Source organism: Saccostrea echinata, unplaced genomic scaffold, assembly GCF_033153115.1.
Source record: "Saccostrea echinata isolate AGI-Se365-2 ecotype Australia unplaced genomic scaffold, CSIRO_AGI_Sech_v1 ptg000002l, whole genome shotgun sequence".
NCBI classification, from domain to species: domain Eukaryota; kingdom Metazoa; phylum Mollusca; class Bivalvia; order Ostreida; family Ostreidae; genus Saccostrea; species Saccostrea echinata.
Window position 1 is genome coordinate 1,191,286 of NW_026889751.1, and position 124,586 is coordinate 1,315,871.

The 124,586-nt window shown below is 33.7% G+C and overlaps 3 protein-coding genes across 4 annotated transcripts; 1 reads left to right on the top strand and 2 right to left on the bottom strand.

Moving 5' to 3' along the window:
- Positions 1 to 20,333: 20,333 nt before the first annotated feature.
- On the top strand, positions 20,334 to 33,526 carry LOC133204683 (E3 ubiquitin-protein ligase RNF180-like). 2 transcript variants are annotated; one of them, XM_061340429.1, is made up of 8 exons: positions 20,334 to 20,354; positions 20,639 to 20,734; positions 21,953 to 22,047; positions 22,646 to 22,808; positions 23,390 to 23,512; positions 27,353 to 27,555; positions 27,677 to 27,875; positions 33,060 to 33,526. In XM_061340429.1, the coding sequence occupies exons 2-8, from the start codon at positions 20,659 to 20,661 to the stop codon at positions 33,386 to 33,388; spliced, it is 1,188 nt and encodes a 395-aa protein (XP_061196413.1). In that variant the 5' UTR covers positions 20,334 to 20,354; positions 20,639 to 20,658; the 3' UTR covers positions 33,389 to 33,526. The 2 variants fall into 2 exon arrangements, with proteins under 2 accessions (XP_061196413.1, XP_061196418.1); XM_061340434.1 differs by having other exon boundaries at positions 23,390 to 23,482.
- Positions 33,527 to 33,748: 222 nt separating this feature from the next.
- LOC133204709 (multiple epidermal growth factor-like domains protein 6) lies at positions 33,749 to 48,196 on the bottom strand. The gene is given in 6 exon segments (XM_061340453.1): positions 33,749 to 33,987; positions 34,798 to 34,909; positions 35,423 to 38,587; positions 39,142 to 39,163; positions 44,918 to 46,845; positions 47,904 to 48,196. Coding segments are annotated over 6 exon segments (5,433 nt in total). The 5' UTR covers positions 48,013 to 48,196; the 3' UTR covers positions 33,749 to 33,890.
- A 604-nt stretch (positions 48,197 to 48,800) lies between these two features.
- LOC133203423 (receptor-type guanylate cyclase Gyc76C-like) lies at positions 48,801 to 93,542 on the bottom strand. Its single transcript, XM_061339206.1, has 21 exons — positions 92,740 to 93,542; positions 83,131 to 83,440; positions 82,730 to 82,870; positions 81,267 to 81,442; positions 81,031 to 81,181; positions 79,116 to 79,264; positions 78,877 to 78,976; positions 77,915 to 77,984; positions 77,533 to 77,641; positions 70,069 to 70,152; positions 68,179 to 68,541; positions 64,731 to 64,802; positions 64,472 to 64,637; positions 64,207 to 64,356; positions 63,641 to 63,818; positions 61,307 to 61,447; positions 60,816 to 60,939; positions 58,604 to 58,847; positions 57,054 to 57,152; positions 49,815 to 49,906; positions 48,801 to 49,648 (listed from the first exon to the last, which is right to left on the bottom strand). Exons 1-21 carry the CDS (start codon positions 93,106 to 93,108, stop codon positions 49,208 to 49,210), a joined length of 3,729 nt encoding a protein of 1,242 aa, XP_061195190.1. The 5' UTR covers positions 93,109 to 93,542; the 3' UTR covers positions 48,801 to 49,207.
- Between the last annotated feature and the right edge of the window lie 31,044 nt (positions 93,543 to 124,586).

Here is a 124,586-nt window from a genome sequence, read left to right on the forward strand (position 1 = left end):
GAAAATATAGTTAATAATGAGGACCTTAGATCATTAATTTTAAAAGGTCCTAAATATTGGGAACCCCGATCCTTCAACTGGCGTCGGAATTTCATAAATATTATGGATTCTGTAGAGGATTATGCCAGGCGATGGGCCAGAAATGAAAAAGAAGACCTTGACACTTTGTCAGAATGGATTAAATGTATCAGATGTATGTTAAAATCGCGCATTAAAAGATTGAGGGGCAATATGAGAACCATCTATCCTTCTGTATTCAATAATCCAGAAGTGAAAAAAGAATTAGATAGATTACATGATCAGTACGTACTGGTCCCTGCTGACAAAGCAGGTAACAACATTGTCTTTGTTTGTAAGGCTCATTATTATATTAAATGTATTTTAGAGGAACTTGGATTTAATTCTACAAGTGGTAATCCAACTTATACTCATAGTTCCCTTTCTAAGGAAGAAATTCTTCAAAATCATGTCAGATTTGAATATTTTTAATATTCCAAACAACCAAAATAAATTTGTATTACCATATCTATATTGGATTCCGAAACTTCATAAAAATCCTTACAAACAAAGATACATAGCGGGTTCCAGTTAATGTTCAACCAAACCTCTTTCTTTACTCCTCACTAAGATATTAACAGTAGTGAAGGAGAAACTTCAAGAGTACTGTGCAACGATATATTCGAGAAGTGGTGTAAATCAGATGTGGATACTTTAAAATTCCAAGGAACTTTTGGAAAATTTGAAATCACAAGATTTTACCAAAATCAACAGCTTAAAAACTTACGACTTTTCAACTTTATACACAATCATTCCCCACGATAAATTAAAGTCCAGGCTTTTTGATATCATTCACAGCTACTTTCTCAATAAAAATGGAACTCGTAAATTTACTTACCTTGTCATTGGACATTTGCAAAATTATTTTGATAAAAAACATTCTGATTGTACACAATATCTATGTGATTTTTGGAGACCAGGTCTTCCACCAATCTATAGGAATTCCCATGGGTACCAATTGCGCCCCGTTATTAGCAGACCTTTTTGTATTCATATGAAGCAGAATTTGTCCAAAATCTTGTACGTGAAAAGAAGAAAACACTTGCTGTGGCTTTCAACTCGACATTTAGATATATCGACGACGTATTGTCAATTAACAATGGTTATTTCCATTCTTATGTCGATACGATATATATCGGTGAGCTTGAGATAAAAGATACCACAGAGTCTCACACATCTGCTTCATATTTAGATATTTTACTTGAAAAAGACGTTAATGGTAATCTAACAACCAAGCTTTATGATAAACGTGATGACTTTAACTTTTCAATCGTCAACTTCCCTTACTTATGCAGCAATATACCTTCATCACCAGCATACGGGGTTTATATCTCTCATTTGATTCGATACGCAAGGGCATGCTCTACGTATGTACAATTTCTAAAACGAGATAAATTATTGACAAACAAGTTGATGAATCAAGATTATCAGCAGTCTCGTTTAAAGTCATCATTTCAAACTGAATTGTCGACGTATTTTACCGTTATTTCCCGATCGTGACAAGGAGCACACGGCGGGTGTGACCGGTCGGCAGGGGATGCTCACTCCTCCATGGCACCTGATCCCACCTCTGATGTTTGCTCTGCTCCTATTTTGTATTGTTTAATGGACTTTTGAGCTTGAATACTGTTCGTTATCTCCATATATTTCATTATACGTCAAATTTTGTCCTATAGCTTAAGTAATTTTTTGCAACATAACTTAAAGTAGTCATGTTGCAGATTTAAGAAATAAAATGTCTCAGCCAGAGCAAAACAACTTTTGTGTTTCATGATACCTACTTAATATGCAATTTATGCTTCGAAGACTGTGTAGATAGTGTAGACGAGGACGGTATCTTGTATTTATCTGACATTTGAGATTTAAACTGCGTAAATTTCAGATTCTACGCAGCTTTAATTTACCTACAAAGGAAAAATAAGTGTGTGTCAGGTATTTTTCTCTGTCGAAATACACACAAAGTTACGGGCAATATTTCTTGTTAATGGATTGAGAAGAAAAAGTATGAGATCGAAAACCCAAACACAATTTCATTGCACATATTGACAAAAGCAAGGTAGCAGACCTCGACAATAGAATCAATTGCCAGTCGTGTATCTAACTTTGGGATTGATAATACATTTCGTAATTTGATCAGATTCATATCTATACGTTGAGTATTTGAAAATAAATCCTACGTACGAGGATTCCTTTCACGGACCAATTTTCCGAGTCCTAAACCGTAAATATGACTCTGGGTGCATTTAATCGAACCTAAACACTCGAATATGGTAATGACTACTTTGATTTTTTCTTTTGTGGGCTTTCCTTAAGTAATGAGAGAAAAAAAATTTCCATTACAAGGAGAAAGAATTATCCTAAATACAATTGCCTGGATCTGCATTAAAGCGAATCTTCATAAATGCACTCGTTTTTATCCCGACAAAAACACTCAAAACTTCTTTAAGTAAATTACACTTGGTCAATAGAAAAAGATTTGTATTTTTGTAAATACAATAATACGGAGAAGAGAATATGCTAAAACTGGGGGAGGGGATAATTGATGATGAAGTATACTCTGCGAAATTCTAACCAGGAAGTTGTAAGTAATCAGAATACGCATTGAGTGTCCTTCTTGTATTTTAAAATTATTTTCCATTTCTTGAAGACAGATATATGTTGAATGTGAAAAAAGAAAATCACAACACCATATCAACAGATAACTAAGTTTACAAAATTTGGATAAGAAAAATATATTAAAAAAATCGTTCTGGGCCTACTGCTGACCTACCTTATTTTTCTCTCCAAATAATTCAGTCTTATTTTTTTGTTAAATTCGTTGTTCAGTTTACCCTATATGGTTCAGCAACCCCTTTCAGTTATTTGACCCGAAGTCACATATACACAACCTTCTACCTTCTATATTGAGTGTAAAGCAAACAGAAAAAAAGGATTAAAAGGCCTTATTGTACTTCATCAGGTGCCCTACTCTTTTAAAGGAATCCATGATCGAATCGAAAATTTTTAATTTTGGGTGTTAATCGGGAGAGAGGATGAGGTTTCTCTCTTAAAATACGCTCCTGTCAGCAGAGTTTTTCTCGATTCTCGTTAGAGAGATAGAGAGATAGGGATGGCAATCGATTACAGATTGCCAATCGGTTAACCGCAAGACGTTCCGACCGATTAACCTCTTAATATTATCAAAATACACATTTTTTAAATAGCTCTATTCTTATAAACACATTGTCAAGAAGACTAAAATAGAAAAGATGTTAGAAGTTAGAAAAATTCTGTCTACCTTGATCAGGAAACTACGTGTACATTTAACCAAAGAAAAACTTTTTATTAACAGATATAAACCTGTTTTAAATGCTACATAATTATATTTTGTATCAGATATATACCTTTTCCCGCAATGTATATCTGTATTATTTGTATGAAAAATTATAATTTCCCGTATTAAATTACTTACGTTGTGTCATGACATCATAATTATCTTTGCTAATGCGTAAATTAATATTAGCGCTTTTTGACTTCACAGTAAGAATGTTGATTTTGTATTTATGTGTAACTAAGAAATATGTTGTCAAACTCCTGAAGATAAAAAATGAAACCGGAAGAGTTTATTTCGGTGTTGCGATTTTATATATATATATTTATATATATATATATATATATATATATATATATATATATATATATATATATATATATATATATATATATATATATATATATATATATATATAATTTTATTTAGATGTAAAGACACTGGAGGGATAAGCCGAGCCATGTGCCTCAGAAACGACAGAAGTAAAAAAAATCAATAAATTTCTTTTCACAAAGTACACTTTTTTAGCTCACCTGAGCTAAAAAGTCTATTGAGCTTTTCTGATCACATTTTGTCCATCATCCGTCCGTCCGATTGTAAACTTTTCACATTTTCTACTTCTTCTCAAGAACCACTGAGCCAGTTTCAACCAAACGTGCCACAAAGCATCCTTGGTTTGTTCAAATGAAGTGTCACGCCCTCTTTCAAGGGGAGATAATTAAGAAATAGTGAAAATTTTGTGATATCTTTTAAAAATCTTCTTCTCATGAACCACTAGGCCAAAAAAGTGGAAACTTATATGAAACCTTCTTTACATACTGTAGATTCTTTGTTCAAATCATGACCCCGGGGTAGGGTGGAGCCACAATTGGGGATCAAAGTCTTACAAAGGAATATATAGAAAAAAAACCTTTAAAAATCTTCTTCTGAAGAAGAGCAAAGCCATGTTTGTCATATTGATATGGAAGCATTCTCAGGTAGTGTAGATTCTTTTTTGTTCAAATCCTGACCCCGGGTGTGGGGTAGGGTGGGGTCGCAAGGGGGATCAAAGTTTTATATAGGAATATATAGGGAAAAAATCTTCTTCTCAAGAACAGCAAAGCTATGTTTAGTCATATTGAAATGGGAGCATCCCCAGGTAGTGTAAATTCAGTTCTGTCCAAATCATGACCCCCGGGGTTAGGGTGGGGCCACAATGGGGATCAAAGTTTTACGTAGGAATATATAGGAAAAATATCTTGAAAAATCCTCTTCTTAAGAACACCAAACTATTATCAGTCATATTAATAAGGAAGCATCCTCAGATAGTGTAAATTCAATTTTATTGAAATCATGACCCCAAGGGTTAGGGTGGAATCACAATGGGGGATCAAATGTTTACATATGAAGATACAGGGAAGAAATCTTGAAAAATCTTCTTCTTGAGAATAGCAAAGCCATTTTCAGTCATATTAATATGAAAGCATCCTCAGGAAGTGTAGATTCAAGTTTGTTTAAATCATGACTCCTGGGGGTAGGATGGGGCCACAATAGGCGATCAATTTTTTTTTTACATAGGAATACATTGGAAAAATCTTTAAAAATCTTAAGAACAGCAAAGCCTTGATTGGTCATATTTATATGGAAGCATCTTAAGATAGTGTAGAATCAGGTTTGTTCAAAGCATGATCCCCAGGGGATAGGGTGGGGCCACAATGGGGGATCAAAGTTTTACATGGGAATACAATTCATGTGAAAATCTTCTCAAGAACAGCAAATCCATGGTTGGTCATATTTATATGGAAGCATCCTCAGATAGTTAAGAAGTATGTTTGTTCAAATTATGACCCTCGTGGTTGGGAGGGGCTACAATTTACAATCAAAGTATCACATAAGAATACAAAGGAAAATTATTTAAAATCTTCTCCTCAAGAACAGCAAAGCCATAATCAAATTTTTATGGAAGCATCGTAAGGTAGCGTAGATTATTTTTTTTTCAAATCATGACCCCTGTGGGTAGGCGTGGGTCGTAACAGGGGATCACGTTAAACAAAGGAATAGATAACAATTTTCTTCTCAAGCCAAGATTAGTCATAATTATTCAGAAGCATCCTCAGGTGGTGTAGATTAAAATTCAAATCATGTCCCTGGCTCAGTAAAAGATTAAATGTCGGTACCACTTTTATAATTAAACTTTTCAATAATGGACTGATTTCTGCTTTTTCCTAACCAAAGTGCTCAAGTGAGCGATGTGGCCCATGGGCCTTTTGTTATTAAATTTAAGTAATATGTATTACCATTTCAGTCCATTTGCATACAAAATTGACAAAACTTGAAAACAGTAACAGCGAAATCGATACTGATTAACACAATAAAACGGTAACACGCTCAATTTTCACAAAAACTGACATAAATTGGATGCTTTAACGACATTTATTTAATAGAGTGGGTCATCTTACCATTTTATTTATTTATTTATTTATTTATTTACTTTTTTGAGAATGAATACTGAAAGACAATGAAAAGACTTTCTTTTTACACTTGCAAAAATTTGGTAGGAAGACTCACTCTAAATAAAAAATTAAGTTTACCTTCTTATTTTTTTCACCTTGGTTTTTAAAAATTCTAAGTCGAAATGCGCTTGATAAATACGGAGAACTGTTTGCTATTTAAATGGCCATGTATAATGAAGGTCAAGTTTAGCTTGTTTAGAATCTAGATTCATGTATCATCATTTTGACAAGTACTGTAAAAATTTAAATGCCTCGGTAAATTGAACCAATGAGATATTTCTACTAGAGCCTTTCTACTGCCGCAAGGGTTCGAAGTAAAGAACGATAACTCATTACCGGAACTTGTTTACAGCAGGTCCGAGGTAGCTATTTTAATGAGTCAAAACCATGTGTTTCATTTAAGAAAATATATCACAAAACAAGAGATTTCTGTGAAATATGAATATAGCGAAGTTTTGACCACTCAAACTCAACTGCACTATAAAGCAAGAAAAAACAGCAACAATGTCAAGGTCATGCGTCCTTTATTTTTAGCGTGAAACTTGTAAACAACATTGAATTTGGGCAAGCAGAAGTGAGGAATAAGTTATGATAATCTTTTTTGAAGATTGTATCAAAATTCTCAGTCATCCGACATTTATATCTATGGAATTGAAACCATGGTAAATTCTTCAACTTTTTAGCGCATGTGTACAATACAGAGAAAGAAGTGAAGCAATATTTTTGTTCTGGGTTATACAAAGATTATTTTTACTTTTATTTTTCTCCATTAAATTAGATTTTTTTAGGTTCTGAAACCTGTAATTTTCTGAAACCTAATATCTTCAAGAATGAACAAAATTTGCATGTGCCATGCAAAAATTCTACTGTTGTCCATTTTCCCGTTTGTCGTCCGTCACAGTGACACTTTAAGTATATCAATTTCGTTTCCCAAGTGTTTCTTTACTGTCAGCGGAATGTTTTGGTTTTAAAATTCAGAACAAATGGTAAACTTATTTATTACGTAGTTACTGACACTGTACAATACTTTACAAGTGACTTTTTTTTCATAAAAATATAATGTGAAATCTACCCCCTTCCTTCTTAACTTTAACCTGATTACATTTCTATACTTTGTCGTTCTTCCTCGTGCTTTTGTATAAAGAAGAAGATAATGAATTATTACATTTAATTGTAGAAATATATATCTTAAAAGAAGAAGTACAACAATGCACACACGAAAACATGTCATTATATTTTCTTCTTCATAACAACTGTCAGAGAGAATTATAAATCTTTAATATAGTCCGTTTCCCATCCATTTTGATCTCGTTATTCCAGGTAGAGTGAAGGCATTCTCCTTGTTTTGGTCCACCCTTTTGTATACACAACAATACAAGAAACCCTTTGAGTAAATAACAATACCAGATGAAGCAGTCTATACGCTATTTCTATAAACGATAACTTATAAATCGGCAATCTGTTGATCGTGTTTCTTTCTTGAGTTACCTTTCGTTAAAACACAACAATACACAAATCAATTAATGAAAATTTATTTTTTTATGATTTACTTAATTGTATGTATAGATTATACTCTTTTTTGAAAATTTCAACCTCTAAATGTATCTATCAAAGTTTTTTACCATATGCGCAACTTGAAAAATTAGTTGAAAGACCTAATATTTCATACATGCAATAGCATAGCCGCAAAACGGGCATGGGCATTTGACTCGCCTTATCCACCCAGATTCTTTGGAAAATTTTGTAACTCTTGCCAGCTATCAAAATGTTGCAAAACATTATTTTAAAATTCAAATTATTTTACCTCGTATTAATTCCATTTAATCAAGTTCAAATGCATTGTACCACCTTTGCTAGCCATGCAAGTGTCCGATTCGAATCCCCTTATGAGGTGAGATGAGGGTATACGAATCGGACACTTGGCTACCGGAGATGATTTGTACAAAGTTAACTTAAAAACACATTTACAAGTACATTATCACCATTATTTCCAAAGCATTTTTAAAATTATTATCCCATTAAAATTCACAAAAAAGTTTTTTTTTGGAATCTTATATACCATCAGTTGAAGAATGTCGTCTGGTTTTCGACGATGAGCGCGTATTGTCGTCTGCCCGCTTCCCACACAGCTTTTTTAATTTTCTACGGAATCTCTGATCCGTAAAACCGTAAACAAATGGGTTGACGGCCGGGGATATCAGCCGAAACCACAAGAATGTTCGTAAAATAATGGTAGATATGAGAGAAAAGTCACAGTCATAATGTTTTTCCCTGTTTATGTAGATTCCAATGATGTTGCTTGGGATGGTTGCCGCCAAAGACACAACTGTCACTGAAAATAGAGTTATCGTCGACTTCCGGATTGTCAGGGATTTGTTCGATACTGGCGACAATCTGAACGTCTCAAAATGACGAAAATGAGTTTTCTTTTCAACTATTACTCGGATAATTAACGTATACCAAACAATAAGCGCTAATGTATTGCAAACTGAAAGAACTGTCCAGCTAACGTTCATGTAAAAAACAGACCTTTCTCTAAAGGCAGGAATAAAGCAACGTTTTGTTGTTACGTTATTTATCATGTTATCGATGTTGACGTTTTCAAAGAAGAATGACATCGGCACAGAAAACAATAAGGATAACATGATTCCACCAATAAAGAAAACTCTTCTGAATTTCCCAGTGAACTGCCAACTCTGGGGGCAGCAAATGGTTCGATATCGGTCCGAAGCTATCATGAAGAGGACAAAACCCGATAAAATGGCGAAGAATGGAAAACATGCCACACCGAATTTACAAAAGAATTCTGGAAATTCAAGCAGAGGGTACATCAGGAATAAAATACATCCAGGAATGAGTAAAGACGCTGTCATTAGATTTGTAGATGCTAAGAGGATCACATACATCCTGTAGGCCGAACGTTTGAATTGTCTGATGAATATGAATAACACCGGAATATTACCCAGAGTTCCTATAATGGAGACTGCGATTAGAAGAACAGTGGCACCAATATTTTCCTGTCTGACGACTTCATTTATTGCGTAAATGTCTGATTTATTTGTCCATGTGTGTTCTCTTATCCATGCATGGCACATAAATGATCCAGTAACATTTGCTATTGCAGATATGTCGGTCAGAACGTGGTTGTATTCGGCTGTGTTTCCTTCTTCATAGTGATTTATGGGTGAAAACATCAACATGTCTTAAGTTATCAAACCTAAGCTCTGCAATATCGTAGTCTTCAAAATTCTGCACAGTATATATTGCATTTCTTGAAGGTGATGACATACACGGGAAAGCATGGATCACATAGGAAAGGCTTTGTCAAACGGAAGACAATCGACAACACCGGAAGTCTTACTACTCCGCGTGTAATGAGATGAGGTAGTTCACTAATTCAACGGAAGTAAACCCTATCTGTCCCTGTACTCTACGCCTGACTGTGCTATGCTAATTTTGCACTATTTTGTCATTGATACATTATTTAATAACAGATTTTAAAATATATACAGAAAATATGATTAATAGTGTTCGTGAAGTGAATAAGCCAACATCCAACCGAACCCCCCACCAAGTATAGGGTTTTTTCCATTTTGAGAAAGGACTTTTTTTTTGCTTGTCAAGAAATTTCTGGGTTGGATACGTTTGGGTAACTTTTTTGGCTTATCAAGAAATTTCAGGATTGTAATTTTTTTTACTGGAGTGACCCCCCCCCCCCTTGGATTTGCGCCTGGTATCATAAGCATCGGAAGCAAATTACTTCTAGCTAGAAGGCAAGTGGGGTGGGGTGGGGTCCTTACTTCGTTGGTCAGTATTGAAGTTAGAAAAAGTCTATTTCCTAAAGCTTTTCAGCTTTAGCTCGTTTTAAAATATATCTCTAAGTAAGTGGTAACCATGGGTACATTTGGAATACATTTTAAATGTAGAAAAATGCTGAAAAATGCTCAGTTTACACTAATGATAGGTGTAACATGATCAAGCTTGATCATAAACTCAAGAAAAACAATAATAATATTTGACCTTAAGCAATAAGTTATTGGCAATATTTTTCTTAAAATAACTTTTATGGTTGCCATGGTAACACAGTGTAACCATACAAAATGGGGCCACAATGGGGGATCAAAGTTTTACACAGGAATATAGGAAAATATCTTCTTCTCAAGAATTGCGAAGCCATGATTAGTCATTTTGATATGGAAGCATCCTCAGGTAGTGTAGATTCAAGTTTGTTAAATTATGACCCCCGGGATAGGGCCGGGCCACAATGGGGGATAGAAAATTTTACATAAGAACATATAGGAAAATTTCTACTCAAGAACAGAATATCCCAGTGATTTTTTTTTGGGTCAAAATGCCACCGATATTTGGCTGTTTCCCCTCACAAAAATTAGCTATTTTTTCCCAATTATTAGTTTATTTTTCCCAATTTCAAACATATGGAAATTATGTTTGAATTTTGAACAAAAGTCTCTAAACTTGCCGACAGAGTAAATACGTTTTTATTCTTCAATTTTATTCTCCAAATCCATGCACATGCAGCCGATTTCTTAATGAATGTGTAAAACAATGCAGATACATGTATCCATATAAACAGATAAGTAGCTTATAATATCCTAAATGAAATGGTAAGTTCTTCCCAGATAAAAGTCATGTTGCATGTTGACATCATAGGCGCTTGGGTCAAGGATAATGTATATTTTCTATATAATGTATTGTCGAGAAAATTCGAACTATATTCGTAACATTTTTTTAAGCGCACAGTGGTAATTTTTAGTTTTTTGTAAATCTTTCTGCTTGATATACACTAGACTGTCACAGAAATTTGATATTATGCACGTTTTAAGAATGACATATCCCAACTGTATACTAAAAAGAAACAACCTTGTTTCTTTTTAGTATACAGTTGGGATATGTCATTCTTAAAACGTGCATAATATCAAATTTCTGTGACAGTCTAGTGTATATCAAGCAGAAAGATTTACAAAAAACTAAAAATTACCACTGTGCGCTTAAAAAAAATGTTACGAATACAGTTCGGATTTCCTCGACAATACATTATTGCTAGCGCTCTCGAGCGCTAGCAACTACGTTAGTCTATATTTCTGAAATACGCATGCTCGATTTCACGGTCAGGGATTCTGGGAAAACTGCTGTAGATAGACTGTACGACAACAATTTCGTTTTGTCATACAAAATTTGAAATGATCCGAATTTCAGGCCTTTCCTGTCTGATATGCGCGATATACATTTCGTAGGTTAGAGACAGTCAATACCACTCTAGATCCGGATTCTGGATTTTTTTTAATTTATTGTCTAACCTACACATAAAAGTACAAGAAAAAAATTGGCCATATAATGCCAAGATTCTAGACATCTAGCTTTCCTTACAGTCTTACCACCTTAGTGGATAATTTCGGCGAGCTCGGAAAAAACAAGAACAACAAAAATCTTTTTCAGAGTACGTCGGAAAGACATGTCAATTTAGTGTTTATCATCTGAAAATACATATGATCTGAAGTTTCGTGTTTTGTTGTCTAACCTGCACGTAAATGAACAAAAAGTAACAGTAACTCGGGTCTTATAAAACCAAGACTGTAATTTCTAAAGTTGTAACGAATATAGCTTTTCTAATCTACCTTCATGGATCTTTACGGCAAGCTCGGAAAACAGCGGCAACCTCGGATATGTTTTCCGAGCTTGCCGGAAAGGCCCGAAGGTGCTCATTGGTTCTACTGACCTTTTATTTTTCACCTCGAAATTGAAAATACAGAATGCTTAAAGCACAGTTAGGAGTTTTGCCATTGTCGACGTGAAGCACACTCTTAGATTCACCATTCTGAATTGTGACCCCCCTCCCCAAACTCAACCCCCAGTGCACCAATCTGCCTTCCTATTAATAATTAATCGATTCAGCAAATTTAACAAATGGTTCAGATATCTTCTTCTGTATTTTATTATGATACAGCGCTAGCTCACCAATCTTTTTAAAAGATAAGCTTGTATAGAAAATATACATTATCCTTGACCCAAGCGCCTATGGTTGACATAATGATTTTGGTTTGACCGCCATTATTACATAGAGGGTCAGGCTAATATCAGGAAATGGACAACACATACGGTTTTACTAAAATTGGGAAAAATCAAAAGGTACAGACTGTAAACTTGATTATCGATATACGACAGTTTACTAGGTAGATTATGAGTCTAAATGCTGGTCATTTTTATTTTTATGAAATTAGACAAAGCAATTCCAAGAAAATACTGTAGAAGCTACAAAGTGTGACTAAAATAAGCCATGTTCACATTCAATAAAATATTGATGTAATTTTTATTTTAAAATGATTATTTTCTGAATTTAAATCAAATTCAAAGTTAAAATCAAACAAAAACTGTTGTTGTTACTTAGTTTGATTATTTTATGTATTTTTTAGCATTCTAATTTACTATAAATGATTTTTCCCAATTTGAGGAAAATGTCGCTAATTTTTCCCAATTCAAAAGGAGGGGGTGGTGGATTAAAAAACAAAAAAATCACTGTATCCTGTTTAGTCATTTTGATATGGAAGCATCCTCAGGTAGTGTAGATTCAAGTTTGTTCAAATGATGACCCCCGGGGTAGGGTGGGGCCACAGTGGGGGATCGAAAATTTTACGTAGGAGCATATAGGGAAAAATTTCTTATCAAGAACAGAAAAGCTATGTTTAGTCATATTGATATGGAAGCATCCTCAGGTAGTGTAGATTCAAGTTTGTTCAAATGATGACCCTTGGGATAGGGAGGAACCACAATGGGGGATCAAATTTTTACGAAGGAATATATAGGCAGAATTTTTAAAAATCTTCTCAAGTACAACAAAGCCATTTGTTATATTGACATGTTGACATGAAAGCATCATCAGGTAGTTTAAAATTCAAGCCCCCCCCCCCGTAATTTTTTCAATACTAAACTGATTTGTGCTTTTGCCTAGCCAATGTGCTCAGGTGAGCGATGTGGCCCATGGGCCTCTTGTTTTATTTTGTTTTTCTGCGTGTATACCGGACCGATATTCACGACGTCAAGCTTAACGTCGCGATAAGTTATAGCGTCTTTCTCAAAAATGTTACATTTTGCGATGTATAAGCATTTATCTGCATTTAAATTACTAGAAAACTAACCTGAAGACATTTTTTTTCTTACACATATTCATTTGAAATCATCTCTGTGCTAAATGACCAAAAGGGGAACAATTTTGTCTGCACCATTTAAAAGTTATTGACATTTTTTAAACGAAATCTTGCCTTGAAAACGAGTCAAAAACGACGTTTTCACAATAGAATTCAATAGAATAAAGTCAAAAGTGTTACGACAACAATGGCATGTATGGGATTTAATTACACAAACACTGAAAAACGATGCAGACGAATTTTATTAAAAAAATTTCCTGGGCCCTAGTCTCCCAGATCCAAACATCTGAGGGTTCTAAAACTCCGGTCAAATGTACATGTACATGTGGAAGCATCACAAGAATTCCTTGCCGGCTTAGCTTTGGGCTGAACTCAGTAAAAGTGCTATTAACGCTAATCACCGATATTACCATATGAGTGAGTCGAGACAATTTATGGCAGAAGCTTGGAAAGTTGGATCTATAAGAAAATAAACTTTTCACAAATATTTTCTTCGGATATGATTTATAATATTCATTTCATAGGCACTTGTTTCGTATACAGGGCGCCCCCTTCTTAGTTTTACCACAAGGTACCTAACTCAATTTCAGACACCCCCACTTCAAACACATATTTTATTAATTTATCAATTATTAAAGATATATATGGCGTATCTGAGCTAAAAAATAAAAATACGAGATTGAATGTAGATGAACATGATATTTCTTTTGTACGTTCAAATTAAAATTTTCACCGATTTTGGTTTGAATAACCCCACGTTTCTATAGTTAAATTGACTTTAAACTGTGTCTGATATTTGAATAATCTTTTTAATTTTAGTTAGTCTTAACTTATCAAAAATACGCCATATATGACTTTAACCTATTAATTTAACGAGAAATAGTTCGCTTCAAGATATTTTTTTCTTTTCTAATGAATCGTTCCAGACGTCCTTCATCGAGCCTCTTTATTGTAAACGACTCATTCTTTCCTCGAAAATCGTCTTTTTTGAAAAAGATTTTACATGGCATACATGTACATCAACTTCCAGTTATGTTTATAGTGTAGGATAAAAGCAGAGACTTCCGAGCGTTGTAGGCATTCCTTATTTGACCCATCTAGGCTTTCGTATATTACTTAGCGGTCATAAAAAATCGATGTCTGACTGCAGAGTGAGATATTGGACCACTAGATGAGATATTGGACCGCTTACGTCACACTGTGGGTGGGATCAGCTAGTTAATCTTATGTGCATTCGTTGCTGTTCAACAGTGACAGAATTGACCGAGTTCTGGGACATGTAAAGGAAATTTACGTCATGGAAGCCAGCACAAGATCCATGCATGTAAATTGTGAATAAAAAAAAATTTAAAGGTATAACAAAACATTTATTGACTGATGTATCCTATGTAAAGTCTTCCATTGAGCATAGACAATGTTTTTTTAACATTTCTATCATGTTGCTTTTTCTGCATTTTAACCTAACGACGTTAGGATAATATACGTTAGTAACGTATAATAGCTAATGAGATGAGCTTTAAGGACAAATGATACAAACAAATAATGGATGCCTGGATTGTTATATCTTCGACCTATTTTGGTTGTAAACCAGGGATGGGGTAAATTGCCTAGGAAAGTCATTAATTAAATTATAATTACTTGCTCTCGTATTTAATTAAATTACAATTACTTGCTCTCGTATTTCATTCAATTTCAATTACTTGCTTTCGTATTTAATCAAATTACAATTACTTGCTCTCGTATTCAATTAAATTACAATTATGGCTCTCGTATATTTAATTAAAGTTCAATTACTTTGCAAATATAATTAATTAAATCACAAATAACATTTTAAGAAAAACGCTTAAATAGCCATGAATGTTTCTTTATATTTATATGATATTTAAATACTTTTTTTACATTTATATTTTTGAACTGTTCATGAAATTTTAAAATATCGTGCCCCTAACCTACGTCTATCAGGTTTGAAGGTTTTTTCCTTCCACAATGGAAAAACTTTCCACTGGGATAGGAATAGATAGGTACATGTAAGACTTTTATCAAGTTTACCGATGCTTTTACCTTAATTCATATGTGTTACAGAATTTGATGTCAATTTTAAGCTCTCTGATATATTGTTGTAAAATACGTGGATGAATTTTGCCTTAATGTTTCCTTTTTTCAGCATTCTAAGCTATTTCAGAATGTTGGCATTTGACATATTATGTGTCAAACTACCATAAATGCAAAGTCAAAGTGTTTGTGTAAAAAATCTATTAAAGTTCAGTGTCAACTTTAGTGTTCACTTTAGGGTACTTATTAGCACCTGTAAATCACTTTTAACAAAAGTTGATACATCCCTACTTGACTATGGTTTCCGCATTGAAAGGCCGCTATAAGCTCTTATTAAAATTACTTTACATCTTATACATTTTTTTTTATTTTTCAGAGAAAATGAAAAAAAAAAAAGTTTTATTTGCAAATAAGAGTTAAAAATTTGCTGTTAATAAATGCATAATATGAATATGTAATAAAATATGTAAGGATAAGCTAATTCAGAGAATTTGTGTCCCCCGCTTAGGGAAAAAAAAGAAGAGCATGTGCAGTTCGGGAGGGGGGTCACACAGCCCCCCCCCCCCCCTGTATTTGTAGAATTTTTGAATGTATACATGTATATTGAAGCAAATTAAAAAACAAAACAAAAAAATATACAGAATATTTATCACACTGTAATTATGATTTTATGAGTTTGTACACGCCAGACATCATAACTTTTTCATTTCACATGTTGAATAGTATCATTTAGTAAATCCAAAAAAAAAAATTTTTTAAAAAAACAGAATCGTACGGGGATTGAACCGGGTCTCTCGCTTGCTAAGCGAGCAACATTCCACAAGACCACGGAGGCACTTGATTATACAGTAAATTAAATGCAAACATTAAGTCACATATAATGTTTATATTTAAATTAAATGCAAACATTAAGTCACATATAATGTTTATATTTAAATTAAATGCAAACATTAAGTCACATATAATGTTTATATTTAAATTAAATGCAAACATTAAGTCACATATAATGTTTATATTTACGTTTGATATTGTCAAAATTTTACACAACAAATGTTGTCTAATTTAGCCTTTACTAAACAGTTCTAAATAATAGATGTAATTAGAATATAAAGTCCGCCGACAACCTATATTACACGTAATAACTCTCGACATGCCCCTGTGCTAAAAATAGTGCCAAGCGACTTTTAATACAATAAATAATTTTTTTTGAAAAATGGGGTGAGACACTTTGAGAGGGATAAGAGAGGCCATAGGGAGTTATGGTATAAAATTTCATTGCAAAAGCTTTTTGAGTTATCGCCCGGAAACGAAAGTGTTACACACAGACGGAATGTATGAATTTACTACCTCGAACTTTGAACTTTTGACCTCAAAATCAATAGGGTTCTTTTTTAGGCCATATGGAGTTGCTACGCAAAATTTCATTGCGAAAGCTCAAAGGGTTCTCGAGATATCGCGCGGAAACGAAAGTGTTACAAACAGACAGAAATATACAGACGGACGGACGGACAGACAGACCCAAATTAATATCCCCCACTTTCAGTGAAAGCAGGGGACAAAAAGCCCGAAAGGCATTTCAATTTTTTTACTTAAAAATTATTTATGCAAATAAAACACATTATTTGTGAATATTTTCAAAACCTATGGATAAAATATTCCTAAAGCAAGAATTTAAGTAGGTCCGAGATTTTAAACCGTAAATTATTAGTTTTATTTGTGAATTAAACACAGAGAGAGAGTTTATTTTGATTCAATTTTTTTTAAAGAAAATGCATAAGAGGAAACATCACATCACTAACAAGAGGCCCAGGGGCCACATCGCTCACCTGAGCACTTTGGCTAGGAAAAAGCAGAAATCAGTTCAGCCTTGAAAAGTTTAAATATAAAAGTGGTTCGGAAGGGGGGGGGGTATGATTTGAACTAACTTGAATCGGCACTTCCTAAGGATGCTTTTGAATTACTATGACACAATATGGATTTGCTGTTCTTAAGAAGAAGAAAAATATTCATTGATATATCCTTTATATTCCTTTGTATAACTATGATCCCCTGTTATGGCCTCTCTATTCTCCTGAGGGGTCATAATTTGAACAAATTTGAATCTACTTTACCTGAAGATGCTTTAATATTATTATGACCAATCATGGCTTTGCTGTTCTTGAGAAGATTTTTTGAAGATTTTTCCTATGTATTCCTATGTAAAACTTTGATCCCCCCGTTGTGGCCCCACCCTATCCCCAGGGGTCATGATTTGAACAATCTTGAATCTACACTACCTGAGGATACTTCCATTTAAATAAAGCTAATCATGGCTTTAAATGCTGTTCTTGAGAAGAAGATTTTTCCTATGTATTCCTTCTGTATATAAAACTTTGAACACCAATTGTGGCCCCACCCTACCCCTGGGGTCATGATTTGAACAAACCCGAATCTACACTACCTGAGGATGCTTGCATATAAATATGACCAATCATGACCTTGCTGTTCTTGAGAAGATTTTTAAAGATTTTCCCTATGTTAAACTTTGATCACCCATTGTGGCCCCACCCTATCACCCTACCTGATGATGCTTTCATATCAATATAACAAATGGCTTTGTTGTTCTTGAGCAGCAGATTTTTTTTCCCATATATTCATTTGTAAAAATTTGATCCCCCATTGTGGCCCCACCCTACCCCCGGGGGCCCTCATTTGAACAAATTTCATTTTACACTACCCAAAGATGCCTCCATATCAATTTGACTAATCATGGTTTTTCTGTTCTTGAGAAAAAGACTTTTTCCTATATATTCCTCTGTAAACTTTGATCACCCATTGTGGCCCCAACCTCTCCCCGGGGTAATGATTTGAACAAACTTGAATCTTCACTATCTGAGGATGCTTCCATATAAATATGACCAATCATGGCTTTACTGTTTTTAAGAAGAAGATTTTTAATGATATTTTCCTATATATTTCTATGTAAAACTTTGATCCCCAATTGTGGCCCCACCCTAACCCTTGGGGTTATTATTTGAACAAACTTGAATCTTCACTACCTGAGGATGCTTCCATATAAATATGACCAATCATGGCTTTACTGTTTTTAAGAAGATTTTAGAGATATTTTCCTATATATTTCTATGTAAAACTTTGATCCCTCATTGTGGCCCCATCCTACCCCTTGGGGTCATGATTTGAACAAAGTTAAATCTACACTACCTGAGGATAATTGCATATAGATATGACCAATCATGGCTTTGCTGTTCTTGAGAAGAAGATTTTTTTCCTATGTATTCCTATGTAAAACTTTGATCGCCCTTTGTGTCACCACCCTACCCCCGGGGGTCATGATTTGAACAAAATTGAATATACACTACCTGAGGATGCTTGCATATAAATATGACCAATCATGGCTTTGTTGTTCTTGGGAAGAAAATTTTTAAAGATTTTTCCTATGTAAAACTTTGGTCACATATTGTGGCCCCACCCTACCCCCCGGGGGTCATGATTTGAACTAACTTGAATCTACACTACCTGAGGATGTTTGCATAAAGATATGACCAATCATGGCCTTGCTGTTCTTCAGAAGATTTTTTTCCTATGTATTCCTATGTAAAACATTTTATCGCCCATTGTGGCACCACCCTACCCCAGGAATCATGTTTTGAACAAACTTGAATCTACACTACCTCATAATGATTCCACATAAGTTTCATATTTTCAAGCACAGTGGTTCTTGAGAAGATTTTTAAATAATGCCATTAATTCACGAATTCTTAATTTTCTCCCCTTGAAAGAAGGCGTGACCCTTCATTTGAACAAATTTGAATCCCCTTTACCCAACAGGCCTGTAGGAAGCAATTTCAGTTGGGGGGGGGGAGGGGACACAGCCAGACATTTTCAGTTGGGGGCACTATCAACTACCAAAAATTCCTTGACAAGCATAAGAAAAGGTCATTAGACGTTTTTATTGAGGGGGCACAAGAATATATTAGAGCTATGTTTTCTGTAGTAATCTATATGTCGGCAAAATTATTGGGGGCACGGCCGTCCCCCCCCCCCCGTTTCCTACGGCCATGCCCAAGGATACTTTGTTGCAAGTTCGGTTGAAATTGGCCCAGTGGTTCTTGCAATTGAGAATTTAAGAAGATGAAAATGTGAAGTTTACAACGACAACGCCGACGACGACGATAAACAACAGACAAATTTGATCAGAAAAGCTCACTTGAGCCTTCGGCTCAAGTGAGCGTAAAATATGTAAATTCCTTTAAAAAATTAACCGTCAAAATATTTTGTCCAAAAGCCAAAAGGTCAAAATTAGTTAAGCTATCTTGAATAGTGTGCATGTGGGGAGAGCTATTTTTTATATATTAAACATCAATGTAATTGAAAAGTAATTGTAAATTACGTGCTTGTTCTCAAAATTATTTAATTAAATTACAATCACATGTAATTGAAAATTTTACCAATTACATATTATTACTTTCAATTACATCGAAATTTGTAATTAATTACTGTCAGTTACCATTACACATTACCATAACTCCTATCACTGTTGTAAACCATGCGAAAAGTAAATTTCTAAAATATTAAGAAACTAAACTTTCTGTGATGTTCAAAATTCTACCTCTCTGTATGAAACCATCCTTCTTCATATATACAACTTTTTATCACTTTAAATTCCATTATTGTGAAACTTTTAATAGAAAAAATAAAATCTATGCGGTTAAAAACTTTAAACATTACTTAAATTTCTGATTTCAAGATTTTTGACAAAAGTTTGTTTGTATCATCTCTCCTTAAATGTTTTATATTCTGGATAGTGTGAGAAATTTTGAAACGTAGTTTTTATTCAAATGCTATCAGTCCACATTTTATATGCACAGCGATATTATATACTGATTTTCGTAGGAGTGGGCACTTCAGCATCATGATTATTAGTCCGAAGTACCTGACGTTTTCCAGGCTTTTTTCACGATTTTGATATTTTACGTCCCAGGAAAACCTGGCACATAAAATATCTAAATCGTGAAAAAAGCCTGGAAAACGTCAGATATTTCGGACTACATGTATGTATAATTTTATAAAGAGCAAGTGAGAATGCACAATAGTTTTTGGATTATAAATGATTTTTTAAGCCAATTCTGACAATTTACATTATAAATGATGCAAATTATTACTTTACAGATTTATTACCAATACGGAATTAATGAGGCTTCTGAATTTGTTTTTATATTAGTTTGCATTGAAAACATCCGATAAAAACACTTCCAAAAATTCAAGATTAATATCACCAAGGTAAACACTTAATTCACTTAATAACGAAGGAAACCTGAGAAAATACTTTAACCGAGTGAATGGCTTGGATATCTTACATCGCTTAGTTCCAAAACAATTCCAGAAATGGATTATTCATTTGTCTTCATTGCATCAGTCTTGTGTATCCTTCACCTGTTCACTTTTCTATTTATAACGGATTATTTTTGTAATGTAAATGTTCTTAATGCTTTACATTTTGTGTACTCCTTACACAGAGTAGGAAGTTGCTGTACAACTGAATCTACTTTTATTGTTTCGTGTAGGTTGACTTACCCATAAGGTGATGCTTTACCGATGTAGAAAGTGCAGATATCGTTTGTTTACTGATGAATGTGTTATTACAGAACATGGAAAGAAAGGTACAAAAAAATTCTCATATTTAAATGTTGGGTAATTACTTATGTCCCATCTTTTAGTTTTAACCAGGGATCTATATAGTCAGCAATGACAGCTTTATTCTCCACGCATTTAAATGTATTCCTCTGGGAGTTTTACACAAAAGTTTCGGCCTGCCTAATTGAAGATCTACAGGTAATTGAAGACCTATAGGGAAGACCTACAAAAATATGGGCTACATACAGCAAAACTGATATGATATTCTGATTAATCATGTCTTAAATATATAAATTACACAAAAAAGTTTTATAAAAAGAAGTTTTAAAGTGTAATTTTCAAGCTCGGTATGGGGAACTATTTCTTCTCTCAGACGACCTACCGCAAGAACGATAACTCGTGTAAATAACAAATCAAAAGTTTAGATTTAAGATTTGCACTATATTTATTACACAAGAAAGCACTATATTTATTATGTACACAAGAAAGAAGGGGTGTTACAAGACAGCTGTAGCGTATAGCAATTTATTTTCCGCTGGATGGAAATGTCACACTTTCATTGGTTTAAATGATTGCCAGATGTATTTCAGAATCTACATGTATGTCTGTCAGGTAATATCTGGCAATCTGACCAAAATGTTGTGTTTACATTTCCATTTTAGAAATCATTTGTTATGGAAACAACATTCTATAATGTTTTCTTTTTGAATGATAGTAGCAGTCCTTTTAAGAAATGATGTCAGATTTGTTTTGTCTTCATAAAAGTTGATTGTAGTGTGGAGATGCACTCAAACAAGAGAGACAATAAACATTAAAAATTAAAGAGAAACAAATATTTTAAAGTAAACAAAGATGCCTCAAAAGATTTTTACAAGGTAACTTGATGGCAAAAAGTGAGATTGATAATTTTAAACTGTTTGAAATTGAATGAGACTCTATTCGATGAAATGAAAAATGTTGAATTCAATCATCTTGATCCTCATTTCTTGCCGGCTAGTAATACAAGAGGGGCTGGGGGCCCACATTTTCAAGAATTGTCTTTTACTGTAAATTTTATATCATTGAACCATCATTGTGCTCTACCCCCCCCCCTCCCCTTTCCCTTCAAATTAAAAATGTTCTAGGTTGTGTCAGTGTTTCTCCTATTTGTACAACATTTATTACAGACTCTAGAAAAAAAAAAATCTAGAATATTCCATTCTTTGATGAATCAAAGACTAAACTTAATGTACCCATTCACACAGATGAGGTTTGTCCTGCGGCTTGTGTAACAACCCAGTGGTATGTGTCGTCAGAGTCAGAAAACACACCACAGTGGATATATCAAGCAATTAATGAGGTAAGAAATTTGTTTTGCCATGGACTAGAATGATGCTCTGTCATTGGATAATGGGCATCGTGTGCCTGCCATCAATATTTCTTTGTATGGGGAGTTCAAATTTTGGATGGCAACATGGCGGATAAAACATATTATATAATCCAACTTTGCTGAAAAAAATTTGTTAGTGTTAATTTTTGCTTTTAAATGAAACTGATAAACTTCTTTCCATGCCTCCTGTTTCATGGAATTGAATAACCTGACATATTTCCGTGGACAGTCAGTAACAATTAACCGAATATGTAATTATGTTCAGCTGAACACACATGTCCTATCTTCAACATTTAAGTGACTGAGAAATGTTACAGGTATCGGCATCAGGAAATTCCAATTTTATCTTTCCTTGTATTATAGATCACTGTATTTTAGAGAAAGAATAAGGTGATTTCTATGCCCTGAGATTGAAGATTTGGGGCAGGTTGCATTGTAATATTATTGTTATACCATTTTAAAAAGTACATGTATTTTTTCATTTGAGTTCATGTATTTCTTATTATAAAAGTGTTTTATGAAGATCAAAATATGATCCAGTTATTTATACAATAATTTTCTTGTACAGGGGTTTTGGAACAAAGGCAAATTGTACTGTCCAAAATGTAAGGGAAGGATTGGATTGTTTGACTTCACTTCAGGAAACAAATGTCCCTGTGAGGAGTTCACACTGCCTCATGTTCATGTTCTGTGTTGCAGAGTGGACCAAATTTCACAGGTTCGACAACAAGGTGAAGATTTTTTTTTTTTTTTTTTTGCATATATTTGCAATGGAGTTCATACAGTATAGACTATTTAATGTATTTTCTTTTTACAAAATAAATAGGGAAATAAAGAAAAAATCATTTCAAGAAAAGCAGTGCCACAGTAAATTAAATATGCAAAGATTCCTAACTTATGTGCAATAAATCTTTTTTTAAATGCTATGGAGCTTAAGGTTAGAATAAGATTAAGATTAGGATCAAAGTTTACATAATGGATGTATTCAGGAATTTTATGGGGGGACTATGGTGGACCCACAACATAGGTACTTTCTTTTTGCATAAGAATGATGAGAGAGAAAAAAAAATCTTTTAAAAAATCTTCTGAAGAACAAGGCTGAGGTATTCAGGTAAGTATTGTGACACAGGGCCTCATAATGTGACTTGATGGCACCATAGAAGATCAGTAATTAATACTTCTCAATATGAAATCATGCTGAATGCCCAGGTCAGACCGAGGAAGTAAGATTCAAAATAAGAAAAAAAAATAATTGATATAATGAACCAATGGTTTTCTTGTAATGTAATCTTAAATATTGTTCTGTTTTTAGACGTAGCTGTACCATGTCAAAGAATGCCTTCTGAAGATAAGGACAGCACTGAATTGGATCAGTTGCCTTCTACATCTAGAACTGGAGCTTCAGGTCCAGATCTCACAAACTTATATATCACTGGTATCATATCAAATTCTACAGCTAATACAGACTCTGTCTATGTAAACATTAATTTGTAATCTCAGGGTTAGGTAATTCCAATTTATTTCTTTTTTCTGCATCTGCCTTTAATTCAACATACATACCTACATATTCATGAAAATACACAAGCTGATAATGTAAAACACACTCTGTAGTCATATAAATGACATCTAAAATTGTAACACCCCACCTCCCCTTTTCAAGAGTCAATATTATACACATCAGAAAATTCTGCACCAAGAAAAGTTCAAGATTGTAACACTGAATCTTTGAGCTTTGATAAAACATTATTTAACAAAAAACATATAAAGCATGTTAATATAGTTTTGAAAAAAAAAATGTGTAATATAGGACAAAGAGAAAAATTCATGCATAACCTAATTTTTAGCTTACCTGAGCAAAGAGCCCAAGTGAGATTTTCTGACTCACATTTTGTATGGTGCCCTGTCTATTTTGTATGATGTCCTGTCCGTCTGTAAACTTTTAACATTTTCGACTTATTCTCCAGAACCATTGTGCCTTTTTACACCAAACTTGCCACAAAGTCTCCTTGGGTGAAGTGGATTCAAATTTGTTCAAATGAAGGGTCACAACCTCTTTCAAGGAGTAATAATTCAGAATTGGTAAAAATTTCATAGCATCCCCCAAAATCTTCTTCTCAAGAGCCACTGGGCCAGAAAAGATAAAACTTGGCAAAAGCTTCAGTAAATAGTGTAGATTAAGTTTATTCAAATCATGCCCCCCCCCCCCCCCCACCAGGGAAAAGGTGGGGTCATAGTAGGCAATCAATGTTTTATATGGGATGTACAGGAAAGATCTTTAAAACTCTATTTCTCAAGAACAACAAAGCCATGATGTACTCTGAGGTTGATATTAGAAGAATACTGGAGTTCCTCATAGACAACATCTAGTAGTCTTTGGAGACCTGGGGCCCGTTTTACAAAAGAACTTACAACTAGTACTAAGACCAAAATTTAATTCTGCTTATTGCTTTCTAATTTACATTGATTTGAAAATGATTTTAATCTTTATAAAAAGAATTTAACAAGATATTTTATGCTAGCAATTTCAAAAATAATAATTCATTTTGCAAAATTTTACGATCAACTAAAGTTTTTGGTCTTAGTCATAAGTTCTTTTGTAAAACGGGCCCCAGGTCTTCCAACAATCTGTTGTAATTTTGATGGGCACTGATTGTGCTCCTTTATTAGCCGACCTGTTTTTGTATTCCTATGGAGCTAAATTTATTCAAAAACTTCCACAAAAAGAGGAAGAAAACACTTGCTATATGATCAACTCAACATTCACTTACAAAACAGCGACCTTTTATCAATTAACACTAGTTACTTCCATTCATATGTCGACTTGATATATCTCAGTGAACTCAAAATAAAAGACACCACAGGGTCTGCCAGGTCTGTTTCATATTTTGATGTTTTACTGACTAGAGATGGTAAGGACCAACTAACTACTAAATGGCATGACAAAGAGATGACTTCAGCTTTTCCAGCATTTTTAGGTAGTTATTTTCCACTGTTACCTGCATATGGTGTTTATGACTCCCAACCTATTCGATACTCAAGAGCATGCTCTGAGTGCAATCAATTTTTAAACTGAGGCAGGCTACTGACAAATAAGTGGACAATACAGGGATTTCAACAACCCTATTGAAAGTCAGCATTTTATACAAAGTCATTCTGTGGTTGTTATAATGAGTATGATCTTGTTAGCAATTACATCCTATCATTGGGTCCTATTTTGACTGACATACCTCATAGTGAGTCATACCAAATGTTAAGCCTTTCGTTTTGTACTTAATTTTACTACGGAATATTTTGTCTACCTGATCAATACGTAGGACTCATGGCATGTTTGACCGGTCAACAGGGGATGCACCATCCTCCTTGGCACCCGATCCAACCTCTGGGATTTCAAGGGGTCCGTGTCTTATGCTCTGTTCAAGGATTTGTATTGTTTGCAGGTCTTTTTTTGAGATCGATCACTTTTCATTATCCTCACCTATTTCATTGATAGGGTAAATCTTCTCAAAAACAGCACAGCTATGATAAGTCATATTTATATGGAAACATCCTCAGGGAGTGTACAGCGCTATGACAAAAGTAAAACAGTGTTGCACCTCATGTGAAGAAACATAGAATATTATAAAAATATTTTAACCTTACCTTTATATTTGATGATATGTTCATACACTTACTGACAACTAATAAAGGGATTGACCAGTTTGGAATCAAAGAGTTTTTGGGTAGTTATGACCAAACGAAGTCGAAATGTCCGAATTAGGTCTGGTTCATCTCATTTTCTCTCAAACCCATGCAGTCACAACCACTCATTTTATAATAGCCTAATGTACTTCATCGTCAACATAGAAATGATCCTATTGGAATCTGATGATAATCTGATGGTATACCCTGATTGATCGGCAAAAGCCCAGAAACTCTGACAACCTTAACGACTGTTTTCATGCAGCTCAAATGTGATGACATTAACAAGATTAATAGAACTCGTAGTTCTTCCGTAGTTTATTTGGTGATGAACTATGATCTGTTGTAACAACATCGTTGTGGTAAACGTAGCTGCATCTTAATGGACGTAGTGTTACATTCTTGCTCCATAAACAAATGTCTTTTTTCAGTGTCCTTACAATTTCTTATACCTTTTAAATAGAGAAATGGCAGGACTTCAACTAATCGCCATGTCATTTTTTGTTCTTTGCTACTGAGTTGTTTTTAAGTCGCGTCAATGCAGCTGAAGAGGTAGTAGATAGTAAATAAAGTCTTTATCTTCAGGCAGAAAAAATGAAGAAGAAAAAAGACCCGAATAATACAATGTATTTATTACGTCTTCATTCTGGTAAATTCAGTTTGCTTGACTCTGCTTGGGCCCGCCCAGGATAATGGTCTTCGGTGAGACACTTTCTGTGGTATGTCTTTTAATGCCTTCAACCTTCTTCAAGCACATTGTAAACTCGGCGGGAGAGAGAAGGGACCGGTGAACCGATTTCTTTGTCGATTCGTGATCAAACGTAGGAAAGTTGTGAAAAAACATAGAAGGATCGTAATAGTCTCAAAGTGTAATCTCCTTGAATCTTCAACGAACCTTGAGTGATTGTACTGTATCCCTGTTAGAACGTCATGATACCGTATTTATCCGTATGGAAGTCGATGTAAAACGTGGTAGAGCTTGATGTTTATTAAAATGATTCCGTTAAACCCTGACCATGTCGAATATAATTCGATTTATTAAACGCCATTTAGTCGTGGATGATCTTGACTTGAATCGAATATGTGTAACTGAGACTTTACCGTTATATCTGGTGCCATTTCTTGCATTGGAAGTGACAGGCAGAGGACCTTCGGGGATTGACTTGGGTTGGTGTCTTTAGGGGCAAAGACACTAAGGGAGGGAGCAATGCGACTTTCAGACTGTTCTCCAGTGGCCAGATTGGTCAATTGGTAGAGCACTTAGAGTTCATAGGCCTAAGTTTGAATCTTATATGGTCTGTGGCATTTTTTTTCTTACGTTGCATCCTAAGTATATACAGAGGAAATGAAACTTCACTTAGCTGTTCGATAGGAGTGAGATAGATTTAAAAATCAACACTACGTACCATGCTACGAAAAGCAACCACTAAAAGTATCAATACTGTAAAATTGATGAAAAAATATGAATATTAGCTCAGAAGATACAAAGTGTGTCTTTTAAGATTTAATACAAGTGTATCACTGGACAGGTATTCATGTCATTTAGACATGTTTCCATTTCTAGTTTCAGTTAACATTAATTAATATTTCTCTCCAGAGAGAAAAAACAAAAGGCTACGGAAGAGAAGAATGGTGATACATGAAGAACATGACGACAACAAGGAGCAGCCATATGTTGTCTGTAGCAATCAGTTTGAAGTATTGGAACAGGAAGTAATAGAAGAAGATAATGGCCAAAATGTTGAAAGAGAAAATAAACAGACAGTAGAAGCGGAGAACACTGTTGACAAGTCATTTTGGGTATGCATTATTTATCATAGCGTTTTTGAAAATTTTGAAACAAATGCATGTAGGTTTAAATCACTTCATAACAAACATGCAGTACTGATTCTTTGATTTAAACCACTCTTGTTTTTTGTAGGAGCTTCCTGATGAATTTACGGTATCCATGGACCACTGTTGTCCGATTTGTCTGGAACTTTATTGTCTCCCTACGGAATGTCAGCCATGCCATCACGTATACTGCAATTCCTGTCTTCGCAGATTGGCTCGGGGAAGGCCTCGGTGCACGCTCTGTCCATTGTGTAGAAAGGTCATAGTCACATGTATCAGAGACAAAGGTAGGAATTATTGTACACGTGCTTATGTATGTAGTAGTAGAATGTGTAGTATTTATACAATGAAGTACTTTCTTTGCTTTTTGATATTAGGGTTTTATGGTTGCAACATTATAGGAAAACTTACATAGCCTGAGTCAACAAAGATCTGAAATACATTACATATATAGTTTCTATTTATATATCATTAAATTATTCATATGAAGTGAATGAAAGTACATAAAATATTGCCTTATTGATTTGCACGTTAATAGATGGAAGACCTCACTCTTATTTCATACAGATGGCTTTAAAAATCGAATCTGAACAGTTCAGAGTAATTAAATTGATTAAGGGAAATAAATAAATGTAAAAATATTCAGTAGATGTAAAAACATAGAAATATCTCAGTGTGGAATTGTATCCAAAAGTGTTTTGATATACAAATGAAACATCGATGGCAACTATGTTTGTGACAAAAGAAACAAACAAGTATAGCTTTTTCAAAAAGCTTTGCCGTCTTAAGCAACAACCTTAAACTGTAAATTGACATACACCTATCAGGGCGTATTATTTTTTAGTACTGAAGATCTTGGCTTTGTACGTCTTCAACAGCTTTTTTTAAAGACATTAGCCCTCGCTACCTTATGAATGAAGGAAAAAGAAGACCCCCCCCCCACACACACACACACATTTCTATACCAAAGAAGGTAATTACTGTAATATCATTGTTTGCTGTAAGCACTGAAACTGGTTCGTTGTCATGAACATACAGGTGAGGTTATGATAAAATCCGTCCGGTGTTATGGCTTTAGAAGACAGGCTGTGAGAAGTTTTCCATTTTTCAAGTAAAATTATCTATAAAAATGTCTGAAATTGCAATGGGAAACAGGGCTGACACTCTATTTGGTGTTGTATGAATTTCAGCCGTTATTAAAAAGAAATATTTACATTTGCAAATGTTTTCTTTTACATAACACTATTAAAAGCAACGCGTATCTATATCCGTATAAACACGGGTTCCTCGCGTCATAAACGTTCGACGTAATTTCTCAGTGACGTCATAAAGGGTCGACGCGCAATCAGTGGATAAACCACGTGCCGTTGGGTTTGAAAAATGAAACGTTTCACGCGTTAAAAGATTATAATGAGGCAAATATAAAATATGAATAAGTCACAAATGTAAATATAAGTAATAAGGTATCATTTTAAAACATCTATCGGGCTATAAACACGCGTTGGTACGAGATCAAATTTACCATAAAGCCCTTCGGACTTTATGGAATTTGATCTCGTGACCAACCCGTATTTATATCCCGATAGATGTTTTAAGGTCAAGATCTAGTAAATGTCTTTAGACCGTCTTTTCGGTGCTAGATCCATTATGACGTCATAATCAATTCAAACTTTCCTTTTCCCGTACTTTACAGCTCCAATAGAATTATGTAGAAAATAAAGTTTTTTCATGGCATTCAATTTGAAATCATGTGAAAAGTAATTGCGATACCTATATTCAATTTTACATTATTTTAAAGAAGAGGCTAAGAACATACAAATTACCGTTTTCTGAGAGACTGTAGGCAATCTGAATACATTTCCTTCGTCTGATATGGAAAAAACTCCCATATTCGTGACTGGCTTTCTTAATTTTTCATTGAAAATGACAGTTTACAAGATGGTTTTTCGTCTTGTTTTCTTGCAAATTATGCCCCGATACACATTATTTGACCGAGCTATAGTTATAAAGCATCATAAAAGGAATTTATTTCTCAAGTTTGAGAAATCTATAGGCTCTTTTCATTTACTAGATCTTGACCTTAAAATGATACCTTATTTCTTAAGTAATAAAAGAAGAGTTGGCGATGGCGACATTAACCCTGTTGAAATCACTTGTGGATTTGATTCTTTTTCCTACAGAGATGTTATATTTTTCGTAAATAGAATATATAATATACACACGAAATGGTACAGACAGTATCGAGACATGTTGTAAGCCTTTAAAGAAAAATGAGAACAAATTAAGACTGAAAATTTTCATTTATTTCATTTTTTGTCCGTTGTCATGACAAGATACGAAAATTCAGTCCGTTTCATCGGTCCGTTGTCGCTACTGTACTTTATACACTACGAAGGACGATCTTATGTTGTTTTAGGTATTGTTAAACATATCGTTTTGTACATATTGTCGTCGGCAACAAAATGTACCCACCCTGACTGCACATATCGTCGTCCATCGGTACATATTGTCGCAGACGACAATTTATACCGAGACGAGCCTTTTTTCCTCCTGCGTAATGGAAGACAGAACGTACAGTCAAGCATGGGCACGTTTTGTCGTCGGCGACAATGTGTACTGTGAACATTTGCACATTTTGTCGCCGATAAATTGTGTTGAATATTTAGTAAGGTCGTGAAGAGAGAGAGAGAGATATTGACACACATACACAGAGAAAGAGAGAGAGACAGACAGACAGAAGGATAGACAAAGTGTTTGGCTAATAAATAAGTAAACAAGTTGTATTTATTTAGCATTACTCGCAATACTGTAGGGAGAAATGGTGTTGCTCAGAAAATTGTGTCCAGTATTGGTTTTCTTGACTATGATATGTCAAAATACTGTAGTTCTTGAGATATCTGAAAAATCAGTCTATTCTTTTTTCTCATTATATATACATGGATATGAGATTGAAAGTTATTTGTTCAGTAGTAATGTTATCTGGAATTCATTTCTTTTAGCTTAATTCTCATACGTGTGCTGATATAATTGGTGTAGGGGTTGACATTTTTAGCTCACCTGAGCTGATAGCTCTAGTGAACGTTTCTGATCACATTTTTGAGTCGTCCGTCTGTCTGTCGGTAAACTTTTCACATTTTCAGCTTCTTCTCAGGAATTACAGGCCATTTTCAATTTCAACCAAACTTGCCAGAAAGCAAACGTGGATAAAGGGAGTCAAGTTTGTTCAAATTAATGGTCATGCCCTCTTTCAAGGAAGTATAGTTAAGAATTAGTGATTACATAGGAACATATAGGAAAATATCTTCTTCTCAGGAACTGAAAATCATGTTTAGTCATTTTGATATGGACATCTTTCAATAATCTTCTCAAGTATCATTGTGTCAGAAAAGTTTAAACTTATGTAAAAGCTTTATTATAAAGTGTAGATTCATTTTTATTCAGATCATGTCTGGGGAAGGGTGGGGCTACAATAGGTGATCAAAGTTTAAAAAGAATATTTAAGAATAACTCTTTCAAAATTTTCCTCTCAAGAACTTCTGGATCAGAAGAAATGATACTTTTGTGAAAGTACATAGTGTACTTTTAATTTTGTAGATTCTGGCATAAAAAGATCCCACACTTTTTTGGCCCTCCACCGCGACAAGTGGTGGTGTCTCCTTATGAGTGAAAAATTTTCTAGAGGGATATTTAAACAACAAACAAAAACAAATTCAATTTTGTTCAAATCATGACCCCATGGGTAGGGTGGTGCCACAATTGGTGATAAAAGTTTTACGTTGGAATATACGGTATACAGAAACTCTTTAAAAATCTGCTCAATAACCAAAGGCGGATCTAGCACCGGCGCATACTAGCTAGAATGCAGGTTCCTAAGAGAAAATGAATTGAAAATAAAAACATCGCAGAATAGTTATCACGTTCGTGTGAGCTGCTTTAAGATGACCCCTAGGTTCAAAATTATCTGTAATATATTTTGTATTCATTTAAATTAAGCATATATTTGATCATTTCTGCTGCATTTAATGATTTACATACATGTTAAGAAAAATGACACCGGACCAGATAAACTTAACATGTACTGACAACGGACTTTTTGCCTTATAAATTGCGATTTCTTAAAACATGTTAGCTACAAAAGGCTGTCACTTGCCTAATACATTTAAAATGAAGTTTCTCTTTAAATTTTAAAATAAAAGAACCATTTCGATGAATTAAAAGAAATATATAATTTTCCAGCTCACGATCATGCCTTCACACATGGGCATGTGAGCGCCAACCAAAACTCCTCAAAATGTGTTAAGGATATCAAATACATAAATCTTTGTATGGAATACTGAATGTTGTATCTGTTTCCCAAAATTCAAATTTATTCTTATAATTCGTCAAAAACGTTAAATTTTATGCATTAAGTATAAATTCTTGTATCTTTTGCATGACACCGGACGGATTTTTTCATAACCTCACCTGTATGTTCATGACAACGAACCAGTTTCAGTGCTTAACTTTAAAGGTTTCTGACAACGGTACTGTCTAGGAACTTAACGTGTTCCTGGCCGTGGAGATCACCCGTGGGTATCCGACGATGACAAATTCAATGGAACAAATAACCACGATTTATAAATCAGCCTTATCAATCATTATTGAGAAAGAGCTTTGCATTTTGATTTATTAAAAAAATTAAAATATGTAGGTCCTTGAATCATTTTTAAATTAAAGTTTTTCACCAGAATTTCTTTGAGGCGATCATTGAAATATGTTTTGTGTACTCGGACCCACCTTTTTGGAGAAGGCTGGCTGAAGGGTTGTTTTTGGAGATAGGCTGATCGAAGGGTTGTTTTTTTAAGTTTCATAACATTCTGTGCTGACTTGCATGTACAATACCTATCATAGACATTTCATGCAAGTTATTCAACGAAAGTTTTGCACATTGATTTAAATGTAATTAACTTTATAGCTTAACAATAATTTATTTGTAAAAATATATTTTAAGTCTTTTTCAACCCTTTTAAGGTTCTTTATTTGATGAAAAAGACATCTATAGCTAGCCATCCTAATTCTAGGCGGATCAGTCAGAACTGGGGGACGTGAATCAAATCAGTTTCAAATGTTGACCTACGTATAATTTTTTTTATTGCTACATGTTCATATATGTATCATCATTTAAATGGTTAACTCAAATAGCTAGTGCATACACTGTACATGTACTAGTATGTTAATAGTTTTCTAATTACAAAATGCCCTTTATAGATATCTACTCGGTAGGTGTTTAGCTTAACGTGTCCGCATGGAAACATTATATGACTATGCAATGTATAATATCCTAATGCATGTTGTTATTGCAAACATAGATGTAAAATAAAAAAAATCAAAATGAAATCAGGGTTTACTTTTATTTTTATAATCAACTAATGTGCTACTCAGAAGACACACTATAAAAGATTTTTCCTAAAATTAAATACATGTATTTTCAGAACTAGAGGTGAAACTCGCAGACCTCTATCCTGAAGAGTACAGGAAAAGATTTCAGAAGGAGCGAAAGCTGTGTTCAGACCGCTTTCATCCCCTCCCTTTCTATAATCAACACACGACACGGAGACTTCGGAACAACGTACTCGAGTTCAACAAGACTTGTGTGGTTTTGTTTGCCGTCTTGCTTGCAATCATCTTCTGTATTACTCCTTTGATATCCCTGGCGCTTATCTCCTTTAAATTATTGTCATTTTTTCTAGATTCCTTGATTTATTTTCTAGACTCCGCCCTCACTGTTATGGCTGTGCATGATATTATACAGCTGTTTTGAAAATAAATTTAATCATTGAACTATTTTTTTATGAGTTGAATATACTTGTTTAGATGCATTTTTATCAGAGTAATAATTGTAACATAATTGTAAGTCGTTAACTTTTATCTTTAGTAAGGTCTCTGTTATTTGTTATAACATTTGTTGATTTTATTTTTATTACCTAATTTTTAATTAAAGGATTTGATTATTTTTTGTTTTGAATTTTTTTTCTATTTAAATCTTATGCTTTATGCTAAATATGGAGGAGCAGGAGACTATAATTGTTTCATTCTCTCTCTCTTCTCTCTCTCTCTCTCTCTCTCTCAGAATGCTTCAAATAATAAACACACTTGTAGTCAAGTATACATGTAGATGTCAAAGTTATTCAAGTTAGCCACCATACTGCACACATGTTAGCATTTAATTTATTCACACTAAATTCCAGACAATTTACTAAAAATGTAAATAAAAACAATAAATACAAATAGTAAAATTATTATTACAAAGACATTAAGCCAATTTACATCACAGAATCTAAAATAAAGCCATTATTTGTATACGGAGGGTAGGAACTACTAGTGTAAGTATCGTCCTCCTTTTCAACTCTCTTCTTTTTCCTAGAAATGTGAAGAAAAAAGTTACTAAATTATTCACCATAGAACAGTAATCAAGCTTTATCCTTAATGAAGAATTGTCTAACAAAAGAACACCGATCCTATTGTATGCTATTGTAAGCTTGTATTTTATTTTATCAATTGTCATACACCTCACTATAATCAATACCGTCACTACAAAAACATAGATTCACGTTCAAATTCCTTTATTTCCTCAAGATGTACTGCAAAGTTAGTTATTTGATTTATGTTTAATATTAGATTGTGGAGGAAATTATTTCAAGAAGAAATCACGTTCACTGTAAACTTTTTAAAAAATATGATTAAGCAATATGAATGAGATTTGATTGTTTTGGTCTTTATTTCCTTGTAAATGACACTGCAGTTCTGTTGACACGTTCTGGCAGCCCCTGTTTGTGTTTTACATTTTCCTCGACAAGGAGCAATTTGTACACTAAAATTATTTAATATACATGAACTTTTGGTTTATCCTAAATCTAAAATACCTATCTAATTGATATTTTAATTTTAAAGAATTCATTCCAAATTCCAAACTTTTTACTGGAATAAATGTTTAAAAATCTTAAATGTTGAAAACAGACTAATTCGAGTTGTGCTTTGAATGGGAATAATACTGATTTTAGTTTTTGGGTGGGGAGAGGGCATGATATTAAAAGTCCAATAAAGGGAAGCCTTCACATTTCAATCTTAAAAAGTAATGAGGCAACTACTGTTAGCTAAATGAACATTTGAATTTTCCTTTGTACTGACCCATTTTGCTTTCCCTTCTCTGACCAGTATGTTACCCCTTACCTGCAGCAGAAAAAATACGTAATTAAAACGATGATAGCCACTCCAACTATGGCTGCTATTACTGCCCCCGCAATCATTCCCATGCTGGGTATAGCGGTCGTCTTACTGGAATCTGCAATAACAATGGATATTTATATTATTTTGAAGTTTCATACAAAGAGTATAGAATGTAAAAAAATATCTTGATTGTCCATGTTGTTAAATTCTTCAATGAAAATCGCCGATTTTTCAAAATCTCATATATATATATATTATATATATACTATGAAACTTTACTCTAGAACGTTTTGAAATTTCAAAGCTTAAAATCTCATATTCGGTAACAGTGGTGCAAAATTTGAAAATAATATGTGAATTTACAAGTAATAGTTCTATTTAATATAAAAAGTGTGACGTATGAATTTTAGAAGTACTAGTACTATAGTACTTTGATTTACTATTAATAGTAAAAACTTTAATACTTTAGAAAATTATAGTTAACCTTGGTATTTTTAATTTTGTTAGGGAAATAATAGTGCATGGAACAAAACGTGCATCTGTGGAGAGTAAAACATTTAAAATTCTGAACCATATAGAAATAACTCGTTATTTTATTTGAAAAAGTAAATATAACGGATGAATATACCGCTACATGTGATTCCTTTCCAGCCCGGTACACAGCCTGTTACACAATGTCCCTGGGTTCGTTCACACACACCATCTATACAATTCGGGGGGCACCTGTTTTGGCACTGATCACCGTACCACCCATCCTCACAACCCTGAAGACACGCCCCGGTGACATTGTTACATGAAATTGAATTAACATTCCTACTACAATATTTACTGCATACAACCATGCAATGTCCTGTTTGCTGGTCACAAGTGTCACATTTAGAGGGGCATCTTTTCTCACAGTTTATGCCCCACATTCCTGCAATGCAGGAAGTGCATTGTTTTGTTGCTGGATTGCATGTCAAACATGATCCTAAGCAATCTGTGGTTGGTATTTTTGTGCCATCCTTTGGAGTATTGCACAGTAAGCCTGTCCAGCCCTCCACACAACCGTCTAAACACTGTGCAGTAGTTCCTTCACAGGCGTTATTCTTGCATGTACTGCTGCACTTCTGACACACACCATATCTAATGTAATAACCATCCTTACATTTCGTACAAAAATGAACGTTAGAGTTTGATCCTGGTTTACATGAAATGCAATTTTCACCACAAGAGGTACAGTTTTCACAATTCTTACTGCATTGTCCATCCTTAAGGTCATATCCAGTATCGCATTTCAAGCAAACTTCTGAGTTGCAAGAAGCACAATTTTGTGCACATTTCTGGTTACATCGATTTCCAAACCAACCATTTACACAGCCAGATAAACACACTTCATCTGTGTTGCACGATCGGTCTGCACAATTTGCACATGATGCTTTGCAGTAGTTATTGACCATTTGAAATCCTGGAGAGCATTTAGTGCATTTTTCAACAGAGTCGCAAACTTGGCAACCTTTCATGCATGATCCAGTACATTGTGGACCAAAATGACCGTCTTTGCAACCTAAATGACAGTTTCTTTGTACGTCACAATCTTCTTCAAGACAGAAATCACATCCAGCAATGCACTTGTTCCCAGATAATTGATAACCACTTAAGCATTTTTCACAGTTGTGACCATCTGCGCACGATATACAACTTTTTACACATTCCTCAATACATTTTTTACCAAACCAGCCTTCATTACAGCCATTATCACAGACCCCATCGCTTGAACAGAGCTGGTTTTTGCAATTTTCACAGGTAGATTTACATCTTTTTCCTTCCCATTTAAACCCACGTAAGCAAGAGATACAGGAATCACTGGAGTTACACTTTGAACACTCAATAGGACATGGAAGATCACATTTCTTTCCATACCATCCGTCAACACAGCCTAACTCACATTCACCATTTTCGCTACATCTACTATGAATACATCTGCTACAGGAGCTATAACATTTTCCATTTAACAAGGCGGCTTCATTATAACACTCCTCACATATTTCAAAAGAGCTACACTTTGAACATCCTTCCATACACATTTCGTTACACTTCATTCCAAACCATCCCTCCTTGCAGCCGTGTAGACATTTCCCGGATACATCGCACTCATCCTTTACACAGTTATCACAGGTCTTTGTACAATCCTCTGAAAATCGTCCTGTAGCACACTCTAGACAAGATCCTGTATCTCTGGAACATTTTGTACAGTTTGTCGCACAAGTTTTCGAACAATATTTACCATAATAACCATCTTTGCATGACTGACACGTGTTTGCAGTATTATCACACTCTGCACAGTGTTCATCATGACAGGTGGAATCGCATCGATCTCCAAACCATCCCTCTTCACAACCATCCGTACAGGAACCTGTTGTCGTGTGACATTTTTCTGATCCTCCTTTGCAGTGCTCACTACAAGAATAACAATAACCATCCTTATCCAGAAAGTATCCACTCTCGCACCCTACACACACTTTTCCATACCCAAAGAAGGGCTCACACCAGATACAGTGTTCCAAATCGCAAAAAGTATCGCATCCCTGATCTTTTGGATAGTAGTTAGGTTCACAGCCATTAATGCAGGTTCCATCACTAGAACAAAACTGGTTACCACCGGCACAATGTTTGCATGGACAACAGGCACCTTGTGATAAATACCACCCGGAGTTAGCTTCACACTCATCACAATAGCTTCCCGCCCATGTCAGCATTGGTTTAGTGCATTTGGACATTGTACAAGAACAGTTTTTCTGAGGTTGGCTATATCCTGCAGCACATTCACTACAAACAATTTCGTTAGATATCATATCTTGGGAACAAGAGGAACAAATTTCAGGACATTTGATATCACATCTACTCCCGGCTAACCCGGGAATACATACCATGCATTCGTCTTTAGATGTACATTTTGAACAGTTTTGAATGCATTTTTGATCACATTTTCCCCCAAACCATCCATCTTCACAGCCATAGTCACAAAATCCTGTATCCTTTTCACAAGCTAGACCTATACAATGTCCACACTGTTCCTGGCATTTATCTCCATGGTATCCCTCTACACACTCCAAACACTCGCCTGTAGATACATGACAAAAGTCGCAGTTGGTAGGACAGGTGTAATCACACTGTCGTCCCCAGAGATTCGGTTGGCACATCAAACACTCGCCATCGGTTTGGTTACACACCATGCAGTTCTGAGGGCATGTTTTTTCACAGGAGTCTCCATGAAAACCATCGTTACACCCAAACTGACAGGTTCCAGTGGCTCGGTCACACAAACCCCGGCGGCAATGGCCACACTGATTAGTACACCCTTCTCCAAAATATCCCTGAGCACAATGAATACACTGACCATTTTCTATGCTACATACGTGACAATTGTATTCGCATTCATTCTGACACTGGGGTCCCCAGTAGTTTGGCTGACATGATGTACATGCTCCAGAGTCTTTGTGACATGAAAAACAGTGAATACATTCAAAATTGCAATTTTCACCAAACCATCCATCAATGCATGTCAAACATCGCCCGTTGGATTTTTCACATGTGGAGCACGTATTCGGGCATGTGTTCTCACACTTTTCACCATAGAAGCCTATCAGGCATCTCTCACAAACGCCTGTCGTGTTGTCGCATGTTTTGGGTTCGCAGTACAGGCATGTGGCATGAACTGTATGATAAAAAAAAGTTTTAAAAATTACATGATCTACTGTCACTTGTTAAAGTGAGTTGATCAAAGTACATGCGAGTTACAGAAACATGTACTCTTCTTGAATGTACCATTTCGTCTATAATAAATATTCAACTCTCTGTAAAGTTAAAAATTGAAATTTACTATATAGACGATGTGTGATAAGAAGAGAAGTGCGAAAAACTCTAATGAAAGTTTTGTTGTCATAGGAATTACATGTAATTAAGTCACTGTGTATGGCTCACATACTGTTCTCATTAACCTTAAATCAGTGTTGACAGGATGCATGATTCACAATTGGTCAGGATTTTACCTGGCATTAAATTATTTATTTTCAGATGACTGTCTTAGATCTTCCTTTGTGAATGGGTGTTACAGGTACACGATTATCATTTTATTTATGAAACATAATGAATAGTTTTCAATTAATCACAATTAAACTAATGTCAAAAACCACATACAAGGGTTGTGTAAATGAAAAAAATCAACGTAGATCATGTCATTGAGACATATTAATTTAATTCGATGACACGCCTACTTCAGCCATTGTAGAATGTGAATTTTCGTTAAAAAATGCTATAATTACATACAGTGGCTTTAATACCCCTAAGGGAACTAGATCATAACACGTATACATGTACATGTAGTCATGTACCCAAAGTTCTACTTTCTACTTTCAAACAGTGATAAGATTTTTTTTAAAAAATGATTGTTAACATTGGTAGAAAAGGTAAAATAAAATTTTAAAATATAGCAACTATTCCAAAATACAGTTGTAATAAAAACACCTTCTGACGCTGTAGTATAAAGAGCAAGGGCCACTTAGGGCCTTTTTTGGCCCTGTAAGTTTCTGAAAAATTAAAACTGCATAGTTTTAGTCGACAAGGCAAAATATCACTTGAACACTTGGTGACTGAATTTCTACTAAAAATGACGTCATTTTCTTGATAGTCAATGCATTATGACGTCATGAATTGTGTCATTATTCACATATCCCGAATATTTCTTCAAAAATGGCCAAAATATGATGCTATTTTTCAATATTTCGTATACAGCACAACCTCCGATCCAAAATGTGCAAATATATTACGAAAGAACTGCTTATTAAGATTATAAAATACATTTTAATTTTTGGATCGAGGGGTGTGCTCATATTTTAATTCTTTGTTGAAGGTTCTGAAATTCACCTTTTTTCTGCAAAATTCAAGAACATCGCAATTTCACACAACCTGTTTTCGAGTACCTGGACTCTTTAGAGGAAACTTTTATATACAAACTGAAAGCGCCAAGTCTCTACTTTATATTGATGTTGAGAAAGGGACATAGTGTGTTAGTGGATAAATTGGTTTATCTACAGGGCCATTTTATGCATAAAGTGAACCTAGCTCTTTTACAAAACACGTGCCGAGTTATCCTTCGTGATTTATAAATATTTCAGTCGATTGTCATACTACTAAGTTTTATTGTTTGCTATGAATTAGTCGCCTTTTTATTTATCAAAATTACTCATAACTTTCATCAAGAACGCCTCTATTTATTTGTTCCGCTTTTGTGTGTAAAAGTTTTGAATGGAAGGGTATATATAATTAATGTATCATAATATTATATAAGAATATATGCTGGTTCTTGTACAATGTATTTCAAAAGTTTACTTACTGAAGTTCCCACTTCTGTCTTTTATAGAAAATCCTTCACTTACAGGAAAACACAAATTGATACCAAAAGCCACCAGTGCCAAAAAGTGGACACGCACCATCATTGTCGTCTTAATTTTTTTTTTCACTTCTAAATCGAAAAAATAATTACTGATGCGTATTAATTGTCTCTCAATTGAATCAAGAAGAAACACCGCTTGCATAAATAATTAATTCCGATGTCAGATCTTAAGTTTCGGTCATTCTGGATAATCCAATTCAAAACCTCACATTTTTTCTAATGTCTTTCTTTTGTTTATATCCCTCACATTTTCGATGAAAATAAGGTTTTTTGTAACAAATAAACATATGTTTAATTAGCTCTGAAGTTCTTCTTTAGGTTGAAATCTCGCCTTCGCAATGAGAAGATAAATCATCGTTAAGTTTTGCCGTCAAAGGTAAAGACTTGAAATTTGCATACCTGTGGCATGATTTGGTAATGTCTGTGCACACGTTAATAAACTTACGTATCGCTGCAGCCTTACTTTGATGAACCTTATGTAGATGGTGTTATAATTTATTTGAACAAGATTTTTAATTACAAAGACATAATTAGAAGTAACTGATAAAATGGATTTTTTGCAGGCTTTTTTTTCGATTAGCATTGTAAAAGATAAATGTTGACATATTCATTACTTTGTAAAATGCTCCATTTACATGGGAACGAAGAAGGAAATGTTAACTAATGACTATTTCCTGAATTCCATTTTCTGATAACTTATTCAAGTACATACACTTTGTTGAAATAAAGAAAATGTAATTATTTTACATATTTAAAAACATTAAGTTTTTTTTATTCCATCTGTCTGTGTTATACGATCATCACCATGTAAAGCAAGCTTTCAGATCGAGGACTAAACAGTTGATATCGCAAGAATATCTTACTAGGCATTTTTGTTAATATTTATATATAACATTATTTATGCACATTTGACCTTTAATCCTTCAATTTCAAATAGTTCAGAAGAGCTCGACCGCAATATTAATCTCTTATTCCACTTCCTATAGATAGTCTCTCATATTTCCTTTCCTCAATTTACCTCCACCATCCCTCCTTTTAAGCGTTTTTTTTTTATTTGTGAGTGAATGATAGAGAGAGGAAGGATAAGACGTTTTCTGGAATAGATTTTTACCTCTAATACGTTTTAAATATAAATTAAACGTAGTTTAAAACAGCTTGATCAGTCTCAATCTCTGCCTATATTCCACTTGCTATAAATAGAGTCTCACATAATCTCTGCCTATATTCCACTTGCTATAAATAGAGTCTCACATAATCTCTGCCTATATTCCACTTGCTATAAATAGAGTCTCACATAATCTCTGCCTATATTCCACTTGCTATAAATAGAGTCTCACATAATCTCTGCCTATATTCCACTTGCTATAAATAGAGTCTCACATATTTCCTTTCTTCCACATACCTTCGCTATTCCTAAATGCTAGAAAATATTCTACTTATTTCAATATATGATAAGTAACTTGCAAGGTTAAATTTGATATCAGATTCCTGCGATCTTTGCTATATATACGATTTACGGATCATCTTTTGCAGGTACGTAGTATCGTTTTTGAAAGGGGGAGGGGGCAGAAAAAAAATATTTCTATTCCACAAACTTTTACGGAGACTTTACTATGGGCCGACTATACTTGAATATACTGCAAAAAATTAAAAGTGGGGGGATCGGCCTTTCAGTATTAAAATTTACATAAGTAAAGAGTTATGTTGGAAAGGAAAGAAGGTAGGTTTACGGGAAAATCCATTTAAAAAACAAATACAACTTCTCAACAAGTATTCTCTTTATTTTTATGGAAATATCCATTCAGTTTAAGGCTACAGTAGTTTTTTGGAAGGTGTTTGTTTTTTATTTGGACTGGAGGGTACCTTTTCAAAGAATTAAGGGATATAAAACAAAGATATTATCTACCACGGCGTAAGATGATTTTTCTCTCCCTGTGTGTTGTGTGAATCTATGTTTGAATGTGTGGAGGGGCACCACCCTGCTTCTTTCAAAAGTTGCTGGATCAGCCCCTTAGTTGTATAACAAACAAGATGATTTCAGCTTTTCCATCCTCAACTTTCCTTATTTATGTAGAATATTCCGTTATCATCTGCATGTGATGTTCATGTCTCCCATCTTATTTAAAATTCAAGAGATCTGAGTAAGATCATTTATTTTTTAACCAAGGCAGGCTACTGACAGATATGTTGATGTTACAGGAATTTCAACAACTTCGTTTTAAGTTATCATTTTGTAAATTTTATGGTCGCTGTGATGACATTGTTAGCAAATATTACCTTGCATTTGGTCGTATTTTTACTGACATGTTAGGCCTTTGTTTCTATCCTTAATTACCTGATCAATAAACAGAGCTCAAGGTGTGTGTTACCGGTCGACAGAGGATGCTTACTCCTCCTAGGCACTTGATCCTACCTCGAGCTCTGGTGTTTTCAGGGGTCCGTGTGACTTTACCCAGTTTACGATTCGTTTTGTTTACTTGATTATGAGATAGATCACTATTCGTTTTCTTCACCTTCTTCGTTGTAAGATCCGAAGCGTCTTTATATAGGTACTTTGTGTAAACATGAGAGGCATATTTATGCAATCACTTGTCAGACATCTGTACACATATATTTATTTGTAGAATTTTTTACCTTTTAGACACCCCTTTTAGTATTTTAACAAAATAGAAAAATATTAAAGTAAAGAGTCAAATGATACCTCTATAGTTGAAACAAAATAAAGTTTTGTTTTTTTTTTTAATAAAAAACTCTACAGTAAGGCTAAATCCGCTTTAGATACGTAAATTAAACAGACACAGAACACTTTCGGGCTAAGAAATTTCAATTTTGTTTTAATTAAGGGCCATGTTTCTTTAAGGTTATAAACATAGAAATAGTAACAAGACAGGGAACTTCATTAAAAGGTTCATTTTTAAATGATCTCCATTGTCCGAAACAATATTAATAGCTAATTACAACAAAATCTTCTCAACTCAAAAACCTTGCCTAAAGGCTCACATTTTCACAAGAATAAATCCATGAAAAGATTTCTTGTTAAAGAAAAAATACAGGGAAAAAAACACATATCAGCAATGTACATTCACGAGTAAAACCTCTTCCATCCTTGTAAAAACTGGAATTCCATGTTGATAGAATTTATATGAAGGCATCAACATAAAGAAAATTCGAACTGTCCTCTTGGGGAAAAATAGTATAGTGATCGATGTTGTTTTCATTTTTATTAATTTACAAAAATGAACTTAGCTATTATACTCATATGAGAGCAGGGGTATAATTTTGTGAGCTCAGTGCTCACGTGTTTTCATTTGTTTAAGAACCATCTATACACTGCATACTAAAGAATTCTAATTCCATGGTATTTTTATGCAGTTAGAGTGATCTGCCCTTAGATATAAATTGAAAAAAATTAAAATCTAAATTTATTATTCAATTTGCAATCAATTCAAACATTATAAACATTCCATTTGGCTTAGATGAATTAATTGAATGCTTAATTTGCATGCATTTTTGCCATTTAAGTAAGCAACAGTGATTTCAGTTCACCAACACTTCATTGTCTTTGAATATTTTTTTCTGGGGATAAATGCCAGGTACCCTATGTTGAAAAATAAATAAATAAACTCCATATTTATATCTTTATTATATGATATAATTTTCTCAGAGCATATAAACCATTTTTCTTTGGTGTATAGAGGGTTCTTAAGTAAATACATGTATTTGTTTTTCTTTGATTTCAACTTTTAGACAATTTGCTTTTGGGCTAGAAATTTGACAAGATAAATGCACAGGTGTGAATATACGTGTACATGTTAAAGTCAAATAACTTACAGAGTGTGTTTTGTCTGTTAGATAGGTCACGTTTCGATCACTATTGACTTTCATTGTCTTTAAGATAATTGAAGTCTCTGTGTAAGCCATCCCTGCTATGTAACCTCACAAAAAATACTGTTGATATAAAATCTTTATTAATGTAGTGAATTAAACTTAGCTCACTGTTTAGATCATTACAGGAAAAAAGTATCAAAAATATTTATATACATATACAAAAGTATAACCGGTCACTGAAATATACTGGAGTAACTTGCTCTTTACACACACGTACATTTTTTGCACTCCATTGAGCCACTTTTAAGATAAAACAGTAGTCACCATAAAGTTGATTTTTAGCCACCCTTACGTTAAACACAAATCTCTTTTTTACATAAAAGAGAAACTCTGCAACTAAATCTTGCCTTTTCAACCATACCTCAATGAAAGGAGAGTATTGTAGGCAAGGATCATTAATTCCATTTCAGTTTAATCAGATTGCCATTTTGTGTGCAAAACATCTAGAAACTAAGAACATGATAATTCAAAATTGTTATTTTCATTTTGGAGACCAATACCCCAGGGTCCAGGGCTGTGGGGATAATGAATTTCAAATTTTTGCACAAATCTACCCAGAAATGCTATTAACCAAAATGAATACAGGTTTAAAAAAATTCGATTAATGAGATTATTTTCATTTTTATAGAGATGATGCATGAAACCAATTGCACAACACCTGATGGTGATGGATAACAATCGGTCGGCTCAGCGCTGCGAAGTACGTTCAACACATTGATAAAATTAAGACAAAATAAGTAAGTCATATAAATGATTGTACTTATATGGGAAGATAGCATTTTGTCATTATTTAAAATAAATTGTTTCCAGCAAGGGCTTCCTTGTAATTATGCACTTTCCATTTCCAGCACACCTGTAGCGACATCTTTTTCCTACCCAGCCATCCACACAGCCGTTCAAGCACTCGCCGGTAAAGCTATCACAAGGAGACAACTCATTGCCTGTTTGCTTGCAATATCTGCTACATAAGACAACACACTTGCCAGTCTTTATGTCACAAGTTCTGCAATTTTCAGGGCATATTTTGTTGCATCGTGATCCCCAAGACCCTGCTGCACAAGTTGCACATTCACCAGTCATAGCATCGCAGGTAAAGCAATTTCCTCTACAAATCTTGACTCTTGGGTTTATTTTCTTCTTACTCTTTACATTACATAATCCCTTTTTCCAACCGGGCTTGCATCCTTTAGTACATGTACCAGTAACTTCGTCACAAACGTCTCCTAAACAGTTAGGACTGCACGCCTTGCAATTGTCCTTCCAAACATGATATCCAGTTTTGCATTTTAAGCATCGCGCGGCGGAGTCTGTGGACTTTTCACAAACATCACAATTTTGAATGTCACAAACAGGTAGAGGACAGTGCTTATCGGGGCACAAAGAGTCACATCTGTCGCCATACCCTCCTGTTTCACAACCATCAAGACAAACCCCTGTTTTCTGATCACACCGCAATGAACCACCCTTACAATAAGAACTACAGGGCTCGCATCCATCATTCTTTAGAAAGTGCCCAGGGTCACAACCCTTACATATTTTGCCATGTCCATAGAACGATTCACACCAAGTACAGTGAGGAATGTCGCAATACTGGTCACAACCTTCAGTTGCTGGGAAATATTTCGGTTCGCACCCATTCTTACAATTGCCACCTGCATCGCAAAATTGGTTTCCTCCTGCACAACGATGACATGGACAGCATGTTCCTCCTCTCAAATACCAACCTTTAGCACACTCTCCACATGTGAATCCCCCGACACTGTTTTCTTTTAATTTTATGCATTTTTTACTCGTACAAGAACAGTTCTTTTCTGGTATTTTGAACTCTCCGTTACATTCCATACACATAATATCGCCTGTGAGAATATCGGTTGCACACGTTGGACATCGTGCTGGACACTTAATATCACATTGTTCACCAGCTAATCCTTTATTACAAAGCATACATTTCTCTGCAGCAGCACAGCGTCGACAATTCTTCAGACATTTCTTGTCACACTTGGCACCAAACCATCCATCAAGACATGAACCTTGGCAGTATCCCGTATCTTTCTCGCAAAATCCATCCAAACAGTTGTTACAGTCATTCGTGCAGTTTTTACCATAAAAACCTGGGTTACACTCTAGACAATCTCCCGTAGTAATATCACAATAATCACAATTAGTGGGGCATTTGGTGTCACAGTAATTTCCCCAAAGTGGAGGATCACACATTAAACATGATCCATCATCTTGGTTACATACTCGACAGTTTTTAGAGCATTCCTTTTCACATTTTTCCCCGTGACGTCCGTCATTGCAGCCATATAAGCATTTTCCACTTTGTCGATCGCACAAGCCTTGTCTGCATATATTGCACTTAAGATTGCATCGTTCGCCATAAAACCCACTTGCGCAAACCTGGCATTTCCCCGTCAGGACCTCACATCTCTGGCAGCCATCTTCACACAGATTTTGACATTTTTCTCCCCATTTATTTGACAAACAGGAGGTACAAGCTCCAGTGGCTTTATTACATGTATCACACTGTTGACATTCCTGCTCACATTTCTCACCAAACCAGCCATTGACACAAAATTCGCACTTGCCGTCTGTTTTGTCACAAGACAAACATGTGTTGGGACAAGTCTGTTTACAATTTTCCCCGAAGAAGCCATCTAAGCACTTTCCACACGTGCCCGTCACGTTATCACAAGTTCCTGGCGTACAGTATATACACCGGACATCCCCTAAACAGGAAATATTTGAATCAAATTAATTTTTGAATTTTTAACAAGCTTCAATGGCGGTATCATGATAATTTTGAAAGAAGTTATAAAATGTAAACATGACATAATGAATTATTTGACCACTTAATTCTGTGTGTTCTTGATTTTAAAACAGTCCGGATAGGAATGTAGTAAAGTATAACCTTACTTAGGTTGTTTGATCTAATTAAATAGAACAAGTACAAGATATGGCACTCAGATAAGGAAGCATTATATGATTAATTAATAATTTAATTAATAGTTACATAAATATTTCTTTTCAGTCCAAATGTTAATTTGTAATCGTGAAAAAGTTATGATAATGAGATTAAAAATAAATTTATGGATCATTACACAGGTGTTTCGTAATAATTTGACAGTTTAATCAAACAAGGTAGAAACAAAATAGACTGCATTCTAATGAATAATGCAAACACAATGATCAAAGTAGAATGTATATGTACATGTAGATGTATGATATACTTTATTGAATGTACAAAAGAGAGATTTAAATATAATTCAGTTCTGTAACACTTTTATCTGCATTTAGTGCACCCGTCACTAGATAACAATATAACAGTATTTCTGCTTTGCTTCCGGTTGAACATCAACAAAAATATTTTGCATAGATGTATTACTGAGTAAACCAGAAATTGTCACCTTCCAGAGAAAATGCTATAAACCATACCTGCTCTGTTACATGTTATAAACACGGATACGAAGGTACCTCTTTGAAGCAAAATTTTGACTTTGAGTAAATTGTCGAAGAAAAAGTATATGATTACTAGTATCTGCCGTGATTAAAAAATACATTAAAATCAAAATACAAAAGAAAAATTATATCTTTTTATTAAATTATTATTATTGTTTTATTTTATTTTATTGTTATTCTTTTTTTTTTTTTTTTTGGTTTTGTTTTAAAAATGCATTTTGTATTTTACCATAAATATACATACATGTATCATATATTATGACATAAACAAAGAAAACATATAGAAAGAGAGATATTTATATTTATGTTATTTTTTTCTCTATCTTACCGTCCATTCCGTGGTGTGATGAATGTCTTGTACCAAACTGCCCATTCGTCATGCTAATCAGGCCGGCCAGGATGACAGTTACTGCGTTAAATAGTTTTTGTCCTGTCATGATTGTCTGCTTTACTGTGTATCTGTCTTATCTATACTATTTTGATTAGAAAACATTGAAACATTTTCGCGCATACATAATTAAGCAGTGACGGAAAATGTGGTAATCAATTGTATTATAGGAGAACGCATGACTGACACCTTTAGAAATAAATCTGTAATTTTCAGACAACCACTCTTCAGACTACAATAAGTCATGAGCATAACGAATTACAGAATTCAATTTGATTTTCTGACAGTGGTCTCCATATTTCAATGAACCTGAATGTATTCTCCTTTTGATGAATATACTTTTTCCTATCAAATTACTATTTAAATTCCTTTTTAAGAAAGCAAATTAAAAATCAGGGAACTCTTACCTACCATCCAATAGAGGGAACTCCCTCAAAATGCTTAGTCTACGTCACAAAAGGACACAACAGGAAAGGTCAACGGTAACCAAAGGTTACCTCGATTTATCAACATTTATCATCACAGTTGTTAAACACTACCGATGTTAAGGCATGCTTTACTTTGTATTTTCTATAGAAATTGCAATGAAAAAATTCATCAGTATTTCGTGGTGTTTAAAACGATATGCTTTCTGAGCTTTTTTGACGTTATGTTCCAATCTTCTCTGCAGAGTTGCCATTCGTTACTCTCTCAGCCACAACAAGTGAATGTATGAGCCGATGACAGTGATAATGTTCAGCTTTTGCAAGCAATGTATGAGACAATTCGATTACAAAACTTAAGAAGGTTGACAGATATAACATTTATTACAAGAAGACATAAACAATGCATCCACTTTCAACAACTTTGACATAGAAAAGAATACATGTATAACATTCTCCAAGGGATATCAGATTCCAACGCCTTTCAAATCACCATTAATAACTTTTAATTTAAACATAGTAAACCCAGCCATTACAAGTGTTATTTCAAAGAAATATCTAATTGCACTGTAGAAAATGAAATGATTAAAATACACAATCGAACACATTTCTTAAATCTTCATCAAAAACAAATTTTCATTGCAAGCAACATCATCCTAGCACTATTCGTTATTATGAATTTTGATTGGTTTTTAGAATAAATATAGTAATTGAAATGCAGTTCTATAACATTTGGACACCTTAAATATCACAGATTGTACGTATCTTTCGTGAATATATATTACGATTTTTTTTATTTAAGAAACCAGAAATTCATAAGCATCACAATACACTTTCATCTGATAAAACTTCGGTTCCATAAAACCCCAAGCCACCGTTACTGTCCATCAATGGCATTTGCACTTCACTTTCCCGCCAAAATTCGCAGGTGTCGGAATGAGATCGAGTATTATTGTTTTCCAGATTCTGCCTAAAGTCGTCCTCATAAGAACCAGTATTGCACTCGACGTTCTGTTCAGACACAAACTTTGGCATGCTGTTCCTGAGACAGTCACTACAGTAATCGGAATACCCACTACATTTCTCGTAGGTATTGTTAAGCGAGTAGGAATCACACACATGTCCACTGCATTTACGACAACCAACAATATTCAATGTGGGTTTCGTAGAGAAGCTTGAGGCTCTTTCCATTGATTCTAATCGTTTGGTCCGATAAGATTCGTCCTCAGATTCTAAAAAGTAAGTGAACTGATCTCCTTTCCCCTGCAAAATAATAAAAGTATGTAATAATTTATAATTTAATGTCTCTTTAGTCTAAATATGATTACTGAATTTACGACATACTAGAGTGTTTCCCCTTTTCTGCATTTTCATTGCAAGAAAACGTAATGATACATGTATATAGGGTTAATTTGTGTTTCTTTGTTACCTTCATGCTAACGAATCCTCTTTCCGTTAGAGTGTATCCTCCTAACTTATCCAGAATGGCCTTAAACTGACTGCTACAATGAATCTTCAAAGCTGCAACAAGAAGAGAATATATATACATGTATCTATTATAAATTCAGGTGGTCTAAATTTAGAGCACTGCCTGAGCGAATAACATTCCCCTAAAACAGCCAAATGCTTTCTTAGAGATAACAGTATGACAACAAGTATAGCTTTTTTCAAAAACAAACTTGGTACCGTCTTTAGCAACAATCTTAAACAGTAAACTGAAATTCATATATTAGTTCGTATCATTTTTGAGTAGTTTTGTGACTTTGTATTTCTTCAACAGATTTTTAGACATTAGCCCTTCCATATATATGTGAAAGACTGTGCAAAAAAGAAAAAAAATTAACAAAAATTTTAATGTTTGCATTCTGTGAACCATGAAAATAAAGAAACACTTTATAATAGTTGCTATAAATAATAGTGTCAGTTTCATTTAGTGCAATTTTCTATCGTTCGCTTAGTCGATTTATTAAAGATTGGACATCTAGAAAAAAAAATTGTATTTAGATCACTAGAAAATTATCTCCCTTGCCTTGAACATAATTTCAACCAATGAAATAAATAAGAAATTTTATTTCATGCATTTTCTACCAATCAAGAATGTACGGAAGCGTATTAGTGCCTACGGAAGCGTATTAGTGCCACTTCGACACTTTTTATTTTTTAATTTCTACACTTTAATCTGTAAAATTTACACTTAAAACTGTAAAATATGACTAATTATCATGGCTTTGCTGTTCTTCAGAAGAAGATTTTAAAAGGCTTGCTTTTTCCTATGTATTCCTATGTAAAACTTTGATCGCCCATTGTGGTCCCACCCTACCCCTGGAGGGTCATGATTTAAACAAACTTGAATCTACACTACCTGAGGATGCACCCATAAAAAAAAAAACAATCATGGCTTTGCTGTTCTTGAGAAGAAGATTTTAACAAATTTTTCCTACCTGGTATGTATTTTACGTAAAACTCTGATCGCCCATTGTGGCCTCACCTTACCCCCGGGGGTCATGATTGGAACAAACTTCAACCTACATTACTTGAGGATGCTTCCATATAAATATGACCAATTATGGCTTTGTTGTTCTTGAGAAGATTTTTACAGATTTTCACTATGTATTCTTATTTAAAACTTTGATCGCCCATTGTGGCCCCACCCTACCCCCCGGGGTTATGATTGGAACAAACTTGAATCTTCACTACCGGAGGATGCTTCCATATAAATATAACCAATCATGGCTTTGCTGTTCTTGAGAAGAAGATTTTTAAAGAATTTTCCTATATATTCCTATGTAAAACTTTGATCGCCCATTGTGGCCCCACCTTACCCCGGGGGTCATGATTGGAACAAATTTCAACCTACATTACTTGAGGATGCTTCCATGTAAATATTACCAATCATGGCTTTGTTGTTCTTGAGAAGATTTTTACAGATTTTCCCTATGTATTCTTATTTAAAACTTTGATCGCCCATTGTGGCCCCCCTACCCCCCCCCCCCCGGGGTCATGACTGGAACAAACTTGAATCTTCACTACCTGATGATGCTTCCATATAAATATAACCAATCATGGCTTTGCTGTTCTTGAGAAAAAGATTTTTACAAATTTTTCCTATGTACACCTTACCCCCGGGGGTCATGATTGGAACAAACTTGAACCTGCACTACTTGAGGATGCTTCCATGTAAATATGACCAATCATGACTTTGTTGTTCTTGTGAACAAGATTTTTACAGATTTTTCCTATGTATTCTTATTTAAAACTTGGATCGCCCATTGTGGCTCCACCCTACCCCCGGGGGTCATGATTGGAACAAACTTGAATCTACACTACCTGAGGATGCTTCCATATAAATATAACCATTCATGGCTTTGCTGTTCTTGAGAAGAAGATTTTTAAAGAATTTTCCTATATATCCCTATGTAAAACTTTGACCGCCCATTGTGGCCCCACCCTACCCCCGGGGGTCATGATTTGAACAAACTTGAATCTACACTACCTGAGGATGCTTCCATATAAATATGACCAATCATGGCTTTGCTGTTTTTGAGAAGAAGATTTTTAAAGAATTTTCCAATATATTCCTATGTAAAACTTTGATCGCTCATTGTGGGCTCACCCTACCCCCGGGGGTCATGATTTGAACAAACTTGAATCTACACTACCTGAGGATGCTTCCATATAAGTTTCATATTTTCAAGCACAGTGGTTCTTGAGAAGAAGATTTTTAAATGATGCCATTAATTTTTCATGAATTCATGATTATCTCCCCTTGGAAGAAGGCGTGGCCCTTATTTGAACAAAGTTGAATCCCCTTCACCCAAGGATACTCTGTGCCAAGTTTGGTTGAAATTGGCCCAGTAGTTCTGGAGAAGAAGATGAAATTGTGAAAAGTTTACAACGACAACAACGCCGACGACGACAGACAACGGACAAATTTTGATCAGAAAAGCTCACTTGAGCCTTCGGCTCAGGTGAGCTAAAAATAATGAGGATATTCACTTTTCTGATTTTTATTACATATCTGAATATTATTATGAGTAATTACAGCATTTTCAACATCAAGGACAGGTAAAATAATTTGCCCTTACAATAGTGAAATATTTTCAGAAATAGTTACAACCATTGTAGAGACTTGATATTCAAATTCAGCGTTCATTGAACAAGATTAGAGAAAGTTAAAAGAGGTTATGGTCACATAAATATAACCGCTACAGAAACGTTAACATGATTGTACTATTGTCTGATTTATAAGTTCTCCTCCATTAACAATTTTAAGGTTTTCTGAGCGATGCATGATTTAACGACTTGCCTATAAGTGGACAACATACAATAAGGAACAATTGCATTAGCAATACTAGTCCCCTACCGGCAAGTGTAATCTGGTTTCCGCTAAAAATTGAAAATGTCATAATTCCGTCAAAAATCAATCAAACCGGATGAAATGCGAACTTGGTCTATAATTCATCAAGGTAAAGTCACATGCCAAAAATCAGCTCAATATCTGCAAGCGTTTAGAGAAAAATTGCGGAGAACACTGAAAAATTGAAAAGGTCGTAATTCCGTCAAAAATCATTGAAGCGGAACGAAATGCTAACTTGATCTGTAACTCATCAAGATACACTTACATACCAAAAATCAGCTCAATATCTGCAAGCATTTAGAAAAAAAGTGCGGAAAACTAAGTGGGACAGACTGACAAACAGGCAGAGGGACAGACAGACAGACAGACGGACGGACAGACTCTGAGGAAACCTATAGTCCCCTCCGGTTTCACCGGTAGGGGACTAATAAACATAAAGGGAATAGAAAAGATAAAGCATTGAAAGGAATTTAAGAGGTTTCATAAAGAAATTCTACATTTTTATTATAGTTAACATACACAACATAGTTTCTTTAATATTTGCGTGTGAAATATTGCATATTATTTAAGGATATGTGTGTACTTTTGCGATTTTTTATACTTCGTTGTAATATCGAATAAGATAATCAGAATTTATAATAAATCATGTGTCAATTGCATTTCCATTTCTTTCCAGTCTAAAATATTCTAAAATTCCAGTAATGAAATTAAACCAATCATTAATTGATAGGGAATAAGGAATGCATTCGTTGACATTTCTTACGTCAGAATCCTTAAATAAATGACCCTAAATAAACGTCCATCAATTTAAGTTCACCGTCAGTGCATTGTTAATGTTAGTGAACACAAAATCAACCGCAATTATAGCTCATTCGACAATCATCATCAGAAAGAAAAACTACGCAATTGTACTATCATTTTTTATACACCGACCCGATACCCCTTTCTTGCTTTAAAACTGAACTGAAGTTATTTATCTCTTCACAATTTTACAATTGTATACAGAGATATACAAAAACAATGGTGACAAATTTAAAAAAAAAAAAAAACAACGGAAAAACAAGACGCGTTTGTAAAACACTGATGTCCCCGTATGGAAGCTCATTGCTAAGGTTAAACTTTCTCAAATGTAAGTTAAACTCCCCCATGGACTTAGGTCAAGGTAAACAAAACAACACTGTTGGTACCCAAGGGAAGGTCTTGTCACAAGGAAGACACGAGTGAAATATGAAAGCCCTAGAACCAACTGTTCAAAAGTTATTGCCAAGATTAAAGTTTTTCAAAAGTAAGTCAAACGTTAAGGTCAAGGTCAAAAGGACATAATTGTTGGTACCCAAGGGAAGGTATTGTCACAAGGAATAAACATTAAAATATGAAAGCATCAACCGTTCAAAAGATATGACCAAGGTTAAAGATTTTCAAAGAAGGTCAAGGTCAAATTGTTGGCACCCTACGGAAGGTCTTATCACAGTGAATACACATGTGAAATATGAAAGCCCTAGTATCAACCGTTCATAAGTTATGGCCAAGTTTAAAGTTTTGGTAAAGTGGGTCAAACTCCAAGGTCAAGAGGTCAAAAATATTTGTACACAAGGAAAGATCTTGTCACAAGGAAAGCACATGTGAAGTATGAAAGCCCTAGCATCAACAATTTAAATGTTATGGCCAAGGTTAAAGTGTGGTAAAACTTCGCAAAAGTGGGTCAAACTCCAATGTCAAGAGGTCAAATATGTTGGTACCTAAAGAAAGGTCTTGTCACAAGGATAACACATGTGAAATATGAAAGCCATAGCTCCAAATAATCAAACGTTATGGCCAAGGTTAAAGTTTTTGCGGACAAACAGCTAAACAGACAGACAGGGCAAAAACTATATGCCCCCGAATTTTCGATAACAGGGGCATAAAAACATGTTTTATATGATATGCATGAGTACCAGGACTAGACAAATAGTACAATTATAGATATATTTATTCACTAGGTCGGGGAGCACGTTTTAGTAATATTTTTAATAAATGTACACAGTTTTCCTAAAAAGGATTGTTTTTCTGAATTCATTATTTCTCTGAATGAAATTATATTTTTAAACCGCATTACTTTGGCTTTTTTCTTTCGTCTATCACAGATGTGCATTTTGATTAATATTAATGGAATTCATCGCCTATTTCATTTAAATAATCTAGTTTCTCTTGGTTCATTTAGTCAACTTCCACTTTCAAACCATTGCTTCATCAGGAGATTTTTGTAATATACACACACATATAGGTGATATTTTCCGCGAACACCAACTAAAATTTATTCTAAGAACAGCCATTATATTATTGAAAGCAGTATAAACCAAAAAATATACATACACTGCTTTTACAAGTGACAATTTAGACATACAATGTGTTTCTAATTTTCTATACATAAGCATTTTGTAGATGAATCAAATATAAGCATTAGAGCTAAATGTCATGTTAGAGCTGTGTAAATTCGGTTTTAACAAGATTCAGTAAGATATTTGGAAACTCATAATGATATCTGATGAGGCTGTCATAACAGAGTAATACCCACATTAAGTGTTTGCCTCTAAATGTACTCTACTTCGTAACTAGCAAAGAAGCCAAAAAGTCATTCAAAAATTCATCCCCGCACTTTCTTAAGAGGTTCAGGCAAATGTTACCCTCGTCAATCCTTCTGTCACTAGGTCTTCTTACTTGAACCCCTTATGAATTTTAAGCAACATGCAAATCTGATGAAATATGATTGCTGGTGTCGTGAAGATATGTAATAAAGTTTCGGAATTTTCATTTTTATCCTGCATTGGCCAATTACTAGTCAATAAAAACCATATTCCAGGAGCTCCTCTTTCATTTTTGTAAAATCACATCATCTTTTGTAATAGTTTTCCTGTAGATGTACAAGAAGATTTCAGAATTTTCCTTTTCATCCCGGGGGCCAATTAAGGGCCGAAACTTTAAACTTTTAAAAATAGAATATATAAATACTGATAGCTCCTACGAGAAAAACAGAAGGTCTATTTGCTACACACCTAACCCCAGTCAAGTTATTTCTAAAGAAAAATAATTCAAAAATGAATTCCAAAATTCGGTTGGAGTAACAACAAAGATTTCAACTTTAAATCTATACAACAAAAAGGCGTTTGTATTACCTGGCAGTCTGATGAATTACAGTCCTTAATTTTGTATAGTTTTCAAAAACTTTGTTTCTTGTGAGACACACTCTTTACATAAGGAGTGTTCTTTGGGCAGTGTATGAGTTTCTACAGGTCATGAATGACACAGCCATAACCGGCAGAATCTTATTCATTAACATTTCAGTCATGTTGACAAATGTCCTTAATACATTTCATTAGAAAAAAATCTTTGCTCAAACGTTTGGTTACGGATGTTCCTTCAAATTCAAATGACAGAATATGTCTTGGACAAGAATAATCAATAATCAATATCAAGGTCTTGGACAAGAATAATCAATATCAATTCCTGTCTAACTAAAAATACTATAGTTGACTTTTGTTCACTGTAAGAAATCAATTAACTATGGCAAATCAAGTATATTTACTACGGAATTCAAATTATCAAATTTTGTTCATCTCAATTTTCTAAAAAGATTTCTTGATATTAAAAAGAGTGATAATTTGCATATTCAAATATTATTTCCAAAATTACCATCGCTGATGTGGAATTTGAGAAATCAATACTCTAATTCTCACAAAAATTTCTAAAATTTCCTTACAACTCAAAGTTTCAAAGTACATGTATGTACTATAGCAAACTATAATACATGTAGCTTTATAAATATAGTAATTTTTTTGCTAGAGCTACCTAGCCTGTCTTTAATGTTCTTTTAGGTTAAAAGAATAAGACAAACCCTAGTTATAAGCCGCATTTGTAACAAAGGTGCATTTCTTAAGTTCCCCCACCATAACTTCTGATTAGTTCTCTGTGTGTATAAGCAAATACGAGGTCGATCAGGAAGGAAAAAAAGAATAATATGATTCACTGAATGACACATTAAGTGAATTCGCCAAGTGACTGATTGGGGAGTTTAGTTAAAAATCCACAGACGTACTCCATATATATATATATATATATATATATATATATATATATATATATATATATATATATATATATATATATATATATATATATATATATATATATATCAAGCTGGTGTTTTTTCCCATCTCCTTTACAAGTGAGTTTAAAGAACAAACCACAGATGTAAACAACCTGAAACACAAAAGCAAGTTTTAATTTCGAAGCTAACATGGTCTTTCGGCTACAGTGAGTTTATATATTACTTACGTAGTCCATTGGTTTCCATACGAGATGCAGTGTTAACTGTGTCTCCAAATAATGTATAACGGGGCATGCGCAGTCCAACAACACCTGCTACTACTGGACCTAGAATCATATAATCATATTTTTCTTTTAACAAAATTAAATTTTCAAATTCTTCTACACTTCAATCAAATTTGCAAGAAGACCTCTAATGGAAAACTCCAAAAACTTGAAAACAAAGAGATTTTAAAAAATGCCCCTATTTGAGAAATGTTACTAATACAAAATGAGCCAACAAACATATTTTTAATGTAAAATCAAAACCAGAAGTCTCTGACGAGACTGTAGCTCTACTGGTTTGTACTTATTACAATGGAAAAGAAAAGTAGCACTTGGACTTGAAACTTTGCAACAGCAATAAATAGAGTAATGATCCTTGGTTTAGTCTCTTTTTGTGGCAAGATTTATTGCAATCAGACTAAAACTGTTGGAAGAGTAACCTTTTAAAAGATTTTAACAGAAATTTTGATTTTAGTAACCATGGCAACATCATTCATCAAAATCAAAAAAAACTTATAAAGACAATTGTGTATCTCAGTGTAGTCTATTTGCATGCCAAGTTACATTGAAATTAAAGCAAAACTATAGAAGGAGTAGCATTTTGTATGTATTTCACAGAAATTTGTATTTTTAGTAACCATGGCAACACTTCACCAAAATAAAAAAAAACCAAAAAACAGAACTATGTATCTCAGTGTAGTCTACTTGTATGCCAAGTACTCAGACCAAAACTATAGGAGGAGTAGCGTTTAAAGGAATTTCACAGAAATTTCTATTTTTAGTAACCATGGCAACACCGTTCGTCAAAATCAAAAACCGATGCACTAAATTATGTATCTTAGTGTAGTCTACTTGTGTGCCAAGTTATATTGAAATCAAATTAAAACTGTAGGAGGAGTCGCTTTTTAAAAGAATTTCACAGAAATTTCTGTTTTTAGTAATCATGGCAACACCGTTAATCAAAATCAAAAACCGATGCACTAGATTATGTATCTTAAGAGTAGTCTAATTGTATGCCAAGTTATACTGAAATCAGATTAAAACTGTAAGAGGAGTAGCGTTTTAAAGGAATTTCACAGAAATTTCTATTTTTAGTAATCATGGCAACACCGTTCATCAAAATCAAAAACCGATGCACTAAATTATGTATCTTAGTGTAATCTATTTGTGTGCCAAGTTATATTGAAATCAAATGAAAACTGTAGGAGGAGTAGCAATTTAAAGGAATTTCACAGAAATTTCTATTTTTAGTAACCATGGCAACACCATTCATCAAAATCAAAAACCGATGCACTTAATTATGTATCTTAGTGTAGTCTACTTGTGTGCCAAGTTATACTGAAATCAGACTAAAACTGTAGGAGTAGCGTTCTGAAAAATTGTTTACAGACAGACGGACAGCTAGACAGACATACAGACGGAACGCTGGACACCTTACTATCGCATAAGCTCTTCTGGTCTCTGACCAGTAGAGCTAAAAATGAAGTAATAAATTAAATTATTTTTTTATATACCTGAATGTATACCAATACGTAATTTTAATGTATCATCAGGCCTGTGTTTTATTTTAAAGGAGAGTATAGCAGACAAGAGTTTGAGTGACATTGATGCAATCTCTCCCGCGTGGTTATCGCCATTGCGTATCGGAAGCCCACTGACAACTAGGTAGGCATCACCGATTGTCTCCACTTTGTATACGTCATAATGGGCAATGATTGAATCAAAACAAGTGTACAATTCATTCAGCATGTCAATAACCTGTAAGTATGAAAAAGTAAACCATTTACAGTATTAGATGATATTTGCAAAGCAAAAGCTAATTACTGACGTCATTTGAAAGGCCTATTTAAAACACCTACAATCAGCTGGGTTTTTTTAATTAAAGTTTGAACAGTGCATGACGTTAATCGTAAATCGAAAGACAATTACATTGAAAAGTGTACTCAAAATCTATTGTTAAATATCACGATAAAGGTGCCCGCAGTTTTGCACTTGTATGCTGTTCTTTTTCAACTTGATTGTATCACCTAATTTCTTTTATCGTTAAAATACAATTGTTAGTAATCTAAGTGTTCAGATTAACAATTCTTATTCGCCCACTACATTTCCTACACTTTACATGCAAAACCGTAACGAGTTCTACTCATTCTGTTTAAATCAACGTGGATTTTCATGGATTTTTAGAAATTCTTTTGGCTGCATTACATAACCGAAAATGTTCAAAAACTGGTCGGTCATAATTACCAAAAATTATTTTCTTCTATTCCCAAAAGAATGGTAGATATCATTGCCGAATATTTAAATCCTATTGAAGAAGGGCACCGCAAAGCGGAGCATCCCCTCGCAAAAGAGCACACCGATTCCGATATAAATTACTTGTGTAACTTCCCTTTCGCATGCACGTACTCAACACCCACAAATACACATAAGCGTGTTACTATATTCCCTCCAACTTCGTTGCGAGGGGATAATAAGGACTTTCGCTCGAAGTTCAATCCTCAGGTCTTAACAATCCACCCATTGGGCAAATATCTTCCTGTTTATATGGACAATCAAGATATGAACAATAGACTAAGAAGTTGAGGTAGAAAATTTCGCCACTGCATCCAGAAGTACAGTGACTATATGTTTATGGAGATATGCCACTCCAGCACTTTATTTCCACTTTTAAAAAAATTGGTAATGGAACATAAGCATTTTCGGTACAGATAAGAAAAATTTCGGTAATCTATTGTCGATTTTCGGTAATGCAACACTGCGATTCATCGTTATCTTGTACTCGACCTGATATGATCAACTTGAATTTTTGAAAATATAAAGGGCCAGTGGATGTGCGTACTGTACCCATTGACACCATTACTGTGTCGCCTGCAGAGCAGAGCGGCACTTAGGGATCACTTTACCCGGCGTTTGTCTGTCTGTCCGTCTGTCTGTCTAGCTGTCCGTCTGTCACACCTTGTATCTCAAGAAGTGTAAGAGATGTGGACTGAAATTTGCACATATATTGCATGGCACTATGGCTTTTGTGAATTACCGTGTTACCGACCTCATGACCCTTGACCTTTGACCCACTTTACAAAAAAGTTAATAGTGCCAATATACAGCATATTTTTGACATTTAAGAGGTAAGTCAGTGCTATTTAGCATGTGCACTGATTGTCATAAAACATTATGGAAAATACCCGCGTTGCAATTCACTTGACCTTGACCTTTGACCTACTTTGCAAAAAATACCTTGGACAGTTTAACTTAAGTCTTTTGAATTTTGAGAGGCGGGCTGTTGATAATTAGCATTTATACATGTTTATGAGCTCATTATACTGTACTTTGAAACTGTATGATATTCACACAAACTGATATTTAAATACTATGAAAATACATCGGGATCAGTATCCCACAATAGATTGTCTAGACTGACAATTGGAGTAAAGACTTTGAAACACGTATTATACATGTAAAATGATAGATAATTATTTATAATAATTTCAATTTAATTATTCATGTGAGGGTTGGGAATCATATTTTCTTTGATTGTCAGATTCTATTGCAGTCTTATACTATGCGTGCATGCTTTTTTTCTGCATGAACTATCATATTAATATTAGAAGTAAATAAATAGCTAATTAGGTTTATTTACATCTTTAATGAAGCTACAAAGCAGGTGACACATGTGTTCCTTGGAACACTTTAGCTGTACAAATACCGAAACAGGAACTAGATACTAGCCTGCATGGGTGTGCTCTCTGCGGACAGGGCGGTGAACCCCACAATATCACTGAAATACATGGTTACACAGTCGTAGCTCTCAGGATTTACGTAATGACCCCTCTTCAGCTTATTAGCTATTGGCCTAAAATCCAAGGTAAGAAATGAATTTCATTAGTGTTAGAATACACTAATCTTTATTTAATAGATATCAATGTGAATAATTAACAATATTAGATATTCTTTCTTTGTGCGGTTCAATTTTGTAGAAGTATATGTAATCAATCAGGAAATAAAAGACTTCGTTATGTTAACACACTTTATGTCACAGTAACATATATTTTAACCTTCATCAATCATTGTGGCGAAAATGACATTTCTAATGAATATTTTTTTCTTTAAAAGTAGACGATCACGGATGACAGACATGGATGTAGCGATCAATTATAAAAATCTCGACCATGACTTGGATAATACATGGTAGCCTCTTTTTTCTGTCACGTGATTCTCACCTTGGTAACATTCGGAAAAGAAGATTCTCCGTCATCTGTTTTTCTTCCGACAGCTGCTCAGTTCTCTCTGCAACCAGAGCTTCGAGGTTGTTTGCATACTTCTCCATGATAGCCAACATGTTATCAAATATATTTGGTTTCCTGGGATGGAATGGTTTTAATTTTATTACATGAAAAGTTAATAATTAGAACTGTTTAGTTTGGATTATATTGAGAGTAATTGACATCATAAAAATGCCAAAATATTTATTTAGTAGTGTTAAAATACAGAAAAGAATAAACTTGATAATCTCTTGACTTTGCTGATAGGATACATTGGTTTATTAGCCACCATTGTCTTACAATCTACGCATTAATGTAGAGAAAATTTTTATCCTAGAAAATCGAGGAGTGACTGGAATATTTAAAATTTAACAAGGGACACAGACAAAGAATCTTTTCTGTCAGTTGATTTTTTTTTGCTTGCTATACTAAGGGATAATATTTTTAAAACAAATTTCCCTATCTTGGGATCGCTACATACTGGCCCTTTGCCGTTCCCCAGATTTTGAAAATCAAAAGTTAAGTCTAATGAAAATGCTTACAAAAATTTAAATCATTTCACCAAGTAATGTGTTTTTACTCATTTCCCCCCCCCCCCCCAAAGTTCATCAATACAGTTCATCTTTATAATTATATAGGTAAAATGATCAAATCTCAAATATATTATCAGGAAACGTGAAGAAAAACACCAGTTATCCATTTACTAACCAAACGTTGATAAAAGGATGTATTTTAGGATAAAGACCCAGAAATATCTAGGCAATCGGAAAAATTGCATGTTTTTCATACTTATGCAGTATTTTAGTCCTATTGACTTCAATTGTTATATAATACATAGTGGAAAAAGTATGTGATATCATTGCAAGATACCACAGATCACTTCCAATTTCATTTCATGCAATAATAAGTATTGGTATCTAAAGATTAAATAAAATTTGATTTCTCAAAAAATGTAGGGGAGGGGGTTGTGCTTGTTTGGGGTGCAAATACCTACTTTTTACAAGAGACCGATTCTAAGAACCTAGAATCATATTGATCACACACTTCATATTCATGTTATTTTTTTCTGGCTGAGGAGCGGACATCTTTAAAGAAAATGATTCGGAAAAAAAATAATTTAAAGTTTTAATTCAATACCAGTATAAGAGGATGCTTATAAATTACTTAGACAAAAATTTAGTCCAGTTCTTAAAAAATATGTTCTTCAAAAATGATTCGATAAGTTCCTGTAAATCTTTTGTGCATTGTTCAGCTACAAGTGCCATATCCTAGACTCATTGGTGTGGTTTAACTTTTGACTAAATACATTTTTTTTTTAAATCTAATCATTCCTTTTCAGGTGTTCCTAAATGGAAGATTAATGTTTTTTAATAACTTTACAATGTTTGCTACTTTCCCTCAATTATCCTCCTTTGAAAGAAGACATTTTTTACAGTAGGAATTTGCCCGTCAAATTCTAATTCTGGGCCAACCGGTGAGTTTTCTTCTTATTGTTGAACCCAGATTCATAAAACCTCCAATAAGCCAACACGCGTTATAGTTTTAGTACTTTTATATAGAATCAGCATGGAATATACTTTTACATGAGTTTGGGATGTATCAGCACCGAAGGTCTGATTCCAACTGACTATAATTTTTAACAACAAAACATACATACTGAACAAAGAAAGAGTAAAATAAGAGGATTAACAAAAAGTATAAAGAAATCAAGTATCAAACAATAACTGAGAGAATGGTGACATTTTAGCGGCATGTATATAATAGAATAAAAGTAGATGAAAGATTAAGTGTCAATAAATATAAATAGAAGTCAGTTAGGAGATTAACTGTCCATCTCTTACTGTGCCTCAGGTAGGATTAAGGCTGTGCGGAATTTATAGAATTTGTCACATTTGCCGAAATATACGAAAACTTTTTATAACAATTTACACAAAGTCCGAAAAGTTAATTTAAACAGTAATTTATAATTAGTCCGAAAAGTTGTATTTTACACCGTAACACCTATTTAAAATTTACCAACACACACTAAGGATTGAAAAGTAAGCATGGGGTAGAACGTATGAAATTTAAAGAACAAAATATCATCTTTAAAAACATCTTCAAAAGCACCTCTCATTTCGAGTTATGCATTTACATATTTCATATTTCTTTTTTATAGAAACCAAAATTTAACCATAGCGAAAGTAACATCACTTCGATATTTGAAATAGTCTATTTCCACGGTGTGGCAAGCCAAATTTAATTTATGAAATATATATTTCTTAATCAGAAAATATGTGATTATTTGCTTACAGTCCCTGCTGCATGGGTTTCAGACGGACTCTGATGTACTTAAAGTCAGGTCTGAAGTCGGGGGCTTCATGCCAGCATTCGGTGATACACTGTTTAATAAAGTCTTCACAGGACAATCTGGTTATATCAGGCCGGAAGGGGGCCTCAGCAGCGTCACGTATCACGTGGTTGACAATTTCTACAATGAACAAAAACTAAAATGAAGGTCTCTCCCTCCAGTGTGGAAACACTTTACCATTTCTCAGTCCAGTTACCATGGTTAGTACTCTCGAGAGGATACTAGTATATCATCTACATATATGATGCGCAGTGATGCGCTATTTATGAATATCTGTTTCATTACTTATGCTAAAAGAGTCCATGCTTACTTTTTTTTCCTAATAAAAGAAGTACTACTTATTGAGAGTAACAATTGTATCATTGATGTTTGTAATCTTGACTTTAAGAATAAAAAACAAATTACAAGAAGTACTACTATACTAAAAGAAAAGCTTCATCACTTATGCATTGAGTCTAGATAATTTGTTTCACTAAACAACTTTTGAATTAAGTAAATAAAATCGAACCTGATGGCGTGTATTTTGTGTTTCCCCAAGGACCTTCTCGTCCGTGAATTTCATACAGAATGATAGCGAAGGAGTATGTGTCCCCTTTCTGAGTTCCGTAAGTGTGAGCATTTTTTGAGCGCAGCAATTCTGGTGCGGTCCATAACAATTCTGGTATTTGAAAAAAAAATATTAAACTTAAGTGCAACAAAGAAAAGATCTTGTTTATATTGCTTATCTATGAATATGCAGAGATCTACATTAAGAAACATTTCGGTCTTCCTACCATCGTAATGACTCTCTGTGTCCCCTTTGATACTTGTTTCTTTGCTTAACAACTGCTGCAGACCAAAATCGGCGATCTGGAGAACCCATCGACTATCCACCAAACAGGTGGAAGATTTCAGATTCCCATGGAAACCAATTTCACTGTCATGAATGAAGATCATTCCCTACAAAAGGTTGAAATTTGAAATCATGGACCCTAATATCACTTCTTGAAATAGAACACAAGAACCGTTAAGAATAGAAATAGACGACGATACCTTGATTAAATCCGCCACAAGGGAGGCGATGAACATATCGTCCAGATAAATGTCCTCATTTTTCAGAATGTCCTTTAAAAGATATAAATTACCATATACATGGGGTTTTTTTTATTATTAACTTATAATGAATCCATAAGGGAAAATTTTCAAAGTGATGCGTAAATTAAATTTCTTTTCCTATACGTTCCATCGAGAAACCCATGGCTAATTAGCCAGACCCGTAGAACGCGGGGGGAGGGGGGGTTATAATAAATTTTCATTTAGATGCTGGTTGCTCCTTCCCCCATTTTTTGTTGCTGTAAGGTTGAGAACTGATAATACCAGGATTTTTCACTTTTCACCCCCTCTGTTGTGTCTATAATTTGATGCCAATGTTCTGAATTCAATCAAATCTTCTCTGAATATTGACCTTAAATAAAGTCATTAATTTTTTTCTGTTTATTCCTATTCAATTTCTCAGTATTATTTGTTGTAGATTGAGATCATCGGAAAAACTTGAAAGTCTTTCTTGATAGTACTTCATTCTTCATGTAAAATTCTTCATAAACCTTACAAAAACGTTTCCCCATTTTATTAATCAAAAGATAATGAATTTTGCCTCGCTTTACGTTTTAAATGTTACAATTAGGGTTACAACTCTCCATTCTATATTACTCTTTAAATAGTAATCATTCGAATATAGAGATGTTCTGAATACCGCTACCAAAAGAGATTTCACATTAATTGAAGATGGAACCGCGAGTTTTCCCCTAAACTTTAAAATCTTACAGAATATTTTCCACTTTAAAAAATTATCTCAATGCACTTTATAAATTATCTCAATGTGTTTCTCCTAAATTTTCACTTATTGATAGAACCTCCACAAAAGCAAAAATACTCCCCCGTGCAACTCCAGCGGCCTCGTGTAATGGGTGCGGTAATGCCTAATCTATTGTAATTGAGAAGTTTCCCCGTTAATGTCGGTCTTAAAGAAATGATTATCGATTAAATTATATTAATTCGTACAAAAAAGCGATGACGCATTCCCTCATGCTTTGATGGTGGTTTTATTCTCTACAAAGTATAAAAGGAAATAATTATACTTATCGTATTACTCGCTTGTCATATGGTTATTAAATTCATGTAAAGGGATATTATAGTTAAACATTCTAATTTCTCAACTCATCTTAACAATTACAAGTGTCAATCTATCTTTGTTATTTAATGCAATGTAAAAAAAAAAATCATTTTCAGCGACAAATCTAAATTTTAGCGAAATTATTTAACACCAAAGGCAAGTGCTTTAATATTTCACAAACAAAACTATCAAGAAAGAGGGAAAATCTAAATTTGTTAACGTTTTCTTATCTTGCAGTATTTTGACTTTTACTTATACATACATACATACATATATATATATATATATATATATATATATATATATATATATATATATATATATATATATATATATATATATATATTTGAAGCTCTTTCTCTTTGTCATCAATTCTCTACATGCAATATTAAAAAAACTGTTCTAGAAAATCGAAGAATATTCGAGCTATTCAGGAAGTCTGTGGTGGATTTGACTTTGATAAATTTTAGCAGATTTCCATTAGCACTAAATGTTTCTCAAGTTTTAAGATTGAATAGAATAAATAAAGATTTCTACAAAAATAACCAGAACAAATAGAAAAAAAGAGAAGAAAGTCAGTCAAGGTATTTGATGTTTCTTCCACACAACATGGTTTACAATCACGTTTGCCGAGGAAGACAAGATACATCTTTTTCTGGCATGAGCATATCAAATTCTTTTCAGCAAATTCTTTACAATCCAGATTCATAACTCCCCGTAAGAAAAAAAAAACGATGCTGGATTTCTGAAGATAATGGAGGAAATCTCATTAATCATTCAAGAAATTAGGTCAGCATAAACAGAAACAAGGTTATTAAAGGAGAAACACGGTTGATGCATATCAGCATTGTGGATATTCTATTGCCATTTTAAGACATGCCACTTGCTTAAAGGATCTGAAACCTTCTACTACATATTCCTATACGATATCAAACCTTACAATTCAATATTTTTCCCCAAGCACTAAAAATCACATGGAATCAGCCATATCGTGTTTTTTTTTTTGTTTTTTTTTTTGTTTTTTTTGTTTTTTTGTTTTTGTTTTTTTTTTTTGAATTTTTAATTTTTACCCTCTGTCTATTTAAGGACCCTCTCTACATCGCACATCAATTTCAGGGAACGTATGTGTAATTAAGATTAATCCACCATTTGATTATAAAATAGAATAAATTGTAATGTGAATTGTATTATATATATATATTGTAATTAATTCAAGAATTCCAAAAAATATACTAAACCAAAATAAAGAAATTGAAAACTATTTACATCTCTTTTCCCCATTTAAGTAAGCAAACCCAATTTGTCTTTATCAGTACTTCGTTGTCATTGAAGATTTTTCCTGGGTAAAAAAGGTATGCACCTTTTTTTAAAGAAACTAGTAGATAATTTTTATATATAATGTACTACAGGGATTTCACCAACCATTTTTAAAGTCAGTATCTCGTAAATTCTATGGTCCTTATAATGACCTTGTTAGAAATATAATCAATAATTGGCTGAAGTGATTCATATCAATTGTTCGGCCTTTTATGCTAAATTTGACTACCTGATCGGTCAACAGGGGATGCTTACTCCTTTTAGGCACCTGATCCCACCTCTGGAATTTCCAGGGGTTCGTCTTTTATGCCCTCTTCACAGATTTGTATTATTTGTAGATTTTTTTTTAGATCGATCACTGTTCGTTATCTTCACCTTTTTCATTACGCTACATAATTTTCTCAAAGTCCAAAAGTCATTGTTCAACATTGTATAAAGGGGCCTAAAGAAAAATGCAGTTCTTAGCAAAAGCAAACTATCAGATGTTCAAATACAGAGGATTGCAAAAATAAATGTATTTCACTGTTGAAATGAAAATAAATTTGTTTAAACTCAAAACTCAAATGTAAGTTTACAAGATGGCTATATTTAACTATGGGGAATACTCTCTTAAATGATGAAATTGTTTGACCATTCGCTGTTCTGTTTGATGGGAGAAATTAACATTATGAATGGAAGAAAGCACGTGTATCAAATTTCGAGTGCACTTTTGCACTTGTTTGAAACATAAACTACACTAATTTTACTCCTACTAAGGTCTCAAAACCCTAATGTACGAGAAATATTGAACTTATTGTAAAAATCATAAGCATCCAGAATTATACCCTAGATCTACATGTATTCTTACTATTTAGGAATTTGAATCACCCAGAATCATTATTTTAATGGGCGCATTACCATAAAGTCCATACATATTGTTTCAGTATTTGTTCGTGACCTACGTACTTAATGTACTTTAGTAACTTCAGCAAAAACTATTTTAATCAGTAAAAAAAATAACCTTATACATACCTTAAGACTTCCCCTGGCGCAGTACTGTGTTACTATATATAGATGTGGGGATTCCACACAGACCCCTATAAACTTGTTGATGTTATCATGGGTGAGTTCTTTTCTGATATAGAGTTGTTTTTTTAGTGACTGGTTCATATCTAGGCTCTTCCTGGTCAGTATCTTTATGGAGACCATGGTCCCTTTATAGGAGCCTACTTTTATGGGATGTGTGGCTACTGAGCCACGAGTACTGCCCTTCTTGTCGGACTTGTTACCGAAAAATGTCGACCTTCCTGAGTCAGATTTTGTGGTACCGAGAAGTGTCGACCTCCCTGATTCGTCGCCATCGATGAGGAACCTCCAAGATGTGTGTGACTTTCTCTGTTTCAGAAAAAATATAAATCTTTAGCTGAAGAAATAATTAATTGTAAGACATGCTAAAACAAATTATTTTTTCAATACATTGCCAAAAGTTAATTTTTAAAGACTTGATAAAATGATTTTAAAAAGAACGATTATTTTCCCTTCATTGTCGATACAACAATCAAAATGAACAGATAAGTATAATTATTTTCAAAAAGAATTCAATTAATGAGGAAGGAATTTCAATTGAAAAACAATGAAAGGCTAAAACAAACAATAAATATTCTTTTACAGCAACAATTCCCTGCTGAAAAAAACTTGCTACAATAATTTTACAACGTGGAAGATTTAAATGGATAGCTTACAGAAACCATCTTCGCTAGCCAAGGGTTTCCGATCCGAAATCTACTCTACAACATTGTAGAGTAAATTTCGGATCGGAAACCCTTGGCTAGCGAAGATGACAGAAACACATATTGTAGCTTTTAAGAATTCAATGACATCTGTTTTTATTTCATTTCAGCGCAAATATATCCATAATGTTGAAGTTTTGAAAATCCTTCTACGACATAGAAATGACAAAAAAGATAATGATTTTAAAAAAGCATAACTTTAGATGCTATATAGTACATTGAGGAGGTTTTCTCAGTGGAACACAAGAGCACAAGGTGTTGCTGCAGTCACCAGTTTACATTCAACACAATGCTTGCATGTCTATATATTCTGCTTCTAAACAATGTCAATCTTTAATGAACCACATAAACTTAAATTCACGGTATCTACAGCAATCTAAACTTTCGTAAGCATATGTGTGAAGCATAGGATTGCGGGTAAATGCGGTAAGCTTTATATATACCCAGAAACAAGTGCTCTTTTGTCAACAATATACTTGTATATATCAGACATTAGACTTTACTCAATATCTAAACTACATTTCGTGGACAGAGAAGTCCCCAGTTAAAAGACATGATTATTTCTTCAACTTTGGAAAAACGTTTTCGGATGTTTGTGTGTTTTGTTGCTTTTTATGTTATGGTACAGTCTAAAACTGTATTCTGAAAAAATCCATGTCTTACACAGATAGCTACTTCAAACAACATTCAATATTCAAAATCGAGGAATTCTGAAGGAAGAAAAAAAGGTCTTTATATTTCTGACAGCTATAAAAACACATACAAATATTGAAAAATACATATTAAAAATACAAATTGCATAAATAGAAGTACATGTAAATGTAATTTGAATTACAATTATAGGATATTGAATCTTCATACAGTATTATAGCAAGGCTTTAATTACTACAAATTAGATTCATTCCACAACATATTTACTGAAGAATCAAAATAATTTAAACAACACAGTCTTACAGAACACTTTGTGTAGATTAGTAATCCCATATAGTTAACATACACATGTTATAAAATAGAAGACGAGTAGCTTCTACAATTAATGTTATGAGAGCTTTGTTGCAACATGAATATAGAGCTATTCAGACTGTTAAGTGTTGACAAGTACACATTCATGCAAAATACTGGTATTATTCACCTTTATTAGATCGCTGCGTGATAGACCCATTAAGTAACTATAATATTTAGGGAACAGACTTGGGAAATATTCACTACTTCGCTTCTAGAAAAAACAAATAGATAATAAAAAGGCTTTTCATGGCAAGCACGTTTTTGTTAATCTAAAATCATACTGTAAATAAAAAAATGTTGACATATTTCAATGCAAATAGACATTTTTTTAACCAAATATTTGTGATTTCTACGTATTTCTATATCTACTCTCCCTAGCACACTTTACATCTAAACCTAACCAACACATTGTGCAAACATAAAAAATGTGAATATATCTGATGTTTTGTATTAATTACCACGAAAAATATTAAAATGCAATATGACACTAAAACGTATATAAAAGTACAATTGCTATCTTAATTATTTCGACTTCAGAAACTGTTTCAATTTAAAATAAACATTTTAATAATGAATTGCATCAGGAAAGTTTACATACAATGTTTATTGTCGCTAAAACGTTAAAAGTTAGTTCTAATGGCGAGTGATGAATCAGAGTTTGGAAGCTTGACTTCCACTTTTTTCATGGAGTTGACAGAGGAAATGTTTTTAACATTCACTAGTCATGTTTTCGGCAAATTGATTAGTTTAAATGAATTCATGATATCCGCAAACTATCAGCTGAGAATCAAAGAAACTATGGTTATATGGTATAGAACAGTTATTTGTCCCTTGAGCGACATTGGGACCGAAAAACAACGTTTACGTTAAAATTTATTTTCAAGTCTTCCGTTATTGGATACTTGGTAACCTCATCAGACAAATCAATAGCTTTTAACTCTTAGATTTTGAATTCTTAAGAAAGAGAATAAGCCGCAATGGGGATGAGTACAAAACTTTTTTTATTGTAAGCCACGAATATGTAACTTTTTACATGAAACTGATATAGTTCGCAAACTAGCGTATGCTTTTGAAGAACTGTTCATATCGAATACTATTATGTGCCAAACCTTATTTATAATGTTGTGCATTAACATCAGTAGGACTCCTACAACTTTATTAAGGTTAAGTTGTTTTATTGATTAATTGTCACAGGAAACAGTAAAGTAATGTGATACTAAGGAACAATTAGGTAGGAATCTCCTGGGATTGATGTGATTATCGAGAGGTCCCTATAAAATTTCAGCGAATTTTGCGAAAAATTAAGATCCAATTCAATAAACACAAACATTCGGACGAAGTCGACATACTATTTTTTTTTCTCTCGATATGTTGTTTTTTATTCTATAGAGAAAAGCTTTGACAATTTTTGGGAAAAGTAGTGGTGAACATATTTTACAACTTAGTTAACAATGAATATATTTGGTTTTTCATGATCACTGGGTTACCTCTCCACAGTTTGGATACAAGTGCTGTTATCAACTGCACCATGAAATCAACGTTTAATATATCCTAACAGTATCTTTGATTTCCTCTACAAGATAATGGAAAAGCCAATGATAAAATCTTGGCTACGATCTGGTGCGATCGAGTGCCATCAATATAAGATTCTAGCTTCTGATATTTTTCTTCAGTGATCGATCTCAAAATACATGTATCCATAAACAATACAATTCTGTGAAGAGGGCATAAAACACGGATCCCTGGAAATTCCAGAGGTGGGATCAGGTGCCTAGGAGGAATAAGCATCCCCTGTTGACTGATCACACCCGCCGTGGGCCCTACATATTGATCAGGTAGACAGCCCATTCCGTAGTCAAATTTAGTATGTAAACAAAGTCCTAACAATTGTTATGAAACAAGTCGGCCAAAAACAAACAAAAAAAAAAACGAACCAATGATAGCTTATATTTACGAAGTGCTGACTTTAAATGAGGTTGTTGAAATCCATGTAACATTAATTTATCTGTCAGTAGCTGCCTCGGTTAAAAACTTGATCGTACTCGGAGCATGCTCTTGAGTATCGAATAAGTTGGGAGATGTAAACACCATATGCAGGTGATAGTGGGATTTTACTACATAAATAAGGAAAGGACGATGGAAAAGTCCTCTCGTTTGTCATACAATTTCGATGTTAGTTGGCCCTTATCGTCTATAGTCAGTAAACCATCCAAATATGAAACAGATGTGGCAGACTCTGTGGTGTCTTTTATTTCAAGTTCACTAGAATATATCTAATCGACATGGGAATGAAAGTACTATTGCTAATCGATAATACATGTACATCTTCGATATATCTAAATGTCGAGTTGATGGCCACAGCAAGTGTTTTCTTCTTCTCATGTGAAAGTTTTTTTTTTAATAAATTCTGCTTCATAGGAATATAAAAACAGGTCAGCTCATAAAGGAGCACAATTAGTGCCCATTGCAATTTCAACAGTTTGTTGGAAGACCTGGTCTGCGAAGACTACATAAATGTTGTCAATGAGGAACTCCAGCATCCTTTTAATATCAACTTCAGAGTACTTGTGCGTAGAATCAGAGTGATTTTTTGACAAATTAATTTTGTTGATGACCAATCATAAGATAGGAAAATTTCCGACTTCCATTTTTATTGAAAAAGAAATTAAAAAAATATCTACGATATCAAAAAGTCTAGTTTTTGATTTATCAAATTAATTAATTATGGTTGCATCAAGTATAGGAAAGTCGTACGTTTTGATGTTACTGGCTTTTGAAAAAAAAATTCTATGTCTCTTTATATAAAGTTCCCTTTCTATTTACTTTTTCAGTAAAAACACATAATAATTCAATTTTTGGCTAGATGGAATATTACAAGAGAGTGTCTAATAACACTGAATCAAGATTATTTGTTCAAGGTAACAAGGACTGGAAATGCAAAATTCTTACTAGTGATGAAACATTAAAAGCTCATACTTGGAGTAACGTATTTTACGATCAAAGAGTATGTAATGACCAAGGCAAAAGGATCAAATGAAAAGAAAATTGTTAAGATAAAACTGTCCCCCTACCATGGATCATCATCTATAGGACATTCTTTTCTTCTTTTTTTTTTTTACAAAATCTCTCTCTCTCTCTCTCTCTCTCTCTCTCTCTCTCTCTCTCTCTCTCTCGATTGATCGATCGATCAATCACCCTTGTGAAAAGTTCAATTTGTGCGACAAAGTTTTTTTCCTCATTATTTTATAGTTAAGAATAATGATAAGATAATTTCCAAATGTTTACTCTTGGAACATCCTTACAACGTCAGGGGACTCCGAACCCCTGACGTTGTGAGGATGCTCTGGAAATGAACAATCAACCTCACTGAATTCTTGAAATACATTTCTCAAACCTTTTTTTTTTATTAGCTTTGAACTTCTTATGTCTCTTATCTATAAAAAGTCATTCTTTGCTAAAAATCCCTTTATATTGTGTACATCACCTCCAAAATATTCTATACACCCCTTAGGATCTGGGCATTCTCCCTGTAAGGTGTTCGCTTCAGTTAATAACGTTTTGATATTCAGTGTGTGTGAAGTGACCAGATGGACGTGTAGTACTGACAATTTTTTTTCCTTTTTAAACACTTTTTTGGATATAAATATCTTGATCTGTATTGAACACTCCTCAACTTTAGTAAATACCTCATATATATATATATATATATTTTTGTAGAATGAAAACAATATGTACAATTGTGATTACGATTACGATAAATTGTTAAGTTTAGGTTTGAAAATATGTATAAAATGTTTTTCTTTTTCGCGTCTCTGGATGTCACTTTCATTTGAAAGTTTGTAAAAAGGAAATATAGTAAACTGTTTATTTCCACAGCGATCCAATTGCTCACTTAGAGGGATTTGTCGTTATTCCGGTGAGTTAATATGTTGTCTGTGGACACGCACACGGGCGCGAAGCGGGTTGCTTGATTCCCCGATGTAATTACACGGGCGCGAAGCGGGTTGCTTGATTCCCCGATGTAATTACACGGGCGCGAAGCGGGTTGCTTGTTTAACTATGACGTCACTATAGACGCTAGAATTTGTGTTCCGCTTATTATGACGTTATGACGTTATGTTGCTATGTTACCTACTAGATGAAATCCCGCGCAAGCGCGGGGAATTGAATTTATACCACTACCGACAGAAAATATATTGTAGTTAATTTCTACTGACAGCCTACAGGGTTATAGCAGGAAGAAATACTTTGTTCAAAATCCCGCATGTGCCCCCCCCCCCCTTTCGTAAAAACTTGAAAAAATAACAATTTCATTAATTGATGTTTATTGTGAAACCTGTTATACTATGTTCATGATGTTATGGATATTGTACTTCAGATGCTCTTATATCATTTCCGTCAAGGATAAAAGCAGCGAATATTCACATTTTACTGATAAACTGATTGGGGGGGGGGGGTAAAAATTCACAGGTACTTGGGTCTTGGTTTATGTATATGTATGTACCTTATTGATATGTAAAAAATGTACTTTACTTTTTTTCTTTTTACATATCAATAAGGTACATACATATATATAATCCAAGACGCAGGTACCTGTGTAAAAATTAGCTTTTAACGCCCTATGAATAGGCCGAGTATTTGATACAAAAGACTGTATTCAGAAAAAAAAACTGAAATGTATTGATTAAAGCACAAAATTTTACAGCTTTAATTGTATTTGAACAATGTCTTATTCATTAATTTTCTCTTTTCATGTAAGCAAGTTTATTACGAAGTAGAAATTGTACTTCGGGTTCGTCTCCACGAAGCTCTCGGTGAGGCATTTTACCGATAAATTTATTAGGAAAACCTACTACATATATGTAACAGTCTTTCGATATATAAATATATTCACAACTTATAGTGTTATCAACGATTTACCATTATTTCAATGACCATTCACACATAAGCTTTTTTTATGTTCGTCTCGTTTTTCTTTTTAACATCGGGCTCGATGCTATATGATGTTCTAGAAGCTTCCGTCAATATTAAGATCGGTGAATGACAAAAATAATTTGCACATTTCCCTTTTTAATCGGTTATCACAACTTATTTCTTTTATATCATTTAAATCAAGTTTTGATTGAATAATTCAGTGATGACGTTTTATGAAATAAATAAACGATTGCTTGTTGTCAGTTTAATTGAAAATTGCCAGAAACTTAGATCCGCCAACCGGAAACGCCACCATACTCACGTTTTTGCTATTTCATGGCTCTTTATAGAAAATAAAAGTAGACTTTTAATTTAATGTACGATACTTACAATGCGAGTGAAATCTAAATATAGTTTACGGACATTATATTGTATCTAGTGTATTCTTAAAGGAGTAAGTAAAAACTCTGGTGCATCCGTTTCGGAGTTTATTTGCAAAATTTATTAATTTATAAGTATAGATTGTAAAGCTTCTGAAGATTGAAAATGAAAGCGCTAAAGCTTTACTAAACGTTTTCGTGTTTCATTTTTAAAATTGTACCTATATATATATATATATATATATATATATATATATATATATATATATATATATATATATATATATATATATATATATATATACTTATAAATTAATAAATTTTGCAAATAAACTCCGAAACGAGTGCACCAGAGCTTTTACTTACTCCTCTAACAATACACTAGATACAAGATGATGTCCGTAAACTATATTTAGATTTCACTCGCATAGTAAGTATCGTACATTAAATTAAAAGTCTACTTTCATTTTCTATAAACAGCCATGAAATAGCAAAAACGTGAGTATGGTGGCGTTTCCGGTTGGCGGATCTAAGTTACTGACAATATTTAATGAAACTGACAACAAGCAATCGTTTATTTATTTCATAAAACGTCATCACTGAATTATTCAATCAAAACTTGATTTAAATGATATAAAAGAAATAAGTTGTGATAACCGATTAAAAAGGGAAATGTGCAAATTATTTTCGTCATTCACCTATCTTAATATTGACGGAAGCTTCTAGAACATCATATAAAGCATGGAGCCCGATGTTAAAAAGAAAAACGAGGCGAACATAAAAAAAAAACCTTTTGTGTGAATGGTCATTGAAATAATGGTAAATCATTGATAACACTATAAGTTGTGAATGTATTTATATATTGAAAGACTATTACACATACATGTATGTAGTAGGTTTTCCTAATAAATTTATCAGTATAATTTGTGTATATTCCTTACTGAGAGCATCGTGGCAACGAACCCAAAGTACAATTTGTACTTCGTAATAATCTTGCTTACATGAATAGAGAAAATGAATGAATAAGGTATTGTTCAAATACAATAAAATATGTGAAATTTTGTGCTTTAATCAATACATTTCAGTTTTTTTCTGAATACAGTCTTTTGTATCAAATACTCGGCCTATTCATAGGGCGTTACAAGCTAATTTTTACACAGGTACTTGGGTATTGGTTTATAACTATGTTTTTACATTATTGATATGTAAAAAAAAAAAGAAGTAAAGTACATTTTTTACATATCAATAAGGTACAAACATATTTATAAACCAAGACCCAAGTACTTACGAATTTTTATCCCCCCCCCTAAAAAATCAATTTATCAGTTAAATGTGCATATTCGCTGCATTTATCCTTGACGGAAATGAAATAAGAGCATCTGTAGTACAATATCCATAACATAGTATAACAGGTTTCACAATAAACGTCCATTAATAAAATTGTTATTTTTCAAGTTTCTACAAAAGGGGGGGGGGGGGGAGGGTTTGAAGACGTACATCTACTTCATGCGAGTCCTGCTATATGTATAAGCCTGTATATATGCATGTATTTAATTCAAAATGACTTTTTTAATGATTTTAGAAGAATTTATATATATTTTATTGTTTTTCCTTGTTGATGCTCTCTGTTTGCGAGAAGTAAATTTGTTTGAAAGTTTATGCATTCTCAATTGCAACATACGATCTCTTTTAATAATGGATGTTTAACTACATCATTTGCAAGGTTTCACTGTGTGGATGAGCTAGGGATTCTTAAAAATACATGGTCTACTTAACCAAGCTCCGTTGTGATGTATTTTTTCCAGATAGACCTGAATTTAACTCTTTTCCTAATTCTCTGTGATCTTACTAAGCACAATGGTGTCCATTCTATACCTTTTCAGTCTATTATTAACTAAATTCCCTGTTCGAATCAAAACTCGATAACCAATGAATTCCTTAACTAATGATTACACTGTAAACATTTTGTTGTGTTGGTAATACAGATACATGTATTTAAAGATTATATGAAGGCTTTGTTTCAATGTTGAAATATAAAAAAATAACATGAGAACTGTGATATACAGTCTTTGTATCTATGAAAATAAAGTCGATAATCAATTATTTTTTAATTATGCAAAAGTACTTTATTTAATCAGGGCGTATCTTCTATTTAAAAGTTTATCAAATCGACCGCCTGTAAAATTCCAGATGTTATTTCTGACACAAACTGGAATTCATTCACAGAATTGCAAAAAAGCAATTGTAAACATAACATATAGGGAATCAGTTTTATTACGGCATATTTCATGTGTTACCTTTCTTTTGGCCGGAGATATGACCTCTTCAACATTGTCTATGAACATTAGATCTTTGTACTCTAGCTTCCAAAGAAGCCTAGCAATCTTTTGTTCGTATAAGTAGTGCCTGAAATAAAGAAAATGATAAAAAGATATGTCTTCTGAATGTGTTTTTTTTTTTTTTTTTTTTGGTTTACTCTTAGGGATATGACGAAATTGCATCATGATCATATGCATTGTTTTCAGACTGAATGCTATACCCTTAAAACATCGAATATCAAATCTATTACTAAGATTAAATCTTACATTTTCATTTCTGTTTTTAATTAGAGATTATATTCAGAGTAATAATTTCAACAGGTGAATTAGTTATAAGATGTTTACTGAAAACCACACACACCTGCACACAAACACCATTCCGACACAGACAGCTGCCGCTATCACACTACATATGGTGGCCAGCTTCCAGTCTGAAAATCAAAAATCTGGCTCATTTCTGATAACTTTCTCCGTTTTGTTATAGATCTATACATATAAAAGTTTACAATTTCCGTATACACGAATGTTGAGTAACGTGTAAACAGTCCTTGAAATCTGTACACCAGGTGAATGTTAATGCAGAGCCTAAGTGAGTGTTACCAAAGGGTTCAAGTTTGCTGTTTACAAACTAACTGTTCAGGGAAATTCATATTCCATTCCGAGACAGCAGAGACAAAGTAAATATTCTTCCTTTAATCTTAAGCTAAGATTTCAATTAATTTACTTTCTGAACGGAAAATATTACTCGAATTCTGAAGATAAAACAGATTTCAAATTACACGGCGTCCCTGCAGTAAAAGAATATGCATTGATATGAAAACATCATTAATTTTATGAGGATATAATTCCGATAATGTAAGGTATTGATCTTATGTATAAAAAAAAAAAAAAAAAAAAAAAAAAAAAAAAAAAAGTACTGTTTGCAAAGAAAAACAAATTCAGTTCAGTTTATTTCACAATTCTACTTGTCAATGAATAACTTAAATTTCTGTACATATAAATTCGTTGTCTTTCCTCTATACTTAGTCTAATGTTCTGGGATAGTACTAGTGGATGTTTCATATCTAATGGCTAAGTGTCTTCAATCCAAACAGAGACAAAAAGCAAAAAAAAAAAAAAAAAAAAAGCAAAATATTAAGTACGTGTAAGTCTTTGTGGTGTTTACTTAAGATTCACCTGCGTTATGGGGGAGGGGAGAAGAGGGACAAGAGATTAACAATAGTACCAAGAAGCTTTATTATACTACCAGTAAGATTTCAACAAACATCTGTATATTCTGTAAATTCTCTAGTCTTTTTCTTAATATTTGATACTTCAGTTTACCAGGTTCATATTGACATTTTTCCTCGTCGAATCCACACGGCGGTTCATCTCTAGGAACCTGTCCCATCGTCCACTTTATTTCTTTATTAAGAATAAACTCCTGAAGGAATGATAGGGGAAATATTTATATTAAAGAAACATGTAGGAAAAACAGGAACATAAAAAGGGAAGCTCTTATCATTGATTTGCCTCAAAAATATGCATTGTCTTTGAATTTCTACATCTGATCAAATACTCACAAGCACTCCAAGGTCGCTGGAGTATCTATTGAAACAGCCGACAGGACCGAGGAAAGGCCGACCTTCCGCTGGCATTGTCAAGGACAGGAGTGAGTAATTGCCTTCTGCGTCACCAGTCTCGTCCACGTAAACATCAAAACCTTGGATACCTGAAATTAGCCAGCTTTAATTTCATTATCTACAATATTAGTTATAAAATTTGTAAAATTTAAATATTTTAATTTATTTTGAATTCGAAATCATCACTCACAATCATTAGACCCTTAAGTTTTATAGTCTCTCGATCAGTTTCTGAAATATTATATGCTTTAATTTAGTATGTTATAGGAATGCTTTCTAATAAAGAGGCATCATAATGCCCATTGATGACATTAATTGCTGTGTATCGGTCTCAGCTCGTCGGGTGACTCATATAGATCTGTGAGAAAAGGCATATCATAATATATAGCAAAAGTAAATGTATCTATTCTGCATTACTTCTTGCTTCTTGTCAGACCACCATTATATGCGCGTCAGAAATTTGCACTCAAAAAGGTCAAGATAATGCCAAGTGGTTCCCCAAAAATCAATGCAAATCAGCTGAGAGACAAATTCATTTAAATACAGTTTTAAATAGAATAATCAAGAGGTGACACGGGGTGTAAGTACTCTGGTGAACACAGGAGACTCAATGCGTAGAACCGTTTGAACTAACAAACATGTGAGCGAGTGGTATAATACCGTACAATAAGATCAATTCTCTCAATTATTGGCATCTTTTGTCTCAGAAAAATGTGTCCATTAGCTTGATAACGCGATGTATGATTTTAATAATATTGCAATTAAAAGATCATATCATTGAGGTCTTTTTAACAATAAAAACCAGCATCAAGAGATAAAGACTATTCAGTGCTTTGCCAAATCATCCACATCTGAGTCGAGGAGGTCTAAATTTAATTCATTTCAGGCAAATTTTAAATATTTCTCAATAACCCAATATGAGTGATCATTTTACATACACATGTCGCTCTATTTCATCACTATTCTTTGTATTTTTATGAAAACTGAATTACGAAGAAGACATACTTAATAGATTGCTTCCAAGCATGCGAACGTATATATATATATATATATATATATATATATATATATATATATATATATATATATATATATATATATAATCTTCACTGAGAAATAAATAAAAAACCGTACACTCTAATTTGCTTACTCACCAATGATCTGGAAATATTTCAACATTTATTCTTTTCTTAAGATAGATAAGATAGATGCTAGACTCCAAAACAAAAATTAATTTAAGTGACATTAATTTAATGATCAAATGTGTATCCCACTAATGTCCTTGTCTTCTTTATAGAAAAATAAGAGAAGGAGGAAGGGAAAAATGTTTTAAACAATTCTTTTCATGGACGTCATGAAGGAGATATTTCTCATGTCGGGATGTAAGAAGAAGCAGCCGATAAGAGAGGACAGAAGGGTCATTTGTAGAATAAAATGCAATATTTTTGTTCTGTCCAAAACTATAAAGCTTAATGGAGATAAAAATACTATCCATAAGCTATAAAACATTTCAATCCTCACCATAAATAATTGTTTGTACATTCCAGAAAGAGGCATCCTGAAGAGGCATTTTTTAAATGTTTGAAACTCTTCTTAAATTATTACAGGACAAGAAGCAACAGAAAGCACATAATGAAATCGGTAGATTTTTTTAATGACTGACATTTTTAAACTATCCGAGAAAATAATGAAGCATTACAGATAATATAAGGATTTTTTAAATAACAAAATACGAAAACAATTTTATTCTTTTTTGTATTTTGGGTTTATATTTCTTAATTTGCACACCTGAGCGTTGTGACCACCAAAATATCACCCCCTTCATATTTAAAAGACATTTCTAACAAAAACTCACTTTTAAAAGAAGCTTTCTGGATGTTTGAAACAATGTCTCTGCCGTTTTTGAGACTACTTCCATTGTTTGATATTACAGTATCTAGTGCGCGTGCCAACACCATAACGGCATCGTACAAATGGGCAGCTTGAATCGGTACAACCTGTTGAACCTGTGTGTAAAAAGAATTATCGAATCGTAATTTCTTGAAATACAAATAATTTTGCTCTATTTCTGATTCTGGAATAAAGACTAACCGTTACGTTCAATGAAGGTGGCGGGCGTGGCAGACTTATTGGTGGCTCCATATTACGCATGCGCACATCGTCAATAAAACTGTCCCACTCCGGGTTACTGGGAGAACGAGGGGATATAACCAGAACATTGCGGAAGGCCATCCAATGTTCATCCTTCAATTCTGTCTCAAACGGAGCTTAAAATAAAAGATGAATACATAATATCTATTTAGAAAAAAGTGCAAAAATATTTAAGAATAATTTTTTTTTCTGTGCTGAAAAAGAGAAAATTCTTTGTCCTTTCTATAAAAGTAAAACAAATTATTATATAGTCTATAAATAGTTCCTATGTAATCTATACAAACGCGAACAGTTCATAATACTACATATTCACTGGATTTGAAGCCGTATTCACCGGGGGGTCAGTGCGCGTGCAACGGCATTGTGACGTCACAATCAATACTTCAAACGCGTTGAAAACGGCCGGAGTCTGAGCAGGAAAAATGTTAAGTAAGTCTATCGCAGGATTATTTTCCAAACATTTCTATGTCTTACACAGCGAAAGGAAAACACAAAAGATATAATTGTTATCTGGACATTTTTTTCTTCATTAATGGGTTCGTTAATGAATTCGTTCATTAATTAATAATGAATATGAAATCGCCATGCAGCCTTCAATGTCTTATTTATCTTAATCCTGACTATATAATAAAACAATTATGGACTCTTTCGATGGTGAATATGCCTACGTGACAAGTCTGTGTGATTTACACACTAATAACTCACACAAAACATAAAAACATTCCTTGATTATTTGAGCCGTTCCAAGCTAAACCTCCCTTATGTAATCTGACAGAATTTTTACGTCACAATAGGAAAAAGCGACGTCATTCTTTTGCAACAAAAAGTGCAAGCATCTTTCAAAAACCTTCCTACCTATTCGCAAAAAACACAAAAAAAAAAAACCACAGACTTTAAAGTCACACAAATTACATTGTCAAAGGTTATAATTTCATTAAGATTTTTTTCTTGTAGAAAAATTTCTTCTTTTGCAAAATTAAGGTATAAATTGCATAAAATATACCTAATACGGCATTTTGTAGACAAATATGTAGCAAAATTGACAGAATTCAAAGATTTCAACCAGAATAATCAATTTCAGGACTCCTGATTTTGTTTGTTTTTTTTCTGATATAGAGTGTCAAAAACCAAGGCGCACGCGGACGCTAAACATAGAAAAAAAAACTTGGAATGGCCTTATTATTAGAAAAGAAATAGTGTTAATTTTAGACACCCCCCCCCCCCACGGTTTACAGTTGCCATATTACCAAAGGTTCTAATTTCTTTTCAAACAATCATACAAATCCAACAATCCTCATTTTTGAGACAGCAAGCGTTATGCCTTGATTATATAGACTGTAACTATCTAGCCAGCAAACTAATTTCAATATTGACTTAACATTTTTCTATCAATATAAACTCACTTTTCAAAAAGTGTTTAAGTTTTGAGGTGGGTTGTTCATCCAAAACTGTTATAACTGCAAAATCTCCGTTGTCTTTTGGTTGTTTGTCCAAACTTCGGACAAAGTCTATGAGAGCGTGATAGTCACCAAGGAAAACATAAACTGCAAATTAAAGTATAGATGTTATGAATCATTAAGCAGTTCTTTATCTTCTGTTCTGTTAAGTATCTAAACCTTGGAAAACGGCTGCGTTAAAAGTCTTCAAATACGCATACTAGTATATTATATAAATAATTACATTGACAATTCTATTCTAATTATCATTTTTTGAAAAAAGATAGTTTGTGTACTTTAATGTGCAAACATACTTAGGTAATTATTAAGAGGGTTTTTAAATATACACAGCTATGTAAAATCCTTACTTCGTGTTGACATGACGGTGGCGTGAACGTATTTTGACATATCTAGGCTAGGAAAATAAGGCTCTTGAAAGAGAACCTCTTTACGAATTTCGATATCATTTTCCCTCAGTAAGGATTTCAGATTTTCTGCCGTCTGATTCCATACTGTTCGGTTACCCAGAACGAGGCTGATTTTGCGCCAGTTGAAATGCAACAGTAACGAAGTTATGGACTTGGAGACTTTAGATGTTGACGGTTCTGTTCTTACAAACGTTTGGCGGATTCTTCTTTCTAACTGAGGGTCTCCTGATAACTCCGAGTCGTGACATCTCTAAAATTAAAACACATGAATTACTGAATGTATTACAGTTAAGTGTCTGAATAGGGAAAAAAAGAGTGAACGAAATTTGGGCTTATCAAAAATCGGATTTTTTATTTTTAGAAAACCAAGATTTTGTACATTCTGATTGTGAAACCCACAACTTCAGGAAAGATATGAATCGTATTTGAATGTGGAGAAGTGATAAAAAAAAATTTACATGAGAAGTTTGTAAAGGGTTAAGACTGTTTGTTGTTGGGTTTCCCACAAATACAAAGGACCGATGCATGACAGTTATTTGTGGAGTTGTCATATCAATGTTTTTAAGCATAAAACTTAATAATAGTAACAACTATAGCATAGCTTTCAGAGCTGACATGGCAACCTCTCTCTCTCTCTATATATATATATAGAGAGAGAGAGAGAGATTGTTAGTCGGTGCAACAATTGAGAGGAACATAGTCGTATGTTTGCCCTCTAAAATAACATTCAATATTATCTTTACAATAACATTTTTCTTCACATTTATAAAACCAATAAGTAGTCGATTTGTATGTTAATGATTATAAAAGAATAATATTATAACAATATTATACTATAGCGAAATCTTTTATTACAAAAGCAAGTGCTGGTTATGAGCTGTTAACCAACCTTGGTCCTTGGGTGCACATGCTTTTTTGCAAAAGCAGCGAATATTTGTTACCATCTTTCAAAAGCACCAGGTGAAAAAGACATATCTATACTTATAGATTAATAAATTTTGCAAATAAACTCCGAAACGCCTGCGTCATATTTCATACTTAATTCTCTCTTATTCCACTAGATATGAGGTGATGTCTGTAAACTATATTCAGATTTCATTCGTATACTAATTGTCGTAAATTTAATTAAAAACCTACTTTTATTTTCGCCTTGAAATAGCAAAAAAGAGAGTACGGTGGTGGTTATGGTTGGCGGATCTAAGTTACAGGCAATTTTTAATGAAACTGACGACAAGCAAGCGTTTAATTATTTGATAAAATGTCATTAATAAATTATTCAGTGAAAACTTGATTTACGTTATACAGAAAAATTAGTTATAATTACTGATTAAAAAACAAAATGCAAATCGTTTTCGCCAATATCCGATCTAAGTTTTATCCGTCTATATCTTCACGGAAATTTCTAGAACATCAGATGGCATCGAATCCGATGTTACAAGGAAAACGAGGCATTTATAGCGCTTCATGGATATAAAAATGTTTTTGATGTGAATGGACATGGAATAATGGTAAAGTAATTGATAACACTATAAGTTGTGAATATATTTATTTATATATCGAAAGACTGTTAGTAAGTTGCGTTAACAAATTTACCAGTTAAACAGTAAAATGTGTATATTCGCCACTGAGAGCATCGTGGCAACGAAACCGAAGTAAAAATTGTATATTATAATATTATTAATAAACAAAAGAGCAAATGTCAGTGTATGAACATGATGAATATGGTTTTATGAATGGATAAGCTTTTAAAAATTTATACTTTAATCAATTTTTCTGCATACGGTCTTTTGTATTAAATATTGGAACTATACATAACTCAATAATTGAAGGTGTGAAAAGCTAATTTTTAATCCCCCCCCCCAAAAAAAAAATTGTGCTGACAAACTCACGTAAAATAAGCACATTCACTTCGTTTATCCTTGATGGAAGTGGAAACAGAGCACCCCCGAAATACAATACGTATAACATAATACGTCAGGTATAAAAATAAAGTTGCTAACATGTAAAAAAGAAAACGTCAATTAATTAGTGAAATTGAGATTTTAAAGGGAAAAAAAGACGAGGAAGGGGGTATACATGTATCTACTTCTGCTCCTAAGCCAACTGCGGAATTTTGAACAAAGTATTTCTTCCTGCTACATGCCTGTAATTAATTGTCATTAGAAACTATGATATATTACTGGAATTATTCCGTCAGCCGTGGTAAAAATTCAGATCCCCGTGTTTGCGCGGGATTTCATCTAGTGTTCCATATATTTTTATGCCCCCGTACCGAAGATTCGGGGGTATATAGTTTTTGTCCTGTCCGCCCATCTGTCTGTCTGTTTTTCTGTTTGTCTACAAAAACTTGCTCATAAATTTTGATTGGTTGGAGCTATGGCTTTCATATTTCACATGTGTTTTCCTTGTGACAAGACCTTTCTTTGGGTACTATCATATTTGACCTTTTGACCTTGACCTTGGAGTTTGACCCAGTTTTACAAAATTTTACCGACCTTTAACCTTGGCCATAACTTTTGAACGGTTGGTGTAAGGGCTTTCATTCTTCACATGTGTAATTCTTGTGACAAGACCTTCCTTTGGATACCAACAACTTTGACCCTTTGACCTTGACCTTGGAGTTTGACCCACTTTTGGAAAACTTTAACCTTGGTCATAACTTTTGAACGGTTGGTGCTAGTGCTTTCATTCTTCACATGTGTATACCTTGTGACAAGACCTTTCTTTAGATACCAACAAATGTAGCCCATTGACCTTGACCTTGGAGTTTTACCTACTTTTGGAAAACTTTAACCTTGGCCATAACTTTTGAACAGTTGGTGCTAGGGCTTTCATACTTCACATGTGTAATCCTTGACCTTGATGATTGACTTCCTTTTGTAAAACTTTAACCTTTTCCATATCTTTTCAATGGTTGCTGCTAGAGCTTTCATATTTCACAGGTATATTCCTCAAGACAAAACCTTACTTTGGGTAACAAAATATATGATATGCATTTGAGAAAGTTTAACCTTTGCTATAAGTTGCCATACGGGGGCATCCGTGTTTCACAAACACATCTTGTTTCTTAAAATATTCTTATTGTCCCCAGGCATTCCATTTCGGCCTTCTTTTCCTTAATGAGATTTTTGCTTTGGCGTGATGCGATCTCATTGCATTGTAATTTTGGACAAAATTGGCATATGTAAATATTCCATAATACATGTAGATATATCAATTCGAAATTAAGAATTTGAAATGGAGAAATAAAATTTTGTACTTTGTGTTAAGTTTTCCATCAAACTCTAATTATCCATATTTCCTTTTTTGTACGCCTTACTGAAAATTAAAGAACCTAAGAAAATATTACTTTTTATTTATGCCCCCGTATCGAAGATTCGTGGGTATATAATTTTTGCCCTGTCCGTCTGTCTGTTTGTCCACAAAAACTTTAACTTTGCCCTTAACTTTTGACCAGTTGGAGCTATGGCTTTCATATTTCACATGTGTATTCCTTGTGACAAGACCTTTCGTTGGGTACCAACATATCTGACCTCTTAACCTTGACCTTGGAATTTGACCCACTTTTGCAAAGAAATACGCAACCTTAACACTGGTCATAACTTTTGAACATTTGGTTCTACGGCTTTCATATTTCATAACTTTGACCATTGTGAAAAGACCTTTCCATTGGAGTAAATATTTTTTGACATTTTGACCATGACCATAGATTTTACCCACTTTTAAAAAACCATAACCTTGGCCATAACTTTTGAATAGTTAGTACTATGGCTTTCAAATTTCACAGGTATATTCCTTGTGACAAGACCTTCCCATGGATACCAACAGTTTTGACCTTTTGATCTTGGAGTCTGACCTACTTTTGAAAAAAAAACATTCGCCATAACTTTTGAATAGTTCGTGCTAGGGCTTTTATATTTTGCTTGTGTATTTCTTATGACAAAGTCTTCCCCTGTGTACTATTAATTTTGACCCTTTGACCTTGGAGTTTGGCCCACTTTTAGAAAGCATAAACCTTGACCATAACATTTGGTTTGTTGGTGCTTGAGCTTTCATATTTATTAGGTATATCCACTGACACTAGTCCTTACTTTGGTTAACAACATTTTTGATCTCTTGACCTTGGAGTTTGACTTGCGTTTGAGAAACTTTAACCTTCGCCATAAGCTGCCATACGGGGGCATCAGTGTTTCACAAACACATCTTGTTCCCTTGGTGTTTCTCAAATATAAACTTTGTTTCACATATTTACTTGCACATTTTTACCTTCATTGTAAAACAACTTAGAGGATTTATTTCAAACAAGTTTCCTGTTGATTGAGGAAAAAATGGTTTTGAAGAACCGATATTAGACAGCGCTTTTAACGATGTCTGGTGATAATAGCGTTGAGATGTATGTTTTATGGTGACAGATACATGCATCAAGAATTCGTATTTTCAGCATGTATAATTGACTGCATCGTGTTAACACCTTTTAAAAATGTCGGGTTATGATATGAACCTTATGTTTGGCGAATAATATGACTTGCTTAAAAAAAACTTTTTCTTGCTCTATTTTTAATATTCGCAATGTCAAACAATACTTTGTTGGTGTTGTAGACCATCGTTTCGATTTGTTGAAATCCGTCGCACTAAACACCCTTGAAAATCAATCAGTTATAATTTCCATTATGTAAGTTGGGGTTCTTTATTGTTATCAAGTTATTAATATTGATTTATTGCCGGCATATCATGTTCCTATGGTCAAGGGCAGACATTAGGAAATTTTCATTACTTGGTGCAAAGTATCATTGGATTTCAAAAATATTTTGCATGTTTATAAAAAAAAATTTCAACCCTCACACGTGAAATTGAATTCCTGTAAAGAACCCCTTCTTGTAGCCACCCATTCAATGACATTGGAGGATGATAAAAAATTTCTAATACTCAACATTTTAAGGTAATGCAAACGTGGCTGAGGATAAATTTAAGGCATTTAAGCCAATTTGAAAAGGAGGATAAAAAAATCTGTAAACAGTAATCCAAAAGTACCCCTCTAAATGTTAAATTTTGTACTATGTTGGACGAGGTTGTTTTTCGCATATCTATTACTTAAACCAGATTAGGACACCTTGGCTTATGGTTATACCATAAGTATCCATTGTATCTTTGGATAAGTACAATCCATAAAACACCCGTATAGAGGTTTTTAGGACTGAATTTCATTATATATATATGAATGAACTTTGAATACAAATGTATCCACAAACAAAATACAAAACAGACGTCATTCAAAAATGCGCCTGACGTAAGAAACTTTAATAAAGTAAAAATGCCAATAAATTTGCCACATACAGTCGACAACGTTATTTTGAGACAAAAACAACAGGTGTATAATTCTAACAATTTTTCACAATGAAAGTAAAATGATTAACTTATTAAATACACCTTTGAGTAATTAAAGAGTAACGTAAAAAGTATCAAATTTGAATTGCTGAAGATTGATTGACAGTTTTTTAAACCCTGGGGTCCTCTTCTTTTGTTAGTTTAAAATACAGATTGCATTATCTCTGTTATGAAACATGATTCCAGAAAAACAACAAACACTTAATTAAACTTTCAAATGATTGAATACATCCAAAGTTTTACAGTACCGATGTACTGTTACTGTAGTGTATAGAACGGGTAAATGTTGACTTAAAGTCAGATTTGCTTAATTTTATTTTCATGACCCATGCTTATGATATTTAAGCTTTCAAGAAAGAAATTCAAGAAATATGTTTGTGACCTCAGAGTGGATGTTTGAAAATTGTAAAATTTAATCAAAAATTAGAATCAATTGGATTTTAATGAAGATATATCCAGGTGTCAGTGAACGGAAATGGAGGGAAGAGAATACGGAGGACAGTTTTAGATTTCCGGTAGAAGTGGTGTCATCTACTGGGAAAGAAGAATCGAAATAAATAGGTTAACAGATATTCACTACTTCATAAATGGTATAAGGCCTGCGCAGGCTCTGACTCCCTTTATCTGAACAGTAATCCCAAAGCCGTTCATATTTAAAGCAAGTATCCACTTGAAGTCGCCTAGATTCCTGTGTGTAAACAGCTTGTTTTCGATACAATTATAATCAGAGTCAATACTAGTCATTACAGAACATGTCTAAAAATATTTTTTGTGTATAATGTGATTGTGAATCTTTCTTTAATGCAGAGTCATGTTACATTTTAAATTGCAAACTTTTCGACGAAACAGCTGTCTTCGCACTAATATCTGTTTATTTTTGAAATTGGTGAACTACATTGTTAAATCTATATTGTCTGTTCTCTTGTAAAGCATTGAAATAAGATTGTCCTATCTATCTTTATATAAAAATTGCAGAATACTTAAAAAAAAATAGAAACATAGAAATCAGTTTTAATCATATCAAACACTATAACTGTTTGTCTCCAATGTTGCAATATATACTTTTTTTGGATGATATATTCTCGTATTCTAAGGACAACAGACAATTTTGTCTGACAGTTTCTACCAGTTGTAAGTTTCTGACTGATTCTCATGAAACAAAATCATAAGAATGTCAGAAAATTCTTTAAAAGATGAAATAAAATATTGAACAATGAATATTAAGGCAGAAATGTATTTAATTCCCTTGGTTTACGACAGATTGTTTTTCCATTGTAACACTCAATGCTCGAAAAAAAAATAATCTATTGGAATGTTATATAACGTGACAATAAGAGAACAATTTTCATCCCAATTCCTATACTTCTTTGAAAAATTATTTTGGAGACTAATTTTATGTCAGTGATAATTTGATAAAGTTCAGCAGGAAAGTATAGTCCAATGACTGACATGGAATCTCCATTCAGAACCTAGTTATCAATATGAAAGAAAAGGCAATCCTCCCGCATCTGTTTGTGCCAAAACAATAAATTACATTGTCCTTTATAAAGAGTGATCTCTTACACTTGTTAGTATCTCTCCGTGCTATTTATTTATTATCTGTCTACACTAATAGTGATAATAGAAATTATCTGTACTAAATATAACACGTAATATTTCAGAAAGCTTGAACAACCTTGGTGTGGATTTCAAAATTGAAAGCACGTGCAGACATTTCCCTAACTTACACCATTCTTCACCATTAATCTCCGAAAATCCTGGAACATTTCGGACGTGTTTATTACCTTTTGAAAGACGCAAGCAAGCATTTTCAGTCATTTATTTTTTTTCTTAATTAAGCAAATATTTCTTAGTGAAATAAACAAAAATAAGCTTAAATAAAGACGGAACACCCTGAATTTTGTGGTATATATTTTTTTGAGAACAGACTTACACCGCATTTATTGAGTTCAAATCCCTAAAACACATCTCTATTATTTATACAACGTGAGTACATTCAAATAAAAATGTAAAGAAGTTTGGATGCTAACGAGGTTTTCTTTAGGGAAGTTAAATGACCAGCTGCTTGCCGAGAGTAAACAGAGCACCAGATTTCGTGCTTAGTCGATTCAATACTTATTACATGAAGGGGCTTAGGTTTTTGTGTTATTACACACTTACGGTGTCAAAGACGTCATATTTACACTACCGCACATTTTATCTAACACGTTAACTTAAAAGTCAATGCAACACTTTGCACTTTCTTAGAAATGAAAATTTAAAACACATTGTATGATCATGTCTAATCCACGCATACAGGGCCTGATGAACAGCTACTCAGTGTCCTTCCTACTATCCATATAGATTAGATACAGAGGAAACAGCCCTCAAGGATATATTTTTTCAACACTTATTTAAATCAACTTGGTGTTAAGCATTCACTTTTAAAACTGTTCAGAGGCACGATCACAGCAGAGGTTTTCTCACATATTTTAAAGTGCTTTTTTTCTTTTTTGCAAATTAAGTACTTGTTTATTTCAAACAGTTTATAATACTAATCCATCAATATCCGTCAAAACTGTATAACTTCCTCAACAATATTGGTATCACCCACCACCATTATAATCTAACAAAAGAAACTCACGTGTTTTGTTTACAACATCTTTATCTTGTTCTGTTTACTTATTTGGGTTTTTAAATTCAAGATATTTGCACCTGATTTTCAGTTATCATAATTACTGAGCGGTCAGCGTATTCAAGTTAATTTCTGCCCCATTAGTTTATAAACAGAGAAGACTCAAATGATTTATTTGGTAGTGGATAAGGGGGGGGGGGGGGGGGTAAATGACCGTTTCATATAGTGCTAGATTCTCAGCCCTAGTTCGTTTATATGATTCTAATGGTTATAGTTCTGATTCAGATAGTGTATAAACATTGTAAACATTCACAGATAAGTGGAATTACTGTTATTGACACTTCCCGGCCTGAAGTTAAAGCGAGTAAACAGGAGAAGGGATTGTTAACTATCGATTTACTTATTTAAATAACTGGTCATCTGCCCCATGTCGAAAAACGATACGTAACTTGGTTTTTTTTTCACTTGAGTAAAATTCCTTCGAGTATTTATCAACCGTTGTCTTAAAAAATATAAGATTTCCAGTACATAATAAAACTCTGTCAAATTACCAAACATCCACATAAGTACTTGACATTTCAGTAACCCTAAGTATTTATACTTTGAAATTCTTGTTATTGATAGTTTTTCTTCAAATCAAAATTAAGAGAGATATTTCTACTCAGAAATGAATAGAATTGAAATATTTTAAAATATTCTTTAAAAAATTATCTTTGAACAGTTTACATGATTGTGCCATGGCTATACAGTGAAAAAAAAGGCATCGACCAAAGCCTTAATTGACAGGATTCGAACTTTTCAACCGCTAGTTTTATCTGAATATACTTCATCCGCTTATTATGTTTCTCTTATAACAGGTATGATTAGAAATGTTCTTGAATGCTTACAGGTGGATATATGTCATCAGAATTATGTCATCTGATGATAAGATTGACAACAAACCGAGAAAAAAAGAATAGCTAGATAATGAAGTGTAGGTAAAATATTTGAATTGTAATCGAAAAAAAAACGTTGCAATATTTGTATGCTAGCTAGAACCCCGTCCCCACCTCCAGAAAGAAAAGTTCATGCCAATAATATCTATGTAAATTGATTTCATTCTCAGAATAAATAAGTGCTATGGTGCGATGCATGGTCTGCCAGTTTCTTCCTTGTGTAATATGATTGTGGTTGTAATTGTGGAGGAAACAGGAAATTGTTTAGAAGTTGTGTTATTTATTTGCAAATGACAAAGAAGAAAAATACACGGTATAAAAAAGTACAGATGTACTTTTTCATGCACTTATCTCCATCTGTTTAACGAATACCTGAGATACCACTGAATCTTCGCTATCCAAAATTGTTTGAATTTGTATCTACTAGGTAAACAATAAGGATAAACATGTCCTGCAGGACTGTACAACATGGGAAATACAAAGATGCGAATCTTATGATAGACTTGAAATAGTGTAAATGGCTGGAATAACTAAAAGGAGCACCAACATGATAATTTGAAAAAAGGATAATATATCTCTTAAATCTCAATGCCGGAATTAGATAGGTATACTTACATACACCACCATGGGCATGTTCCAGGATGCGGCATTGGTGGCCGCGATTCCACAGGCACCCTCCGGACCAATGAAACCAAGGGTACCATTTATCTTATGTTCTGTCATGTACCCCACTGTCTGTAGAATATCCGAATGAGTGTCGGCAAATATCGGCTCCAAAACATAGCCGGGTAAAAGACTGTCATCCTTGTTGATATCATCAATGGCACGATAAAAGGCTCCCCCATATAAAAGTTCACCATAGAACGTACGAGAGGCCAGGAATGAAATCTTAAGTGGTTTGGTTACATTTGACATAGATACTGGGCTACACAAGACACAAGCACACGCAAAAAACAAGAAGACGTTTAGGTTACACATGGACATTAAAATTTACAATTATACACACAACATCAGCACTCCTTTGGATTTTCTCATATATACTTCTAAAGGGAGTTCCTACTTTTATATGTATGCAAATATTTTTCCCAATATCATTGATCATTATAGAGTTTAAATAGCTATGTAAATCCAAAATGTATAATTGCTGATTGGTCCCATTGTGTTTCTCACTGGCGACGATATTTGCTCATTTTAACGCACTCTCTTGATCAACACATCTTGAATTCTTATTAAATGAATCCTCCAGTGAAATTAGCGTACCTCCAGTAAGTATGTGTAAATACACAATTTTCGAGAGAGAGGTAATTTAAAAGGGAGTTGTTATCGGTTGTAATTCCTCCCCATTGAAATTAAAAACTGACCACATGTTAAAAGATGAATTCCTTCCATAGATTTGGGGATTTCATCGGGTAAAACGTCCTATTGTTGGCGTTTCTCCCCTTCCTTGTATTAACTGTCTTCACTATCACTCGCGCTCAGGGTTTCTTTTCCTATACGAAGCGATAATCTGCGCTCCGGTTTATTAAGCGTCAATGCTTTGAATGGAATCAATTGCTCGACACCTTAAAAACATGATATATCATATTCCGTGCAAAGTTCTGACAATGTTGTTTTTTTTTTAAATTATATACTATAGATTTAAATGAAAAAAGACAATCCTCACAGTAAAAACAACTCTTTGTCACGATAATGTTGAAGACTGTTAGAAAAATGTTTTGATGTGTACTTTGGATAAAGATGTCTTCACGACTTCATCCTGTTCATAGACATTAAAAAATCAAACTATTATTGGGATAGAGGTATTCTGGTACTCCGGTTGAAATTCGTAAGCTTCCGATTCCTGCTGTAATCCTCTGACTTTACCTATGTAAAGCTATGTCTAATGTAATAAATAACAAACAGTGAAGCTTCCGATTCCTGTTGTAATCCTCTGACTTTACCTATGTAAAGCTATGTCTAATGTAATAAATAACGAACAGTGAAGCTTCCGATTCCTGCTGTAATCCTCTGACTTTACCTATGTAAAGCTATGTCTAATGTAAAAAATAACGAACAGTGAAGCTTCCGATTCCTGCTGTAATCCTCTGACTTTACCTATGTAAAGCTATGTCTAATGTAATAAATAACGAACAGTGAAGCTTCCGATTCATGCTGTAATCCTCTGACTTTACCAATGTAAAGCTATGTCTAATGTAATAAATAACGAACAGTGAAGCTTCCGATTCATGCTGTAATCCTCTGACTCTACCTATGTAAAGCTATGTCTAATGTAATAAATAACGAACAGTGAAGCTTCTGATTCCTGCTGTAATCCTCTGACTTTACCAATGTAAAGCTATGTCTAATGTAATAAATAACGAACAGTGACCAGTCTCTTAAATCCAGTAAAGAATACGAATCGTGAGCAGGACCCCTGGAAAACCAGAGGTGGGATCAGGTGCCTAAAAGGAGTAAGAATCCCCTGTCGATCAGTCACCTCCCCCACAAGCCCTCCTCTGTATTGATCGAGTAAAGCGAACAAATATGACCTAACAATAATTGTCAACTTTTTGGGGGTGATACGCGTACTTTCTAAAGAAAGTTCGGATATACTGTTTTTATCATAGTCTCTGCGTCCGTCTGTTACACTATCTTCTTCCTCAAACTTCTCTTACATTTTACGCATTAGACAATTTATCTTTTTTTTCAGTATGATTGGCAGTGTCCTGTAGTAGTGGAAGAAGGTTTTGGAATTTTTATTTTCACCCCCGCTAGGCTATATGGTTCCGATGTTAGAAGTCAGCTTCATTTAGATGAATGATCATGGTACATATGTAAAATCTTTTAACAGTTTTATTCCCAAAAAGCTATAATTCCTGTGTAAATCAAGCTTACATTAATGGTGAATGCACACAAGTAAGTATGTTTTAGAAATTGCAATCGACCCACCTTTATGAATAAAATGAACGACCAAGTTAAAGCTGTTAGAGCTGGCCATTTTCCAATGGAATATATCTAAGAATGATTAACCCTACATGGATTACATCACTTATGGTAGATACTGTGCTTCGTATGCTGCATGAACTGGACAATTATATCCTGAATTTAACATGAATTGTAAAACCGCCAAACTTGCATAGATGGTAGACCTGGAGATGCATATCAGGGTTGATGCTTCGGATACTACATTTGATCTACGTTTGCTGATGATTGACAAGGTTAAATTTTCTGAAAGAGGTTCATTTCCAAGCCTAACAATGAACAGATTTTCATAGTTCTTATCTTTCAAGATGTATTACGTTTCCTGTTTAAAATCTGCACTGCAAACCGATATCGAGTCTTTCTTTCGCCAAGTGGACCTAATAAACGGATATTTTTATGACCTCGCCGTTGTGTCAAATCAGCAGAGTGCCAATATTATGACTAGTTGACTACAATGTATGATTTCAGAGAGATCAACTTCAGACTGGTTTCTGGTAACAACAGGTGTACGTCAGGGATGCTTCTTTTCACTATTCATCTTCTTACTGGGTATTGACTGGTTATTGAGGAAGGTGACAGGAAAAACAAGGAATACACTGGAGATTTACTACTGCAATGAAAGACATCGACTTTGCCGACCATATCAGTTTAGTTAACCATACACAACAACATATGATGGGCATTTGAAAAGTTCTGAGAACTGTTTGATAAAATATTAACCGTTTAACGGTAGCTAATGAGTTTGATATCATTGAAAAGCTCAGAAAAAATATACACATATTGTCACGTCACTTTGTCATTTTTATTGCGTAATAACTCTGAAAATGACGCCAGAATTCCATATGTTTTGCATACTGACCATAAAAATGACCAAAGTAAATTTAAAGCCAACGTAAATGTTCATTAGACTACAGTTTATCATATGGGGTTATATTCAGGATCTCGTATAGTTCTGAGGTGGTTTAAGAGTGTGTCAAACATAGCATGTTTTTTATCGAATCTTGCGCTAAATATGGGGTAAAAAGGCATTTCTGTGAGAAAATGATAAAGTTGACAATTACAGGAAAATGGTGGACGGTGTTGCAGATATTGCTAGCATTAATTCGTGTTTGCGGGAACGATTAAAGCTCGGGAGAGGTCTAGCGAGGGGTGTCCCATATTTTCTCATAAAAATCAAGATGGTGTCCATATAGTTATAACCCCACCGTAACTCGATACGTTCGCAAATTTTAACCCAGGGAGAATAAATAAGATTGTACATGGCAATGAAACACAGATTTAATTTTTTTGAGTCAAAGACAAAAGGAATAATGAGTTTTGGATCGCCGAAGTTGAAATAACATGAAAAAATACGCACAGAAACAAGTCAGAAGGAAGACCTTTGTAAGTTTTATTCATAAGATAAGCGTCCTCTTACTCGAGATACATTTGTGAAAACTGCAATGTTACACTTTATACAGAATGTATTTTTTTAAAGTACAGTTGAAGGCTGTGTAATAGAATAAAAGTCCAATTATATCATGTAAAGAAACATATTTTACGAATGTCTATTATAACGTAACCGGTCATAAACCGTGCTTATAAACCAACTATAAAAGATGGAATTGCTGATTTACAGCACCATTCTTACAGTCTTACTCTACCTCCTTGCAAATTATCTTTCAAAAATCTTTCAAACAAGCCTTTGACAGCCCTCTTTCGACATTTCAGTATACTAAACCAGAGACGTATAAGGTCTCTGACTAAACACTCGGAACTCTGACGTCATTTTTGGAATTATTACGTCATAAAAATAAGAAAGTGATGTCAAAATAAGTGCAAAATTTCCGGATCTTACGTGGAAGAGTTATACTTCTTAGTGCGCTCTTTTGTGAAAAAGTCGGAAAATGTACAAATCTCGCGGGATTTCAGGGACAAACGTAACGTAAACATGTAAACAATATGGTGAATATCGATGAACAAATCCTAAGAAAATGCAAATGAAATATTTTATTGTTGTGGACTTTATATACATCAAGAGTAGGAATGACAACGATATCAATTTATATCTATTGTTGATCGTATGTATCTATTTATCGTATGGTACATTTAAATACAATACACATGCCTCGGAAATGTCGTATTTTTTATTAATGGATGATAAATTTAGGGTTCTCGCTCTCTTACATATGTCTTTTGGTTCTTCTATTCTTTAATTGGAATGACAAATACACTTAACATTAAAAATTGGATTGAGATTGGCATGTTTTGTATTATCCGCAACGCTATGCTGTCCCTATCAGACGACCAAACGCGCCTCTAATTTTGAAGAGTTCACTAATGGAAATAGAACGTATATTAGCTTCCGCTCAACGGTTAAAATTTTATCAAACAGTTCTCAGCACTTTTCAAATACCCCTCGTATGAAAGTATGAAAGAAAAGACTGACAAACTTAAAGAGGAGGGTCATGACCTCAACCAAAATATATCAATATTGTGATAATTAACAGGAAGGGCAGTTATAAAATTATTTAGGTCTTCCGTTTTCACGGAAGACCTTATAGTGATTCTACTGTTTCTTATTATTATTATTAAGGTCTTCCGTTTTCACGGAAGACCTTATAGTGATTCTACTGTTTCTTATTATTAAGGTCTTCCGTTTTCACGGAAGACCTTATAGTGATTCTACTGTTTCTTATTAAGTCTTCCGTTCACAACGGAAGACTTATAGTGATTGTATTGTTAAGTCTTCCGTTCACAACGGAAGACTTATAGTGATTGTATTGTTTCTTTTTATTAAGTCTTCCGTTCACAACGGAAGACTTATAGTGATTGTATTGTTTCTTTTTAAGTCTTCCGTTCACAACGGAAGACTTATAGTGATTGTATTGTTTCTTTTTATTATTATTAAGTCTTCCGTTCACAACGGAAGACTTATAGTGATTGTATTGTTTCTTTTTAAGTCTTCCGTTCACAACGGAAGACTTATAGTGATTGTATTGTTTCTTTTTATTAAGTCTTCCGTTCACAACGGAAGACTTATAGTGTTTGTATTGTTTCTTTTTAAGTCTTCCGTTCACAACGGAAGACTTATAGTGATTGTATTGTTTCTTTTTATTATTATTATTATTATTATTATTATTATTCCTCCCAAATTTTGTGAGCGCGATTACTCAGAGATGGTTGGATAGATTTTCACAATTTTTCACATGATAGTAGGCTGATATATGAAGTTTATATAAAATTCCGTTTTTTGAAAAATTCACTTCCGGTCCGAAGTAACGGCCGAATTTCCAATTTTTAAATGGACTTTTGTCCGGAATTTTTCTCGAAAACGGTTTGAGGTAAAGATGTGAAATTTACAGGAGTATTAGATCATGACATTCTCTTTGTTTCGAAGTTGTTTTCGTGTGTTTCCGGTACTTCCTGTCCGAACCGGAAGAAAATTTGTGTTTGGTCAATTTTCAACTTTTTTGTTTTTTAATATTTTTTCAAGATATTATTATGTATTACAGAGGTTATTCTACAAATACTAAATATATAATTTGTTTTAAAATTGGATTGCGCATTTTCTAGATTTTAGGTACCGTCATTTTCCCCATTTACCTAGTGTGTATACAATGGGCAAAGAAAGATAACTCTGACTTGTAAGTGAGAATAGAACTTTCGAGATAAAGGCGGAAATAGTATCGATGACGTCAGAGACTTATACACTCTCCATATCAAAAATATTTAGACGTTCCATATGCACTCTTCAAAATGTAAGAGTACGTTGGTTACCGCTTCCAGTGCATGTATAGTTTAAAGTTGCCAATGTAGTGTAAGCCTGTATTGACAGTTAATTGATTTACACATGAATATATCTAAAAAAAATTAATATATATGCTAGGTACCTAATTCAAGTAAATATATTATAAGCACTGAATATACATTTATAGTGATGGACAGGCATGCAATTTTATCTATCTCGTATAGTAAGTTCAGAATACGATAGTTATAAACTTTCTATAATGTAGACGATTTATTATTCTCTATGATTTGAATGCGAAATTATCCCGATTTCCGAGTTTTATTTTCGATATTAAAAAAATATTACATACATTCAAAAAGGAATTGAGCGATAGAAAATTGTAATACAGTACTGTTTTAAAGCCTTTATAAATAAATATTTACACCCACTGAATATTTTCTCCTTTATTTCTAAAGAAAACCATTGCCGTTTATCAGTTCATGAACAACACTAGGCATATCACCTGTACGGATTTCTTGATTAGTGGCTGTTCCATCAATGAAACGTACTATGATGTACATATCAATAATACAATAATTAATCTTTTTAATCCTACTTTTAATGATTGTTTATACAGATATAAATATAAACAATAAAATGTCTTTCTTTGGTTGTTAGTACGGGAATTAACGTCGCAGCTATTGCAGAAAAAACTAACATAACCCGCTTACGCGGGTTATGTATTTTTTCTGCAACAGCTGCGACATTAATTCCCGTACTAGCAACCAAAGAAAGCATTTTATTGTTTAAATTGATATCTGCCACTTAAAAGAAAGAAAATCAATCTATAGATTAGATTTGGTTATTACATGTATATTTGATAAAAAGTTAAATTATTTATGACACATGATCTATACTCTATATACCCAAGGAATTATAAAAGATGTGAAAAGACGATTCTTGGATTCTTGTGAAATACTCAAAGAGTTAAAAAAAATATGTGAAAACGCGATTCTGTGTGAAATAATGGTACGCTATATGTTTCTTTTGAAAAAAAAAAACATGATAAAAAAAATTGCACAGGTCTCTTGATATGTGGGATAAGTGTACCTGAATGAACACAGTTTTATGCAATGATATATAATTATGTACATGCAACTGACGTCCGTACTTTTCCTTATAATTCATAAAACATAAAACTATCTAATTCCTTTGAAGCCTCCTCCCCTCCCCCCCCCCCCCCCGGTCTTGATTAATATTTGGAGACGTTCGTGCAGCTAGGCATTTGAATTATATATTCGTTTTAGATTTAAATCTGGAACATGTGAATATAATTACCATTTACATGTATACAGAATTTCATATTCTATAATGGTAGATTTGTCATTATGAAATGTTCAATTTACGTCTGAGAGAGAGAAAGAGAGAGAAGGGGGGGGGGGGAGAGATTCCCTCTTAATCCCGATCCTCCTATCCATTTACATAGACCAAAAATTAGTTCTATATCGGTCACACCCATTCTTTATTAAATGTTTTCTGATCTCATAGTCAGTCATGGTCACATCCTGTATATTTTTCAGCTTAAAAAGTATCACACAAAGTGCACGTGTGTTGACCTGTCAATCAAAATCACTTGACGCTGTATGCAATGCAATTAAGTAGCCTGAGTTTGAAATGATCTTGAAGTACGATCTTTAAGTAAATCTGATGCAACAAACTTGTAAAAAAAGAAATAGAATAAAATAAAAAATAAAATATCTCGGTATTATGAACTTCGATTATGGGACGTGGAGACCGGTCCTTTGGATGAGATCGTATAAATCGAGGTCCCTTGTCGCAGAAGTTGCTGGCATAAAAAAGATTCCCCACTGCTCAATTGCGATAAGTGCCAAAGTATAGGACAAAAATTTGCAGTCTCCACCGGCGAGTGGTGGCGTCTCCATGTGAGTGAAAAATTCAAAAATTCTGGAGAGGGACGTTAAACAACATACGTATAATCAATCAATCAATCAATCAATCGATTGCTGAAGAATTGCTGTAAATGAATAATCTGTCTTATAGGTATGCTGTCAAATCTTGATATTATAACTTTACAAAATTCAGTGACTTTACGTTTAGTGTGATACTAACTTAATTCATTATATTTTTTTATAACACCATCACAATTATGTTAAAATATACACACAATGAAGTTTATGATAGTACGGTGTTCGTTCGTCTGTTTGTTTGTCTTAGAAATGATTGCATACAATTTTTTTTAAAATTGCTAATGATATACGTTTATCTCTTATAGGTACCAAATGTATTATACAAGATTGATAATGAAAATCAAAGTACCTTAAGTACTGAAAGGACTTTTTTCCAGTTATTTTTTTCTTTCATAGTAAATATGATATGTATGTTTTTTACACAGAAAAAAAGCAAATTCTTACAGATTTAGAAGAACGGAAGACTTTTTTGTTGCCATGGCAACAAGAGTCTAGTTATTATTATTATTATTATTATTATTCCTCCCAAATTTTGTGAGCGCGATTACTCAGAGATGGTTGGATAGATTTTCACAATTTTTCACATGATAGTAGGCTGATATATGAAGTTTATATAAAATTCCGTTTTTTGAAAAATTCACTTCCGGTCCGAAGTTATGGCCGAATTTCCAATTTTTAAATGGACTTTTGTCCGGAATTTTTCTCGGAAACGGTTTGAGGTTAAGATGTGAAATTTACAGGAGTATTAGATCATGACGTTCTCTTTGTTTCGAAGTTGTTTTCGTGTGTTTCCGGTACTTCCTGTCCGAACCGGAAATGAACTTGTGTTTGGTCAATTTTCAACTTTTTTGTTTTTTAATATTTTTTCAAGATATTATTATGTATAACATAGGTTATTCTACAAATACTAAATATATAATTTGTTTTGAAATCAGATTCCACATTTTGGAGATTTTCGGTACCCTCATTTTCCCTATTTACCTAGTGTGTATACAGTGGGCAAAGAAAGATAACTCTGACTTGTAAGTAAGAATAGAACTTTCGAGATAAAAGCGGAAATAGTATCGATGACGTCAGAGACATATACACTCTCCATATCAAAATATTTAGACGTTCCATATTCACTCCCTAAATGTAAGAGTACGTTGGTTACCTCTTCCAGTGCATGTATAGTTTAAAGTTGCCAGTGTAGTGTAAGTCTGTATTGACAGTTAATTGATTTACACATGAATATATCTAAAAAAATTAACATATATGCTAGGTACCTAATTCAAGAAAATATATTATAAGCACTGAATATACATTTACAGTGATGGACAGGCATGCAATTTTATCTATCTCGTATAGTAAATTCGGAATACGATAGTTATAAGCCTTCTATAGTGCAGACGATTTATTATTCTCTATGATTTGAATGCGAAATTATCCCGGTTTCCGAGTTTTATTTTCGATATTAAAAAATATTACATACACTCAAAAAGGAATTGAGCGATAGAAAATTGTAATACAGTACTGTTTTAAAGCCTTTATAAATAAATTGATATCTGCCACTGAAAAGAAAGAAAATCAATCTATAGATTAGATTTGGTTATTACATGTATATTTGAGAAAAAGTTAAATTATTTATGACACATGATCTATACTCTATATACCCAAGGGATTACAAAAGACGATTCTTGGATTCTTGTGAAATACTCAAAGAGTTAAAAAAAAATATGTGAAAACGCGATTCTGTGTGAAATAATGCCACGCTATATGTTTCTTTTGAAAAAAAAAAAAAAAACATGAAAAAAAAAATTGCACAGGTCTGTTGATATGTGGGATAAGTAAACCTGAATGAACACAATTTTATGCAATGATATATAATTATGTACATGCAACTGACGTCCGTACTTTTCCTTATAATTCATAAAACATAAAACTATCCAATTCCTTTGAAGCCTCCCCCCCCCCCCCCCCCGGTCTTGATTAATATTTGGAGACGTTCGTGCAGCTAGGCATTTGAATTATATATTCGTTTTAGATTTAAATCTGGAACATGTGAATATAATTACCATTTACATGTACAGTGTACACAGAATTTCATATTCTATGATGGTAGATTTGTCATTATGAAATGTTCAGATTACGTCTGAGAGAGAGGGGGGGGGGAGATTCCCTCTTAATCCCGATCCTCCTATCCATTTACATAGACCAAAAATTAGTTCTATATCGGTCACACCCATTCTTTATTAAATGTTTTCTGATTTCATAGTCAGTCATGGTCACATCCTGTATATTTTTCAGCTCAAAAAGTATCACACGAAGTGCACGTGTGTTGTCCTGTCAATCAAAATCACTTGACGCTGTATGCACTGCAATTAAGTAGCCTGAGTTCGAAATGATCTTGAAGTATGATCCTTAAGTAAATTTGATGCAACAAACTTGTGAAAAAATAGAATAAAATAAAAAATAAAATATCTCTGTAATATGAACTTCGATTGTGGGACGTGGAGACCTACGGAAGCCGGTAGGTGCCAGGTAGAAAAATATTTTATCTGGCGGCCGCCAGATAAGTTTCTGGCGGCCGCCAAATAATTATCTGGCGGCCGCCAGATAAATAACTGGCGGCCGCCAGAAACCTATCTGGCGGCCGCCAGAAAGTTATCTGGCGGCCGCCAGATAATTTCTGGCGGCCGCCAAATAACTTTCTGGCGGCCGCCAGATAAGTTATCTGGCGGCCGCCAGATCTTTTTATCTGGCGGCCGCCAGAAAATTATTTGGCGGCCGCCAGATAAGTTTCTGGCGGCCGCCAGTTATTTATGTGGCGGCCGCCAGATAATTATTTGGCGGTCGCCAGAAACTTATCTGGCGGCCGCCAGATAAAATATTTTTTCTACCTGGCACCAACCGGCTTCCGTAGAGACCGGTCCTTTGGATGAGATCGTATAAATCGAGGTCCCTTGTCGCAGAAGGTGCTGGCATAAAAAGATTCCCCACTGCTCAATTGCGATAAGTGCCAGAGTATAGAACAAAAAATTTGCAGTCTCCACCGGCGAGTGGTGGCGTCTCCATGTGAGTGAAAAATTCTGGAGAGGGACCTTAAACAATATACGTATAATCAATCAATCAATTAATCAATCGATTAATTGATTGCTGAAGAATTACTGTAATTGAATAATCTGTCTTATAGGTATGCTGTCAAATTTTGATATTATAACTTTACAAAACTCAGTGACTTTACGTTTAATGTGATACTAACTTAATTCATTATATTTTTTTATAACACCATCACAATTATGCCAGAACATTCACACAGTGAAGTTTATGATAGTACGGTGTTCGTTCGTCTGTTTGTTTGTCTTAGAAATGATTGCAAACAATTTTTTTTAAATTGCTTATGATATACGTATATCTCTTATAGGTGCCAAATTTATTATACAAGATTGATAATGAAAATCAAAGTACCTTAAGTACTGAAAGGACTTTTTTCTTTCACAGTAAATATGATATGTATGTTTTTTACACAGAAAAAAAAGCAAATTCTTACAGATTTAGAAGAACGGAAGACTTTTTTGTTGCCATGGCAACAAGAGTCTAGTTATTATTATTATTATTCCTCCCAAATTTTGTGAGCGCGATTACTCAGAGATGGTTGGATAGATTTTCACAATTTTTCACATGATAGTAGGCTGATATATGAAGTTTATATAAAATTCCGTTTTTTGAAAAATTCACTTCCGGTCCGAAGTTACGGCCGAATTTCCAATTTTTAAATGGACTTTTGTCCGGAATTTTTCTCGGAAACGGTTTGAGGTAAAGATGTGAAATTTACAGGGGTATTAGATCATGACATTCTCTTTGTTTCGAAGTTGTTTTCGTGTGTTTCCGGTACTTCCTGTCCGAACCGGAAGTGAACTTGTGTTTGGTCAATTTTCAACTTTTTTGTTTTTTAATATTTTTTCAAGATATTATTATGTATAACATAGGTTATTCTACAAATACTAAATATATAATTTGTTTTGAAATCAGATTCCACATTTTGCAGATTTTCGGTACCCTCATTTTCCCTATTTACCTAGTGTGTAGACAATGGGCAAAGAAAGATAACTCTGACTTGTAAGTGAGAATAGAACTTTCGAGATAAAGGCGGAAATAGTATCGATGACGTTAGAGACATATACACTCTCCATATCAAAATATTTAGACGTTCTATATTCACTCTTCAAAATTTAAGAGGACGTTGGTTACCGCTTCCAGTGCATGTAAAGTTTGAAGTTGCCAGTGTAGTGTAAGTCTGTATTGACAGTTAGTTAATTTACACATGAATATATCTAAAAAAAATTAATATATATATATGCTAGGTAGCTAATTCAAGTAAATATATTATAAGCACTGAGTATACATTTATAGTGATGGACAGGCATGCAGTTTTATCTATTTCGTATATTAAGTTCAGAATACGATAGTTATAAGCCTTCTATAATGCAGACGATTTATTATTCTCTATGATCTGAATGCGAAATTATCCCGATTTCCGAGTTTTACTTTCGATATTAAAAAATATTACATACACTCAAAAAAGGAATTAAGTGATAGAAAATTGTAATACAGTACTGTTTTAAAGCCTTTATAAATAAATTGATATCTGCCACTGAAAAGAAAGAAAATCAATCTATAGATTAGATTTGGTTATTACATATATATTTGATAAAAGGTTAAATTATTTATGACACATGATCTATACTCTATATACCCAAGGAATTATAAAAGATGTGAAAAGGCGATTCTTGGATTCTTGTGAAATACTCAAAGAGTTAAAGAGTGTGTGAAATAATGGTACGCTATATGTTTCTTTTGAAAAAAATAAACATGATAAAAAAATTGTACAAGTCTGTTGATATGTTGGATAAGTATATCTGAATGAACACAATTTTATGCAATGATATATAATCATGTACATGCAACTGACGTCCGTACTTTTCCTTGTAATTCATAAAATTATCTAATTCCTTTGAAGCCCCCCCCCCCCAGTCTTGAATTTGAATTATATATTCGTTTTAGATTTAAATCTGGAACATGTGAATAACATTACCATTTACATGTACACAGAATTTCATATTTTATAATTATGAAATGTTCAATTTACATGTCTGAGAGAGAGAGAGAGAGAGAGAGAGAGAGAGAGGAGAGATTCCCTCTTAATCCCGATCCAAACCAAAAATTAGTTCTTTATCGGTCACACCCATTCTTTATTAGATGTTTTCTGATTTCATAGTCAGTCATGGTCACATCCTGTATATTTTTCAGCTTAAAAAGTATCACACGAAGTGCACGTGTGTTGACCTGTCAATCAAAATCACTTGACGCTGTATGCACTGCAATTAAGTAGCCTGAGTTCGAAATGATCTTGAAGTATGATCTTGAAGTAAATCTGCTGAAACAAACTTGTGAAAAAAATAGAATAAAATAAAAAATAAAATATCTCGGTATTATGAACTTCGACTGTGGGACGTGGAGACCGGTCCTTTGGATGAGATCGTATAAATCGAGGTCCCTTGTCGCAGAAGATGCTGGCATAAAAAAGATTCCCCACTGCTCAATTGCGATAAATGCCAAAGTATAGGACAAAAATTTACAGTCTCCACCGGCGAGTGGTGGCGTCTCCATGTGAGTGAAAAATTCTGGAGAGGGACGTTAAACAACATACGTATAATCAATCAATCAATCAATCAATCGATTGCTGAAGAATTACTGTAATTGAATAATTTGTCTTATAGGTATGTTGTCAAATCTTGATATTATAACTTTACAAAACTCGGTGACTTTACGTTTAATGTGATACTAAATTAATTCATTATATATTTTTATAACACCATCACAATTATGCCAAAACATACACACAGTGAAGTTTATGATAGTACGGTGTTCGTTCGTCTGTTTGTTTGTCTTAGAAATGATTGCAAACATTTTTTTTTAAATTGCTAATGATATACGTATATCTCTTATAGGTGCCAAATGTATTATACAAGATTGATAATGAAAATCAAAGTACCTTAAGTAATGAAAGGACTTTTTTCCAGTTATTTTTTTCTTTCACAGTAAATATGATATGTATGTTTTTTACACAGAAAAAAGCAAATTCTTACAGATTTAGAAGAACGGAAGACTTTTTTGTTGCCATGGCAACAAGAGTCTAGTTATTATTATTATTATTCCTCCCAAATTTTGTGAGCGCGATTACTCAGAGATGGTTGGATAGATTTTCACAATTTTTCACATGATAGTAGGCTGATATATGAAATTTATATAAAATTCCGTTTTTTGAAAAATTCACTTCCGGTCCGAAGTTACGGCCGAATTTCCAATTTTTAAATGGACTTTTGTCCGGAATTTTTCTCGGAAACGGTTTGAGATAAAGATGTGAAATTTACAGGAGTATTAGATCATGACATTCTCTTTGTTTCGAAGTTGTTTTCGTGTGTTTCCGGTACTTCCTGTCCGAACCGGAAGTGAACTTGTGTTTGGTCAATTTTCAACTTTTTTGTTTTTTAATATTTTTTCAAGATATTATTATGTATAACAGAGGTTATTCTACAAATACTAAATATATAATTTGTTTTGAAATCAGATTCCACATTTTGTAGATTTTCGGTACCCTCATTTTCCCTATTTACCTAGTGTGTAGACAATGGGCAAAGAAAGATAACTCTGACTTGTAAGTGAGAATAGAACTTTCGAGATAAAGGCGGAAATAGTATCGATGACGTCAGAGACATATACACTCTCCATATCAAAATATTTAGACGTTCTATATTCACTCTTCAAAATTTAAGAGTACGTTGGTTACCGCTTCCAGTGCATGTAAAGTTTGAAGTTGCCAGTGCAGTGTAAGTCTGTATTGACAGTTAATTGATTTACACATGAATATATCTAAAAAAAATTAATATATGTGCTAGGTAGCTAATTCAAGTGAATATATTATATAAGCACTGAATATACATTTATAGTGATGGACAGGCATGCAGTTTTATCTATTTCGTATATTAAGTTCAGAATACGATAGTTATAAGCCTTCTGTAATGCAGACGATTTATTATTCTCTATGATTTGAATGCGAAATTATCCCGATTTCTGAGTTTTACTTTCGATATCAAAAAATATTACATACACTAAAAAAAAGGAATTAAGCGATAGAAAATTGTAATACAGTACTGTTTTAAAGCCTTTATAAATAAATAGATATCTGCCACTGAAAAGAAAGAAAATCAATCTATAGATTAGATTTGGTTATTACATGTATAATTGATAAAAGGTTAACTTATTTATGACACATGATCTATACTCTATATACCCAAGGAATTATAAAAGATATGAAAAGGCGATTCTTGGATTCTTGTGAAATACTCAAAGAGTTAAAGAGTGTGTGAAATAATGGTACGCTATATGTTTCTTTTGAAAAAAAAAACATGATAAAAAAATTGTACAGGTCTGTTGATATGTTGGATAAGTATATCTGAATGAACACAATTTTATGCAATGATATATAATCATGTACATGCAACTGACGTCCGTACTTTTCCTTATAATTCATAAAACATAAAATTATCTGATTCCTTTGAAGTCCCCCCACCCCACCCCCCACCCCCATCTTGATTAATATTTGGAGACGTTCGTGCAGCTAGGCATTTGAATTATATATTCCTTTTAGATTTAAATCTGAAACATGTGAATAACATTACCATTTACATGTATACGGAGTTTCATATTCTATAATTATGAAATGTTCAATTTACATGTCTGAGAGAGAGAGAGAGGAGAGATTCCCTCTTAATCCCGATCCAGACCAAAAATTAGTTCTATATCGGTCACACCCATTCTTTATTAGATGTTTTCTGATTTCATAGTCAGTCATGGTCACATCCTGTATATTTTTCAGCTTAAAAAGTATCACACGAAGTGCACGTGTGTTGACCTGTCAATCAAAATCACTTGACGCTGTATGCACTGCAATTAAGTAGCATGAGTTCGAAATGATCTTGAAGTATGATCTTTAAGTAAATTTGATGCAATAAACTTGTGAAAGAATAGAATAAAATAAAAAATAAAATATCTCGGTATTATGAACTTCAACTGTGGGACGTGGAGACCGGTCCTTTGGATGAGATCATATAAATCGAGGTCCCTTGTCGCAGAAGGTGCTGGCATAAAAAAGATTCCTCACTGCTCAATTGCGATAAGTGCCAAAGTATAGGACAAAAATTTGCAGTCTCCACCGGCGAGTGGTGGCATCTCCATGTGAGTGAAAAATTCTGGAGAGAGACGTTAAACAACATACGTATAATCAATCAATCAATCGATTGCTGAAGAATGACTGTAATTGAATAATCTGTCTTATAGGTATGCTGTCAAATCTTGATATTATAACTTTACAAAACTCAGTGACTTTACGTTTAATGTGATACTAACTTAATTCATTATATTTTTTTTATAACACCATCACAATTATGCAAAAATACACAGTGAAGTTTATGATAGTACGGTGTTCGTTCGTCTGTTTGTTTGTCTTAGAAATGATTGCAAACAATTTTTTTTTAAAATTGCAAATGATATACGTATATCTCTTATAGGTGCAAAATGTATTATACAAGATTGATAATGAAAATCAAAGTACCTTAAGTAATGAAAGGACTTTTTTCCAGTTATTTTTTTCTTTCACAGTAAATATGATATGTATGTTTTTTACACAGAAAAAAGCAAATTCTTACAGATTTAGAAGAACGGAAGACTTTTTTGTTGCCTTGGCAACAAGAGTCTAGTTAAGTCTTCCGTTCACAACGGAAGACTTATAGTGTTTGTATTGTTTCTTTTTATTAAGTCTTCCGTTCACAACGGAAGACTTATAGTGATTGTATTGTTTCTTTTTATTATTATTATTATTATTCCTCCCAAATTTTGTGAGCGCGATTACTCAGAGATGGTTGGATAGATTTTCACAATTTTTCACATGATAGTAGGCTGATATATGAAGTTTATATAAAATTCCGTTTTTTGAAAAATTCACTTCCGGTCCGAAGTTACGGCCGAATTTCCAATTTTTAAATGGACTTTTGTCCGGAATTTTTCTCGGAAACGGTTTGAGGTAAAGATGTGAAATTTACAGGAGTATTAGATCATGACATTCTCTTTGTTTCGAAGTTGTTTTCGTGTGTTTCCGGTACTTCCTGTCCGAACCGGAAGTGAACTTGTGTTTGGTCAATTTTCAACTTTTTTGTTTTTTAATATTTTTTCAAGATATTATTATGTATAACAGAGGTTATTCTACAAATACTAAATATATAATTTGTTTTGAAATCAGATTCCACATTTTGCAGATTTTCGGTACCCTCATTTTCCCTATTTACCTAGTGTGTAGACAATGGGCAAAGAAAGATAACTCTGACTTGTAAGTGAGAATAGAACTTTCGAGATAAAGGCGGAAATAGTATCGATGACGTTAGAGACATATACACTCTCCATATCAAAATATTTAGACGTTCTATATTCACTCTTCAAAATTTAAGAGGACGTTGGTTACCGCTTCCAATGCATGTATAGTTTAAAGTTGCCAGTGTAGTGTAAGTCTGTATTGACAGTTAATTTATTTACACATGAATATATCTAAAAAAAAAAATTAATATATATGCTAGGTACCTAATTCAAGTAAATATATTATAAGCACTGAGTATACATTTATAGTGATGGACAGGAATGCAGTTTTATCTATCTCGTATAGTAAGTTCAGAATACGATAGTTATAAGCCTTCTATAATGCAGACGATTTATTATTCTCTATGATTTGAATGCGAAATTATCCCGATTTCCGAGTTTTATTTTCGATATTAAAAAAAATATTACATACACTCAAAAAGGAATTGAGCGATAGAAAATTGTAATACAGTACTGTTTTAAAGCCTTTATAAATAAATTGATATCTGCCACTTAAAAGAAAGAAAATCAATCTGTAGATTAGATTTTGCTATTACATGTAAATTTGATAAAAAGTTAAATTATTTATGACACATGATCTATATTCTATATACCCAAGGAATTATAAAAGATGTGAAAAGACGATTCTTGGGCATGGATTCTTGTGAAATACTCAAAGAGTTAAAAAAAAATATGTGAAAACGCTATTCTGTGTGAAATAATGGTACGCTATATGTTTCTTTTGAAAAAAAAAAACATGAAAAAAAATTGCACAGGTCTGTTGATATGTGGGATAAGTATACCTGAATGAACACAATTTTATGCAATGATATATAATTATGTACATGCAACTGACGTCCGTACTTTTCCTTATAATTCATAAAACATAAAACTATCTAATTCCTTTGAAGACTCCCCCCCCCCCCATCCCCACCCCACCCCCGTCTTGATTAATATTTGGAGACGTTCGTGCAGCTAGGCATTTGAATTATATATTCGTTTTAGATTTAAATCTGTAACATGTGAATATAATTACCATTTAAATGTATACAGAATTTCATATTCTATAATGGTAGATTTGTCATTATGAAATGTTCAATTTACGTCTGAGAGAGAGAGGGGAGAGAGAGAGAGATTCCCTCTTAATCCCGATCCTCCTATCCATTTACATAGAGCAGAAATTAGTTCTATATCGGTCACACCCATTCTTAATTAAATGTTTTCTGATTTCATAGTCAGTCATGGTCACATCCTGTATATTTTTCAGCTTAAAAAGTATCACACGAAGTGCACCTGTGTTGACCTGTCAATCAAAATCACTTGACGCTGTATGCACTGCAATTACGTAGCCTGAGTTCGAAATGATCTTGAAGTATGATCTTAAGTAAATCTGATGCAACAAACTTGTGAAAAAATAGAATAAAATAAAAAATAAAATATCTCGGTATTCTGAACTTCGATTGTGGGACGTGGAGACCGGTCCTTTGGATGAGATCGTATAAATCGAGGTCCCTTTTTGCAGAAGGTGCTGGCATAAAAAAGATTCCCCTCTGCTCAATTGCGATAAGTGCCAAAGTATGGGACAAAAATTTACAGTCTCCACCGGCGAGTGGTGGCGTCTCCATGTGAGTGAAAAATTCTGGAGAGGGACGTTAAACAACATACGTATAATCAATCAATCAATCAATCAATCAATTAATCGATTGCTGAAGAATTACTGTAATTGAATAATTTGTCTTATAGGTATGTTGTCAAATCTTGATATTATAACTTTACAAAACTCAGTGACTTTACGTTTAATGTGATACTAAATTAATTCATTATATTTTTTTATAACACCATCACAATTATGCCAAAACATACACACAGTGAAGTTTATGATAGTACGGTGTTCGTTCGTCTGTTTGTTTGTCTTAGAAATGATTGCAAACATTTTTTTTTAAATTGCTAATGATATACGTATATCTCTTATAGGTGCCAAATGTATTATACAAGATTGATAATGAAAATCAAAGTACCTTAAGTAATGAAAGGACTTTTTTCCAGTTATTTTTTTCTTTCACAGTAAATATGATATGTATGTTTTTTACACAGAAAAAAGCAAATTCTTACAGATTTAGAAGAACGGAAGACTTTTTTGTTGCCATGGCAACAAGAGTCTAGTTATTATTCTTTTTTTGACCAAAATTTTGTGCACGCGATTTCTCGAAAACTATTTAGTAGTTTTCAATGAAACTTTCACACAAAATGAGTCATCATATGATCTTTGTTCATCACAAGAAAAATTTGGAAAATTCGCTTCCGGTTCCAAATTATGGGCAAATTCCTGATTTTAAAACAGAATTTTGTCCGCGGCATATCTAGAGAACGACTAAAAGTATGAACTGGAGACTTATTAGAGATTATAGAATATGTCTTCTAAATTACCAGAATCGCCTTTTCGTGTGTCGTCACTACTTCCGGTCGCTACCGGAAGCGAATTTAAAAAGTCGAAATTTTCAACTTTTTTGTTTTTTAATATATTTCAATAATATTAGTAGGGTTAATAGATACTCTTTTCAGAATGCATAATATATAATTTATTTGAAAATTGATAATAAGTATTATAATTATTATTAATATTTTTTAGACAAATATTGTGCACGCGATATCTATTCAGTCGTTTTTCGTCAAGCTTTCAGGGATAATGCGCTTTAAAAAGCCATTATTACATTTGAAAGAATTTTGGAAAATTCCCTTCTGGTTCCAAGTTATGGGCAATTTCCTGATTTTAAAATGAAATGTTGTCTGCAAATTTTCTCAAGAGTGGCTAAAGAGAGGAACTGGAGACTTGTCAAAGATAAAAGAGCATGAGTTGTAGATTTGTGAAACGATTTTTTTATGAGTTGTCAGTACTTCCGGTCGTCACCGGAAGTGATCAAAGAAAACGAAAATTTCAACTTTACTTTTTTAAATCAAATCTTGCATCACATTATTGCAACTCTTTCGCAGTTTCGAAATATGTTGGTCCCACCGGAAACAAAAACGACAACTTCCGGTTATAAGAGAAAAACTACATAATTTGGGTATTTTACTTTCCCTTAAATATCTTTTATAGATAAAGTACTTAAAATGATTTTTAGATATGTTATTCAGACTCCAAAAATGTCTAGAGTAACGTGAAATATCTTTGGAAAATTCACTTCCGGTCGCGTGTTTTTCTGTCCTCAAAATGAGAAAATATCTGAGCGAGATCTTAGAAACGGTAAGACATTACACGTAACACACCAAACTTATAGGAGTAATAGAGCTTGAAGAGTAGGCAAAACCATTTGGGTTAAACTGTCAGCCGTCCCTTCCGGTCGTCACAGGAAGTGATCAAAGAAATCAAAAATATTAACTTTTCTTTTTTAAATTAAAACTTGCATAACCTTATTGCATCTCTTTCGCTGTTGTGAAATATGTTAGACTCCACTGGAAACAAAAATGTCAACTTCCGGTTTTAGGAGATAAAATACGTTATTTTGATATTTAACTTTCTCATAAATATTGCTTATCGATAAAGTGCCTGAAATGATTTTATGTATGTTGTAGATACTGCAAATGTCTAGAGAAAAGTCAGAGATTTTTATAAATTTCACTTCCGGTTGCGTGTTTTCCTGTCCTCAAAATTAGAATTTGTTCTCACAATTGCTCAGCAACAATAAACGACTGAAGTATTAAACTTTCAGGACTGATAGTCCGTCATCAGTTTATTTGCATCTTGAGAAAATTGTGTGTCGGCGTTACTTCCGGTCGTGACAGGAAGTGATGCAAAAAAGTGAATGGTTAATGGTTAGCACGTTGGATTTTCACGCTGACGACCAGGGTTGAATCTCCAGAGTGTCTAAATTTCTTTTATCACTTTTTTCAGCTTGAATTTTCGTTTTTATTTTCAGAATTGGACGGAAGACCTCTCATTGCTCGCAATGAGTTTCTAGTTATTATTCTTTTTTTTTGACCAAATTTTGTTCAGGCGATTTCTCGAAAACTATTCAGTAGTTTTCTATGAAACTTTCACAAAGAATGAGTTATAATATGAACTTTGTTCGTCACAAGTGAAATTTGGAAAATTCACTTCCGGTTCTAAATTATGGGCAAATTCCTGATTTTCAAATGGAATTTTGTCCGCGGCGTATCTAAAGAACAACTAAAGGTATGAACTGGAGACTTGTAAGAGATTATAGAACCTGTCTTCTAGATTACCAAAATCCCCATTTCGTGCGTCGTCACTACTTCCGGTTGCTACCGGAAGCGAATTAAAAAAGTCGAATTTTTCAAATTTTTTGTTTTTCAATATATTTCGATGATATTAGTACGGTTAATAGAGACGCTTTTCAGAATGCATAATATATAATTTGTTTGAAAATTGATAATAAATATTATAATTATTTTTAATATTTTTTAGACAAATATTATGCACGCAATATCTCAAGAACTATTCAGTGGTTTTTTCCGTCAAACTTTCAGGGATAATGCGTTTTAAAAAGCCATTGTTACATTTGAAAGAATTTTGGAAAAATTCACTTCCGGTTCCATGTTACGGGCAATTTCCTGATTTTTAAATGGATTTTTTTCCACTGCAGATCTAAAGAAAGTCTAAAGATATGAACTGGAGACTTATTGGAGAGCATAGAACATGACTTCCAGATTTGCGTATTTGTCTTTTTGTGCGTCGTCAATGGTTCCAGTCGCTACCAGAAGCGAATTGATAAAGTCGAATTTTTCAACTTTTTTGTCTCTCAATATTTTTAATGATTTTATTAGGGATAATAGAGACTCTTATAAGAAATGGTACCACAAGCGAAGTGGTTAGCGTGTTCAATTTTTACGCGGGCGACCTGGACTCAATCCCCAGAATGTCTGGATTTTGTGTACCTTTTTTTTTTCAGCATAATATTGGCTACCGGAAGCCAATTTAAAAAATTGATTTTTTCTATTTCAATACTTTTCTGTAATATTTGTAGGGTTAAGAGAACCTCTTTTCAAAATATTAAATATATAATTTGTTTTCGTAATGATAAATCCAATCTCTAGATATTCATCATTTTCACTTTGAAGCGGGAGTCCAAATGGCGTAATGGTTAGCGCGTTGGATTTTCACGCTGACGACAAGGGTTAAATCCGCAGCACTGTTAAGGCGTACTTCGAAGAAATCAACAGAATATAAACGTGCATAAATACATACCTTTTTAAACTGAATTTATTTTTGTAAAGGTACTATATTATCTTATGACTTTGACATTTTTTGAAATAACATTGTATACCCCGCTCTGTACTGAATTTGGTTTGGTCACGTTATTTGACAGTCACGTGATAAATGCATGTAATGTGTACTGTATTTAGGTCACAAATAAATTTCAATATCGCAAGGGCATACCCTAGTTAAAATGAAAAATTAAAGTAATGGATTGTTTCTACATAACTTGTAGTTAATGGATAGTGCTGCTGCTTTAAATAGAATTCGCATTTTATTAGTTTAAATTTCAAGTTATCTGGCTAATGTCGAAATATCTGTGACCCTTACCAAGTATTTTATGTATTTATTAAGTTATGCTATCGATTTCAGGAAAGCAGCAGCACTTTTCATGTTAAGGAATATGTCCGTTATGTGTATTCAAAAAATGGTCCCGATCTATTAAGTGCATGCCCTTGCGAAAAGGCTATTTAATGAGGCACCTCGGCGTGAAACATGCACACCCTTTAGACAAAAACACGGTAGAATTAATTCAATACATTCTCTCGACATTTTTTAAATAAAGGCACTAAACAAACGTTTCAGATTTGTATTAATAGTCTACCTAAGATTTGCAAGTAATATTCTGTTTAATAATAAAATGCATTTTTCACTATGAAAAAATTACTTGATCCGCCTCTCACTGCACATAAAATGCGTCAAACTTTCAATGATGACGTCATGTCGACAAGTGCATTGCGATCAGTGACTTGTTTATATCTCGCTGTGTGGGATTTAACTAGTGACAAAAATAAATGAATGCAGTGGTAAGTTTTGATGTAGTTCATTACTCTTATGCAGTTTAGATTCGCAAATTATTTCATTTTCTGTTATTGTGAGGAATTGCTATATTTGTGTGATGTCACAGTAAACTTTTCCCGTATAAATTAGGCCCCGCCCCCTTTATGCAGCCTTAACAGAGCTGCGTCCCCAGAGTGTCTGATTTTTTTTTTTTGTCCCCAGCTTTCACTGAAAGTGGGGGATATTAATTTGGTTCTGTCTGTCCGTCCGTCCGTCTGTATTTCTGTCTGTCTGTAACACTTTCTTTTCCGCGCGATATCTCGAGAACCCTTTGAGGTTTCGCAATAAAATTTATACCATAGCTCCCTAGGGCCTCTCTCACCCCTCTCAAAGGGTCCCGCCCCTTTTTTTCTTATTATTATTTATTGTATATTAAAAGTCGCTTGGCACTATTTTTAGCACAGGGGATGTGGAGAGTTATTACGTATAATACAGGTTGTCGGCGGACTTTATATTCTTATTACGTCTATTAGAACTGTTTAGTAAAAGATAAATTAGACACCATGTATTGTGTAAAATTTTGACAATATCGAACGTGAAAATAAACATTATATGTGACCTACTGTTTGCATTTTATTTGCTACATAATCAAGTGCCTCCGTGGTCAAGGGGTATGACTCTGGCTAAGCACGTGAGAGGTGCCGGGTTCAAATCCCTGACGATCCCTTTTTTTAGGGATTTTTTTTTTTTGGATTCACTAAATGATAGTATTCAGCGTGCGAAATGAAAAAGTTATGACGTCTGGCTTGTTCAAACTCATAAAATCATTATAACAGTGTGATAAATATTCTATATAAAAAGAATCTTCTATACACACATTAAAGAATAAGCAGTCAAATCTTTATATCTATATTGGCATTTTTTATTTCCTTCAAAATACATGTATACATTTAATAACTCTTCAAATCCAGGGGGTCCGACACCCCCTCCCCCCCCCCAACTGCGCATGCTCTTCTTTTTTTCCCTAAGTCGGGGACACGAATTCTCTGAATTAGCTTGTTTTATAACCTTTTTAGCTAGGATTTAAGTTTTCATTTCCAAAAGCGGACGGAAGACCTCTCATTGCTCGCAATGAGTTTCTAGTTGTTATTCTTATTTTTCCTCCCATATTTTGTGCACGCGTTTTCTCAAAGACTATTCAGTGGTTTTCAGTGATTTTTACAGGGATAATGGACATTATTATGAACTTTGTGCATTTGAGGAGGAAATTCAAAAAATCTCTTTCGGTTCCATGTAATGGCCAATTTTCTGATTTTGAATTGGATTTTTGTCTTTCTATCTCCTCTAGAACGGCTAAAGGTATGAACTGGAGACATGTCAAAGATGATAGAGCATGACTCGTAGATGTTCTGACCAATTTTTTGTGTGTCGTCGATGCTTCCGGTCACCACCGGAAGCGAATTTCAAAAATGGATTTTTTCAACTTTTCTGTTTTTCATTATTTTTCTTTGATATTATTAGAGTTTATAGAAGCACTTCTAAAAATGCTTAATATATAATTTGTTTTAAAATTGATAAATTCAAACTCTAGATATTTGCATTTTAAAATTTGAAGCGGGGTCAAAATGGCGCCCGTCTCCGTAAACTCCGACGAGCTGGTCGGAGTTTACGGAGACAGCCGAGCGTCTTGTTGAACGAAACTACCATAAGGATCAATAAAATGTACAGGAATTATTGGATCTGGCAGATTTTGGAAATGGATAATCTGTCTTTGAAAACATAAATATTCTGACCTCCAAATGCAATAAAATTAGTAATTTGTACGGTACATACAATAATATATATGCTGATGGAAACCATTCAATAGAATTTTGCTAGACTGCTCCACTTCCGGTTAGAATCACAAGCGAATTTAAAGCTAAATTTTGATTGGACTTCATATATGTGAAAAATATTTTTTTCAAATACAAAAATGCAATTTGTAAATTTTCTCTGGACGACGTTTTACTTTTGATTTTAATTTTCTACAGTTTGATTGACCAATCAGAATTTAGCTTTAAATTCACTTGTGATTGTAACCGGAAGTAGAGCAGTCTAGAAAAATTCTTAGACAGTTGGATGTGTAAAAACGTCTTTTTCTTCAAATAAAATGCATTGGACCGGAACGAAACAAGATATATATTGTAAGTAAAGTAATTAGAAACGAGTCAGGTCGTTTGAAAAACATTCACAATACACCAAACCCGCATTTGTCTCAAAAAGAGTGTCCTACCCTTCCTTTTTTATACATGCACATACTATATATTTACATTAACTTCCAGTGCCCGTGGATACTCTTGTATACAACCCGCTGCCATCTTTGTTGATGTGACTTACATACTAGCCAGAGTTTCGCATTTTATATCTCTATGATTTTATTGATTGTTTGTTTGAAATAACTCAGGTTATTGCTAGAACATGTACAATTGTTACGAACTATTTATTATAATCAGGCAGTCATTTGTACATTTAATAGCTTATCATTGTACTTGTAGTTGACATCGTCTGCTATACGATTCAATGTTTTTATGACAATATATACATACTTCTAGGAACTGAATATTTACTTACAGATTAGGACAACACCCAGCATAGTCATATTAATTTAATCCATGTGTATTTGTTAAATCACAGATTGTTTTTAATTATTTATTCTTTGTGTACCAAACTTATTTGGCAGTGTAAATCTCATGTTGTGCGGAGCCGTACATTGCCACGATTGGTCGAGTGTCACCGTACAGTTATCTTATTGGTTAAGCCCCATCACGTGGTATCTAGGAAAGTATATATATATATATATATATATATATATATATATATATATATATATATATATATATATATATATATATATATATATATATATATATATATATATATATATATATATATATATAAGTCGATCAGCCAATAATGGCAGATAATTTTGTCTAAACTTCTCCAATCGCTTAATTCGAATTTCCAAAAGCTTTTCCATCATCCAATTATAGGTGAGAATTAATTAATACAATTATCTCCCAACACACTGGACACCTATTTATTATATGAAAACATTATTATCAACTACTATTTTTAATATTTGAGTTGACGGTCACCTTGGTGCCCCGCCCCCTTTTTACCATAGCCCTGTACGGTAGACGCCACCGACCAAACTCATGTTTTATACCTGATGTTGTTATTGCTGAAATGTGCTAGTAATAAATAAATTATTATTGTTACCTTTGAGAAACTCTCGTTCTGTTTACAATACTGAAGTAAACCAGGATTGAAGTATCACCCTACTAGTGTGTGTATAGTATGATGTTATATTTTGTAACCCCCATTTATGAAAAGCCATCCGTGGGGAGCTTACGATACTTCGGACTATATCAGGCCAGTAGGAACTTTGCCCTGACCCCCTTCCACCACCAATAATTTTGTCAATAAATTCTCTACGATAGAAAACATAACTACTTTACGTTTGTGTCCCATTATTCTTTTGTTTATTAAAGATTTTTTGTGTGGTTGTGCCCCCCCCCCTCCCCTCCTAACTGAAATTGTTTGTATGTTCATCCCGACAACCTAAATTCTTCATACGAGCCTGACATAACATCACAATGTAAATTTTAAATTGTTAATTTTGTATTTACTGCCAACCGGTAAATTCAAAATTTATAACATGACAGTAAGATCCAGGTATCATTTATAACTAAATTCATCATTATTTAATTTTTTAATTGATTCACGAAGCTACTTTTCCGCTAGAACATTATATTTTCTATAATAAAGCACTGCGAGTTTTAGTTTTCATACGTATGCAATTTTTGTAAAATGGCTAATGCAATCCAGATATTTTAATTTATGGATACGATACGTATATCAATTTTTAATCAACAAAAATTCAAAGTACGCACAGTGTATTTACGAATTTTTATCATGGTCTGGACAAGAATCGCCCTTGAAAGAAAAAAAAATCGAATTTTGGTTCTGTAGCCCCCCCCCCCCCCCTCCCTTACATTTGAAAGACGTTTCGATTTCATCTCATCACATTTTGATGACTTTTTGAAGAGAATTAGATGAAAAAGTTTTGGTTTTTGAGGTACACCCCTCCTTCATCCGCCAGATGTGTATGAAAACTCGATACACCTACTACTGGATGGCCGACTTGATACACGGTTAAACAAGTTTCCTTGGCCGTCCTGCTTTTCTGCGATTTTATTTTTGCGACCTGTCTGCTTTTCTGCGACTTTTTCACACTGCTTTTCCGCAACTGGATTTTACTATACGAGGGTTGTCCCAGAAAAACACATTTTCAATATCTTTTGTTTCACTAATACATGTACTATAAAGTTAAAAATTGGCATACACCATAATTAACATTTTTTTAATAATGCTTAAAAATTTCAATAAAATATCTCTATAAATAACATTTTTCTCTCAGGTAAACGATTCTTACAAAATCGCTGTCGGCGCAACACTGACGACGTCAAAACGTAACTCGTGGCGTTTGTGAATTTATTATGGAATCGTGCGTCTGATAAAATTCGTTTGAAGCATAAATTCAATACTGTATTTAATTTTCTTTTGACCAAGTTATCCATCTCAGATATGAATTAGCCTTTCTAAAAGACTGCGGATTTAACTCTTTTAATAAACTTTAACAATTTCCCAACCCCGGTCATGTTTACATTTTAACTGCTCGCTTAGTTAAACGGCCGTCGCCAAATATGACGTCCAGCTTCTGGCTTTTCAGTTTATTGGTCAACCAAACGCTCATCCATTGAATAACCAGTCAAGCCATCCTCAAACCTCGTGATCATGTTCTTTTTTTCAAACATGTCATTGTTATTTATGATCTAAATCTGTGTCCGAGATATATGTTTGTGTCGTTCCATCGTTTACATATCTTTTCCCGTATGGACAGGGGCCATATCTCGCTCAACAGTACTGCTTGATAATTTGGTGCTCCGCATTATCGCCCGACGTCACTATTTTTGACAATATCTAAGTAAAAGTGTTTTTGCATCTAACGTCATATTTTTGTCATTTGTGATGCTAACATAATGAGTTTTTACACATGAGTCTTCAGATAATAAGAGTTTTATGGGGGTAAAATTTTTTCACATTATATTTCCGTAGACCCTGGTAATAAAGAACACTTCACTGACAATGCTATTTCTAAAACTCAAAAAATTTGCCGTGCGCCGAGCACCGATATTTGATACCCTTTCAAAGCTATTTTTGCATGCATACCGGTATGACATTACAACAATATAATATTTTGTCAGAAAAGCAAAATTTTCATTTCCCAACAAAGTGCAAAAAATTATGTATTTTGATCGAATAGGTTTTGAAATATTCAAAAAGTTCGCGTTTTTCTGGGAAAACCCTCGTATATTATGAGTCATCTCCTTTTTTTGATACCTCCTTTCCGCGATTTTTTAAATCGCCATGGTTAGCGTTTAGCATCAAACGGTTGCTGATATTTACTTGTATTTCCCCAATAGAGTTCTACTCCGTAGTGAGTACTAACTCACAGTGGGATGATAATTATGTAAAAGGAAAGGGAAAATGTATGGCTGGACTGGGAATCGAACCCGGGACCCCTGCATCACTAGTCAGGTGCATATATCCACGGCCCAAACCCTTACATAAGGAATGGCGATGTGTCTTACCAATGCAGCGTAGATAAAATATGCATTACAACAATTACAAACGATATATACAATTGCCACATGATGATAAGCAATATGTTTTACCTGGCTAACGGAAGAGGTACATGTTAATTAAACTAAATCGCGGAAAGGCAAAAAATATATTCGCGGTAAAACAGTATTACTTGTCGCGGTAACACAGGATTTTTTCGCGGAAAAGCAGTGTTGAATCGCGGAAAAGAGGAATTGCGTTCCTTCTTCAAAGCATTCGTAACTGTTAAACTCTGATTATATCCGCACTTTCTAAAGAAAGTTCGTTTAATATATTGTTGTTACTCTGGTCGTCCGTCCGTCTGTCACACTTTCTTCTCCCTCAAACTCCTCTTTATTTTAAGTAGTAGCCAATTAATCTTTTGTAATACAATAGATGGTGTCCTTTAGATGTGCAGTAAGGTATTGGAATTTTCAATTTTACCCTTGGGGCCAAACGGGGGGGAGGGGGGGGGGGCAAAATGACGTAAAAAAGGTTCCCTGAACTCCTCTTTACATTTTACCCAGTAAACAAATTATCTTTTGGAAGATGATTGGTGATGTCCTGTAGATGTGCAATAAGGTTCGGAATTTTAATTTTCACCCCGGGAGTCAAATGGGGGTCGAAAATGATATTCTAAATAAACATGGTTTCCAGAACTCCTCTTACATTTTATGCAGTAGCCAAATCATCTTTTGGAAGATGATTACTGGTGTCCTGAAGATGTGCAATAAGGTTTCGGAATTTTTATTTTCACCCTGGTGGGTCAAATGAAGGTCGAAAATGACTTTTTTTCTACAAGAAAACCTAGTTCCCTGAACTCTTCTTACATTTTAAGCAGCAGCCAAATCATCTTTTAGGAGATGATTGCTGGTGTCCTGAAGATGTGCAATTTAATTTTCACCCTGGGGGTCAAATGTGGGTCGAAAAATGACGTTTTTCTACGAAAAACCTGGTTCTCTGAACTCTTCTTACAATAAATGCAGTCGCCAAATCATCTTTTGGAAGATGAATTGTGGTGTACTGTAGATACGGAATTTTCATCTTCATCTTGTAGATCAAATTGGAGTCGTAAAACGACGTTTTTTTCCAACAAAAAAAATCCTTGTTAACTTTTGAAAGATGATTGTTGATGTCCTGTGGATATGCAGTAAGGTCTCTGAATTTTCATTTTCACCATTAGGGTCAAATGGTGGACCAAAAATGACGTTTTTTTCTACAAAAAAAACCCACTCTGGTTCCCAGAATTCTAACCTTGGCAATAAGTTTTGAATGGTTGGAGCTAGTGCTTTTATATATACGTGTGTATTCCCTGTGAAAAGACCTTCCCTTGGGTACAAACTGTTTTGACCTTTTGACCTTTACCTTTGATTTTGATTTACTTTTGAAAACCACATGCTTGTCCATAACTTTTGAATGTTTAGTAAGAGGAATTTCATATTTCATAAGTGCATTCCTTTTAACAAGACCTTCCCTTGGGTACCAATTATTTTGACACTTTGACCTTGACCTACGTTTGAAAAACTTTAACCTTGGCCATAACTTTTGAACAGTTTGTGCTAGTGCTTTCATATTTCACATATGTATTCCTTGCGACACCACCTTCCCTTGGGTATCAACAATTTTGACCATTTGACATTGACCTTGGAGTTTGTATCGAGTGACATTTAGTATAAATATAATGACCCAGCATCTTTTTTATTCAACCTAACGACAAGTTGTATAAGCAAACAAGCTAAGTATTATATCAATAATAGAATTTCCGAAATGTTGACCCTTGTATCATTAACTTATTTGCCTGTCTTGCCTTAGAAAGGGTTCGTAAAACATTTAATTGAAGATATCACTAATTTTTAAAATGGTTGTTTTCTCACCCGTTTTTGTTTTTTTAAATATCATAATTCAAGAGAGCCTTGTGCGCATAAAATGAATTGTTATGCGCAATAACTCAAAGGAAGAGAGCAATAATTCAAAATATTAAAATTAATTCAATTAATATACTTAATTAATTAATCTATTTGACTTTATGTTCATTTGACATTCCATAATGCTACGAGGTCAAAATTAGTTAAGAAAGGTCACAATCATTCATGTATGTTTGCAAGCTTTTTCTTTCTCCTAAGTTTCATTCTGCTTTTTGTATAATTCATTTCAAATGGTCTGTTGGCAAGTAACTCTACCCATCTTAACTGACAGCAATCCTGTCTGTAGGTGGTATGGTACCATCAATTTTTTACAGGTTACAAGATGCATTTAAGCCTCATAAACTTATCTGGATAGGAAGTCGCTGCATGATACTCATGTGATGTTTAAGGTCCACTGGCTCCTGCTAATTTTTACCCCTCCCCCCCCCCCCCCCCCCCCCCACCATCTTCTCTCTTGTGCGTTACAGCTAATCAGCCAAATTTAACTAAAATTGGCACAAAGTATCTTTGGTTAAAGAGGATTCAAAGTTATTTTCAAATGAAGGGCCAATCCTCTTCTAAAGGGAGATAATCAAGGAAAGACCAAAAAAAAGCTGATAATTTAACAAGAGGCCCAGGGGCCACGTCGCTCACCTGAGCACTATGGCTAGGAAAAAGCAGAAATCAGTTCAGTCTTGAAAGGTTGAAAAGTTTAAATATAAAAGTGGATTGCGGGGGGGGGGGGGGGGGGGGGG

Excerpts from the sequence above, each read along its gene's own strand:
- LOC133203423 (XM_061339206.1), bottom strand. The coding sequence starts at position 93,108 with ATGTCCATGTGTAACCTAAACGTCTTCTTGTTTTTTGCGTGTGCTTGT. Across the intron at positions 77,985-78,876 it reads AAAATGTCAATATGAACCTG|ACTGGAAGCTGGCCACCATA; the intron begins GTAAACTGAAGT and ends TTTGATTTTCAG. Across the intron at positions 64,357-64,471 it reads CACAGAGAGTCATTACGATG|AATTGTTATGGACCGCACCA; the intron begins GTAGGAAGACCG and ends TTCAAATACCAG.
- LOC133204683 (XM_061340429.1), top strand. The coding sequence starts at position 20,659 with ATGCTTTACCGATGTAGAAAGTGCAGATATCGTTTGTTTACTGATGAA. Across the intron at positions 22,809-23,389 it reads TTCACAGGTTCGACAACAAG|ACGTAGCTGTACCATGTCAA; the intron begins GTGAAGATTTTT and ends TTCTGTTTTTAG. Across the intron at positions 27,556-27,676 it reads CTGTTGACAAGTCATTTTGG|GAGCTTCCTGATGAATTTAC; the intron begins GTATGCATTATT and ends TGTTTTTTGTAG.